Source organism: Dama dama, chromosome 4 (genome assembly GCF_033118175.1).
Source record: "Dama dama isolate Ldn47 chromosome 4, ASM3311817v1, whole genome shotgun sequence".
NCBI classification, from domain to species: domain Eukaryota; kingdom Metazoa; phylum Chordata; class Mammalia; order Artiodactyla; family Cervidae; genus Dama; species Dama dama.
The window spans coordinates 60,774,725-60,879,650 of NC_083684.1; the positions used below are offsets into that span (position 1 = coordinate 60,774,725).

The window sequence follows — 104,926 nt, forward strand, 5'->3', positions numbered from 1 at the left end:
TGGCTTGTGCTGAGGCAGGGAAAAGTATATTATGTTGGAATAAGTGACAGCAGCTCATTGTGCGTGTACAGTAGTGATGCAGTGGGGACGGGGTGATGGGAAGTGAAGGGGATGCTTGGGCCCAATCATTTGGGTCCTGGACAGCCGTGTTAGGGCTTTGAATGTATCTTTAGCTAGAATGGGAAGCCCTCCAAGGGTATGACGCAGGAGAGTGATGTATTTGGATTGATGTTGCAGGAGGAGCCTCTGGCTGCTGCAGGAGAATAATTTGGAGGTGAACAGGGGCGGTAGCAGGAGGGTAAGTTAGGAGGCTGTGTGGTATAAAAGGGTGTGACTGTAGAAGTGGAGAGACCTCGACCCATGAGAGTCATTTTGAAGAGGAGCCAGCAGGACTTGGAGAGGGCTGGGTCAATTCTGGGATTCTCGCTTGAGCAACCAGTGAGCAACCAAGTCATTTACTGAGATGGCCAAAGAGGGGCTTTATGGGGGAGAAATCAATGGTTCTGTTTGGCCAAATTAACCTGGAGATGCCCGTGGAACATTCAGATCACCTCCAAGTTGTCCTTCAGTTGTCCCGCTAATCGGTTTTCTCCCCAAGCGCTGAGAAATTCTGGCTTCTGGCTGCTTCTTCTCCCAGGACCCCATACTCCCAAAACCCTCATTACAAGTTGAACCATGTCCCCCACAGATCCAGATACTGAAATCCCAACACCCAGTACCTCAGAATGTGATCTTACTTCAAAATAGGATCATTGCAGATAGAATTGGTTAAGATGAGGTCATTCATGTGGGCCCTAATCCAATTTGACTGGTGTCCTTACACAAAGGGACATTTTGGACCCACAGAGGGAGGGAACGCCATGTGATGATGAAGGCAGAGATAGGGGTGATGCTTCTGCAAGTCAAGGAACACCAAAGATTGCCAGACCACCACCAGAAGGTAAGAAACGGGTCTGGAATAGATTCTCCCTCACCATCCTCGGAAGGAACCAACCCTGCCGACGACACCTTGATCTTGGACATCTAGTCTCCAGAACTGTGAGATAATGTCTGTGGTTGAAGCTGCCCAATTAGTGGGACTTATTTACAGCACCCCTAGTGAACTAATACTACCCCTTCACCCTCAGATCTAGGAGTCCAGGACCCCAGCCGCCTCCTCCCTGAGACCCAGGAGCCTGGGCTTTCACTGCACCTAACCTGGCTGGGCTCCACGCAGCACCCACCCTGGGCAGATGCGCTGCATATCAGTTCAAGAAACCCCAAATGTGGCAGCAGTGACGGCAGGGGAAAGAGGCAAAACCTAACCCTCTCACCTTTTCTCCATCCTCCACAACGTACATATGACCCTAATGCTCTCATCACCTTAATTCTTAAGCCAGGAGTCCACACAGCATCTCAGCTGAGTCTCCTGACCCTGCCACCTCCTCCCTCCTCCAAACTGCATGCCTCAAAGACACAAATGAATTGGGTACCAAGGTGTAGGGCAGGGGGGCGGGGGCACAGATAAGTGGAAGCCAGGAGATCCTAGATGCAAAGACAGAAGACAGACCCAGTCAGAGGAAAAAAAGAGAAAGATGGAGATGGGATCAGTCAAGGACAAGTTGAGAAAAAGAAATCAAGACAAAAAGCCATGGGAGAAAGACATCACTGAGGCAGGAAGGTGACAAGGAGGAAAAAAGGTAGAGATGGGGAGAAGCTCAGACAAAAATAGAATCAGATGGGAAGAAAGGCTGAGAAAAAGACACAGATGGAGAGATGGGAAAATAAAGACCAAACTGGGGCTGGGTGGAATGGGGAGCTGAAGGGAAAGGAACAAAACAAAATTTCAGTGAAGAATTTTGATTAAGGTGAAGGCAAGAGAATGTCAGGGAGGTAGGTGGTCACATGGAGAAAGGGGTAAACTGAGGCACAGTCACCGTGGGCAGGGAGCTAGATGGGACAGGCAGTGCGTTCTGAGGTGTGTGGGACGTGGCCACGATCCAGTGTGGGTGCTGGCAGGTTGTTTCTGAGCACCTTCGTCAGCGGCAGTGGCCCCGGGATATCTGGCCACCATCACAGGCCACCCTGCAGAAACCTGGCTCTGCTCCACTCCCGAACCCTCCCTGACTCCTCATCCCCTCTTGAATTCTAAGTTGAGACTGTGGTAGAAGTCAGTGATGCCCACACCAGACACAGAGCTGAGATCCAAAAAAGTTGGAAGCCCAGGGTCTCTGCCCCACAGGCATTTCTGCCTTCCTGAGCCTCGGTGTCCCCATCTGTCAAATGGGGCTGTGAGAATGGACACATCTCCTGGACAGCCTCCCCTCTGCCTCCTGAAACACACACATGCCCCATGTTCCTCCAAAAAGTTGTTTTTGTCTTTTTTAAATAATGTGAAAATGCCACGCGAAGGTTTGAACCAGAGGCCCCTCCAGGGGCCAGGCCGGAGTGGAGAAGGGGAGACGCGAGATGGGGGGGGTCCAGGTCCCCGAAGCCTGCGGCCCCTGTCTGGGGCTGGGAGGGGGTAAGGAGGGGCCTCCGCTGTGCAGAGGGGCTCCAGGCCCGAAAGAGTTCAGTTCAGTTCCAAGAAAGGCGGCTCTCCAGGGAGGGGCAAGGGGTTTCCTGCCTCATTTGGCACCAAGGGGGTCAGGGGGCTCAGGGGAGCCGTCCGGGGGGCTAGGGGGTGGGGGGCCAGGGCCTCCCGTTTGGCACATGGTGGGGGAGGGGGAGGGCCCAGTCTCGGGGGCCTCCCCGGAGGCGGTGTCTGTGGTGGTGGCAGTGGCTCCGTCGTCCACAGAGGATTCTACTCTCAGCCCCTCTTCTGGGGGTGCAGGGGGGTCAGGTCTTTGGGGAGTCAGTTCTCCACGGGGCCTGAGGATGGAGGAAGAAGAGGAAGAAATGGGATTACTAGGCAGAAAGGCTCATGGCTTCTGGCTCATCAGAGTAAAAAGCCAAGTTCTCATTGTGGCCCACAAATCCCCATGGTCTGTCTGCTCTGTCTCTTTTCTGTCTTCATTTACTCCCCCCACCCCCACCCAACTCAATCTGCTCCAGCCACACTGGTCTCCTTCCTTGCTGTTCCTCCAAGCACCGCCCTACCCCAGGGCCTTTGCACTGGCTGTTCCCACCACCTGGCACACCCTTAAGCCCTTCCCATAGAACTCAGGCCTCCACCCACGTGCCCCCTCTTCAGGGGCCTTCTCTGGCTGTTCTCAGTCAAGCAGTCGTTCCTCACCCCTGATTGTTTTGTTCTGTTTTTGTTTTTTTCTGTCATGCGGCATGACTTCTGGGATCTTAGTTCCCTGACCAACGATGAAACCCAGACCCTCAGCAGAAAAAGCGCTGAGTCCTAATCAGCAGGGAAGTCTCTGAACTATAGCTATGTTCCTTCATGTCTCTCCTCTGGGATAATCTCAGTCATTGTCAAAGAGCTAGCTTCTGGTCTGCTTGCCCCTGTAGAATGGAAGACCTGAGAGGATGGGACTGCATTTGGTCACTGCTGCATTCCCAGCATCCAGTAGAGGCCCTGCACAAAGGCTTCTGCCAAAGTTTCCCACCACGACCCCTCTCATGAAAGGAGAGTCCCTCACCCATTCGACAGATCCGGAAAACCGAGGCCCATGGGGTGAAGACTGTTGACGAGGGCTACATGCCAGACATCCTCCCACTACACCTCATACTTCTCACCTGAGTCATCACCCTCACTCCCAGTCCCTGAGCCTCAGTTTCCCTCCTCTTTGTTTTATTTTACTTACTTTTAGGCCGCACTGCCTAGTTCATGGGAGCTTAGTTCCCTGACCAGGGACTGAACCCAGGTCCCCCTGCAGTGGAAGCGTGGAGTCCTAACCACTGGACTGCCAGGGAAATTGTGGTTTCCCTCTCTTTAAATGAGGATCATGACCCTTGTGTTTTTTTTTCAAGGAGTAGGAAAGCTCTGGGATTCATAGCATCACTTAGCACCCAGGGAATATGTGTGATGTGGACAGAGCCAGGCTGAGCACAGGGGTCTGAGGCAGAAGGGGGCTCTGCCTAGCCCCCCATCCCAGCCATAGTCTCTAGAAACCAGCTCAGCAGCCCAGCTGCAGTGGGAATGTCTAAGGACTGAGTAAACGGATTTGGGGTTTTGCATGACCTGGCCGGCCCTCCCTCTTGTCTCCCGGTGAATAAAAATGAAGTCATCCCGGACTGCCGGCCCTGCCAGCCTCAGCCCTGACTCACCACTTGGCCAGTGTCCCCATGCCCTGGAACCCTTGTGGGGGCCTCCGAGAGGACCTCTGGGAGGAAGTGACATTCGGGGGTGAAATCTTAGGATGCTGCCAAGTGAGGAATCAGCCTGAAGCTGGCTCCTCCTGCCTTTGACTCTGCATGTCTTCTCTCCCTCCTGGACACTCACCCTGGCCTCCTCCCCAGCCTCCCTGCCTCCCTTGGCCTCCACAAGGCCCGGGAGAAGTCTTCCTACCTCTGGGACTGAAGCTGCTCCTCCCATGCTCACAGTCCTCCCATGGCTTCCTAGGGCCCCCAGGACAAAGCCCCCTCCCCTCAGCCCACCTTCAAGCCCACAAGATCCATCTTGCTCTCTCTCACCTCCCCCCACCCACTTCCATCTGCCCCACTCTCCAAGTAACCCCCAGACACACCGCTTCCCTTCTGTTCCATGAACCAGCCAAGCTCCCTCCTGCCTCAGGCCCTCGGCAAGCTGTTCCATCGGCCAGAACACTGTCCCCTTCCCCTTCACCTAGTTAACAACAACCAACCCCTCAAGTCCCTGGTTAAAGGGCCCTTCCATCACCAAGGACACAAAATCCTTTCCTCTTGGCATCTCCTTTCTCAGCGACCCTGAGTTTTGCACTTATTCATTCACCATGGGACTGTGGGGTCAGTGCTGTGGGTGGGATGGAGGGGGGGCTCACTGATCTTGCCCAGCATGGAACATCCCCCTCACCCAGTGCCTGCATAGCTGATGCTCAGTAAGCATCTACTTAATGCAGTAACAGCTACCAGTTAAAGACCACTGCTGCATGCAAGGGGAGGATTAAGCCATTTAATCCCTTTAACAATCTTATGAGTTAGATCCTGTTATCCTCCTCATTCTACAGAAACTGAGGGACAGAGAGAGAAAGCGACTCACCCTAGGTGGCCCAGCCAAGAAGTGGCAGGGCCAATACTTGAACTCAGGCCCAGTGTAGCGGAGCCAGGCATGGAACCCTCCCTGAAAAGAGCCAGTTGCCCCTTCCACCTATTTAGCTCTGTCCTCTGGGAACACCTACACCTGCCTGGCCCAGGACGTTCCCCCAAAGTGGGTGAGGATTAGCAATATGACATACGTAAAACTCAAGAAAGGAACCGGACAAACACTGACTGCTGGAGAAGGCATGGACTCAGCTAGGTTTGTACCCTGGCTCCTCATGCCTCCGTACTTAAGCCTCAGTTGTCTCTTCTGCAAAATGGGGATGAGACTAGAATCCAACCTATGGGATCATAGGCAGGATTAAATGGGTTAAGATGTTGCAAGCAAACTCTAGGGTCTATGTGAGTGCTTGCTGTTATCGCTATGGGAATCCCCGGCCCTGGCCTCTCTGCTCTTGTTCCTACCAACTAGCTTTGAGCCTCCTGACTTGCTCTGTCTCCTTGTCTGCCTCTGACAACCTGTACCCCTCAAACGGAGAGGGGAACAGAATCACGCAAGTACCAGACAGGAATCTGAGCCCAAAGATGGGTAAGAAAAAAAGAAAAAAGAACAAGAAAGAAATAATCTGGGACTTTCTCGGTGATCCAGGGATTAAGGCTCTGCACTTCCACTGCAGGAGGCGCAGGTTCCATCCCTGGTCGGGGAGTTAAGATCCCACTTGCAGCGCAGTGGGGAAAAAAAAACAAAACCATGGACAAGACTAAGAGGAGATCCTTACAGAAGGGAAACTGAGGTTCAGACAAGGGCGTGACTCCCTAAACCCATCTGATAGGCATCTCTTGGTCTGAGCTGATTCCAGAGTTGGGTGGGCGGGGTTTCACTGGTGAACAGTCAGAGAGAGAGGGAAGAAAGAGACTGCGAGAGAGGCAGGCAAATGCAGAGAGATGGGGACAGAGAGAGATTGGCAGAGGTGAGGCAGGGCCAAGGATCTGAAGCACCGTACCTGCGGGCCGGGCGTCGGGGGCCCGGGCGGGGGGCCCCGGGGTCTCCAGCGCAGGCGAGACGGAGAAGCGGGAGAAGCACAGGGGGGGGCCTGGCGGGGGGAGGAGGGGGAAATCCTCCGCCCACTCGAAACTGCCTCCTAGCGTGGGTGAGAAGAGGAGAGAAGGCAGTCAGCCCCTCAGTCACTCCTTCAGCCCTGCAATATCAGCTTCTGCCCTCCGACCCCGCCCCTCGGCAGGCCCCGCCCACCACTGCTGGTGCCACAGGCCCCGCCCCGCCCCTCACCAAAGCCGCTGTCGTTGCTGGGAAACCCATCTCCGGGGGTGGCGGGGTGGGGAGGCGTCGGGGGCGCTGGGGGCGTGGACGGGTCCGTGTCCCCCTCGGGGGGGCCCTGGACACTCAGCTCGTTGGTTGGCGTCTCCTGTGAGGGCAGGAGAGGAAAGGAGGGGGACGAATTTGTCACTCACTGCATCCCAACAAGCAACAAACCCCGCTGACATTTCTGGGGCTTCAGGCATGTCAATTCACATTCTCTCTCTCTGAAGATCCCCTACTAGAAGCCGCAGGCTAGCTTTAACTTCACCCCAGCCTGAGGCTCTTCCCTAGACCACGGCTACACAGTCCACCGCAGGAACTGCCTCTGAGCTCCTTAACGCGCTGCCTCCACGGAAGCCCCTAAGCCAAGACTATCTCTGTAAGTCCCGCCCCGATCCAAGACCTTACCCATGTCCTAGATCTCTGCTGCAGGCGTCCAAGTGCTGGCCGCAGAACTACCTGGCCCTATGGTCTTCCAAACCCCTAACCCATTGTGAGCACCTCCGGACGCTCCTGTGGGCCCCTAAGCGACCCTCTGAAGTGTTCCCGCTCCAGCCCTCCAAGCCTCGTCCCTTGGTTTCAGTGCCTTAGGCCTCAGCTCTTGACCCTGTTCTCACTCATCTCAGGACCTTAGTATGCCCCACCCTAGTCCACAAGCACCATTTTCTCTTCAACAGTAAACTCTCAGGCTAGTTACTTTTAACACAATCCTCAATCTCCATTTCATTAGTTCTGTCCCATCCCTGAACCCACTTACTGCAGTTAGCATCTTAACACTACAAGCAGCATCTCTAAGCCCTACCTGCAGCTTCTCCGTGGCCCGCACCTAGGGGATAAGATCCCTTCCATTCTGAGCCCGCCCTTCAGGCTCCACATCCTTAGAGCGCTGGTGAACAAACCCCGCCCCGAGCTTCATTAGGTTCCACCTCCACTTGCAGACCATGCCCTAATCCTCACTTTCTCCTTTGTTGTTGTTTAGTCGCTAAGTCAGGTCCGACGCTTTTGCAACCCCAAGGACCGTAGGCCACCCGGTTCCTCTGTCCATAGGATTTTTCAAGCAAGAATACTGGAGTGGGTTGCCATTTCCAAGGGATCTTCCCGGCCCAGGGATTGAATCCGAGTCTCCTGCATTGGCAGGCGGATTCTTTACCACTGAGCCACCGGGTAAGTCGTCCACTTTCTCCTTAGCCTCTGACTAGCAGGTACCACGCTTTTCTTCAGGGTCCCTTCTCTTCTCCAGGCCTCTCCCTAGCCCTCCAGCACCCACACCTACCCCAGGCCCCGCCTCTGCTCTGGACTGGGCCCTACCCCCCCGACCCCGCCCTACCCCACCCTATCCCCCTAGCCAGCCTCCACCCTCAGCCTGCAAGCCCCGCCCAGCCCGAGGCGTGGCCTTCCTCCAGGCCCCGCCCCCACACTCAAGGCCTCATCCAGTCCTCCAAGTCTCGGCCCATCCCCTAGCCAGTTTCTTCCGCGCCCCGCCCTCACCCTGCAGGCCCCGCCCCAACCTAGACGCAGTCTTCATCCAGGCCCCTCCCCTTCGCAGAAGGCACCCCGGGGGGTCCCGGGCCCGCAGCCGCAGCGAACCTGGTCGAAGAGGTAGACGGTCACGTCCCCGTGGAAGGAGACCATCTTGCGTTTCCTCTCCAGCTCGCTGTCCTCGGGTTCGTCGGCCCCGCGTGGAGACTTGAGCAGTCCCCGCAACGGACGGGCCGCGTCCGCGTCGGCGCTGCTCACCACGACGGGCACCGGGGCTGCCCGTGCTCTCCCGGGGCCCCGCGGCCCCGCCGCCGCGCCCGCTGCCGCCGCCTCCTCGTCCTCCTCCTCGTCCTCGTCCTCCCCGTCCTCCTCCGACGGCCCCGGCGCCCCCGCCCCGCCGGCCTCCCCGCCAGCCGCCCCGGCGTCCGCGCCCTCCCACGGGGGCCGCCGCGGGCCCGGCCCCGGGAATGGCGTGAGCGTGAGCGGCGGCAGCGCCAGCGAGAGTCGCGAGAGCTTGGCTGCGAGGGGAGAGAGTCGGTGAGCTCCAGTTCTCGGGGAAACTGAGGCGTGCCCTCCCACCTAGCTGTGTGTCCTCAGGTAATCTGAGGCACAGTCTGTTTCCACCCTTGTGAACCAAAAGGTTGCACTGGGGTTCTCCCAGCAGAAGGGGAGCGATCTTCCCCCTAATCCAGTGCTTAACCCTCCCCATGTCTCCTCAGTGCCCACAGCACAAAGCCTCAGCTTCTCCCCAGGACCATCAGACCCCAGTGCCCAGGCTCTGCTGACCTCTCCTGGCTCTGTTGCCCCCTCCTTCTGGCTTGACCTCCATCCAGCCACATGGGCCACCCCCCATTCCTCCCACCTCTGAGCCTTTGCATAGGCTGTTCCCTCTGCCTGGAAATTCCTTACAGAACTCAAGTCCTATGCATCATCCAGCTCTTGTCTGGACTTTTAAAGCCTTCGGGGATCTCCCAGGAGGTCAGGCCAGGCTACCCGCTCTGCACTGCGTAGTACCAAACACCTCTCCTTCCGAGCAGTTGATCTCAGTACAGAACTCTAATTCTGCGGCACTGTGATTAATGTTTGCCTTGCCACAGAACAGAGACTGAGTCGTGCTCGCTCTGGCTGCATTCCCAAGCCCCAAGTATACAGAAGTACTCAGTCAATATTTGTGGGATTAATGAATGAATGTTCCCTGCTATACAATGTTGACCAAGGTACTTTCTTTCCCTTTTTGGCCCTGCATGGCCAGAAAATTGGGGTGTCTAACCATCTCCAGGTCCTTTCTCTGCCCTACGACTCCTTAATCTTAGTCTGCTAAGAGAAAGGACTTTAGGTCCCTGGAGGAGGAAACCTCACTTTAAATCCCAAGCCTACCCTGCTCTCTTGCTATGTGTCCCTAGGCAAGCAGGTCCCCCTCTCTGAGCCTCCGTTTCCTCACTGGTAAATGGACAGGGGCCACCCATCCCTCCATTACTGCATAAGTGAACTCTGCAGGCCCTGTGCAGGGCGATGGTGGGAATGAGAAGAGGATCAGGGCAGAGCAAGGAGAAAGGTGGATGTGGACTGAGTCACTCTGCACCCCTCATTCACTCTACTCCAGCTTCACCAGCCTTTTGTTATTCTCTGAACATGCCAACTTAGTACCCATCTCAGTGTCCTCTGCCTGAAACATCCTTCTCCCAGATGTCCACCCGGTTCACTTCCTTCAAGTCTGCTCATAAGTTGCCTCTTCATTGAAGCCTTCCCTGACCACTCATCTCAAGGTGATGGGGTGGGGTGGAGCTTTATAGAGGGAGCTATCAGGGGCTTGAATACCCAGAGGAAGTACAGGGTAACAGTCTTTAGAAATCAGGAAGGCTTCCCTGGGAAGGGGAAATTTGAGTGGGCTCATGAAGGATGAGTAGAAGTTCACTGTTGCTGTTTTTTTTTAAGGCTATTCCCAGTCTCTTCTCACCAAACACCAATTCCCCGCCCCCACCCCAGATCCTCTGAGGCATCTGAGTTGCTCATCCTCTGTCATTTTCATGTGGCCCAGGGTCTCTTCTGACACAGCTGGTTGCAAACTCTCCACAACAACCTTGAGGAAAGGGTAGTATTCTAATACCATGGGTTTGAGGAAGGAAGGTTCTGGGCCCAGTCCCCTTCGTGACCTTTCCCTCTTGAATCTCAGGCTCTTCTGGCAAACAGAGATGATAACCCTTCCCTCAAGTATGGCTGTGAGGTTGCCAATATGAAACTGGCCGGGTCATACCAGTATAACTTTCATACCAGGAAATCAGGCCTCCAGGTGATTCGAGTGGAACCACAGTCCCTAATCTCTCTCTCTCTCTCTTTTTTTTTTTGGCTGCGCCACATGGCATGCAGGAATCTTAGTTCCCTGACCAGGAATCGAACCTATGCCCCCAGCAGTGGAAGCTTGGAGTCCTAACTATTCCTATGTTCACATCTAAACAGGGGCCATTTATCTTTACTCTCCATTTATCTTCTCTTACACTGTCCCTTCTCTGTGACAAAACAGCCACTGTGTTCCTGTCAAAACTCAAGTTTTAAGAAAAGGCATTTCTCCTAGGCTCTCAGGCCACCAGTACCACGGTGGGCAGGGCAGGGTCTGAGGCTCCCTGGGTCCCAGCCCTGGGCAGCTCAGAGCCCGGCACCTGAGAGGCCTGGCACACTGATGAGGTACTTCAGCTTGGTGGAAAGTTTAAGAGAACATGCACTGGCAGCCCAGCCCACAGAGAGGCTTCGTTTGAATTCGTTTCCACCATCAAAACACCCAGAACTTTGGCTTAAAGGGGGAAAGCAGCAGATTTGGCAATACTGGGTGGGCATTCCCGAATGAAGCTTATAAATGGCTACATTTCTTTCCCAGTTCCCACCCCACATCTCCCAGCTCTTGTTCATTCATTCATTCCCTTATATTATCTGTCACCCTTCCCCCCTCAGCATCTGAGTTCTCGATCCCTGACTGACATGAATTGTGATATAACGGCTGGTGCTTAGAAGTGCCAGGCACTGGGTCAAAGGCTTTGGAAGTCCTAACTCATGTAACTCTCGCCATCCTCTTGGATGGGTGCTATCCTTGTCTTCTGCTTTTGGCAGATGAGGAAGCTGAGGCATGAAGTTTCTCCAAGGTCACAGAGCTAGAGAGGGGAGGAGCCAGGGTTTGAGACCAGGTAGTGTGACTCCCCATGGACTGCAGCCTACAAGGCTCCTCTGTCCATGGGATTTTCCAGGTAAGAATACTGGAGTGGGTTGCCATTTCCTTCTCCAGGGGATCTTCCCGACCCAGGGATCGAACCTGGGTCTCCCGCATTGTATGCTTTACCCTCTGAGCCACCAGGGAAGTCCTAGTATGACTCCAGGGTCTGCCCTCGTTAGCGGTCTGACCTGCCTGGTACCCGGTAGGCTGAGCTTCTCAACCTCACTCTACCTCTTGGAAAGAGCTGGGCCTCGGCCCCCAACCGTGCTTCCATGCTCCCGGCAGCCTGCTCACCTTTGATCTGCTCGCTGTTCCCCTGAGGGGGTCCCAAGTCCAAGAACAGTCGTGGCATCTCGGGGCCCTTCCTCTCGGGCTTGGGGGGGTCCCCGTCTCCGCTGGGTGCCATGTCTCCGCCGGGCCTGCTGTCTGGGGCCCCGGGCTCTCCCTCGGAGGCCGCCTCCGGCCTGACTCTCAGGGGCGCTGGCTCCGGTCTCCTCGGCTGCACTTCCAGCGGCGGCAGGGGCGGCTGTGGCCTCGTGTTGTCGGCCCATCCGGCCTCTGCGTCCGCGCCGCTTCCGGGGCCGCCGCCGGGGGCCATCCCCGTGCCCACTGGGGCTTGGCCCCCACTCCCGAGGTCCAGCCTCCCAGCCCCGGGGGCTCTCGGTGCCCCCCCAGTCTCGGGGGCTCTCCTCTCGGTCCCGGGTTCCGGCACCCTGCTCCTGGGGGCTGGGCCAGCGGGGCCAGGGGCTGTCTCCCCGCCGTTCAGGGCCAAGACCACCGCGCTGGGCGCCGGGGCTCTCTCCAGTGAGGTCTCTGGGGCTGGCTCCCCGTTCGTGGGGGCTGGAGCCCCACTCTCGGGCATCTTCTCCCAGGGCCCTGGGGCTCTCCAAGGCCCAGTCTCTGGCAGCCTCTCCGGGTTCCTGGGGAGTCTCAGGCCCCCATTCTCTGACCCCGCCTCGATCTTTGGGGGTGTCAGTCCTCCATTCACCAGCACTCGCTCTTCTCTCTCTGGGGGCCCTAGGACCCCGTTCTCCAGCACTGTCTCCTCTCTCCTTGGGGGTGGCAGCTCCCCATTCGCCAGCACTTGCTCTTCTCTCTCTGGGGACCCGGGGTCCCCATTCTCTGCCACCTTCTCGTCGGCGCCCAGGGCTCTCGGTCCCCCGTTCTCCAGCACTGTCACCCCGTTTACCGGGAGGCTCAGGCCCTCGTTCAGGCTTGGGGCTTGCTTCCCGCTTTCTGGGACTGGGGGGTCCCGGCTCGGGCCCGGGGCTTTCTCTCGATTCCCGGGACCTCTCCCCGTCTTCCGGGGCCCCTTCTCTCCCAGGAGGTTCCTTGTCACGTCCTCCCTCAGGGACATCAGCAGCTGCTCGGTGCTCACTTGAACTACGAAGGTCGGCTTCTCCCGGGCCCCCGGGAGCGGGAGGGGACCCGGGTCTGGGGGCGGCCGGGGCGCTCCCGGGTCGGGGGGCTCGGGGGGAGCCCGTGGTCGAGGGACCCCTTCCTCCTCTGCTGCCCCCCCGCCGGGGAAGGCTCCCTCGGGGGAAAAAGGGGTCTCGGTCTCGTAGCCGCTGTCCCCCGGCTTGGGGCCCGGAGACGACAGGCCTGAGCCGGGACTGGCCACGGCCGAGGAGGGGTCGGGGGACACGGCTGGGTCCGCGGGGGCCCGGGGAGGTGGCGGCGGGGGGGGGGGAGCGGGAGGTGGCCCCCGCCCGGGGTACTGGGGCGCCGCCGCCCCCATGAGGGGGTCCAGAAACTCGGGGGGGGCCGAAGCGGGGGGGTTCAGGGGCAAGTCGGCCAGGGAGCCCCGCTCGGCCCGCAAGGATGAGTCGTCCTCTGGGGGATGGGGGCAGCCAAGAGCAGGGTGGCCCCCCCAGCCTGCAACGGCATCCCCCCGCTCCAGGGGCAGGCAGGAGCAGGCCCCCTCGCGGCTGCACAGGGGGCAAGGTAGGGGACCCCGGCGACTGGGGCCTCCACCAAGGCTGCTGCTGTCTTCCCCCGGGGAGCTGCCCTCCTCCTCCTCCTCCTCCTCTTCGGCCCACGGGGCGGCCCCCCGCTCCCCCAGCACCTCGGCAGGGTCTCCTGCCAGGGTCTCCCCGGCGCCCCGGCCCTCGGGGTCCCAGCCACTCAGGAGGAAACCGCCGGATGCGGAGGACTGGGCCGGGAAGGGCCGGGCCGCCGGGAAGAGTGGGGAGGCCCAGGTCTCGGACACCAGCTGAGGGACCTCGGAGGGAGCCTGGGGGGCCTGGGGGGCAGGCACTCCTGGGTCTAGGGGGTCCCAGTCATTGGGGAAGAGGGGCTCCGGTGGGGAGCCGTGCTCCTCGAGACGGATGTAGTATTCGCTGCTCACGGAGGGGCTGCGGGCACTGATGACCGGCAGCACGCTGGGCGTGGACAGCGCCTCATAGAAAGGGTTGGAGGGGTTGGCGTGGGGGGCCGGGGGCGCGGATGCCGGCTGCCAGGTGGGTGCCCCCCCGCCCCGACCGGCCCCCCGCCGTGCCTTCTCCCACAGGCACTCAAGGTTGAGGCCACCACTACTCTCGGTGACCGTGAGCACGTCGTCAGGGTCAGCCCCAGGGAAGCCATCTAAAAGGGGGAACGGAGAGGAGAGGGTCCCCGGGCGGGGGGCGCTGTGCTGAGGGGGCCAGGGCCAGGGGAAGGGACCATCTCGGGGTGGGGGTGGTGGCGGTGGGGGCCTCGGGGGCCGCTCAGAGAGCAGGTAGGTGAGCTGCAGCTGGAGATCAGAGGCTGAGGGACGTTGGGCAGGGGGCCGCCAGCATGACTGCAGGATGTCGTACCTGGCGGAGAGGGAGGAGGCAAGAGTGAGCAGGCAGAGTCCCAGCTGGGGTGGGGGGCGGTCCCCAGGGGAGGCAGAGACCAGGTGGGTAGACACCCAGGGAGACGAGAGTCAAGACCAAGAGAGGGGAATTCCCTGGTGGTACAATGGTTAAAGATTCTGTGCTTCTACTACAGAGAGCACAGGTTCGATCCCTGGTCAGAGAACCAAGATCCCACATGCCCTGCCCTGCAGCCAAAAGAGAGAGAGAAAAAAAAAAAAAAAGACCAAGGTGGGAGACAGAAACCAGAGAGAGAGGGACAGAGACTCAGAGAGAGGGGGAACAGAGACCTAGAAGAAGAGAGGACAGCAAGGCACAGCAGGGAAATGATAGTTAAGTGACAGTTAAGGCGGCCTTCTGGTTGGGTTACAAGTTTTGGAATCAGAGACAGGCAAGCAGCAGAGGTCTTCTAGGGTCAGAGAAACTAGATTTGGAGACCAGCTGTGTCACTCCATGCTTCAGTTTCCCTTCCTCCAAGTAGCAAGCAGATGTTGGCAGAAGGGGTTGGGATGTCCCCACTCCAGTTTAGGGCTGGCAGCACATGGTGCAAGTGTGCAGGGGAGAGTGTGAAATGAAGTGGAGGATTCTGGGATCATCCCGGGCTAGGAGGTGGAAGGTCAGGGGTCAGGGGTCAGGCCCGGCCCTCACCAGTAGTCCGCATAGGGCAGCTTGAGCCTCGGCCGGGCCAGCTTGACGTGCTGCTGCCGGACGACGAAGGCCAGGACTTCCTCGTCTGACAGGTGGCGGTAAGGCTGAGCCCCAAATTCAAACAGCTCCCATAGAGTCACCCCTAGGGACCTGCAGGGAGAAGAGAGAGGTCAGAGCCCCGCCCTGACCCTCCAGGGAGCCGCCCCCCTCCCCGGGCCTCAGTTTCCCCATCTGTAGAAGCTGTGACACTTCCGCCTTCCTTGCCCTCTGTGCCCCCCAACCCCTCACCAGATGTTGCTCTCGCGGCTCTGGTCCACCACCATGAAGGTCCCGTGCAGCTCACCAAGGAGCTCGGGCGCTGCCCAGCGCAACGGGATCCACAGGCGCTCGGGGGTCAGGTAGTAGTCCTCCTGGGGGGGGGGGGGGCAGGTCGGGGCGCGGTCAGGCGGGTCGGGGCACCCCCCACCCCAACTTGTCCCCTTCCGCGTCGTGATGGAGGGCAGCCCCCACCTTGTAGTTGCTGTGGGCCAGCCCGTAGTCTCCGATGCGCACGGTGAGGTCGGAGGTCAGCAGGCAATTGCGCAGGGCCAGGTCGCTGGGGGCGGGCGAGGGGGCCAGGTAAGAAGCGGGCAGCTTTGGGGAAGCCCGACCCGCTACTTAAATAGAGTGCGCCCAGTTTCCCCGCACTAGTGGGTCTTCATTTTCTCACTCCTCCTCTCCTCCTCTCCTCCTCCCCCTCCCCGACACCGCCCTCCCTTCTGTGACCCCGCCTCCCTCACTAACCCCGCCCCTTCCTGACCCCGCCCCACCGCTCCTGACCCCGCCTCTTCCCCCCCCCTCAACGTGGGTCTTCCCCCGTTTTGTGTCCACCCCACCCCCCTCAAGCCTCCTTCCCTCCTTAAGCCCCTCGCCCTGCCCCCTCGTCCCAATTCTGCCCGGTGGCTTCCGGGCTGCCACCTGTGCACGTAGTTGTGAGAGTGGAGATGTGCGAGCCCGCGGGCGATCTCCAGGCCCATCCTCTGCAGTGTCCGCAGATCTCGAGGGGGCAGCTCAGGGGACAGGCCCTCGGGGGGCCTCTGGGCCCGGAGGTAACGCTTCAGGTCCCCCTGGGAGAGAGGGCAGGGAGGGGTCAGTCCCACCGCCCCCTCCCAAGCATCGACATATCCAGCCAACCTGAGGCAAGGATGGGGCAGCCGCTGCACTCATTGGCCGCCCCTCTGGGCTTAAGTTTCCTCTGCTGCTGAGAAACACATAGTAACAGAACCCACCCTCCTCACGTGCTAGTCAGGGCGTGCCACCTGGGGTCCTTGTTTTCCTGTTTAGTCGCTAAGTCGTGTTGACTCTCGCGATCCCATGGACTGTAGCCTGCCAAGCTCCTTTGTCCTGCCAGGCTCTTCTGACCATGGGATTCTCCAGGCAAGAATACTGGAGTGGGTTGCCATTTCCTTCTCAAGGGGATCTTCCCAATCCAGGAAAGGAATCCTGGTCTCCTGCATTGCAGGCAGATTCTTTACCAACTGAGCTACAAGGAAAGCCTGGGGGCTGAGGGCTCATCTAAGAGATGCTATCTTGTCACAGGTGTCGCTATGATGATGTCATTGCGAATGGCCCTGAGCCCCCACCGGGTCCAGCTCCTCACTCTGCCCCACCCCCTCCCCCTGCCCCACGATCCCCCAGACCCTCACCAGTTGACAAAACTCCATAATCAGCAGAAAGGGCAATGTCTCCACGCAGACGCCCAGGCACTGGAGGACATTGGGGTGTTGCAGGCTCCTGCGTGGGGGTGGGGGTTACCTGGGTCAGGAAACAGCCCCTTCCATCCGACCCCAGCCTTGTGTCCCACCCCATCCTCCTGGCAAAACCAAACTGTTACTTCAGCTTCTTGGGTCTCATTTTCCTTACTTCAGAGTTAACATCCCCCCCCTCCACACACACACACACACACACACACACACACACACACACACTCCTTCCCCATATCCCCATCTCAGGTCCATCCCACTGTCTCCCAGTCTCCAAGCCAGACCCTCAGGCACCTCCTTGCCCCTTCTTCTGGCTCACCACCCCCTCAACCTTTCTTCCTGCCCCCTGATTCTTTCCCCTCCCCTCCCACAGCCCCAGCTCAAGCCTCCTCCTCACCTCCTGGACTCTTCCCAGCCTCCTCCCAGCCTCCCTGCCTCCACTCTCTCCCTTTCAGCCTGTCCCTGATGTCCACCTGTTCACGACCCTCCATGGCTCCCCAGTTGCCCTGGGACAGAGCCTGGCTCACTCCTCAGTCTTTCCTGCCCCTCTGCCTTTCCCAGCATCACTCTTCACCCCTGTGTACTTCTCCCTAGACTCACAGGTGCCTGCTTAGGCTTCAAGCCTTGTATACCTCTCTCTGTGGAGAACACTCCACTCTCATCAAAGTCCTTCTCGTCCCCTAGTGTCAACATCCTTTCCTCAAGAGAGATCACTGCCCTTCCCTCAACACTGGGGGATGCCCCTCCTTTATCCTCTCACTGTAGCTAAGAGTCAGGTTGGGGGAGCAGGTTTCTGAATGCTATCTCCACCTTTCCCAGGCGTGTAACCTCACAGAAGTCGCTTGGCCTCTCCCTCAAATGTAAAATGGGGATATTCATAGGAATCCCCTCATAAAGTTGTGGCAAGAAATTTAATAGGATGAGAGAGGAGCTGGCACGGAGTGAAAGATGCTCACTATTAATACTGATGTATTTTACCATACTGTCTGATTCTCATCTTGTCCTGCATTTCGACTGCGTTCTCCTGCCTCACTGCCTTTGTTCCTGCTGTTCCCTCTGCCTGGAACACGCTTCCCACAGTGCTTTGTGAAACTGATTCATCCTAGTGAGGCCTGCCTTTCCTACAGTTCCCATCCCAGAGCTCCTCCATCTCCATCACATCCTGCCTTATTGCCTCAAGGCACTTGTCAGTCTGTGATATTTTCCTGATAAAATTTATTTTCTTCACTGGCTCATTTATTGTGTGTCCCCTCCACTAGGTGGCGAGCTTTACAGGACAAGGATTTGGGGCTTTTTGTGTGTGTGGCCAGGTCCCCTGTGCCTAGACTAGTAGGTGCTCAATAAAATCATGTGGAATGAAGGATTTTACCCTGATACATAACCCGAGGGTCTATGGAAAGATTAACACATCCAGGGCTTGCAGCCCAGAACCTGGCTCGAGGAGGGTAGAACACTGGGGCCTGGGAGGAGAGAGGTTGGTGGGGTGGGGTTGTGGATAGTGGCTTCTGCTCCTGCTTGGGAGACGACTAATGAGATAAAGCTTTCCTAAAGCACCAGCATGTGCTGGGGCTTGAAAAAAAATGATTGGAGCTCCCATCATGGGGAGACTTAGGATGGCAGATGTAGAAGGAAGCTTGGATCCATTGCACACCTACTAATCTGAGCCAAGGCTGGCCCCTTCTGTTATCAAATCCTCCTAACAACCTTGCTAGGCAGGATGATGTTTCCCATTGGATTCAGGGGAAAAGGGAGGCTCAGAGAAGTAAAGTAACTTGCCCAGGGTCACACAGCTGGTAACGGTGCCAGAGCTGGGATTTGCTCTCAGGTCTATGGCTCATCCAGCAAACGTCTACTGAGGGCCAGCTTGTAGCTGGGTGACAAGACGTACCCTGAGCTGCCAGTATAGTCCTGCATTCTCCACCTGAACTTTCTGAGAAGGTGGGAATGTTCTCCATCTGAGATGTCTAACGTGGGAACCACTGGCCATATGTGGCTCCTGAGCTCTTGAAATGTGGCAAGGGTAGCTGAGAAAGACATCTTGAATTTGACTGCATTTTATTTAAGATGAATTTAAATAGCCATATGTGGCTGGTGCTTGCCAGCATGGGTTGAGGGGGGGGGGCAAGTCAATGGGTACATGGATGAAATAATGACACACTAAGATATGTGTGATGAAGAAAATACACAAGTTGATATGATAGAGCATCCCAGGGCCCTTCTTAGGTGGCAGTGTGTGTGTGTGTATAAAGGAAGGCCTTTCTGATCTGAGACCCAGGGAGGAAAAGGGATCCCACCATCAGAAACTGGGGGTGGGTAAGCCAGGAGCAATATTCCAGACAGAGGGAACAGCAAGGACAGTAGCACTGAGGCTGGTCTATGGGAGGGTCAGTGAACAGGGCTTGTGGGCTGTAGGGACAGTTAGGATTTTGTCCTGTGAGTCACAGGAAACCACGGGAGTTTTCAGAGGAAAAGGTTCATAAAGTCTCAGGGCAAAGCTCACTTTTACAGCCCTCTGTTAAGAGGTGCCCATATACACACCTTCTCCATGCCTGGGCACTCAGTACCCCACAGGGCATATATGAGCAGAGGTTTAATTAACCCTGATCTAGAAGCTCTTAGAGTGAAGACCAGATAGGAGAGGGATAGCGTCCTGTCTTCCCAGACCTCCCAGTTCAGTGGGGACAGGCGTGGGGGGACAGTGGCCATTTAGTGCACTCAGAACCCTGGTTTGTGATTCTGATTCTGCCCTTCTTAACCCACAGGCAGGGGCCCGAAGAAAGAACCACCATCATGGACCCTGTGCCAGGCAAAGGCCCGTTTTGCATCCTCTCAGCTGCCTTCTACATGAGGCTGCTCAGACTTCCTGGACTCACTTTCTAGATGAAGATACTGAGGTTCAGAGTGGAGAAAGACAGGTATCCAGCTCAGCTTTTGTGCTGAGCTTTTCCCTCGCCTGTATCACACTGCCTTCATGTCCCTGTCTCTGGCCCGAGGAAGACCCTGAGGCTCAGGGAGGGAAATGATCTAGACTGATTGGCACAGCCAGGAAAAGGTACATCTAGGATTTGAATCCAGAGTTGACCCCACACTGTACTCCTCCTGCTCCCAAACATTACCGCCAGGAGGCACAGACTCAGATATTCGGGCCTTCAGGGCTCCATGTCTACCTAGAGGTCCCCATACCTGTAGGGCTGTGCTTCCGAGATGAACTTGCGCTGCTCCAGGGGCCCTGCACTGGCTCGGAGTTCCTTCACCACCACCTGGGCTGGGGTGTAGTCGGAGAAAATCTCTCCCAGGATCACCTGCTCAAGGAGGACCCAGGAATCAGTGCCTGCAGATTCCCTAGCCCCATCCCAGGGAGTGCCCTCCACCCCACCATATGGCTCCCAACTTCCCTCTCCTTTCCAGCCTCTTCTTTCAACTCCCACCACCCTCCTATCCCCACCAGATGCGGGGTGGGAGACTCACAGGCCCAGACTCCGATGGACGCAGGGACGGGTGGAAGGATGGACAGACGGACGCGTGGAGAGCCGGATGGCGAGGCGGAGTGGTCAATGAAGTGAGGAGGGAGGCGCTGACCGACAGATGGGGGGGATGGGGTGGGTGGGAGCTGGTGAGAGGTGAACAGAGGGGAGGGCAATGGGTGGGCCGAGGGGGCAGGGGGAGGAGGCAGGGGGCAGATGAGAAGTGGTGGGAGCAGGGGCAATGGACACAGAACAGGAGAGTCGCCCTGGATTGTGTAGAGACCTGACCTCCCACCCCCAGCCCCACTTACTTACCTTCCCAAACCAGCCACTCCCAATCTCCTGTAGGTAGCTGAGGTGCTGGCGGCTAAGGCCCAGGGGGGTGGTCATGTCTGGCGTGGGGAGCAGTAAAAGGGGAGGCACCTGAGCCTCTCTCCCCTCCCAAGTGCCACCAGCATCCCCTAACTCAGAGGGGACCGGGGTCAAAGCAGACAGAACAAATCTCTTTTCATTGGCTGCCCCAACATTCCATGAAGAGATCTCAGTCTCCTCATTGGCTGCCCACAAGTTTCTAGTATCCAATCCGTTCTTCCCTTTGGTGTCCCAAGATCCTATGACTTGACTTCAGCCGGCCATTGGCTCTGCCTCTGACATTAAGATCTAGGCTGACCTCATCATGGATTGCTCCACAAGAATCCCCAAATCTGGTTTGGGGTTAAGCAACAGCTTCTACCAAAATGATCTTGGAGTTGCTTCAGGCTGCTTCCAAGATTTCAAGGCTCCCACTTCTGCCTTTCCCTTTGATTCCCTGAGGGAGGGCTGTCAGCTTCTCCCACCCTGAACTGTGGGGCCACGGGATCCCAGTCAAGGTGCAGGGCCATACCTGAGTGTGATGGCTGCGGGGCAGGCATTGGCAGCGAGACCTCAGCCAGGGGGAGAATGTAGACATCAGGCAGTGACTGCGAGGAGGAAGTCTCCTCGGCGGGGGGCGTGTACTCCCCGGAGCAATCCTCCCCTTCTGGGTTCTCAAACTCCTGGGGCCAGGAGGGGTGAGGGGTGGGAGAACACAGGGCTGAGACCCGCCATGGTCCTTCTCATCAATATTATTCCCACCTTTCTCCCAACTGTCCTCCAATCTCAGTCCAATTCCCATCCAGAGTTGGATCTTGCTGTCACTTCAGGCCTGAAGGGCTCTCAGACTTACTGCCCGGCTCCCCCGGTTGTGGGGGTGGGGTGTAGCGGAGGAAAGGCCTTGCTGGAGTGTTCCTCCCCACCTTAAATTCCCTCCTGCACCTCACCTTGAAGCCGACATCGCCCCGTTTGCAGCACAGACAGGTGAGGAGGAGGAAGATGAAGGCCAGGAGGCCAGAGCAGGAGATGAGGACCACGGCATAGGGAGGAGCCAGAGGCGCCCGGCCCAGGGCGAATCCGTCTGTGGGGACATGGCTGGGCTGGGCTCGCGTCTTCACGCCCCTGGTTCCCGGATTCCTTGCCCCTCCCCGTCCAGTTAGTCTTGACTACAGCTCCCATGATGCTCTGAACCCAGGGGCCCCCTTGGCAGAGGAGCCGGGTGGCTCGGGGCATTGTGGGAGTTGTAGTTTGGGGGCCTTCTCAAGTGGTGAGTTGGGGGTGGGGTCCCTCCTCTCGCCCCAAGCTGGGACCCCCCCCCACCCCCACCCCATCACCTCACCCTCAGGCTTGGATGAATTTCAGTGAGGACTGAGGGAAGGAGGAGTAACAGTGGAGCCTGGAGCACTCAGAATTTAAAATACGCTCCCCCGACAGCCTTCTTACCCCCTATTTGAAGAAGAGGATGAGCCCCCAGCTGCAAGCTGGGAGAAGGTGCTCGCCCCATGCTGGATCCTAGTTACGGGGGTTGAGGCCTGTCACTTTTAGGGACGCTTGGAGCACACACATGTCCTCTGTTCCCAGCCCCAGGTCCAGAGTCGGGAGCTCCGCAAGCCTTGGGACTCCCCCAAAGCCGGAGACAGCCTCCAAGGCTGTGTCCCCTTTAGAAATAGTATTCCTCCTCTCTGTCCCCAATTCTCCCAGAGGCCCTGACCTTCCCCAGCTTCCTGCATACACCTGCACACACACACGCGCGCGCGCGTCTGCACACACACATGTTGCCCGAACGGACCCCCTCCCCACCCAGCCCCCAGCCTTCCTCCCACAGGCCCTGCTGACAGAGGCACCATTCCTGCGCCTCCCCAGGCCCTGGCTCGCTGCGGGAAGACGCCACACAGGTGACGGAGCCGGAGCCCCGCAGACAGACCCCGGGGCAGGCCAGGGTGGGGGTAGGGGCCACTGGACAGCCGGATGGCCCGACAGACTCACCGGGGTGGGCCGGGGACGCCAGGCAGCCGGAGGCGGAGACGGCCGCGAGGAAGATGAGGGCGCCGGGGGCAGGCATCTTGTCGAGGATGGCAGGGAGGTGGAGGTGGTGGCGGCTGGGGAGGAGGGGGGGGCGGGCCCTCAGCCCCCAGCCATGGGGACCCGCGCGACCCTGGCCTCCCCCCGGCCCAGGAGAGGGGCAGGAGGCTCAGGACAGGGGGAGGGAGGGGCTGCTTACAGGCTCAGGGACCCCCCTCCCCCTCTCTGAAGGGACAGACAGATGAAGGGATGGAGAGACAGACAGAGGAGAGGAGCCGGGGAGCCGGGGTTGCTGGGGTGGGGGGGGAGAGGGTAGAAGAGGGGGGGGGAGAATGAGGGCCCCGCCCCCGAGGGCAGCCAGGATTGGGGGAGCAGAGAGCCTGTCAGAGGAAGGGTGGGAGGAGGGAGGATGGAGGGAGGATGGAGCGTCGTCATAGCAACTGGCTCCCCAGTAGCATTGGCTGCCAGGAGGGAGGGGAGGGGGAGGGACAGACAGGGACCAGCAGACCCTCGTGTGGGGGGACCCAGGGCCCACCGTGCCTGGCCCGGACGCTGCTGTGACATGCCACCGGCACGGACACGTGTGCTCCGCGCCAAGATGCAGATGTCCGACAGGCACACGCAGCCCACACATGGCTGACCCACGTCGCAGAGACCCTCACAGACAAGCACAGCACATACAAAGGTGGACAGCGCTCGACAGACGGGGACACGTACACGTCACACACAAAGACGCAGGGATGATGGGCTGCATTAAGCACGCACAGGCAGGCCGGCCCCCGGCACAGATGCACCCGGCCACGCAGGAGCGTCAGCGCATCACAAAGACCCACACACGCCACAGACAAAGTAAAGCCCCAACTCCACAGACACGCACACCACAGAGATCCACGCAGACACCATGGTGACACACCAAGGCACAAAGTCACGAACACAGACATTCCACGAACAAACGGGCAACAAAGGAGACCCACAGACACACACATCACACAAATACACAGACATGCATGGAGACACACACAGGATACACACTAGCACAGACACAAGTATCCCAGTGCACAAATGTACACAGATACACAGCAGATACAAGGAGAGACATGCATATCACATATGCGAATACACACAAATACACAACACACAAAGATACACACATCTCTGACACAGGCTCATTTCACTCACATGAATACAGAGACACAAGTCACATATACAGATTACACATATACAAGCACAACTCACCCATGGGTATAGATGTACACTACAAAAAATATACAAAGCTACACAAATCATGTCCAAAAATACACACACACAAATACATTACACTGATACATACATATCACATACACATACACACAGCCACGCACATTATACGTACAGAAACACGCATAGACAACACAGGCATACACACTGAACACACAGATACACAAAGATACATCACATACCTTAACACACGCGGACACACACATCACAAATGTATACAAATTTCACACAAGGTTACAAAAACACATTACCCCAGTGTAGTCACACATTACATACACAAATACACCCAAACAGAACACATACAAAGACACACACAGACACACGCATCACAGGTACCCACATTTCTATAAGTTTGTGCAACCTTTACACAACCAAAGGTGCTTGCCTCACAGAAGATACATGATCATAGTTTATTTAATTTATTTATTCTTAGGAGCATTAACTGCGCGCCAGGCATTGTTCTCAGCGCTTCACACATATTGCTTTTAAATCCTGACAACTGCCCTCCGAGACACATTCTTTTACCATTCCCTTCGTTCAGATGAGGAAACCAGGCACTGCGAGGTGCGGACATCTGCCCCAAGGCACACAGCCGGGAAGTGGCTGAGTGGGGACTGGAACTTGGTCCCTTAGGGACGCAGACAAAACAGACAAGGACGCACACATCACGTGCCAGGCCGCCGCCGTCTCGGGGTCACACTCCCCCGCCCCCGCCCCCGCACAGCACCCCGAGCTGCAGACACACCGGAAGCACGGGCGCCCACCCTGCGCGCGGACTTCTCTGTAGTCCCTGAGCCCCTGCGTTGCGTCCCTCTCCGCTGAGGCTGGGCCGGAGCTGCGCATCGCAGGCGCAGCCTCACTGCACACCGCGGAGGCGGCCCAGACACCCCATCCCCAGCACGGCCCGCCCCTGCCCCCGTTCCCCAGCAGGTGTTCAGGACCCGCGGGTCCCAAACGCAGCCAGCGCAATTGGGACTGGCAACCCCAGGGGAAGGGGAGGGAGAGGGGTTCATTGAGCCTTCTTGAAAGGGGGAGCTCATTGGAGAAACTGAGGCAGGTTCATCACACCAGGAGTGGTGGGAAGGAGGGGGTGCCGGGACCAGCGCTGCAGGGTGGACTGACCATATGCAGGTAGAGAGTACGGAATTGGGGGTTGGGGGATGAGGAAAGATGCAATTGTCTGCCCCTGTGGCTGAAGGGCAAAGACTCTGGCGGGAGCAGAGGCTTATGGGAAATGTAGTCCCATCCCTGAGGCTTATGGGAAATGGAGTTCTGGTTCCTCCAGAAGGGACGCTCAGCTTAATGTTTTCTACCCCCCCCCCCCCCCCCCCGGCCGCAACCCCCAACCCCGGAAGAAGCAGAGGGTGGGTGAAGTAGTAGGAGCCGGGGCTCCGCTGCCTGGATCTTTGCAAACGAGTTGGTCAGAATTCTTGAGTCCTAGGGAGAGTACAGGCAGGACTGCAGTCCTAACTCTGGCCCTGGCTTGCTCTTAGTTATTCACTCATTTAACTTATTTATTCACTCAACGTTCATTAAACCCACTGTGCTCAGCCAGGACCTATGCCAGAATTTGCGGGTGCAGCATGTAACCAGTCAAACCCATTTCCTGCCTTTGATGGGGGCGGGGTGGGGGGCGGTGGATGTGTGTCAGAGGGGCTTATAGAAGGTCTGCTAGAGTTTTTCAAACTGTGAACAGTGAGCCATTACCAAGGGCTGACATCAAGCTTTCTGGCTGAGGCCAGTTTTTGAAAAATAAAGCAGAATAATATAGAACTTGCAGGGGAAATACCCATGTATGAAACTTTTATTTTCTGACAGGAGGCTATAGATATAGATATATACTCCCCCCCACCCCCCCACATACACCATTATGGGTCACAGCAAAAGAAACAAGGGGGATTCCCAGATGGCCCCTGGGTAAAGAATCTGCCTGCCAATGCAGGAGACGTGAGTTCAGTCCCTGGGTCAGGGAGGGACTGGAGAAGAAAATGGCAACCCACTCCAGTATTCTTGCCTGGAAAATCCCATGGAGAGAGGAACCTGGTGGGCTACAGTCCATGGGGTCACAAAGAGTCGGACATGACTTAGCAACTAACAACAACAACATAGCAGGCCAGGCACTGATGCTCAATCACCCTCATGGGACCCTTCCTAAAGTGGAGGCGGCCATTGGGCAAACTGTCTTACAAATAGTCATGAAACTTGTAACAGTGCTAAATGCAATAAGGAAGAGCCTGGGAGAGAGGAGCTGTTAGGTTGGCGGAGGAGTCCAAGGAGGCTTTTTTGGAAAGGTCACAGTAAAGCCCAGATCTGCAAGGGGAAGGAAAGAGGCTGGAGGAGAGCAGTGCAAAGAGTACTTAAGACAGAGAGAAGAGCGCTGGGAGTGGGTCTGAGGCTGGGCAGCCCTTGGGGCCTCAAGACGTGAATGAGAGGCTGATGTGGCTGGATCTGAATGAGCAGGAAATGGGGGCATGAGTAATGAGTAAACTGGAGAGAGACAGACGGGTGAGCAGGGGCTGGCTACAGGGGCCAAGCCCTGTGAGCAATTTGGATTTATCAGTCAATAAACAGCAGTGCAAGAGCTCTTAGCTGGGGAGGGACAGGCTCTGACCCTGGATTCTCTGGCTCTCTACCCCCTATTCAGTGGCTCTGGCCACACTGGCCTTCCATTCTCTGGATCTCTACCCCCTATTCAGCGGCTCTGGCCATGCTGGCCTCCTTCAAGTTCCTCCCATATTCTGAGCACAGTCCTACCCCAGGGCCTTTGCACTTGCTGTTTGCTCTTCTCCAGTGGCCACATGGCTCCTCCTTCACCTCCTTTAGATCCATATTCAAATGTCACCTCCTCAGTGAGTCTATGAAGCCTCCCTATCACCTTATGAATGACTGCACCTCCCCCATCTCACACATGGAATCCTGCTTTTTTTCTCCATCACATCACCATTATGGCACACTAGATCTTTCATTTTTTTAAAAAAAAATAGTTATCATTTATTTATTTGGCTGCATCAGGTCTTAATCATGGCACATGGCATCTTCATTGTGTCACATGGGATCTTTTGTTGTGGCTCACACTCTCGAGTTGTCGCATGTAGGCGTAATTGCTCCATGGCATGTGGGATCTTAGTCCCCGGTCAGGGATTGAACCCACGTTCCCTGCATTGCAGGGAGGATTCTCAACCACTGGACCATCAGGGAAGTCCCTAAATCTTTCACTTCTTTGCTTGGGTTATTGTCACCTCTCCCTAGAGACTCATGAGGGCAGAGAACTGCCTCTCCTGTTCCCTGCTCGCTTCTCAGCACCTACTGGAGTCCCTGGCACATGACGTATTTACTGAACGAAGGAAAGAATTCATTTCCTTTCGGTGCACTCGCTGCAGCGTTAAAGCCACGGCCCCTCCTCAGTCCCTCCTGTGTCGCCCACTTGGCACAAGAGATGCTGGCAAGTAAACTCTGATCATCCGTTTGGGGAAAGAAGCACAGGGTGCTGTGGGGACGCAGTAGGGCACACCTTGTGAAGCCTAGAACATTTCAAAAGAAGCTTCCAGAGAGGGTGACATTTGGGCTCAGCTGTGATGAGAGCGGGGGTGAGGCTGAGGCTGGGGTGGGAAGTGGAGAAAGGAGGGCATTCCAGGCTCAGGGGGATGGAGTGCACAAAAGCCTGGAGGTGTGAAACAGCTTGGGACATTCAGGAAGCTTCCACCTGCCTCCCCAGATCAGTGGCTCAGGCCAAAAACCTCCCAGTCATCACGGACTCCTGTCTTTTTCTCACACCCCCGCATCTGATCCGTCAGCTGGCTCTGCTTTCAAAATATTCCCAGAGCCTGATCAACTCTTGTCACCTCTGCAAATACCATGATGATTTGCTTGGACTATTGCACTAGCCAGCTCAACAGGCTTTCTACTTTGGCCCTCCCCCTGCTCCTCTACAGGTTCTTCTTGCCCAGGAAGCCTGTTAACACCTAAGTCAGCTCACATCCCTTCTCCTTGGCTTCCATCTCACTTGGAGTAAAAGCCGGATTCCTTTCCTTGGCCCACAAGGCCCTAAATGGTCTGCCCCTCAATATTTCTCAGTTCTCACCTCTGACCCTCTTTCCCTCACCCTCCAGCCACACTGGCCTCATTCCTATTCCCTGAGCACACTATGCAAGTAGGAACCTGCCCCAGGGCCTTTGCACTGGCTATTGTTTTCTCTAGGGAATGCCCTGCTTGATGCCCTTGTTTCACTTCAGCCTCTGCCCCTGTGTGCATGTCCCAGAGCAGCCTCTCTGGCCACTAGAGCTGCAGCCCCCATTATTGCCTTCCCCAGGCCCTTAGTCCAATTCGTTTTTCTTCAGTGGGGTTAGCTCTGCCTGGCATCAGGCTACAGGTTTGTTTACGGAGCTCCCGAGGGCAGAATCTTTGCCTGTCTTGTTGCCAGCTCTCTCTGCAGTACCTGCACTCAGAAGGCGCTGAAGGACTGTGTGTCTGGTGATCGAAGGAGTGAGACTGGCGAGGCAGGGGAGCAGTGTGCAGGGGTGCGGCTGTCCAAAGGCTCCGACTGTTGAGCCAAGGAGCTGAGTGGTCTACTGGGGGAGGGGAGGGGCCTTGGATAGGGTTATCAGGGTGGGGGGGCCACTCAGCCTCCTCCTGTAGAAAACTGAAGGGCTTGAGGAGGAATATTCCATGCACCCAGGGTGCTGCCTCAGACCTCATCCACTCACTCACTCACTCATTCATTCATCTGGCAAACAAATAGGTCTTCATTCCAGCCAACAAGTTGGCATGGGCATAAAGAAGGAGGCAGCAAGGATAGCAACGTTTTCTTTTTTCTTATTCTTGGCTGTACAATGTGGTGTGTGGGATCTCAGTTCCCCAGCAGGGATCGAACCCGCCCTCCCTGCAGTGGAATCATGGAGTCCCAACCACTGGACTGCCAGGGAAGTCCCCAAGGATAGCAACGTTAATAACAACATTTTATTTTACTTTTGGGCTTCCCAGATGGCGCTAGTGGTAAAGAACCTACCTGCCAGTTCAGGAGACATAAGAGATATGAATTCGATCCCTGGATTGGGAAGATCCCCTGGAGGAGGTCACAGCAGCCCACTCCAGTATTCTCCCTTGGAGAATCCCATGGACAGAGGAGCCTGGTGGGCTACAGTCAATAGGATCACAGAAAATTGGACCCGACTTTGAAGCAACTTGACATGCACTTTGCTTTTTATATATTTTATTTTTAATTGAAGGATAATTGCTTTACAATATTGTGTTGGTTTCTGCCATATATCAACATGAATCAGCCACAGGTAGGCATATGTCCCCTCCCTCTTGAACTTTCCTCTCACCTCCAACCTGCACTTCATCTTTATGTATATTGTAATTTACCTACAGTCACATACATAGGTCTTATGAGTACAATCTGATGGGCTTTGACAAATGAATACACTTGTGCAAGCTCAATATCCCAGTTAAGATATCGACTATTTGCTTACCCCAGGAAATTCCCTTGCACCCCTTCCCGGTCAATCTGCCATCCCCAGGAAACCATTAATCTGTTTTCTTTCACTGTTTATTAATTTGGCCTGTTCCAGAGTACTGAATGGAATCGTACAGTTTGTATCTTAATAGAGTTTTTCATTTGCACATAGCAATGATTTTGAGGTGCAATCATCCTATTGAATGTATCAATAGTTTATTGATTTCTTTTTTTTTTTGGCTGCACCATGCAGGATGTGGGATCTTAGTTCCCTGGCCAGTGATCCAACCTGGGCCCTGGGCAGTGGCTGTTCGGAGTCTTAACCATCGGACTACCAGGCAAGTCCCAATCATTGCTTTTTTAAAAAAAAATATTTATTTATTAATTTTCATTTTTGGTTGCACTGGTCTTCATGGCTGTGTGGGCTTTTCAGTTTTCTCCAGGGGAGTAGGGTCTAAATTCTAGTTGCTGTGAGCAGGCTTCCCATCGTGGTGGCTTCCCCTTGTTGCGGAGTGTAGGCTTTAGGACGGGCGGGCTTCAGTAGTTCTGGCTCCTGGGCTCTAGAGCACAGGCTCAAAGTTGTGACCCATGGGTTTTGTTGTTCCGCAGCATGTGGGATCTTTCCAGATTAGGGGTCGAATCCGGGTCTCCTGCTTTGGCAGGCAGATTCTTTATACCTCTGAGCCACCAGGGAAGCTCTGTCCACGGGATCATATCTAGCAAAAGGGAGAGGTTTGTGCAGGTCTGCCTAAGAATCTGAAGCATCGGCTCCACCACGGAGATACTGTCTGCCTATCATTTATTTGTCTTTGATCATCATTTATGTAAAAGCCACAAAAATTGGAAGCTACCTTAATGTTCACCAGTAGGTTAATAAATAGGGGTGCATCTATCCCATGAAATATTATACACCTGTTTAAAAAAATGAGAAAGAGCCATGGAGTGACAGAGGAAGAGCTCTAAGATGTATTGTTGACTGAAGAAAGCAAGTTGCCAAATAAGTACAGTGAGAGGGGACTTCCCTGGTGGTGCAGTGATAAAGACTCCATGCTTCCACTGCATCGGACGTGGGTTGATCCCTGAGTTGGGGAACTAAAATCCACACTTGTCAATAATAATAATAATAAACAATCTCACTGACCACCAGTTGCAAGGGAGGTTGGGTAATGATGCATTTTAAGTGAGCACATTTCTGTCTCAGACAAAACTGGAGTTCTACGACTAAGGAAGGAGAGAATTGATGTTGAGCAATAAGTCTCTGCATTTTAAGTTAAGCCCAGTCAGGAAAGATCTTGAACATTGGGCTCAGTTCTTTGGTCTCTGTCCTCTGGGCGGAAGGGAGCCATGGGAGGGTTTGAAGCAAGGTAGGCTATGTAAGGGGGCTTCCCTGATGGCTCAGCAGTATAGAATCTGCCTGCAATGCAGGAGCCACAAGAGATGCAGTTTTGTGGAGGCACGGCAACCCACTCCAGTATTCTTGCCTGGAGAATTTCATGAACAGAGGAGCCTGGTGAGCTACCGTCCATGCGGTCGCAGAGTCGGACATGACTAAAGCAACTTAGCATGCTTGCACACACAGGCTATGTGGACCCCTCCCAGCAGTCACTTTAGAATTGCTTGGGGCCCAGGTCAAAAGGTTTCTAGATACAATTCATGGAGTCGTGAACTTGGATAAGAAAAAGAAATCGCGGGCTTCCCTGGTGGCTCAGTGGTAAAGAATCTGCCTGCCAATGCAGGAGACACGGATTTGATCCCTGATCCGGGAAGAGCCCACCCTCCTCGGAGCAACTAAGCCTGTCTGCCACAACTATTGAGACTGTGGTTCAGAGCCTGGGAGCCCCAACTACTGAAGCCTGGGCCCCTAGAGCCTGTGCTACTCAACAAGAGAAGCCACTGAAATGAGAAACAGGGTAAGTAAGTAAGTAAGTAAGTGTTAGTCGCTTAGTCATGCCCGACTCTTTGTGACCCCGTGGACTGCAGCCCACTGGGCTCCTCTGTCCATGAGGTTTTCCAGGCAAGAATACTGGAGTAGGTTGCCATTTCTTTCTCCAGGGGATCTTCCCGACCCAGGGATCGAACTCAGGTCTCCTGCACTGCAGGCAGATTCTTTACCGACTGAGCCTCAAGGAAAGCCGCAACAGAGTAGGCCTCGCTCGCTGCAACTAGAGTAAAGCCCTTACAGGATCGAAGACCCAGCATAGCCAAAAATCAATATCAAAATAAAAATTATTTTAAAAAAGAAAAAGAAACCGCATCTTTCTTTTCAGTAACCTCCAACTAAAATCCAACATTTCGTTCTGTTTTTGTGGCAGGTTGTATTTTCTGCAGAAAATATGGAGGCAGGCCTCCAGAGACAGGCCTTCCAATTTTGTACAAAGACGGGCCTCTGTCATTGGACAGAGGCCAAGGAACTGAGTCCAGTGTTCAGTATCTTTCCTGACTGGGTTTAACTTAAAAAGCAAGATCTTCAAGATCTTGCCGCCTCCCCATTAAAAGATGAAGTCTGTGTCTCTCCCCCTTGAGCCTGTTTGACTACCTTGCCCAATAGGGTTCAATGAAAGTGATGCTATGTGAGCTCTGGGGCTAGGTTATAAAAATGCCATGTACTTCTGCCTTGTTCTCTCTGGGCGAACTCTTAGAACTCAGCCTCCATGCTGTGAGGAAGCCCACGAGTGCATGGAGAAGGCTGCATGGGGTGGACCTGAGGTCCCCCACCCCATCGCAGCTGAGCTGCTGCCCGACAGCCAGTTCCAACTTGCCAGCCAGGTGAGTGAGCCATTTTGACAATGGGTTCCCCGACTCCCAGAGGAGCTGTCTCACTGTTGCCTCGTGGATCCGAGATGAGCTGTTTCCACTGAGCCCCACCCCAAAGGCAGATTCAAGAGCAAAGTAAATGATGGCTATTGTTTTAAGCCACTAAGTTTTGCTGAGGTTTACTCTGTATCAGCAGATAACTCCTATAGCTACGAATGTAGGTGACAGCCCACGTTAGCAATATCTGTGCAGTATTGGCAATACCTGTGACTTTGTTTATTCTGGAATCTCTTATTCTACTGATAGAAATCACAGCTATTTCCAAACCACACCAGAGCTGTTGCAGATGTTTGAAATACTGTTTCAATTCCACTTTGGAATTATAGAACCTACTAGCTCTTGTCACTTAATACATTAATAAAGAAGCATAGGACTTCCCTGAAGGTCTCCAGTGGTTTATGACTCCGAGCTTCCAATTCAGGGGATGTGGGTTCGATCCCTGGGCAGGGAACTAAGATCCCACATGCCAAGTGGTGAGGGGAAAATTAAAAAAAGAGAGAATTCCAGAATGAGATAATGGCGTTAGAGACTTGATATTGGTCCCAGATTGCAGCAGGAAGCCCCCAAGATGGCGGCTAAAAATCCCCATCCTTGGTGGTCCCACATAACTACATTACATTTAAATATGTAAGTGACAGGAAATTAGAGACATAACTCCAAAAATAGCTAATGACCTAAAGGACAATAACTTTGGGGATTGTCTTTCTACTTGAAAAACCATCATTTCATACCGTATTGATTTCAGACTAGTTAACATCTAACTTAACTGGTACAGAGACTCAATCAGTAATAAACAGTAAGTCAAGGGATTAACAGATACACATCACCATATAGAAAATAAACAATGAGGACCTACTGAATAGCACAGGGAGCTATATTCAATACTTTTTAATAACATATAATGGAAAAGAATGTGAAAAAGAATATATATATATATATATATATATATATATAGCTGAATAACTTTCCTGTAACACAGCTTTGTAAGTCAACTATACTTCAATTAAAAAATAAAATTAGAAGGCTAAAAATAATATAAATAAGCAGAATGTAATTATAAGCTTTTTAAATCTTAAGAATTACAGAAATAGTTATATTAAAAAATCCATCAAGGGACTTCCCTGGTGGTCCAGTGGTTAAGAGTCCATACTTCCAATGCAGGGGGCACAGGTTTGATCCCTGGTTGGAGAACTAAGATCCCACATGGTAAAACAGTGTGGCTAAAAAACCAAAATCAAAATACATCAATAATACACACAAAAATAAAAGTAGGTCAAAGATACATTCCCCTGGAGTGCGTGCGTACTTAGCTGCTTCAGTCCGACTCTTTGTGACCCTATGGACAACAGCCCACCAAGCTCCTCTGTCCCTGGGGATTCTCTAGGCAAGAAGACTGGAGTGGGTTGCCATTTCCCTCTGCAGGGGATCTTCCCAACCCAGGGAACTGAACCCATGTCCCTAACATCTGCATTGGCAGGCAGATTGTTTACCACTAGCACCACCTGGAAAACCCTCTTGTGGAATAGGGGTTGACAAATAGCAGGCTTCTGGCCATAACCAGCCCACGAATCTATTTTTATAAATAAAGTTTTGTTGAAACACATTCTTTTATGTATTGTCTATGGCTCTTTTCTTTTTTTAATTGAAGTATAGTTAATTTACCATGTTGTGTAAACATATACACATACATATATGTGTATTCTTTCTCAGATTCTTTTCCATTATAGGTTACAGATATTGCATAGGGTTCCCTGTGCAATACAGTAGGTCTTTGTTCTTTATCTAGTTTATGTACAGTAGTGTGTATATGCTAATCTCAAACTCCTGATTTATCTCCCATCCCCTACCCCGTGGGTCTTCTTTCACTTCAAGATCAGAGTTGAGTGGCGCTGATACAGGCCATATGACGGCAAAGTCTGAAATATCTTCTCTGGCCTTTACAGACAAAACATTTGCCTCCCCATCCCTAGAGTGTCAGAGGATACTTAGGTGGGTTTCTTGTGTCTAAAGCTGCACTGTGGCTGCTTCCATCACTCACATATTTAAATGTAATGTAGTTGTGTAGGAAACGCCAAGGATGGGAATTCTTAGGGGCTATCTTGGGGGCTGCCTGCAGCAATCTGGGACCAGTACCACGTGGGGTGCAAATGGCTGACTATTATCCAGCCCCATTTGTGACACTCAGCATAGCTTTCAAAGCTATGATTGAAACGTTCCTCACCGGCCCATAACATTCCTGACCACCCCCCAGGGGACCTGCTCTGTTCCCCGTGACCTTGATGACCTTTTTGCATCCATCTGGTTGTCCCCATGTCACCTTCTGGCTTTGGGGTTGTGTGTTTGCACATCTGCTATTAATTTAAATGAGACAGAGTCTACCTTCCAAAGGCAGAGAATGGAAAGTTGTGGGTTTTAGCATATAGGGACAAGAGTGCATGCCTACAATGCTCCGTTGGTTTGATGAAGTCATCTCATCAAGAATGCCTTTCAGGAATTCAGAGCTGGCGGTAAAAACGAGATTAGCAGAGAGGAGAATTCACGGAACATGATTACATTGCAGGTTGGGGCCGCCGGGCACAAGGGCCCAGGTTTGGTTTTGTTTAAATCTGGTGCTGGATAATTGGTGTATGTACATAGAATTAACTCACAAAGCCGTTCACTTCTGAAATATGTTCTCTTATATATATGTACTAGGTTGATGTTGTTGTTCAGTTGCCGCGTCGTGTCTGACTCTTTTCGACCCCGTGGACTGCAGCATGCCAGGCTCCTCTGTCCTCTACTATTTCCCAGAGTTTGCTCAAACTCAAGTCCATGGAGTTGGACATGTTTATATTGATAGTCCAATATAAACTTTAAAAAAATTTGATTGTCAGGGAGGCAAATTATCCAATAACTCCTTAGTGTCTCAAGCTTTTTAGATTGAGTGTCTTTAGTGTCTTGCTGTGCCACCAAGGCTGTGTGGCTCTGGGCAAGTTACTTAACCTCTCTGACCCTTAATTTGTACATTTATAAAATGAAGGTAATGCTTATCGAGCAAAATTGCCTGAGATAACCAGAGGAAATCTGAATAACTGTCACAGAGAAGATGTTGAAGACATGTCACTGTTGTGTTTGTCATGTGAGTGCTGAGTCGCTCAGTCCTGTCTGACTGCTTGAGACCCCATGGACTGCAGCCCGCCAGGCTCCTCTGTCCATGGGGATTCTCCAGGCAAGAATACTGGAGTGGGTTGCCGTGCCCTCCCCAGGGGATCTTCCCAACCCAGGGATTGAACCCAGGTCTCCCGAATTGCAAGTGGATGGATACTTTAGCGTCTGAGCCACCAGGGAAGCCCATAGTTTTTGTCATAGTTGTGAGAAATGGATAAAGATATGGAAAATGCAGAACTGCCATGCCAATAAATGGATAAGTCACAAGGCAGAATTACAACAGATTACCAACCTGTGGGAAAGCTTTTACTCTCCTTCTTTTAAAAAAAATTTTTTTTATTTATTTGGCTTCACTGGGTCTTACTTGTGGCACATGGAATCTTTAGTCAAGGCATGTGGGATCTAGTTCCCTGACCAGGAATCGAACCCATGCCCTCTGCATTGGGAGCGAGGAGTCTTAGACGCTGGACCACCAGGGAAATCACCTTACCCTCCTTCTTAACTCTTTTAATAGTATGATTTGCTTTCTGAAATGATCTATCCCTTTATTTATTGACTTGTTTACTCTCTCTCCCCTCCTCTCAAACCCTAGAATGAGTCCATTTTGTTCATTGCGCCCAGAACCATGCCAGCCATGTAGCAGGTGGTCAATAAATGTTTAGTGACTCAGTGAATGAATACAGAAATGAAAGTGAGATTCAGTTTTTCACAGACCAATAGGGAAACTCTAATAAAATGATAACATTCGATAGGGAAGATGTGTAACAAAAACTCTACCGTATCATCCGTTTTGTAAACAAGTAGAAGTTGTTCACCTTTCCAGAAACTGACTTGGCACTCTTACCCAGTAATTCTGTTTCCGGGACTCTATGGGAAGGACCCTTGTGGCTCAGACTGCAATGCAAGAGATACAAGTTCAATCCCTGGTTTGAAAAGATCCCCTGGAGAAGGGAACAGATACCCACTCCAGTATTCTTGCCAGGAGAATCCCATGGACAGAAGAGCCTGAGGGGCTACTGAATAACTGTTCATGGCGTTGACCATGGACATGGGGTCACAAAGAGTCGGACATGACTGAGCGACTTTCACTTTTCTCTCATGGGAAGACACAGCATTAAGATCTGCAAGAAAGCTGATGCACAAAGATTTTCTCTGCTGCATGATTTGTATCAGTAAAAAAAAATAGACACAAAAGATATTTGTAATCATGTTTTAAATATTTATAGTAATAATAAGCTTTAGAGGAAAGGTTCTGTAAATTATGGGATAGCAACGTTATGGAATGTTATGCAATGATTTTAAGTGAAAGGGGAACACATTTTTATGATGCACTAAATCAAAATAAGCAGAATGCGGAAATGCTATGTAATGTATTCTCAACATGAAAGGGAAGAAAATTATTCAACTTGGAATTAATGGAAGGCTCCAGAGCCAATAATGGAGACAGAATCACCAGAGGTTCTGCTTTTCCATCTTTTGCTTATCTGTAGTTCCCAAACTCTCTCCACAAACATGGATGCAATTTTTTCTTTTTCTTTTTGGTAATCACAAAGCAAGAAAATCATTTTCAGAACCAAGTGTTTACCCCTGCTGACCGGTCAGGGATTCAGTTCTGGAGATGGTGGAACAAATCCAAAATGCAGAGATGGCGCTGGGTGCAAACATAATTATCCCAGAGAACACTTGGCGAGGAACCAAATGTCCAACCAGAGGGAACTGAGGAAGTAAATCCTACTCCACCCATAGAAACCTAGGCAGGCATTAAAAGCTTTGTTTATAAACAGCCTGAAGCACCATGGCAAATGGTTGTGTCGTGTGTAAAACAGCAAAATATAAAATGAAACATGCAAAAAAGAAAAAGAAAGAAAAAAATGACATATGTAATATCATCCCCTCTGTATATCTGTGTAGTCATTTATGTGTATATATACATATGCACACATATACATACATAGAAAGGATTTTATATATATATGGTGGCTTCATCACTGAGTCGTGTCCGACTCTTGCAACCCCATGGGCTATAGCCCGCCAGGCTCCTCTGTCCATGGGATTCTCCAGGCAAGAATATTGGAGTGGGTTGCCATTTCCTTCTCCAATATACATATATATTGGAGCACAGAGGGGATTTTATATATATATATAAATATATATATACATATATATATAGGGGCACAGAAGGGGTTTTATACCCCCACAGAAAACAATGGGATGAATATATATAAATGTAAATATAAATGTGTGTATATGTTTATATTATAAATGTATATTAAATATAATATCATATAAACATATATTAATATTTTGTAAATTTATATTATAAATTGTTTATTTATAAAAAATTATATACATATGAAATTAAGAGACAAAAACCAGGATGCTAACCACCTAATTTTACAAAGGTAAAATCCTTAAAAATAAATATGTAAATTTATAAAACATTTCTACCAATTAAAAGTAAACTATGCAGAAATAAAAAAAATTATGTCAGAACACTACTCCTGGTTATTGCTTGGTGGTGGACCCCCTGGGGGTTAATCTTGCCCTTTCAACTTTATGAGCTTCCCTTGTGGCTCAGCTGATAAAGAATCCGCCCGCAAAGTGGGAGACCTGGGTTTGATCCCTGGGTTGGGAAGATCCCCTAGAGAAGGGACAGGCTACCCACTCCAGTATTCTGTCCTGGAGAATTCCAGGGACTGTATAAGCCATGGGGTGGCAAAGAGTCAGACACGACTGAGTGACTTTCAGAATTTAAAATCTTTGGATTACTTACACACAGCTGTTCGATGAGACTGTGTTCAACTTCATAGAGAAAGTCCCTTGTTCACTCCTCGTCTTTCCTAGGGGACCCACTCTTTTTGTTGGGTGTGTTTTCTCCCCCTATACTCTCCCTCATATTTAAGTCTTCATAAATATACACTTTCGTAGGTTTTTTTCACCTAAATGTTGTGTAGTGTTCCAAATGAACTGTCTAGCAACTTGCTTTTCTCACTTAATAGACCTCAGAGAACTTAATCTGTCACCAGCCCTGTTTTGCAATTTTAATCTGTTGCGTCACATTTCATAGAAGGGTGAGTCTCAGTTTATTTGATTACTCTCTTTTTTTGTTGTTGTTGTTGTTGTTGGTTTTGGTTTTTTTGTTTGATTACTCTCTTATTGGTGGCGCCTAGGTGGTTTCCAGTGCTTTTGCTGTGATAAACAATAGTGTTGTGAACATCCCGAAATGTCCTGTGTGGGTTGAAGTCCTTCTCTAGGGGAGATTCCAAGAAGTGAAATGGTAGGATGAAGAGGACACATATTAAAAGGTTCAGGAGCCCTGCCAGCGACCCTCTCCTCTTCCTCCTTTTTTGTAATCATCATGTTTTCCATTTTGAGCCTGTGTTTTCATGAAAACAAACATACGGTGTGATTTGGAAGAATGCAAATTTACACGCGATTTTCTGGGCTTCCCTGGTGGCTCAGTAAAGAATCTTCCTGCAGTGTGGGAGACCCGGGGTTCAATCCCTGGATCAGGAAGTTTCCTGGAGAAGGAAATGGCAACCCTGTCCAGCATTCTTGCCTGGAGAATCCCATGGACAGAGGAGCCTGGCGGGCTACACTGTTGTAAAGAGTGGGACACGACTGAGCGACTAACACTTTCTGGGAATCAGTCTCGGACACTCCTAGGCTGATGGACAAGGTTCCCGCGTCTCCCTGCAGTGAGCATCCAGTGTGTTGAGGGTGACCTGGTCCCGTCTCAGGTCTGAGGAGGAAAATCCAGGTCCCAGACGCCTTACCCCCACTCTGTTCAAAAAGAGGCTCAGAGCAGAGTGAGGAGGCTGGGGCTGTGTCTCCCTTCAGATTAGAGGGCTGGAGCGCTCGACCCAGTGCAGAGGGGCCACAGGGGAGAGGACAGAACCCTTGAGGCCAGAGGCCATGAGCATCACAGTTAAGGCTGGTCCCCCATCTCATCGCCGATTCCCTGCTTCTCACACAGTGGTGAAATAGACCAGTAGCTGTCTTAGTTTCCTATGCCTGCTGTAGAAAATCACCACACACTAAGTGACTTAAAACAGCACACATCAGGAGCCCTCCTACACTGTCGGTGGGAATGTGAAGTGGTACGGCCACTCTGGAGGACAGTATGGAAGTTCCTTTAAAAAGTATAAATAGAACTACCATATGATCCCACTCCTGGGCATATATCCAGAAGGGACAAAGATTCTAATTCTAAGAGACACATGCCTCCCAGTATTCACAACAGCACTATTCACAACAACCAAGATACAGAAACAGCCTAAATGCCCACCGCCAGATGAATGACTAAAGAAGACGTGGTACATATACACAATGGACTATTACTCAGCCATAAAAAATGGGGTCATACCATTTCACAGCAGCATGACTAGAACTAGAGATTATCGTACCAAGTGAAGCAAGTCAGACAGAGAAAGCTAAATATCATATGATATCACTTACATGTGGAATCTTTAAAAATGATACAAATGAACTTATTTACAAAACAGAAACAGACTCACAGACTTAGAAAACTTCCAAAGGGGAAGGGTGGGGAGGAGGGATACATTGGGACTGAGACATACACACTGCCATATTTAAAATTGATAACCGGAGGTTTGCCTACTGGTCCAGTGGTTAAGACTCCACACTGCCACTGCAGGGGGTGGGCTCAGGTTTGACCCCTGGTCAAGGAGCTAAGACCCCACATGCCACCCACTGTGGCCAAAATCAATAAATAGCACAAAATAGATAACCAACAAGGACCTACTGTATAGCACAGGGAACTCTGCTCAATAGTCTGTAATAACCTAAATGGGAAATGAACCTGAAAAAGAATAGATATATTTATGTGTGTTAGTCACTCAATTGTGTCCAACTCTTTGCAACTCCATGGACTGTAGCCCACCAGGCTCTTCTGTCCGTGGAATTCTCAGGGCAAGAATACTGGAGTGGGTTGCCATTTCCTTCTCCAAGATATATGTATATGGATAACTAAATCACTTTGCTGCATACCTGAAATTAACGCAGTGTTGTAAATTAACTATACTCCAATATAAAAACAAACAAAAACAAAACAAACCCCTCACAACTAAAAACAAACAATCTGGGACTTGAGATGGGCATTTGAAGACGGGCCAGTTTTGTGGGAACAAGCCCTCAACCTGTGGAGTCTGTGCTGACTCTGGGTAGTTAGTGAAGTGAATTGTTGAACACCCAGCTGGTGTCTGGAGAATTGGTGGGTGTGTGTGGGGGGCATGAAGGGGGAGAAACCATACATATTGGTTCCACAAGTGTGAGTGAAGACAGTTTTCCTTTACTCCCTTTTTACTCACATGAATATACTGATAAACTATTTCAAGCACACAGAAAAATCAGAAGTATTGTATGATGAATATTGCATACTCATCCTTCAGAGTCGTAGAATTTTCATTCAGTTTGCTTTATGGCTTATCTTCCCATCCATTTTTTACACTGAGATGTAATTGGCATACAACATTGGGTAAGATAAAGTGTACAATACGATGACCTGATACGTTGATCTGTTACAGCGTGATTACTATTGGAGTGTTAGCTAACACTTTTATCATATCTCTTGATGATCATCTCTGTTTTTGTGGGGGAAACAATTAAAATCCACTCTTGGGAGTTCCCTGGTGAGCTAGCGCTTAGGATTCCAGGCTTTCGTTGCTGTGACCCAGGTTTAATCCCCAGCTGGGGAACTGAGATCCTGAGGTGTAGCCAAAAAGTAAATGAATAAACAAATAAAATCCAGTCTCTTAGCAACTTTGAAGTTTGTAATACAAGACTGTTGTCTGCATTGACTACTCTGTACATTGGATCTCCAGGACTTATTTATCTACTGACTGCAATTTTATTTTTTTTTCAAGTCAGATTTACTCAGCTCTAATTTACATAATAATCATCCAATTCCATACAATAAAACACATCCTTTTAAAGTACATGGTTCAACTTTTAAAGCATATGGTTCAATGAATTTGTTTCCATTTACTTATTCACAGCTCTATTGATGTAAATTAACACACAGGAAACTGTACATATTTAAACGTGCCCAATTTGCTAAGCTTTGATACATGTACCCCTGTGAAGCCATCACCACAAGCAAGATGGTGACTACATCATCACCCCAAAAGTTTCCTGTGCCCCTTTGTAAATCCTCCTTCCTACCCCACCCCACCCTCATCCCCAGGCACCCATTGACCTGCTTTCTGTCACTGCAGATTAGTCTGCATTTTTTCTAGACTTCTATATAAATGGAATCGTACAGAATGTTCTATTTTTTTTTTTTTTTTGGTCTGGATTTTTTTCGCTCAGCAGAATTATTTTGAGGTTTGTCCACATTTTGGGGTGCTTCAGAAGTTCATTCCTTTTTATTGTCAAGCAGTATTCCATGGCCTGGTGGTACCAGACTTTGTCGATTCAATTGCCTGTTGATGAACATTTGGGGTGCCTCTCCTAGTTGCTTATGGGGCTGCTCTTGTGGCTCAGCTGGTAAAGAATCCGCCTGCAAGGTAGGATACCTGGGTTCGATCCCTCGGTTGGGAAGATCCCCTGGAGAAAGGAATGGCTACCCACTCCAGTATTCTGGCCTGGAGAATTCCATGGACTGTATAGTCCATGGGGCCGCAGACTTGGACACAACCGCAGACTTGGACACAACTGAGCGACTTTCACTTCATTCACTTCACTTCTCCTAGTTGCTTATAATAAATAATGCTGCTGTGACCATTCATACTGGGTTTTCCCATGGATATGTGCTTTTGTTTCTCTTGGGTAAAGACTCAGGAATATAACTGTTGGGTCATATGATAAACGTAGATTTATTTCTTTATGGTTGTGCTGGGTCTTCATTGCTGCGAAGGCTTTTCTGTAACTGTAGAGAGCGGGTGCTCGTTTCTCATTGCGGTGATTTTTCTTGCTTCAAAGCACAGGCTCTAAGGCACGCCGGCTTCAGTCGTGGCGACTCCTGGGCTCTCAAGCACCGGCTCAGTAGACGCGGCGCGCGAGCTTAGTTGTTCCACAGCATGTGGGTTTCTTCTCAAATAGGGGGACGAACCTGCATTGGCAGGTGGATTCCTTACCACTAAGCCACCAGGAACGCCTTAAACTTAAATTAATAAGAGTAGGGAGGAAAAAAAAAATCTCTTCTGTCCAGTGGCTAAGACTCTGCGCTTCCCATGCAAGGAGCCCGGGGTTTGATCCCTGGTCGCGGAACTAGATCCCACGTGCTGCAGCGAAGAGTCTGCGGCAAATATGGATCCCACCTGCCACGAGAGAGATCAAAGATCCTGAGTGCTACAACGAAGACCGGGCGCAACCAAATAAATATTTAAAATTTTTTCTTCTACCCTTCTAGGTTCTTTTGGCTGGTCCAACAATTCAATTGAATTAAGACAAATCAACAGGAGAAAAACAAAGTTAACTTTGTGTGCAGGAGACTTGCACCGACTCCAGAGGCTCAAGGACTGTCAGGCAGTTGAGGCTTAAATGACAACCCGAGCTAAGAAAAAGCGGGAGGGGGTCTGGGGCTTCAAAGGGAAGGAGACCAGTTCACAGGAAGATGGGAAATGTTTGGTTAACAGATATTTGCCATGCTATGGAAAGACAATGGGACACAGAGGCATTTGAACAAATGGGGACCTGGCCAGCCCCACCCCACCTCCAGTTTAGCACACCTACCCATCCTCTTTGTATTAAATAGTTATCTCTGGGGATAGTTCTCTTCCTGGACTAGGCTCCCTATCTGAATTCTTTTAGGCAGCTAAGGGAGAGGTAAAAAGCATTTCTTGGGTCTGCCAGGCCTTGATTGTCTTCAGCTTAAAATAATCTATATACCAAAGTGGCAGGTGTTAGGGTAGCCTGACCTGAACCCCATCTGTCCCCTCCTCTGAAACTTCTTTGGAAACTCCACACAGGAAAAGCTGAACAGGTAGATCGTTCCATGATTTCGTTGCATTAGTCTCTTAGTCTGGAAAATAGGTCAGTCCAGTGAAACAGTTGTGTCTCATTTTTAGGAGGTGGTGGTACAGCTGGGTTCCCAAAGTTAGGCCTGTATTGCATGAGAAATGAGGTATTTAATAAGGCATTTCTATGGAAACAAAAGAAAAACAATGGTTAACGATTAGAGAAGATTAGAATCCCAGTTTCTGAGTTCTGAAGGCAGCCAGTTGAGAACATTTCTACATGTTGGGCTCAAAACGTCTTCAGATGGAGTGGGGGCCAGGAGTGACAACATGACAGGTTTTCCTGGTTTGTGTGTCTCTGGTGATCTTTCTTCTTCTTCTTTGTAATATTTATTTATTTGGCTGCATTGGGCCTTAGTCATGGTCTGCAGGATCTTTAGTTGTGGCGTGTGAACTCTTACTTGCGGGCAGGCAGGATCTATTTCCCCAACCAGGGATGGAACCTGGGTCCCCCTGCATTGAGAGTGCAGAGTCCCAGCCCCTGGACCGCCAGGAAAGTCCCTCTGGTGATCCTTCTGAGTGGTCACATAGCAACAACGGGCCTGAAGACTGTCCATACACGAGCTGTTTGTGATTTTGCTATCCATCTGTCCAGCTTTAGTTTGCAAGGCTTTGGGAACAGGGCAGTTTTAGTCTTCCGTGTCCTCCAAGTCAGAAGGGTAGGGGAAAAATTGGAAATGTTAGTATGGAGAATAGTCAAATACCGGAGGAAACTAGATGAGCTCAGGATCTAGTTCAATTTACAGGGAGAAAACAAAATCTCAAAGACAATAAACAGAACTAGAATCTAATATCCATAGGCATGTATTTTTTTTAAAAATGACTTTTACACTTTCTGTATTTTTTTAAACAAATATACTTTTCTTAAAAAAATTTTTTTTTTATTTTTGGCATCATCAGGTCTTCGTTGCGTCCTGCAGGATCCTCACTGCAGCCTGTGGGATCTTTTGTTGCAGTGTTTGGACACTTACTTCACTGCAGTTCATGAACTTCTCTCTAGTTTTAGCACAGTCTCTCCAGAGCACACGGGCTCTGGGGTTGTGGCAGCAAGGACTCAGCTCTCACTGGCATACAAGACTTTTGTTTCCCAACCAGGGATCAAACCCATGTCCCCTGCATAGTAAAGAGGATTCTCAAACACTGGACCAGCAGAGAAGTCCCAACACATGCGTGTATTATAGTGTCTACTGAAATATAGCTTTTTGCTCTCTACAATCACCCCAATTTCCGTCAAAGATAACCACAGAAAGATAAATTTGTTTGCCAATTAAGTCTATGTCAAAAAACTTGGCTTGATTATTTACATATGTGCAGCAAGAATAGTAGACATGGAACAACAGACTGGTTCCAAATAGGAAAAGGAGTACGTCAAGGCTGTATGTTGTCACCCTGCTTATTTAACTTATGTGCAGAGTACATCATGAGCAATGCTGGGCTGGATGAAGCACAAGCTGGAATCAAGATTGCGGGGAGAAATATCAGTAACTCAGATATGCAGATGACACCACCCTTATGGCAGAAAGTGAAGAGGAACTAAAAAGCCTCTTGATGAAAGTGAAGGAGGAGAGTGAAAAAGTTGGCTTAAAGCTCAACATTCAGAAAACTAAGATCATGGCATCCAGTCCCATCACTTCATGGCAAATAGATGGGGAAACAGTGGAAACAGTGGCAGACTTTTTACAGGGCGGGGGGGGGGGGGGCTCCAAAATCACTGCAGATGGTAACTGCAGCCATGAAATTAAAAGACGCCTACTCCTTGGAAGAAAAGTTATGACCAACCTAGATAGCATATTAAAAAGCAGAGACATTACTTTGCCAACCAAGGTCCATCTAGTCAAGGCTATGGTTTTTCCAATAGTCATGTATGGATGTGAGAACTGGGCTATAAAGAAGGCTGAGCACCGAAGAATTGATGCTTTTGAACTGTGGTGTTGGGGAAGACTCTTGAGAGTCCCTTAGATTGCAAAGAGATCCAACCAGTCCATCCTAAAGGAAATCAGTCCTGAATATTCATTGGAAGGACTGATGTTGAAGCTGAAACTCCAATACTTTGGCCACCTGATGTGAAGAAGTGACTCATTGGAAAAGACCTTGATGCTGGGAAAGATTGAAGGCAGGAGGAGAAGGGGACGACAGAGGATGAGATGGTTGGGTGGCATCACTGACTCAATGGACATGAGTTTGAGTAAACTCCGGGAGTTGGTGATGGACAGGAAGGCCTGGCGCGCTGCAGTCCATGGGGTCGCAAAGAGTCAGACACGACTAAGTGACTGAACTGAAGTGAGCAAGAATAGTGATGGACAACATAGAATCTTTTAATCTGCTTTGCTCAAACTTTTTATCAGAAATCTCATATTACTTTTTAAAAAACCGCTCAAGGCGAGGAAGTCAAGCCAAGAACTTACCATCAGATCTTGCCTGCCACACTTAGAAATTTGGGTTAATTCCTCTCTTCTTGGGGTCCCCAGAATATCCTGGGGTTACTGCCCCTGCCAGGAAGTGAGCTTCCTTACTCAAGGCAATGCCAACTAGAGGTAGAAAAAGCCACACGTCTACAAGGCATATATATATATAGACACGCATGAACATACAGACAGATGCAGAGTCTTCATAGCTTCTATTTTAAAGTAATCATAAGATGGGTATTTGTGGAGAAGATATATAAGGTTTTGTTACTGAACCAGGTTTGTTTGCCTGATGCAGAGCAAGACAAAAATGCTAAGAGGCTGAGGTTTCCAACAGAGAAAAGATTTGTTCATTAGGCAGCCAAGAGGGAAGACAGGAGAACACGTCAAGAGAGAAGATAGGAGAACATATCTCAGATCTACCTCCCCGAAAGTGAAGGCCTTGAGATATTTATAGAATAAATATGAAACAAATATGGAATAAATGAGTAGGGTGATCTTGGGCATATCTGAGTCACTTGCTTCTTCATGGAATGTATGTTAAAATATGGAAGTGCTGAGTGTCAAGACAACTCCCAGTCGTCACGTATGGTTATGAGAGCTGGTCTGTAAAGAAGGCAGAGCACCAAAGAATTGATGCCCTCGAACTGTGGTGCTGGAGAAGACTCCTGAGAGTCCCTTGGACTGCAAGGAGATCAAGCCAGTCAATCTTACAGGAGATCAACCCTGAATACTCATTGGAAGGACTGATGATAAAGCTGAAGCTCCTGGATTTTGGTCAACTGGTGCAAAGAGCCGACTCACTAGAAAAGTCCCTGATGCTGGGAAAAATTGAGGGCAGAAGGAGAAAAGGGCATCAGAGGATGAGATGGCTGGATGGCATCACCGATGCAATGGACATGAACTTGGGCAAACTCCGGGAGATGGTGAGGGACAGGGAGGCCTGGCTTGCTGCCGTCCATGGGTCACAAGGAGTTGGACACGACTGGGTGACTGACCAACAACAGGACAACTTTATCATTCTTATCACTTAGGAAATTCCGAGGGCTTTAGGAGCTCTGTGGCAGGAACAAGATATATATTTCTTATTATGAATCACATTGACACGATATATGACAATATTTTAATGCATTTCAAAGTGAGCTGCAGAAACGAGTACACTCTAACCCTTCAATGAGCATATCAACTAGGGTTCCATGTTCACGGTTGTATTTTTTTGGAACAGGGTGAAATTTACAGAATGTGAAATGCACAGATCTTAACTTGGATTTCAAGAAAGAGCTAACTTGTGTGACGATGTCCTTTTGCTGTTCCAGATGCTGAAGAGCCTGGCATATTCTCCCGTATGGAATGTCCCACTTCCCTGACTCATCTCTTTCCTTGTAAATTTTTTTAGCTTGCGCCCTCCCGCTGCCCTCCCCACCCCACCACACTCGCTGCCACCTGCTGTTTCCCCAACACTGGAAGATGTGCCTGGAGCGGGGCTTCTCACCTTGGCCCTGCTGACACTTGAAGCTGGAGGAGTCATCCTTGTTGGGCCGCCTGTGTGCTGTCGGACATTGAGTGGCCTCCTTGGCTTTGACTCGTTAATCCCAGTAGCATCTCCTTCCCCAGCTGCAATAGCCAAAAAATATCTCCAGATATGTCCAGATGTCCTTTGGAAGGGACAAAACTGGCCCAGGTCGAGCAACCATTGGGCTCAACATTTGTGTTGTGAATTCTTCCCAGTTTGTTCCAAGAGCCTTGGATCCCTGGTGCTGAGGGGGGCAGATAGAATCCTCCCTCCAGAGACCACCAGCCAACCCCCAGGAGAGATAGATGGTTACACGAGGACCTTGGAGCTTCTGAATTATCTCAGCCTGGGGAATGGCTTTGAAAAGGGATTTTGATGGGCAGCCAGGATGCGAACTGGTGACCCCGAGCTACTGTTGATTAAGCATTGATGGTGGGCCAGGAAATGTGCAAGAAGTTTTTCTTCTCTAGCCCTGTTCATGCCTTTATAGCAGCAGCAGCAGCTGCTAGGCTCAGATCCAAGCTGGACAAGTGATGTTTGCCCTCGGTGTCTCAGTTTTCTCATCTGTAAAATGGACTTAAGAATAGTGCCAGCTGCATAAGGTCATCACGGAGATTAAATGTGGAGCTGGGTAGGTCTCTTGGCATCTCGTCAGGCACTGACTAAGGGCTACGTAAGGGTTTGACAGATACAACAAAACTATGACTGTGTATCTTGGTATGGCAAGCGTGGCCCTGTGCCTTGGCAAGGCGTGTCAGTTTCCCTGAGCTGGGAGAGAACCTGCCACATCATAGGGGACCCAGCTCCCTCCGTCTCTCCATTCTGCCTGTTAAGGGGCACAGTCCCAACTCTGAAGCTGTGCCCTTGCTGTCTTCTTTGTCCTATTCATCCAATTCGAAAGCATCAATTCTTCGGCACTCAGCCTTCTTTATGGACCAATTCTCATACCCATACATGACTACCGGAAAAATCATAGCTTTGACTATACAGACCTTTGTGGCAAAGTGATGTCTCTGCTTTTCAATATGTTGTCTACGTTTGTCATAGCTTTTCTTCCAAGGAACAAGCCACTTTTAATTTCATGGCTGCAGTCACCGTCCACAGTGATTTTGGAGCCCAAGAAAATAACATCTGTCACTGTTTCCCCTTTAATCCCCTCTATTTGCCATGAACTGATGCGACCTGATGCCATGATCTTAGTTTTTTGAATGTTGAGTTTTAAGCCAGGTTTTTCACTCTCCTCTTTCACCCTCATCAAGAAACTTTAATTTTTAGCTGCTGGTTATCTTTCTCCTTGACCACCATATTAGTTCCCTGTTGCAGCTGTAACAAATTGCTATAGATTTAGTGGTTTAGAACAACCCAAATCAAGACTTCCCAGTGGTGCAGTGGCTAAGACTCCATGCTCCCAATGCAGAGGGCCTGGGTTCAATCCCTGGTCAGGGAGCTAGCTATATCCTACATGCCGCAATTAGGAGTTTGCATGTCACAACTAAAGATCCTATGTGCTGCAACTAAAACCCAGTGCAACCAAATAAATAAATAGAACACAATTTTATTCTCTAACAGCTCTGGAAAGCAGAAGTCCAAAATGGATTTTGTGCTCAGTCGTGTCTGACTCTTTGCAACTCCATGGACTGTAGCCTGTCAGGCTTCTCTGTCCATGGAATTCTCCAGGCCAGAATACTAGAGTGGGTAGCCATTCTCTTCTCCAGGGGATCTTCCCAACTCAGGGATTGAACCCAGGTCTCCCGCATTGCAGGCGGATTCTTTTACCGTCTGAGCCACCAGGGAAGCCCGAGTACTGGAGTGGGTAGCCCATCACTTCTCCAGGGCATCTTCCCCACCCAAGAATCGAACAGGGGTCTCCTGCATTCTTTACCAGCTGAGCTACCAGGAAAGCCTAAAATGGATTTTACTAGGCTAAAATCAAGGTGTCCGCAGGGCTGTTGCTTCTGGGGGTTCCAGAAGAGACTCTCTTTCTTTGCCTTTTCCACATTTTACAGGCTGCCTGCATTTCTTGGCCTGTGGCTCCTTCCTCCATCTGCAAAGCCAGCAGCGTAGCACAGTCAGTCTTTCTCTAACCCTGACTTTCCTGCCTCCCCTTGTCATTTGTAAATTACATTTGCTGTTGTTCACTCTAAGTCTTGTCTGACTCTGTGACCCCACAGACTGCAGGCCTCCCTGTCCATCACCAACTCCCTGAGCTTACTCAAACTCATGTCCATGGAGTCGGTGATGCCACCCAACCATCTCATCCTCTGTCGTCCCCTTCTCCTCCTGCCTTCAGTCTTTGCCAGCATCAGGGTCTTTTCCAATGAGTCACTTCTCACATCAGGTGGCCAAAGTATTAGAGTTTCAGCTTCAACATCAGTCCTTCCAATGAATATTCAGGACTGATTTCCTTTAGGATGGACTGGTTGGATCTCCTTGTTGTCCAAAGGACTCTCAAGAATTTTCTCCAACACCACAGTTCAAAAGCATCAATTCTTCAGCGCTCAGTAAATGACATTGGGCCTACCCAAATCACCCAGGGTCGCCTCCCCGCCTCAAATCCTTAACTTTTTTTTTTTTAAACTGGCAAGGAAGATTTTATTCAAGACTATTGTAACTGTGTTTATTGCAATCGGGGAGAGATTAAATTCAATTCTGCTAAAACAAGAGGGGCAGAGTTCTCAAGCCTTGGGGTGAATTAATGGAAAAGCACTGGAGGACACTGGTAAATGTGATGAGACCATCTGGGTTTGCTAGTTATTGTTTATCAGTGTTTAGTTCCTGCCTCCCCACAAAGACATGGAGATGGGGTATTATCTTTATTTCTTTTTTTTAAAGTTTTGTCCAGCTTTTCATCCTGAAAAGAAGATACATATGTATATGCAATCTACAAACTACCAAATGTATAATACTGGTGATTTTGCATGTAAGTTACATGTTTTAATATCAAATCCTTAACTTGATCACGTATGTGCAAAGTCTCTTTTGCTAGTCTGAGGTCACTTATTTATTCTTTTTTTTTTTTTTTTTTTTAAGCCTGAAGGCTTATGTGATCTTAGTTCTCCAATCAGGGACTGAACCCAGGCCCTTGGCAGTAAAAGCACCGAGTCCTAACTATGGGACCACCAGGGAATTCCTGATCCGTGTTTGTTCTGAGGTTAGGAGGTAGGGTCACTATTCATTTTTTGTGCCCTACTGTACCCCCAGTGCCTGGAACAGCGTCTGGCACAGAATGGGTGCTCTGTAGGAGTTGCTGAATGAATGAACGGAACAGAAGGAGCAGGAAGGGCAGGACGGATGTTTGGATGTTCGGTGGAGCAGGTTTGGGGAGAGACTGAGGGCCAAGGAGGAAGTGCCAACCCCAGTTGCCCAGGGCGGGATGATGGAAGAAGCAGGGATCAGCTGGAGCAGCAGGGCAGACCGGAGGCGGGAGAATGGAGCAGCACTTGGGACGTCCTGTTCTCCAGGACTTAAGCCTGTGCTCACGCACCTGCTCACCCACCTACTCACCGCCTTCGCCCTGGAGCACCTTAGGGGGAGGGGGTCATGGGGATGCCCGGCTAGCACAGCTGGTTTGGCTGGTTCTGGCCTCTAGGCCGGGAAGAGCCCTAAGCAGGGGTGAGGATGCTGCTGGGAGGGCCCACCGGAAATTGCGGGGGAGGGGCAGGCAGCGCCTTTGTTCTTGGGCCCACCTCTGTGGACCCCAGACTCTCATACCCAACACCCCCACCCCAGAAGGCTCACTGGGCGCTGTCTGGCCCAGCCTCAGGGACCAGAAGTCTAACCTCTCCATCCCTCACCTCCTCCTCTTTCAGACCCAGGAGTCCCGGCTTCCCCACACGGCGTCACCACCAGGCTTGATCTCTCAGGATTCCCAGCTTTCTGTACACGTGGGTCCCTTCTCGCCCCGTTTCTTCTTGTAAGACCGGACAGCCGGTAAGGATCCAGGTTCTCAGCCTTCCCTCCTTGCCCGGAGCATCCCTTCCCCAGGGCTCGGTCCAACTTCAGGGTCCCAGAGTCAGGGTCTCCCCCAAGCCGTCCACTCTTCCAGAGGCAACTCCAGGATCCCAGAGGCAGAGTTCCCCCCCAAGCCGTCCTCTCTTCCAGAGGCAACTCCAGGATCCCAGAGTCAGGGTCCCCCCAGCCGTCCACTCTTCCAGAGGAGGCCAGGTGCGGCCCGGCCCTCGCCCAGCCCGCAGCCCAGCCCCCGCCCTGCTCCGGGAGGGACGCCTGCGTGAGTGTGTGGGGTGGAGCCGGGTCTACGGTATCGGCCCTGGGGCAGGCTCCTCCACCGGGGTAATCGGGGCGGGGAGTAGAGACGGAGGTTTCTGCAACGCAGCACACCCCGAGATGGATCCACTGATTAGAGGGCTGGGGGCGGGGAGCCGTGCTGGCTTTGAGGTGTCAGCTGCCTGCCCTCTTCCCAGCCCACCCAGCCTGATTCTTCCGTTCCTCTGCCGAGGAGCCCTTGGTCGCCCTGGGGACAAGGACATCCCCCTGCCTCCCATGACCCACTCCTTCCGCAGGTCCGGATGTCCCAGTTTCATCTCTGTCTGGGTCACAGGAACCCCAGCCCCCATCCCTTCCTCCCCCAAGACCCAGGATTCCGCGCCCCCTGCCCCTCTAGTGGCCAGCTTCCTCATCCCATTCAAAGTCCTTGCTCCCCGGCTCCAGGATTTGGGAGCCCTGCCCCCAGCCTCTGCTCTCTAGGGAACCCAGCCAGAGCTGGCCTGTCTTCGGCTCTCCCAGAATTCCCAGCAATTACTAACTTCTAATGGAAAGGTCAGGCTCTGGAGGTGACAATGGCCCCGATTCTGTGGAAATGTGACCTCATGACCCAGTGACCTCCCTTTGCCCATGTCTGAGCTCCAGGAGCAAAGTGGTACATCCTGGGACTTCCTGGGGCCCCAGGGGGAGTCTGGAAAGAACCCAGAGAATTGGGGGGGTGCGCCGAGGACTGTAGCGGGGTGTGGCATGCTTGAGAGCTCCCCATCTCTGCCCTCAGCCCCAGGCGGGAAAACCACTTTTTGCTACCCTTTCACATTCAGTCCCTGAGGTCAGAGGTGGAAGGGGCCCCCCTCCGGGTTCAGGATGGTGTGTTCATCTTCTCAGGGGCTCACAGGGCGGAGGGCATGTCCTGACCAGCCTAGCCCTACCTGACATTGCTCCCTGCTGCCTCTAAGCCCCCAGGGCTGGGTGTGAATTCCCACCCCAGGACCCAGGAATGTGCGGTATCCCTGGAAGTCCCCTCTTAGGATAGGAAGAAATACCTCCCAGCTGTCTCCCCAACCTCTATGCCTTTGCCAGACCCTCCCTCTGGTTGCTTTCTCCACTTAGGTCCCTCACCTGGTGTGTTTCCCCTACTGGGCCATCCTTGTCCCTGGGAAACCACCCCCTTCCTCCTCACGAGACTCAAATCTACAGGCAGGATACCAAGTGGACTGAATGTCCCCCAGGCCAGCAGAATCAATTCAATGAATATGCTAGCTCTGCATGTCATCTTATACTTTGTGGCAGCCACATTCTTTTAGGAAAGAGAAAGGAATGAGATTAATTTTAGAAATATGTTTCGTTTAATCTCATGTATCCAAAACATCATCATGTCAACATATCATCAATACAGAAATTACCCATGAGATATTTTACATGCTTTATCTCAATTTTGATACTCCACCTCCAAGGGTTAGGTGAGATACAGTCTTCCCAAAGTGTTAATGCTGCATTTAAGAGGAATGATGTTGCTTCTGTTTATTTATTTATTTATCTTTTGCTTCTGTTTTTTTCAAGTTAAATTTCAGTTGATTAAAATGAAATGAAATTGGAAATGTTCCTTTCCTCGGTCACAGGCACCACATTTCTAGAGCTGAATGGCTACACGTGGCCGGTGGCTCCTGTGTTGGACAGCTCAGCTGTACGGTGTGTCTCCTTACCTGACCCATTTGTGGACCCAGTGCCAGGTCCTGATCCAGGGGAGGCCTCCCTTGGTCTTAGTCAGAGGAAGAGATGGATGGATGCTTGGAGGATGGATAGATAAGTGAATACTGACTAGAGAGAGGGATGGATGGAAGCTGGATGAATGGATAGATAGATGAATGGATGGAGGGTGGATGGTTGGATGGATGGATGGATGAACAGACGGATGGATGGATAGACAGATGGATGGATGGATGGGTAGATGGTCAGATGGATGGATGAGTGGATGAACAGATGGATGGATGGACAGATGGATGGATGGATGGATGGATGGATGGATGGATGGATGGATGAACAAATGGATGGATGGACAGATAAATGGCTGGCTGGCTGGATAGATGGCTGGATGAACAGATGGATGGATGGATGAACAGATGAATGGGTGGATGGACAGATGGATGGATGGATGGTCAGATAGATGGATGGATGGGTAGATGGTCAGACAGATGGATGGGTGGATGAACAGATGGATGGATGGATGGATGGATGAACAAATGGATGGAAGGACAGATGAATGGCTGGCTGGATGGATAGGTGGCTGGATGAACAGATGAATCAATGGATGGACAATCAGATGGATGATTGTACAATCTTATTCCTCCCAGTGCCCACCCATTCCCCCAGCAGCTGGCACTGGGTTTCCCACTCTCTCCTTCCCAACCCCTTCCAAGTCTCTTCCCTGTTCCCAGATGCCGAATGGAGCCCCCAACTCCATTTCTGTTTGGCCAGTGATCTCCATTCCTGCCCCTCCCCTCCTGTCTCTGGGTAAGATGCTATTCTGGTGTCTTCTGATTCCTCCTGCCACCTCCGTAGGAGGCTGGGCCCCTCACCCTCTATGATCAGGCCTTGCACCTCCCCATTCCCATGTTCTGAAGGGACTCAACCAACCATGTAGCACTGCGACCCATCACCCATTCCCTATCATCTGTGATGTTTCACACACTCCATCCGCAGCATTTATCAAACATCCTACCACATTCTAGGTGCTCCGCTAGGCACCTCTCTTGGGCTACAATGGGGGACAGACAGATAACCAACCCTGTCTTCATGGGGTTAGCTGTCAGAAGAGGAGATAGTCAACAGACCAAAAAGTGAAATGCTGAGGCTGTCAGGTGGTGACAAGCGCTACTTGGAAAAAAGCAAAACAGGAGAAATGGGGGTGGGCGGGGTGGAGGTGGAGAGGTTGGTGGGCAAACTCTGAGGAGGTGAGACCCGGCAGACTTGGATAAAGGGAGATGTTGAAGCTTCCAGGCGTCTGAGGAAGAGCATGTCAGACAGGGGAAGAGCAAGTGCAAAGGCCCTGGGGTGGGAGCGTTTTCTACGTCCCTGGGACCCCTTGTGCAGCTGGTCCCTTGCCCACTCAGCCACAGCCTCCAGGCCTGCCTTCTCCCTTAAACACCTTCCTTGAAACTTTCATGGGGTCTTCCTGGATTTCCTGGTCCCCCAGGGCTGTGCCCCCAAGGTTTCCCCACCCGCAGTGTCCTTCAAGGATCGGGGCATCCCATTTCCCCTAGACTCTCCCTCTCTTCCGGAACTTGAGGCTTCTGGCTGGCATGCATGCCCTTCCCCTCTGGTTCTGTGGGGGCCCTGGGGACAGGGTTCAGCAGAGGTTCCCGTGGGAAGGGCAGGGCAAGGTTGTCACCTTTTCAGAGCTAAGAACAAAGGGTCATTGAAGGCAGAACAAAGGCTAGGCAGTCTAGGCCCGGGGGCCAAGTAGGATGTCTCACTCAACCCACCATCGTGATGTGGGAAATCCACTCAGCCCCAGACCAGGAGAGAGTAGGCCCTCTCGATTTCCCTCCTCCCTTTGAGGGAGCCCTTTTCACAGATGGGAACATCAAGGTTGATGCTGAAAGTGGATGAGGCATGGGAATTCCCCGGCCGTCCAGTGGTTAGGACTCTGTGTTTCCACTGCTGAGGGCACAGGTTCAGTTCCTGGTCAGGGAACTAAAACCCCGCAAGCCGTAGCGCATGCCCACCCCACCCCCAGAAAAAGTGGCCAAGGCAGGGTTTGAACTCAGTTGAAGTGGCTCCTCATTTCACAATATCCTAGAGATGGGCCTTTGAGCAGATAAACTGAGAGGGCGTGATGCCCCAGGACGTGTGTCTTCTGCCTGTTTTCAGAGTGAGGGTGTGCAATGCTGTGTGACCTTCGGCAAGTCACTCCACCTCTCTGAGCTCCCTGCTCTATCTATTACTTGTCCCACATGCAAAACATGGGAGACTGTGATTGGTCAGTAAAGAGAGAACTTTCTCCCCGCCCCCTGCCCAGTTTTCAAGGCTTCATTGAGTTTGTTACCAAATTGCTTCTGTTTTATGTTTTTATTTTTTGGTCACGAGGCATGTGGGATCTTAGTTCCCTAACCAGAGCTGGAATCCGCACCCCCTGCATTGAAAGGGGAAGTCTTAACCACTGGAAGGCCAGGGAATTCCCAGTCGAGTTTTAAATGATGGTATTTTTGTATTTACTCATTCAACCAAAATTTCTCTGGCTCATACTAGACCGATGAGAAGAAATTTCTAGAACGATACTGCAAAAACGTTCATGGTGTTTGTCTCTGCGGGTTGAAGGAGGGTCCTGAGGATCCCTATTTTCTTTCTGGACTTAGTGGCTCAGATGATTTTTTTTTTTTTTAAAAGGTACTTCTGTAAAAAGAAGTCATTTCTGGTGAGGAGACTGGGCATCTCAGTCAGACACCAAGTGTCTGAGGGGTCAGGAGACCAGTGAGTGGGGAGGAGCTGGGTTTGGGAGGGAGACAGCAGAAGGGGGAACGTGGGCTTTGCGGAGCCTCCTGTGTGTCAGACACTTTAAGAAGCATTTGAGAAATGTCTCATGAGATCCTCACAACAGCCTGATGACGTGGATATCACTTATAGGGCGGTGGTGGTGGGGGCGCATGGGGGCGGGCACTGACGCCCAGGGGGCTGATGAGCTGGGAGGTGTTGGAGCTGAGAGTCAGACCAGGAGCTCTGAGCTTCAGCTCCCCCCACCAGCCAGCTCTGGCCGTCATCTGTTGCATCTCGCTATCTCTTTGTGTCTCCCACTATCTCCGAGCCTCCGTGTTTCTCGGGTCCCCTCGGCTTCTCCCGCCTCTGTCTCTCTGCGTGTGTCTCTGCCTCTCCCCCTCGGTCTCTCCGTGTTTCTTGTCGTCTCTGACCCTGTCTCGGTGGCCTCTCTCTCCCGTCGGTGCCCCTGCGGCCTTGGTCCCATCTCAGCCTGTTTCTATGCGTGCCCCTTGCAGATGTCAGCCTGCGCGGGCAGTTTCTGTCTGTCTGGTTCCCAGCGGCGTCCCAACCCTTCCAACAGCGCCTGGCAGACAGGAGGCGCTCCATAAATATTTCTTGAATGAATAAAAGCATGAAGGAATGAATGAACTCTCTGAGATGGGGCTAGCTCCTTGATCAGATGAGCAAGCTGAGGTTCCCTAGGGTCACAGGAGTGCCCCGAGCCACCGGCACAGAGGGTTCCGGTGTAGCATTGCCTGTGACCCCCCCGGACTCTGTCCCCATCCACTGGCACGGTGCCCAGGAGGTGCCTGTCACCCCTCCTCTCCACCCTCAGAAGGGTGGCTCCCTCCTGGCCTCTCCCCGCTGTTGGAGGCGTGGGTAGCAGCTGGGAGAACCGGCTGGATGCGGCCCCTCCCCTTGGGCGTGGAGGTAGGCACCTGGCGGTCCCCGGGTGGCAGACGCCACCGGTGCACACACCTGGTCCCCGTGCCGTCTGCTCCCAGCGCGTCCTCCTCTCCCCAGCCTCGCCCGCCTGCCATGGGTGAGCCTGCCGAGCCCGGGAACCAGGCCGAGTGGGAACCCTATGAGAAAAACATCTTGGCGATCAGGTGAGGCCCAGACCCGCGGGCAGTGCGTGGGGAGCCCCCTGGAGGAGGTGGCCTGCGGGGAAGAGCCAAGGGCCTCTGCAGAGGAGGCCCAGGGCTCCCAGAGCCTCCGAACCGGCTGGGCTGGGGCTGGCGTGACCGCCCTGGGGTGCAGGTCCCTCCTGCGAGGGGGTTCGAGGACCCAGGTGGTGCTGAGCCACCTGTTGAGATGCTTGCGGTGTCCTGTCCCTCTCGGGGCCTCAGGTTCCCTGTGTGTCAAATGTAGAACCGGAGGAGAGCAGGGGCTGGGTGCGCCATCGTTGCCAGGGAAACAGGAGGGCCTGTTGTCCCCACTTTCCTCCCAGACATCTCCCCCCTAGAAGCCCTTCACGTGGGGGTGCTTTCCCTCCAGGGGGCTCTGCTCTGTTTGGGGGAGGATAGGAGATTAGGGGTGAGCCGGGCTTGGATACAGATACAGCTGAGTCCCCGAGTCCGAGGCTGTGTCCTGAGGGACTCGGGGGCCCAGAGGAGGGGCCTCTGACTCCTCCTGGGGGTGCTTAGGTCAGAGCTCTCAGCACTTTGGAAGCCTGACTCCTGTGTTCCCAGGCATGACTCAGACACTTTTTATAGTCCTCCACTTTCCAGATGGGGAGACTGAGGCTGAGAGGGAAAGTAATGGGACCATGATTATTACGCAGCCAGAAGCGAACTGAATCCCGTCCATCTAACCCTCTCCTCAAGGGCCTCGTGATACCCCCACAGATCCATTTATCAGAGAGAAAGTGAGGCTCAGAGAGGGCAGGCAGCCTGCCCAAGATCACACAGCGAGCTGTTTAGATGATCCCACCCCTCGATATCTTGCACTCTGCCAGGCAAATCTCTTCTGGCCTCCGGAGCCCCTCCAGCCACCCCTGGCTGTACTGTTTCAGGTTCTTCCCCTCCCCTCCCTCATCCTTGTGCCCCCGTTTCCCCCAAACTCCAGAGGCTGGAGTAGTTGAGTCCCGATATCTGTGTGACATGGACAAGCCTCATGACATCTCTGGATCTGTCGGACTGAGAGTGGCCGCCGGGCAGTGTCCAGCTCTGTTTGAGGAAACCTCCAGCATTCTCTCTTCTGCATTCATTTCTCCAGGTTCCCTGGGTTCTGCAGTTTCTCCTTCTTGAGATAAATAGGTTCTGCTTCTGGGTTCTCATATCTGGAAGACTTTCCTCCCATCAGGCCCTGGCAACCCCCCTCTGCTTTGCTCCCACGCAGCCAGTTGATCATACAATCTGCAGCCTTTTCTCAGTGAGTGAACTTGACCTAGTCATTTGTCCTCTCCCAGCCTCAGTTTCCTCATCTGTGAAATGGGGGTACATAACCCTCACCTATGACGCACTTACAGACCTGAATTCTGCAACTCCTTGGGAAGTGGCCTTAGGATTGAAAATCTTCTTTACCATGAGCTTCTGGAATCCCCTGGACCAGAAGAATGCTTCTCATGAGGGCCCTCACCATCCTTTTTGGACCTCCCACTGCAGACCCCTCAGACACACGACATCCCCAGCGTTGGGTGGGAACTCAGTGGCTCCCCCACAACTACCTGCCTCCCAGGCTGTCTTCTCAGGGTTGGCCCCCATCAGTCCCCAGGCCAGACACCACGCCCCGCCATCATCCTTCTTTCCTTCCTCTCCCTCCCACATCCTGTCACTCCCCAGCCCTGCTCTCCTGTTCCCTGACTCTCTCCATTTGCATGGCCCCAGCTCTGACCTCATCTGCCCCTCGAGCCTCACCCCCGCCTCCCTGCCTTCTAGTCTTTCCCAGAGCTGCCCCTCCACTCTTCCCAATCCCAAGGCCCCCCAGGGCCCGGCACCGTGGCCTCTCCAGGTCAGTCCCCACCCTCACTTGCACTCCGTCTACCCCAGCATTTTGAATTCCCTGCTTATACCTCACTCTTCCCTGCCCCAGTGCCTTTGCATATATGGTTTCCTCTGCAGAGATTCCTAGAGATCTCTACACCTACCCGCTGACCATAGCCCCAGCTCAAGTGCCTTTCTTGAATCCCTAACACCCACAGCAATGGTTTCCAAAAGCTTTATGAGACACAGATTCCTTTGTCCAGGAGAAATCTTATGTCCAAGCCAAAATATGTAATAGAGATCAAAATGCAGCTGCTCTGGCTTAAAATGGGGGAGTGAGGTTGGGGTCCCGCCGCTGCCCATGCTCCTTCTGTGAGAGTGCCTCTCTGCACACACCTCTCCCCCAGCTCCATCCTCCACCTTCCTAGCTGCCTGGGCCTCACCTGACAGCTTCCACATTCTGTCTGATCCAGATCTCACACCTTCAGGCCTTTGCTCCCGGAATGACCTCACTCCACCTGGCAAAGTCCTCACCCAATATAAGACTCTTGGCCCCCATAGGTAGGTTTCCTGATCATACTTCTGGTTTCAAACACTTGCCATGGTACTCAAAGGTGGACCCGTCCAGAGACAGGGACAGAGTTGGGACCACCTCTGCCGTCCTCTGCTGGGGCGGGGGGGCCTGCGAAGGCTCTGAGAATGATGTCAACAAATGAATGGAGGAGAGAGGAGGCAAGCTTGGAGCTGGTGCTGGCAGGATGACTCAGGGTTGGAAGACAGGTGGGGGCGGGGCATGTAGGGGAGGAGACTGGAGAAAAAGGACAGTGGCTGTTGGAGGTTGAAAGACATAAATGACTTTCAAGGTCAAGGGCTAGAAGCGACTCCGAGGAACTGATTACAGCCCACTTCCATTTTTAAGTTTCCCGCTCTCCCAAGCCAGGAAAGCTACGCCATGTATCATTTTTTGAATACAGGCATAACCATTGACTGGGACTTCCCTGGCGGTTCACTGGTTAAGGTTCCTCGCTTCTAAGTCAAGGGATGTGGGTTCCATCCCTGATTGGGGAACTAAGATTTCACGTGCTGCACAGTGCAACCAAAAACCCAAACAAACAAACAAAAACACACAGTATTTTTTTTTTTAATTTAATTAAAAAAAAAAAAAAAAAAGACTGGTAAGGATTTATTTAGGATGGTTGAAGGGGGAGGCCAATGGTACAGGGAGGAGCCCAGAGGCATACTGCTTGGAATGTTCTAGTGGCTCAGATGATAAAGAGTCCGCCTGCAATGCAGGAGACCCAGGTTCGATCCCTGGGTCAGGAAGATCCCCTGGAGAAGGAAACGGCAACCCACTCCAGTATTCTTGCCTGGAGAATCCCATGGACAGAGGAGCCTGGTGGGCTATAGTCCGTGGGGTCGCAGAGACTGAGTACCACATACATGCACATTACAAATTATGGTTTAGAAATGTTATATGTTTTCCACGGAGAGTTGTAGGTATCCAGCGGACTAGAAAGGGCTCATAAGTGCAAAACTAAAATTTTGAGAGGAAGAAGTTAGAAGCAAGAGGTAAGCAAAACCCAGGCAGTTATGCTAAGTTTCAGGAGGCAGAGATGAAGCAGAGACAAGCCCAGATGATGGTAATCCCTAGAGAATCTTTTTAATATCACTTTGTTGAGTATCTTCCACCCATTATCTCATTTAATCCCCAACAACCTGTTGAGATTAAGCCATGTGAATGATTAACTATGATCATTCTATTTATGATGAAGGTCACTGAGGCCCAGAGAGGTTGAGTGACTTGTCCAGGGTCACACAGCTGTCGAGCAAGGTGTAATCAGGACGTGAACCAGGACAGCCTGATTCTGTCACACCCTGAAAGGAGTGGGCAGTTTCAAAAGGAATTTGGGAATAAGCAAGATGAGGAAGCAGGTGGATCCGCGAGTCAGCCCTGCCCAGACGGGAGGCTTAGTAGGTACAGTGTACTCGCTGCTGCGTTTCCTGGAAAATGCTGTGCGCTGGGCTGTACCTTGACCAGCCCTTTCCCAAGAAGAAGGTCAAGGCCGGAAGCCTCCTGGGCGTTTGGACCTGTGCTTGCTGCACCCCTCCCCTCCCCTCCTTCCTCTGATCTTAGAGAACCCCAAGCAAGGTCTTTTCAGATCTCACCCTCTGAGGTCACCAGCCCAGGTTTTACAGCCCCGGCTCCTCCTTCCTTGGGGGGGGCCAAGCTACTAGGATGATTTTAGGACTTCAGCCCTGCCAGTCACCAAGCTGCTTTTCCTAAGGGGAAGGGGGCCGTTAAAACTAAAGGCAATAAACAGGGAAACTTCCCTGGTGATCCAGTGGTTGAGACTCTGTGCTTCCACTGCAGGGGGCAGGGGTTCAGTCTCTGGTCTCTGGAACTAAGATCCCACATGCTGTACAGTGCAGCGCCCCCCCCACAAAAAAATTTTTTTTTTAAGGCAGTAAACACGTAATCAAACTTTGAACTTGTTGCCTGGGTGGAATTTGGGCAGGCAGAGAGGATGTGGGGTTCTGGACCTCCGTGAATAAATCAGATGCCCTGAGAAGAACTAGAGAAAGATGCTCACAGCCCCCTAGCTCCTACCTTCCCTTCTCCCCACCACCCAGTGCAGAAGACGCAGGCTGGGAGAGGGGAGGGAAGGATGTGTTTCGGTCTCCACTTGCTCTCTAGAGGCCAAGAAGGGGGCAGGGGGAGGCGTGCCTGCATCCCACCTGTGGCTGCGGTCCTTGTAGGGATCAGGAAGTGGGAGCATCCAGGCCCCACTTGGAAAGATCAGAGGAGCCCAGTTTGCCGAAGGTAGGCTCTGAGGGAGGCAGAGTGGGCCCTGGTGGACCATCAGTGGCATCAAACGCCAAGACAAGAAGGGAGACACTGAGGACTTCCCTGGTGGTCCAGTGACTAAGACTCCCAATGCAGGGGGCCTGGGTTCGATCTCTGATCAGGGAACTCGATCCCACATGCCGCAACTGAGTTTGCATGCTGCAGCTAAAGCTTCTGCGTGCCACATCTAAGACCCAGCGCAGCCAAAAAAAACCCTACAACAGGCTCTTGTCTCGCTGGGAGGTCTGAATCGAAGGGCCTAACAGAGGTGTGGCCAACTACTCATGGGAGTACCTGGACCAGTGCCCCTGAGGACTCTGCCCTCGCAGAAAGAATGCCTGTGTCAGGAGTCACGCAGCCCGCAGGAAGGCAGTCCTGAGTTCAAATCCGGCCCCTGTCACCCGCCAGATGGAACCCACTGGGCACACAGGATCTTCCTGGGAGTTCCGCATCCATGAAATGGGTGATGTCTCGGGGCAGGCCAGATTCGCTGTTTTCTGCTGAGTCAGGGATCACGGGGTTTTCCTTCCTCCTTCTTGGATTCCCGTGACCACTTCTGAGCCAGGAGACCGGGTGCAAAAAGGGTGGGGACGGAGTGAAATATGGTAATAATTATGACCTTCCCAAGAACTGGCCACGCACCAGGCTTGTGCTCAGAGCTTTGTCTGGGTGAACCTTTCCCATTTTCACAACAGCCCTGTGAGGGTGGTGGTGTCAGGGTTCCCATTTTACAGATGGGAAAACTGAGGCCCCGGAGAGGACTCAGACATCTGGGATTTGTTCCAGAGATATTGCTCTTTATCTCCATGTTAGAAAAAGAGATCAGAGGGGGGCCTTGAACTAGAGGGAGGGGCTACCCCTCTGTGGCCAGCAACTTAGGAGTGAGGCTGGTCCAACTCAAATAGGGTCAATGAGTCTGTGGTCTGACCACCATCCAGACCAACACTGCCCATAGATACATAACCCAAGCTCCCTTGGTAAACCTTTTCTTAGTCCTACCAAAAAAAAAAAAAAAAAAAAAAGTAAAAGAAACAGATGAAATTAAGTGTGTGTGCTGTGTGTGTCGCTTCAGTTGTGTCCAGCTCTTTGTGACCCCATGGATTGTAGCCTTCCAGGCTCCTCTATCCGTGGAATTCTCCAGGCAAGAATACTGGAGTGGGTTGCCATGCTTTTCTCCAGGGAATCTTCCTGACCCAGGGATCAAACCCGCATCTCTTATGTCTCCTGCCCTGGCAGGAGGGTTCTTTACCACTAGCACCACCTGGGAAACCCAATTTTAAGTATATATTTTATTTAACCCAATATACCTGAAATATTATTAGCCTTTAGGCTAAAGGCACAGCACGTGCAGAGTTCCAGTGGTGTGGTGGAGCATGAAGTGTGTAGGGAACAAATGGAACTTGATGCTGGGAGCAGAATACCCTGGCTGTGCTGGTGTGGGAACCCAGAGGAAGGGGGGCAGCGCAGGTCAACGAGCCCGCAAAGAATCTGCTGGGCTTCGAAGGACAGAGCCAGGGATGCAGTACAAAGAAGGCTGAGATTTTGAAGAGAGTAATCCACAGATAGAGCTAGATTGTCCTCTATCACCATCATCAGAGAAATAAATCAAAGAGTCCTTGAAAAGTATGTATAGATATTAAATGTGCAAGGAGAGCGAAGGGAAGAAAAAGAGGAACGAGGAGGGAGAATTGACCTTATCAGATTTCAAAACCTATAGTTACTACAATCCAAAGAGTTTGATGCCCTAGCAATTCCGATGCTACTAAATAAGTAGCCCAAGAGAAATGAGAATGCGGGTTCCACATGAAGGCAAAGGATGGTCCCAGTGGGTTTATGGGCGCTAGCCGAAGCTGGAAACAGCCATGAACAGGAGAAGGGGACAACATGCCGTAATCTATTCACACCATCAAATTCTACTCAGCCATAAGAAGGATCAAACTCTATATGTAATGGACACTTATGTTTATACAAGGATGCATGTCAAAGAGTAGTATGTTAAGCAAAGTCGGATGCCAGTGTGTTGGCTTTTCACACCAGGTAGCCAAAGTATTACAGTTTCAGCTTCAGCATGAGTCCTTCCAATCTTTGGAAAAGACCCTGATGCTGGGAAAGATTGACGGCAAAAGCAGAGGCAGGCAGCAGAGGAAGAGATGATTAGATAGCATCACTGACTCCATGGACCTGGATTTGAGTGAACTCCGGGAGACAGTAAAGGACAAGGAAGCCTGGTGTGCTGCAGTCCATGGGTTCGCAAAGAGTTGGACACGACTGAACAACTGCAACAAAAGTGAGATGCCAGAGTACTTTCTATAAGTTGTTGGCTCTAGAAGGTCCAAGACAAGCCGAGTCAATTTATGATGGAAAAACTCAGAAAACTGGTAGCCTCGAGGAGGGGGCTAACTGGGAAGAGGAAATTTTCTGGGGTGATGAACTATTCTGGACTTCCCTGGTGGTCTAGTGGTTAAGACTGTGCTTCCAATGCAGGGTGTGTGGGTTCAATCTCTGGTCAGGGAACTAAGATCCCACATACTATACTACACGGCATGGCCAAAAAAAATTTTTTTAAGTGCATTGTGATAGAGATTTAGACTACTTGGAGGTAGTATGCATTTGTCAAAACTCACTTAAAATGAAGAGGTTTCGAGAAACAAAGGCATTTGTTTCTAAGTAGGGGATTTGCCTCTGATATTTATTTTCCTCTCTATTATTTTTGTATCTTCCAAATGTCCTATATGTTATTTTTCATGAGCAGAAAAATAATGATTCCAAAACTTTAGGTGATAGTAATTTCCATATATCATTAAAATAATTGAAAACATGAAAAACCAAATTAGGAGTTTTCCTCAACAGGAAAATAATGTCTAAAAGGTGGAAATGGGATGTCTGTCTCGCAGCTATGAAAAATGTTTTTTATTGAATGAAAGATTCTTTAAATTCTATAATTTTCAAAACTTTCACACACAGTTTCATAAAATCCCATAATAACTCTTTTCAGTTTAGTTCAGTCAGTTCAGTTCAATTGCTCAGTCATGTCCGACTCCTTGCGATCCCATGAACCGCAGCACGCCAGGTCCCCCTGTCCATCACCAACTCCCGGAGTTCACCCAAACTCATGTCCATTGAGTTGGCCATGCCATCCAGCCATCTCATCCTCTGTCGTCCCCTTCTCCTCCTGCGCTCAATCTTTCCCAGCATCAGGGTCTTTTCTAATGAGTCAGCTCTTCGCATCAGGTGGCCAAAGTATTGGAGTTCCAGCTTCAACATCAGTCCTTCCAAAGAACACCCAGGACTGATCTCCTTTAGGATGGACTGGTTGGATCTCCTTGTAGTCCAAGGGACTCTCAAGAGTCTTCTCCAACACCACAGTTCAAAAGCATCAATTCTTCAGCATTCAACTTTCTTTACAGTCAAACTCTCACATCCATACATGACCACTGGAAAAACCATAGCCTTGACTAGACGGACCTTTGTTGGAAAAGTAATGTCTCTGCTTTTTAATATGCTGTCTAGGTTGGTCATAACTTTCCTTCCACGGAGTAAGCATCTTTTGATTTCATGGCTGATAACTCTTTTATAATTTTTTTTAAATTTTATTTTATCTTATTTTTTATTGACGTGCAGTTGCTTTGCAGTGTTGTGTTACTTCCTACTGTAAGCAGAGTGAGTCAGCCCTATGTGTGCATACACCCCCCCTTTTCTGGATTTCCTTCCCACGTAGGTCACCATAGAGCACCGAGTGACGACCCCGGCGCTATGCAGCAGGCTCTCATTAGTTATCTGTTGTATACATAGCAGGGTAGATACGTCACTCTCAACCAATAACCTTTAAAAAAATTCCCTGCCCCTGTGTTGCCCCTCCCTTCTTGCCTCTCCCCACTGCGGACTGCTAGTTTGTTATCTGTGCCCACGAGTCTGCTCTTTCTGTTTCACTCACTAATTAGTTGTATTTTTGAGATTCCACATGTAAGTGATATCTACAGTATTTGTCTTTCTCTGTCAGACTCATTCCACTCAACATAATGCCCTCCAGGTCCAGTCATGTTGCCATTTTGGCAAAATTTTCCTTCTTTTTTATGGCCTAGTAGTATTCCATATATAAATACCATATATATATATAGTCCATATATATATCACATCTTCTCTATCCATTCATCCATATATAAATACCATATATGTATATCCCATATATAAATACCATATATATATTCCACATATATATATATATATCACATCTTCTCTATCCATTCATCTGTTGATGGACACTTTATACCTCAGCAATTGTAAATAATGGTCTGGCAGCTGTTTTTAAAAAGGAGAGGGCTACAGATTTGAAATGACCGCCTTAATAAAACGTCAGCCAGATGCAGACTAAGGTGTAAGGTCTGATATCGATATTGTTTAGAAGAAGGACAAAGGGCAGCAGAGAAGAAATCTCAGTGCCCACACCGTGAACCGGATGGCATGTACTTCTGTAAGGACGGTTAGGTTTCGCATCAAGCTGGTAATATAGGGGTCCCCTGAAGCTGGCATGGCAGCGTTGGGGAAGGCCATTAACTTATTAACAAACCCAGAGGATAATAAATATATATAACTTATTAATAAACCCAGATGATCAATAGATACAGAGATACGATCTAAAATTTTATTTTCCTAATTAGATTTTCTTAAAAAAAAAAAAAAAGGGAAAAGATACCTGTGCTATATCCAGGCAGTCTAGGGGACTTAAACTCCCCTCCCCCACCCCCTGGCCTCTCCCCCGTTCCCACCCACCCACTGAAGTTCATTTCAAGCTCATATTTCACCCCAGGCACCCTCTCCTGGTCACGTGATGCCAGGTATGGGCTCTGCCATCCTCCACCCCTGACTCCCAAGTCTCTGGAGACATCTCGCTGATCCCACCAGCCACGCGGCAGAGGGCAAACACCTGGCAGTCACAGCTGCCACGCTCACATCTCAGAATTCAAGACGTGCAGAAAGACATAAAACGGAAAATTCTAGTTCTCACAGCCGCCTCAGACCCATCCCCCAAGTAACCACTTTTTTTTTTTTTTTTTTCAAGTAACCACTTTTAATGCTATACTGCCAGAAGATTTCTGAGTGCGTATCTTGTCTTTACTTATTTATTTGTTATTGTTTATTTTAAAATTTTTATTTATTTATTTATGGCTGCTGGATCCTAGTTCCCCAAAGAGGGATCGAACCCATGACCCCCTGCAATGGAAGAGTGGAGTCTTAACCACCAGACCACCCGGAAAGTCCCACTTACTTATTTTTTAAACATTTTAATTTTTAAACATTTTTAAAAATTTTTAAACATTTAAATATTTTTTAAACTTACTTATTTTTCTGGCTCTGCCCCTCGTCTTTTCACTCTCTGCAATATTTCAGACATCTTCCCAAATAAATGCCATCTCCTTACTCCTCCAGCCTTTTATTATGAAAATTTCAAGACTTATAAAAACTCTGAAGGACTCATCCATGGCACACATGCTCTATATCCACTACCCCTACAGTTTGATTATACTTGTTTCCTCATATATCTGTGCATCCTTCTATCCATCCAGCAATTCTTATTGGTGATGCCTTTCCGAGGAGTAAACTGCAGACGTGGAAACACTTCACCTTAAGCATTCCAGGCTGCATATTATGAAATAGACTTCAATACTTGTTTGCGGGCTTTTTGAAAATAGATGATGTTTATATACAGTACACTGCACAAATCTATTAAGGGTGCCATTTTGAGAAATACATGTGTAGCCCAAATCCCTACCAAAACATAAACGCCTCCTTTTCCAGTGGCAGGATTCCAACGTTTGCCGGCCAGTGATTTATTCACCCAGTTCTGATGTATTTAACCTGTTCTCTTGTTGTTCGGAGAACATGTTTATACCACTTATAAACAATATTGCAATTAGTACTTTGGTACCTACACCACCACCTCACTTCCTCAAGGGCACCAATCTCATAAATTTATGGAAGTCACATTTATTTGTGCCTCCAACAAATATAATGGAGTGCCGCCTGCCTGATGCTGGCTGGTTCTTGGAGGTGGGACACGGGAGACGCACAATTTCTGTTTCCTTGTACTAGACAAAGAAAATAGTGACTAAGTATTAAAAGGGCTGTGAAAGAAGACAGGATGCCACCGGGGTGAAAAAGCACATCAACCAGGTCGGCTTCAGCGGGAGGTGGCTTGTATAAGACAAATGTTGCCAAATGATCTCCCAAAGAGGTTACTCTGATCCCATCTCCCAGGCTGCCTGCCGCAGCCCACAGCAGCAGGGGGGAAGAGCCCGCTTCTCTGAGCTCTGGCCAAGGCGTGAGTCATCCCACTGAGGTGGAGGTGGCCGGAGGAGACGGGGGCGCGTGCCCCAGATGGGCTCCAAGCGCAGGAATTTCGGGAGGGGAAAGAGAGAGAACAGTCCAGGCAAATGAGGGCGGCTGCCACAGCGCAGGCTGTCCTGGGACTGAGGCGCACTGGAGGAGCCTTGGCATCGCTCTCCCCAGACAGGCAGGCGAGTTGACCGCAGACACCCGCTGTGAGTCAGCAGCCCCGCGCTGCGGAAAGGCGGAAATACGCCCCTTGCAGCCGCTTCGCGTGCTTGGAAGCGCGGGAGTCGGGGGCGGAGGGGGTGGGAGAGTTCCCCTCCCGCCAGCCTCCAGAGTCCCAGTAGCCTGCCCTCTCCCCCTTCCTTTGCACCCAGGATTCCCTCTGGTACCCACACTCTCGGCTCACCCCTCGCCTCCTGCCGGTCTGCTCAAAAGTCACCTCCTCCGAGAGACACCCTACCCCCGCCCCGCCCCGCCCCCGACTCCATCGATCTCAAATTACAAACCCTTCCAACCCCAGATGCCTCCTTCCCCCCAGCGGCTTCATTTTTTCCCCCATCACCATCCCATACACTACATTTAAAACATATTGGGTTCATTTTATTGTTCATTCAAATGTAAACTGCACTAGGGTTTTTGTTTTGTTTTTTTCATTTTTTGTCAGTTGCACTCACTTTTGTATCCCCCCAGCACATACCAGGGACTCATACCTGTGGGCTGAATGAATGACTTTGCCTCATCCCAGGCAAAAGGCCTAAAGCTCCCTACATGGGGAGCGCTCTTTGGATATCAGACTGGGAGGTAGTCCCTGGGAAAGAGGCCCCTGGGCTCTGCCCGCATCCCTGCCCATTCTTCAAGTGAGACCAGAGAGGGTTTGAGAGTGACTTCAGGTCACAGAGCAGACCCAAGGCAGGCTTACAAGGTAGGCAGGAGTTGCGTTGCTGCAAAAAACCCGGTGTTGCCAAGAGGGATGCTGGCCAAGAGGATGTCTTGTTATAATAATGGCTAGTGGGAGTTAAGTATTTATATAATGAGGTTTGTTTTTTAATCAATCAGTAAAATTGATTTTTGTGTGTGGGGGAGTGTATAGCTCTATGAATTTTAACTCATATATAGATTTGTGTAACCATCACCACAATGAGGGTACAAACCCACATCATCACCCCTTCGTAGCGATCCCTCCCTCCCCCATCCCTAGCTGCCCTCTTCCCTTCCACTGCCAAACTCCCACCCCACAGCTACTCATCTATTCCCTGTCCAAATACCTTTGAACAAATATTTATTTGGATTCACTGGGTCTTAGTTGCGGCATGCAGAATCTTCTATTGTCATTGCAGCTTGCAGATTTTCTATTCCTTTTTTTTTTAGTTGCAGTACATGGAATCTTTAGTTGCAGCCTGTGGGATCTAGTTTCGACCAGGGATCAAACCCAGGCCCCCCTGTACCGGGAGCGCGGAGTCTCAGTCACTGGACCACTGGGGAAGTCGCCATAGACTTTTGTCCAAAATGACACATTCGTTTCTTGTTGCCACAAACTGAGTGGCTTGAAGCAATATGAATTTGTGCTCGTCCATTTCTGAAGGTCAGAAGTCTGGGCTAAAATCACAGTGTCAGCATGGGGTGTTGCTCCCTTTCCTTCTGTCCCTTTTCCAGTTCCCAGAGGCAACCTGCATCTCTTTCCTTGTGGCCCTTCCCTCCATCTTCAAAGCCCGGTGCGTAGCCTCCTCCAATCTCTTTCCTCTCTGGACCTCTGCTTCTGTTATTACATCTTCTGTCTCCGATTCTAACCCGCCTGCCTCCCTCTTAGAAGGACCCTTGTAATTCGGGGCACACTAAATTCTCTCCCCATTTCAAAGTCCTTAACACGGGGCTTCCCTGGTGGGCCAGTGGTTAAGACTCCACAATGTCAGTGCAGGGGATGCGGGTTCGGTCCTTGGTGGGGGAACTAAGATCCCATGTGCCACGTGGCCCAGTCAAAAGATTTAAAGCACACACACACACACACACTTTAAAAATTCTTAGCATAATCCCAGCTGCAAAATTCCTTTTGTGGAGCAATGGAACACACTTGCAAGTTCCGGAGACTGGAACATGGACCTCTTTGGGGACCATCATTCAGCCCAGCACAGGCGTATAGATGGAAATACACAAATCATGACCTCCTTAGACTGGCCTCCTTCACTTAGCCCAGTGCCTTTGAGGCCCATCTGTGTGGTGGGTGTCAAAGGTTTGTTTCTCGTCATTGCTGAGTGGTATCTCATGGTATGCATGTACCACTGTTTATCCACTCACCTGCTGAAGGACGTTTGGGTTCTTCCCTGTTTAGGGAGATTATGAATAGGGCAGCTATAAACACTCGAGTACTCATGTTGATATGAACATAAGTTTTTGTTTCTCTTGGGTGAATTCCCAGGAGAGGGAGAAACTCTGCTTTAAAATCTTTGCTTATATTAACGTATTTCATGGAAGTCTATTAACATACAATTATCGTTGCTGTTTAAGTTGCTAAGTCGTGTCCGACTCTTTGCTACCCCACGGACTGTAGCCCGCCAGGTTCCTCTGCCCAGGCAAGAATACTGGAGTGGGTTGCTATGCCCTCCTCCAGGGGATCTTCCCGACCCAGGGATGGAACCCACGTCTCCTGCAGTTCCTGCGTTGGCTGGCAGATTCTTTACCAATGAGCCATCTGGGAAGCCCTAGTATACAATATAATACTAATAACAGTCACATACACCTGTGAGTTAAATGGTCCTGTGACCAAGGGGAAGGAGGTGGACACAGACTTAGACAGGTTATGTGCGTTGCCTGAGGTCAGATCTGTGTCTTCCTGACCCCCCCACCCTCGAGCCCCTGCAGCCTGTGCCCAGGATGAGGACACCTGAATGATGCCTGGGGAGGGGTTATCCCCACAGCAAGGGGGGGTTCAGGGTGCAGACTGCAGGGCCACACTGCCTGGGTTCAAACCCCAGCTCTGCCCTCTGCAGCTGTGTGATATCAGCCTAGTGATGTTGCCTCTCTGAGCCTATACTTCCTCATCTGTAACTCGGGAATAGCAATGTCAGGTGGCCTCCTAGGGTTGTTGAGGGGATAAACGAATTAAGGCTCATAATGGAGTGAGGAGTGTCAGGTCAGGGAGCACTTGGAGCGCTATTTTTATTTCTTCAACACATATTTACTTATTTGGCTGCACCCAGGTCTTAGTTGCGGCATGTGGGATCTAGTTCCCTGACCAAGGGTCAAACCCGGGCCCCCTGCATTGGGAGCACAGTCTTAGCCACTGGACCACCAGGGAAGTCCCTGCAACAAAAATATTGATGGATGGCTTCCAAGTTCTGATACACTTCTCCTCCACCAGGCTATGTAGGGCCTTGAGCTCTGCGCCAACCTGAGATGAACAGGAATGAGAGACTGAAGGCCGAGAGACTGGGGAGGAGGCTGGGCTGAGGGTCCGAGGGTAAGGAGGAGAGCTGAGCTGGCCCGGGGTGGTGGGGGCTGAGAGGAAGAGCCAGGGCCTGAGGGGCTGGGAGGTCGGAGGTGGAGGAAGGAGGGTCACCAGGTCGGGCCATTCGTAGTCTTGTGTCCTGGGGTCTCCCTAGCAGGGCAGTCCAGGCCTTTTATTTCTTTTTTTTTTTAAGCTTTTATTTATTTTATTTAATTTATTTGACTGTGCTGGGTCTTTGTTGTGGCATGTGGGATCTAGTTCTCCGATCAGGGATCGAACCTGGGGCCCCCTGCGTTGGGAGTGTGGAGTCTTAGCCACCGGACCCCCAGGGAAGTCCCAGGCCAGGCCCCTTTGAGGAGGCTAATTACGACCTTGGCCCACTGCCCATCACGTGAGCTGTCTGCTGTGCCTCCTGCTGCAGGCCTCTGCCCCCAGCCCAGTTGTCATCTTCATTCCTTGGCTCCAGCCGAGCGATCACTGCGTGCCACCAGGCCCTGGAGCTGACCTGGAAACCAACTGGGCTCAGAACCCAGGGAGAGGCAAGGTCACCCCGGGGCCAGATTTAATCTACCAGGTGGGGAGAGAAGACTGGGCGCAGAGCACCCGTCTGGGACACACAGTAAGATTCAGCCAAGCAGGACTCCAGATCCCCGGCCCTCCACTCCCCCAACCCCAGCCGGGCCACCATGCTCAAGTGCAGGGACCGGCAGGGAGACAGCATTCCTGGCGGGAGGAACACAGATACAGAGGCCAGAGGCTGGAATAGTGCTCGGTGCGTTGGGATCCGGAACGGAACTGTCTGCGGGGCTCAAGGTCACATCTCAGCTCTGTTTGGTGCTTGCTAAGTGGCCTTGGTCACATGGTTCCCTCTCCCTCAACCTCCATTTTCTCACCTGTAGCCTCGTGACATACGGGAAGGTCCCAGCTCGCCCCCATCACGCCTCGATTGTTTATTGAATATTGATGCTCATTTATTGAGTAGCTGGTTGTTCTGGGCTCAAAGGGCGCAACGGTGAGGTTTGGACACTGTTAACCTGGAATGAGGCCGGGCTTTGGGAGTTTCTGACGTCTCCCCGGGGGAATCTAAAAATGCTGGGGAACGAGAACCCTGGAGGGACATGAACGGATGTAACAATTGCTCTTTAACTTTCCTTAACTTTTTTTCCAGGTGACCCCCTTCATTCACTCACACGTTCACGCATTCATTCATTCACTCGTGTATTCATCACATATTCATTCCTTCATACATTCATTCATCTGCATTCATTCACACATTCATTCATTCAGTCAGTCAAATACTGGTTAGGCACCAACAATGTATTAGCACTGTGGATTCCTCCCTGGCTTCCTGGGGTGGGACTTAGTCCCCCAATTTGAAGATTGTGCTGAAGGGGATGGTTTGAGTGAAAGTCGCTCAGTCGTGTCTGATTCTTTATGACCCCATGGACTATACAGCCCATGGAATTCTCCAGGCCAGAATACTGGAGTGGGTAGGCTTTCCCTTCTCCAGGGATCTTCCCAACCCAGGGATTGAACCCAGGTCTCCCGCATTGCATGTGGATTCTTTACCAGCTGAGCCACAAGGGAAGCCCAGGGGATGGTGGGACACCCTCATATTTATGCATGTATGCATTCAGTGACTATTTCAGGGACTCCTGAAGGGCACAGGATCTTTTCCTCGTTGACAACTCCATTTTCCTCTTCCATAAGCTGGGGGAGGACATTTCTTCTTTACGGAGCTGTTGGTGAGATCAAAGTCTAAAATAGAACTGAACGCTAAAGGGAGCTTCAGTGTCTTGAGCATCAGTCAGGAGTCAGGGACTTAACATATATTATCCCTTTTAATCTTTAGGTAGGATTAAAACCCTGAGGTTGAGATTACTGTTATCTTCACGTGTCAGACGAGGAAACTGAGGCTCAGAGAGGTGAGATCTGCTGCCCAGGGCCCAGAGAGAACACAGGGGACCCACGGGAGCCAAGATCCAGGCACTTAGCAGCTAATCTGCCTAGTGACTGATGACCTCACAGTCCCACCTACTGGGTTAAATCTGCCTGACAACTAGTGACATCACTAATTCCTACCCCTGTGCTCAACCTCTGACATCACTGAACAATAAAGTTAATTACAACGTGCTGAGGGCCTACTGTGTGCCAAAGGTTGTGCCAAGTAACCTCTCCTCTGGGCTCACACAACTTCTGGTGTTGCCTCTATTACTGGGTATAATAACAACAATAATTTTAGTCCAGATTTATTGAATGCGGAAGAGTCAAATTCTATCTTGAGTCGACTGCAAGTCAAGTGGTGCATTAAATCCTCCCACTAAAAATTAAGAAACATTTATAAAATTCATACTCCTAAGCCAGGCTCAGTTCTAAGCACTTTTTACATGCTCACAACCATCCTATGAGGTGATGTTTACTTATTATCCCCATTTTATGGATGAAAGAACTGAATCGGAGAGAGGTCAAGTAAGTTACCCATAGCCACACAGCTGGAGGGAGGAAGAATTCAAACTCATGGATTCTGGCTCCAGGGTTTATGCTGTTAACCAAGACACCATGTGACTTCTTCTATCCCCATTTTACAGTTGAGGAAACCAAGGCACAGAGAGATTAAGCACTGGGCCTTACCTCGGCTAGAGAGTGCCAAAGCTCGACTCTGAACCTGAGACGCCCAGCTTCAGAACCACACTTTAAAAAAATATTTGTTCTTAAATATTACTTTATTTTGGCTGCATCGGGTCTTAGCTGTGGTATGAAGGATCTTTGATCTTCGTTGTAGCATGTGGAATCTATAGTTGTGACTTGAGAACTCTTTAGTTGAGTAAGGCATATGGGATCTAGTTCCCTGACCGGGGATTGAAACCAGGCCCCCAGCATTGTAAACTTGGAGTCTTAGCCACTGGACCACCAGGGAAGTCCCTCAGAACCACACACTTATTCACACTTGTCCCACTTTGGATACTAAGAAGCAGGGCTTGCAAAGCCCCTGCCACCACCCCTCTAAGGTAACCAGCCCTTCATTCCCAGTCCCCTCACCAGGGACAAAAGGGGCCTTGGCAAGTAGACCATAGCCCACCTGCCAAATTCCTCCATAGCCTCCTCTGAGCTCCCTGCCCCTTGGGACCCTGCCCTTTGGCACCCCTGGCTGGCTGGGCCAAGCTTTACCTTGGCTCCCCAGAACCCTCCTGGGATCCCACGTTGAGGAAACAATACTCTAGCTTTTGTCTTTCTCTTGCAAGCCTGAGCCTGATTCCAAGCCCTGGAGAAATTCCCCATCCCTCAAATCTTGGAAGCTGGTGGAGGCCTTCAGGAAGGCCACTGGGAGATCCCTGGGCAAGTTGCAGCCTTCAATGGGCCTCAGTTTTCTCATCTGTCAACTGGGCAGATGAGGAAGAACTAACAGAAAAGGCCTGTGTAAGTCAGCTGGGGTTTCAACCTCACTGGGTCCAATACCCACCTCACCTCTTTTTTATTAAAAGCCATTATTTTAGGGACTTGCCTGGCAGTCCAGTGGTTAAAATCCCATGCTTCCACTGCAAAGAGGTGCAGGTTCCATGCCTGGTCAGGAAACTAAGATCCCACATGCCTCGTGAAGAAAATGAAAGTGTTGGTTGCTGAGTCGTGTCTGAACCTTTGTGACCCCATGAACTGTAGCCCACCAGGCTCCTCTGTCCATGGAATTCTCCTGTCAAGAACAGGTTGCCATCCTCTTCTCCAGGGGCTCTTCCCAACCTAAGGATCAAACCGAGGTCTCCTGCATTGCAGGCAGATTCTTTACTGTCTGAGCCATCAGGGAAGCCCATACCAAAAAGTTAAAAACAAAAACCTGAGTCTCCTCCCCTACTCCATACTTCTGATGCCAAGCTCCCTTGGACATGTGATATCGTGATCCGACTTCCATGTCCCTAGCCTTCTTGTCTTTATGCCCAACCAGCGCTCCCAGAAGCAATTCCTGCACCCAACCAGCTCACCATCCCCATTAACCATACACAGACGTGCCAGCCAACCTTGTAAATATCCCACAGAAGTCCAGTGAAATCTCTCCCCAGCTCAGTTTCACCTTAGTCGGGTCCCCCAGTTACCTATCCCTCTCCCACACCACAGACAGGAGACACCAGGGGAGGCTGCCATAGCAAAGAGTCACGGAATTAAACAGACGGCTCTCAAAGAGTCTCACTTTTGGAAATTGTATGTCTACGTATGGCTGTGTGAACACACTGCAGCGTTTTGGGGACAGTGGCTTCAGCCAGGGGCTTGAAGTTTAAGACTGTTCCCGCTTCCTGGCTGACTCCGCATATGGGTTTCTCAGGTCGGCTCTGTGTCTCAGTGGCCACGCAGGAATGGGCAGGGCACCTGACTCCTCTGGCCTGTGTTTATAAAATGGAGGTGGTGACTGAGCATCTTCCTTGAGGGTTGGGAGGAAGACTATATGTAAGGAACGCTCTCAGCCCCACTTTGCAGAGGTGAAGCGCTGTGTGTGTCGCCAGCTGTGTCTTTGGGCAAGTCACTTGACCTCTCTGGGCCTCGATGTCTTCATCCAGAAAATGGGGATACTAACCACTGTCATTTCATATGAATGTTATGAAGTGAAGTGAGCATGTTAGTCACTCAGTTGTGTCTGACTCTTTGGGATCCCATGGACTGTAGCCCGCAAACTTCCTCTGTTCATGGAATTCTCCAGGCAAGAATACTGGGGTGGGTTGCCCTTTTCTTCAGGGCATCTTCCTGACTCAGTGATCAAACCCAGGTCTCCTGCTTTGCAGGCAGATTCTTTACCCTCTGAGCCATCAGGGAAGCCCAGAATTCTTACCAGGTGTTAGTAAATCAGCCTTACTTTGCAGATGAGGAAACGAGGTGCAGAGAAAGTCCTGCTAATGAACGGGGTGTCCCTCGCCCATGTCCTTGGTCGCCCTCTGTCCTCTGCCCAAGATCACCCCTCCACTTTCTGTCGCCATCCGTTCTGGAAGCTTCCGCTGTAAAGCTGGACCCCTGGGCAGACTCCTGGGACCTCGAAGGACGCTCCAACGCAGGTCCCTTGGGTCTTCCCTGGCGGTCCAGTGGTTAAGACTTCGTGCTTCCGCTGGGAGGCGTGGGTTCTATCGCTGGTCGAGAAACTGAGATCCTGCATGACGCGGCACGGCCAAAAAAATAAAAAATTAAATTAAAAAAGGCCGGCTCTCCCAGGGTGACCTCTGTCCTTGCCTCGTCTCCAGCCCTCACGCTGTCTCCCCTACCTTCCTACAGCCAGAATTTGTCAGGCGAATACTTCAGGTACAAAGGCATCCTCTTCCCCGTGGGCCTCTACTCACCTGAGAGCATCAGCATGGTAGAGAACGCCGAAGTACAGGACGATGACATCTTCATCGTCACCTACCCCAAGTCAGGTACCTGCCGGGCCGGGCCGGGACGGGGGGCACTAGGGAGAGTGCTGGGTGAGTGTGGGGCCGAGGGTGAGAGGGTCACACCGAGGACAACGGGGAGAAGAAGGCGGGAGGGGCGGTGGGGTCGGGGACCCGTTTGGTCTGTTCAGAGCCAAGGCTTTGCAATGGCCGGTCCCTCCGCCAGGGGGCACCCTTCCCCGGATTCCTGGGCGCCTCGCTCCCTCCCGGCCCCTAGGCGGGCTCTTAGAGACCTTCCTGGCTAAAACAGCTTCTCCATCCTTGAACTCTCCTCATACTTTTTTCCCTGCCAGACGCTGTAGTATATTTTCAATGGTTGATTTAGTCACCGTCTTCCTCACTAGAACCTGGCTCCACGAGGGTTGATATTTTGGTTTGTCTTGATCATGACTGTGTTGTTTTAAAACGGTGTCTGAAAAAATAAAAAATAAAACGGTGTCTGAAACGCCTTCAATACATATTTGTGAAAGGAAAGGGAGGAAGAGAGGGAGGAAGGAAAGATCTTCATTTTCTCCATTTGGTTACTGAAATGAATTGTCTGCCATGTGCAGAGACACAGCTCTGAACAAAGATTTTTTTTTTTTCAAAATATTTTTGAAGAATTTCAAAATTATATTCACCCTTTTCAACATAGAGTTCTATGAGGATTTTTTGGGTAACGCTTAAAAGAATAATTCACGTACCATACACTTTGTATACTTCCAAATTCACCCGTTGGAAAGTGTACACACTTCTATGGTTGCAGTACATTCACAGAGTTGTGCAAACCATCACTGTAGTCAGTTTTAGAACATTTCCATTACTTACAGGGCTTCCCTGGTGGCTCAGATAGTCAAGAATCCGCCTGTGATGCAGGAGACCGGAGTTCAATCACTGGGTCAGGAAGATCCCCTGAAGAAGAGAATGGCTACCCACTCCAGTATTCTTGCCTGGAGAATTTCATGGGCAGCAGGGCCTAGCGGGCCACAGTCCATGGGGTTGCAAAGAGTCAGACATGACTGAGGGATTCACACATTCACTTCACTTTCAACAAGAAACCCTGTACCCATTAGCCATCACCTCCCAAGCCCCACACCCTCACCCCCAAGGCTTAGGCACCGTTATTCTGCTTTCTTACTCTATGATTTTGCCCATTCTGGACATTTCGTGTAAATAGAATAGTACAATAGCTGGTCTTTTGTGTCTGGCTTTTAGCCTACTTTTTAAAAATAATTTTATTTATTTATTATTTATTTTTGGCTATGCTGAGTCTTCATGGGTGCATGGGCTTTCTCCTGTTGCAGTGCCTGGGCTTCTCATTACGGTGGCCTCTCTTGCTGTGGAGCCGGGGTTCTGGGTTTCACAGGCTTCCATCGCTGCGGCACATGGGCTCAGGAGTTGTGGTTTGCAGGCTCTAGTGCCCAGGCTCAGTAGTTATGATGCACTTTGGGCTTAGTTGCTAAAGCACGTGGGATCTTCCCGGACTAGGCATCGAAACTACGTCTCCTGCATTGGCAGACTCTTTACCGCTGAGTCACCAGGGAAGTTCCAGCATGTTTCTGAGGCTGACACACATCGTTGTCAGTGCTTCATTCCTTTTTGTAGCAGAATAATATTTTGTGATATGAGTGTGCTGCCTGCATGCTCAGTCACTTTAGTTGACTCTTAGCAACACTATGGACTGTAGCCCGCCAGGTTTCCCTGTCCATGGGGTTCTCCAGGCAAGGATGCTGGAATGCATTGCCATTTCCTTCCCTAGCCATCTTCCCAACCCAGGGATCGAACCCGAGTCTTCTGCACTGCTGGTGGATTCTTTTCTGAAGGAGTACACTATTGGGTATACTATGTTCTGCTCATTCATTTATCAGTTGATATAGTCAGTTGGGTTGTTTTCACTCTTTGACTCTTAATAACGCTTGTAGGAACACTGATATACAAATCTGTCTATGGACGTGTTTTCATTTCTCTTGGAGTTCTATGAATTTTGATAGACAATCACAGGAAACACTACAATTGAGATGTAGACTAGTTCAGGGACTTTCCTGGCGCCCTGAGTGGTTAGGACTCGGTGCTTTCGCTGCCCTCAAAAATCCCTTCACACCCTTTTGTGGTCAGCTCTTTCCTCACCCCATTCCTCAGCAACCAGTCATCCGTTTGCTGCCCCTATAGTTTTGCCTTTCCCCAAATGTCACATACATGGAGTCATACTCTATGCAACTTTTGAGACTGACGTCTTTCACTGAGTAATGTATTTTATTTTTTTCTTAATTTATTTTTAATGGAAGGATAATTACAATATTGTGTTGGCTTCTGCCATACATCAACATGGATCAGACATAGGCATGTGTATGTCCCGTCCCTCCTGAGTCTCTCTCCCACCTCCCACCCCATCCCACCCCTCTAGGTGGTCACAGAGCCCCGGGTTGAGTTCCCTGAATCAGACAGCAAATCCCACTGGCTCTCTGTTTTACGTATGTTAGTGCATATGTTTCCATGCTACTCTCTCTGTTTGTCCCACCCTCTCCTTCCTACACCTCCCCCCAGTAATGCATTTTAGATTCATCCAGTTTTTGTATTTTTTATTGCTGGGGAGTACTCCAGAAAATGGACAGACCATGGTGGTTTTATACATTCATCCGCTGAAGGACACTTGGGTTGTTTCCAGGTTGGCTTGAGTATGACGAATACAACTGCCATAATCCATTTCATACAGGTCTCTGCATGGAAATACTTCTCCACTTATCTTGGGTAAATACTTAGTGGTGGAATTGTTGAGTTTATGGAAGTACATATGCTTACCTTGAGAAACTGCCAACCTGGTTCCAAAGTGGAAACCATCTTGTACTTTTGGGTAACTTGGTTTATCCTCTTGCATTCTCACCCGCAAGATCGGTGGGCTCCAGATGCTCTGCTTCCTTGTCAACACTTGGTATTGTCAGGGTCTTTTTTAAAGCCATACTTTTTTTTTCTTTTTTAAATTTTTTTGGTCACACCACAGGGAATGTGGGATCCTAGTTCCCCAACCAGGTAGATCCCATGCTACCTGCAGTGGAAGCAGGAGTCTTAACCTCTGGACCATCAGGAAAGCCCCTGCAAAATCATTCTAACAGATGTGCTCTAGTATTTCACTGTGGCTTGTATTTGCATGTCTCTGCTGGCTAATGAAGCTGAGCATTTTTCCAGAGGCTTACAAGCCACCATATATCTTTTTTTTTTTTTTTTGACAGCACTGGTCTTCCTCGCTTTTTGTGCAGGCTTTCTCTAGTTGCAGCAAGTGAAGGCTACTTTTCGCTGTGGGGCTCGGGCTTCTCATTGCAGTGGCTCCTCTTGTTGCAGAGCACAGGCTCCAGGTGCGTGGGCTTCGGTAGCTGCGGCACTTGAGCTCAGTAGTTGTGGCGTGTGGGTTCTAGGGTGCTCAGGCTTCAATAGGCGTGGCATACAAGCTGAGAAACTTTGGCTCGTGGCCCTAGAGCACGCAGGCTTCATTACTCGTGGAACCAGGGCTGAGTAATAGTGGTGAGCGGGCTTAGCGGCTCTGAGGCACGTGGGACCTTCCCAGACCAGGGATCGAACTTGTGTCCCCTGCATTGGCATGTGGGTTCTTAACCACTGGACCATCCAGGAAGTCCACCGTTATATACCTTTTTCAGCAATGTGTCTGCTCAGATTTTTTTTTTTTTTTACTCTTTTTAATTGGTTGCTTTTCTAACTATTGAGTTTTGAGAGCTCTTTATGTAATCTGAGTATACATCCTTTATCAGATATGCTTTTTGCAGGCATTTTCTCTGAGTCTGTGGCTTGTCTTTTCATTTTCTCTTCAGTGTCTTCTCAGAGCAAAAGTTTAAATTTTGATGAGCTCCCATTGTCGATTTGTTCTTTAATGGATCAGACTTTTGAGGTCATAGCTAAGGAGACTTTTCCTAAACCAAGGTCATAAAGATGGCTTTTTTGTCTTCTAGAAGTTTTACAGTTTTAGAGTTTACACTAAAGTCTAAAATTCATTTTAAGATAATTTTTACATATAGTATGAGGTATGGATCAAGGTTCTTTGTTTGTATATGATGTCTAGTTATTCTAGATATTTTTTAAAGCTTAAAATATCTTAATTTCTCTCAGAAAGTCATGTGCTCATAGTTCAAAATTAAAGAGGTACAGAAGATTTCTCTCCTCCCAAGTCACCAACAGTCCCTGTGTATCTTTTCAGAATTTTATGTGCAAGCAAAAATGTACATTTTTTGTTACTTTTTCCCCACAAAAGTTAACAAATGATACACATCATTCTGCTTCATTTTTTTTTTTTGTGGTTTTGCCTTCTTTTTCCCTGTATTTTGACATCCTCCCATCTTAGAACCGTAAGCAAAGAGCTTCCTGGGGAAGTTCTTGTTTTTAACAGTTGGATTGTTTTTACAGTTCGATAACATTGGATGTACAAGAATCCTTGTTTAACTTGTTTAACTAGTTCCTTATTGATTCGCATTTCCTGGTTTCCGATCTTGTGTGTTTATACACAGTGTAAACTTTATACACACTGCTGCATCTTTCTGCGCATTGCGCTGCTGGCCTCTGTCCATCACAAGAGCCATCTGGGGGACTTCCCTGGTAGTACAGTGGTTAGGAATCCGCCTGCCAATGCAGGGGACACGGGTTCGATCCCTGGTCCAGGAAGATCACACCTGCCAGGGAGCAACTAAGCCTGTGGGCCACAACTACTGAAGCCCACGTGCCTAGAGCCCCTGCTCTGCAACAAGAGAAGCCATCTCAGTGAGAAGCCCTTACACCACAAGGAAGACCCAGCTCAACTGAATAAATAAATATTTAAAAAAAAAAAAAAAAAAAAGCCTTCTGGAAGAAGCTCAGGAGAAGCAGGAAGAGAAACCACATCCTTCTGCAGGGTTCCTCCAGCGCCCTCTATTGACCAAGCGTCACATTGCGGCAGGTGGCCAACGAGATCTGAGCATACTCTCCAGCTCCAACATCCAGACACAGGAAACCAGGAATGGGTTCGGAGCTGAGAGAATACCCTGGGAACCCGCACAGGGTACTGTTAGAATCCAGGACAATGTAATACTAAGGCCAAGTGACCGTTCATATTATTGTTATTTCTCATGTGACCTGCCGGCAGTCTGATGGAACCCAGACTTGTGAACCGGGTCATGAATGAGATCCTCTTCCTGCTGCGTCATGTTTGTGGAGCTATGGCTAAGTTGGTTAAGAATCCGCCTGCAATGCAGGAGACCTGGGTTCAATCCCTGCATCAGGATGATCCCCTGAAGAAGGAAATGGCAACCCACTCCAGTATTCTTACCTGGGAAATCCCATGTTCAGAGGAGCCTGGCAGGCTACAGTCCATGGTGTTCCAAGAGTCCGACACGACTAAGTGACTAAACCACCACCAAAGAAATCAAGGGCTTATTCCCAAGAAGGGGCGGTGAAAAGTGCGGAGATTTTCAGTCCAGCCACCTGAATTCAGTTCCAGCTTCCTCTGTGTATTAATGGAGTGCTTCAGAATCTCATGAAGCTGTCCCAGTAGAAATTTATTTCTCGGGAATTCCCTGACAGCCCAGTGGTTAGGATTCTATGCCTTCATTGCCCGGGCCCTGGTCTCAATGCCTGGTCAGGGAACAAAGATCCCACAAGCCATGCGGTGAGGCAAGGAAAAAAAAAAAGAGAAGAAATTTATTTCTCATCCCTGTAAATTCTAACTGATCTCAGGTGGCCTCAGCCTGCAACGGCTTGGAGCCGGGCTTGGGTTCCCAGCCAGAGAGTGGCTGGGCCGAGGCGGTGAGAGCACCAGATCCCAGCCACTAGACCAGTGGGCAATGACAAGGGTCCTGGTCCTCTGGCTTTGCAGAAAAGAATTTCCACCAAAAGGACAGTCATGATGCAAATCAAGTTATTTATTAAGAGGAAAAGGTACGTGGGCTGACTCAGGGGGAGAGTTACTGAGTTGCACCTTTGTGGCAGTTTGAATTACTTTTATGGGGCATCTTGCTGGTTTCCTTTGGCCAATCATTTTTATTTGCCTGGTTCACAGTCTGTATTTGGTATATCTCAGGATCTTCCCATGTGTCCACACGCAACTCTTAGCCAAGATGAATTTTACCGGAAGGGGTCTGGGTAGAACATCTCTTGGCATCATTCCCCTTTGAACTCCAAGGATCCTTTCTGCGCAAGTGTGGCTGGGCAGGTCTTCTGATTTCAAGAATGAAAACTATGTGGTCTAGACAGGACCCAGCATCCTCCCTTAACTGTCCTGCTATTCTCTTCTTGGAGTTTTGGTCCATAGGGAATGAATCCACCCTGGGGGTGGAGGTGGGGGTGGGGGCATTTGCCTCCTGCACAACCAGTGACCCACACAACCAGTGTGGGATGGATGGAGGGAAGAGGGGGTTATCCATGCAGCTTCTGGCATCCTCGCTTCTTCTGCTTTATGGCTCTGCCATCCCCAGGAGCCCCAGTTTCCACTGGCATCTCTGCATCCAGCCAGCAGGGGGGAAGTGAAAGTGTTAGTCGCTCAGTCGTGTCCGACACTTTGCGACCCCCTGGACTCTAGCCCGCCAGACTCCTCTGTCCATGGAATTCTACAGGCAAGAATACTGGAGTGGGTTGCCATTTCCTCCCCCAGGAGATCTTCTCAACCCAGGGATTGAACCTGGGTCTCCTGCATTGCAGGTAGATTCTCTACCGTCTGAGCCACCAGGGAAGCCCTACCTCTGATTAACTTGCCCAGTTTTTCCCGACAGGGACCAACTGGATGATTGAGATCCTGAGCTTAATCCTAAAGGACGGGGACCCCTCCTGGGTCCACTCAGTGCCCATCTGGAAGCGGTCGCCCTGGTGTGAAGCCATCATAGGTGCCTTCAGCCTCCCCAACCAGCCCAGCCCCCGCCTCATGAGCTCCCACCTCCCCATCCAGCTCTTCGCCAAGGCCTTCTTCAACTCCAAGGCCAAGGTACAGGAGGAGGGAGGGGTGTGTGTGTCGGGGGGTCGGGGGGTGGAGCATAACTCTCTGGTGAACTCAGCATATATTGATTAAGCAGCTACGATGTGCCTGGTCCTGATCTAGAAGAGCAGCAAATACATGCGCAGGAACACCAGCCTTGTGAGCCCACACTCTAAAGGGGGCAGGCCAAGAACAGATGGAATAGATAAGGAAAATACTGGGGCTTCCCTGGCGGTCCAGTGGTTAGGATTCTATGCTTCCATTGCAGGAGGCATGGGTTTGATCTCTGGTTGGGGGACTAAGATCCTGGATCCCAAATAAATTTATATAAGCATCCTTTTAAAAATAAGGAAAATAGTTAATACATCCAAGATGATAAATTCACATCAAGAAGGAGGAGACGGCGGGGGTTGGGGTTAGAGGTAAGGGTTGCAATTCTAAATAGGGGAGGGGTCAAAGGAGGTCTCAGCAAGACGATGCCATTTGAGTAAAGACTCGAGATGTGAGGGGAGGAGCCACAGGGGTGTCGGGAATGGTGGAAGAATGTTCCAGGCAGCGGCATGAGCAGGTGCAAAGGCCCTGGGGTGGGTGGGGCAGGCCTGAGGTCCAGCCAGGAGGACTGTGTGGTTGGATCTAAGTGAGCAAGGGGGAGCGGAGTAGAGATGAGGTCAGGGATTTGACAAGGGCCACAATGTGCAAGGGCCGCACGGGCTTTGGTGGGGAGTTTGCTTGTGTCTGATGGGGACAGGAGCCAGGGGAGGACCCTGAGCCAAGGAGAAACAGGGACCAACTTAGGTTTTCCCGGGCACCCTCTGGCTGCAAGGCAGGGAACAGATGCTCAGGGCGAGGGCAGAAGCCGAGCACCAGGGAAGGTGACAGACCAGGTGTGAGGTGGCCGTGGAGGCAAACAGGGTGGTGGCCGTGGAGGTGAAGACCAAAGGGCTGGGTTTGGAATGTATTCTGAAACTGGAACCAGGAAGATTTGCTGGCAGGTTGGATGTGAGTGTGAGAGGAGCATGAGTCAAGGGTGACGGCACGTCCAGTAAGGAACTGGGAGGATGGGGCTGCCATGAACTGAGAAGGGGAGGAGAGGTTTGGGGGGATGAAGTGGGGCTCTGCTCTGACCCAAGTGGAGGATGCCAGTGGACAGTGAGAGAGATGAAGCTGGGCTTGACAGGAGTGATGTGTGCTGGGCACATCTATTTGCAACCTGTCGAGATGCGTGTGTACATAAATAGAGACAGAGAGAAACAGAGAGACAGAGGCAGACAAAGATAAAGAAATAGAGATAGAGAGAGGAATTAAAGCCAGGAGACTGCTGGGATCACCAAGGAAGGAAGTGAGTGTGGCAGAGAAGTGGTGGGGATTGCAATCCAGGGGTCCCCAAGACTGCTTTCAGGCTCAGTGACTCACTGTAAAGACTCATAGAGCTCAGCAAAGCTGTTATGATCACAGTTATAGCTTATTACAGTGAGAGGATGGGCTTCCGCAGTGACTCAGCGGTAAAGAATCTGCCTGCAATGCCGGAGCCACGAGAGACACAGGTTCGATCCCTGGATTGGGACAATCCCCTGGAGGAGGAAATGGCAACCCACTCCAGTATTCTTGCCTGGAGAATCCCCACGGACAGAGGAGCCTGGCAGGCTACAGTCCATAGCGTTGCAAAAAGTCAGACACGACTGAAGTGACTTAGCACAGAGAAAGGATAGAAATTAAAGTTGGTGAAGGGAAGAGGTGCCTGGGGGCGCATCCACAAGAGACCAGGCACCAGCTTTGATGAGGTCTGTCCCAGTGGAGCTGTATGGACAGTGCGCGGTCCTCCGACAAAGGCGTGAAACAACACGCATGGAATGTCACCCAGCAGGGACGCTGCCCTGAGCCTCGGCATCCAGGGTTTTTTTTTTCCTGAGAAACAGATAATCTTTAATTTCTGTAAACTAGGTTCATAAAAAATACCTTAGTAAGAACAAACCACCATAGGGAAGATTTATTTTTAAACAGACTATTATGGAATTTGTTCATGGATAGCATGTGTGTGTCCATGAATGTTCTATGTTTTTAAATTTAAGTAGCTTGTGATACATAAATCTCTGCAGTACTATAGTTTAAAACTGACATCTCCTGGTTGTTTTTCAGTTTAAAGATAAGACCAAAATCAAAAAACCTGAAAGAATCAAAGAATATAGCTATAATTCTTAAGTAGTATCAACAAAGCCAGTGTTATTCTTATGCATATTAATGGACTATACTGAAACAAGGTAAAATCTAATAGTCTTGTTCTGTCCTTACTTTGAAATGTTGCCACTGAAATCAATTATAGATGTTTATTCTGAAAGATGCTACTATAAAGGTTGCAGGCTCAAAACTACTCAAAGTTAAATTTCTGGAATAACTAGGAAATAGGCTGATTTGGAACCCGTGCATAGTTTTATACTATTAATTAGTAACATTTTTTTAAAGACCTAGAAAGCTGTTGCTTTCATATAAATAAGTTTTAAAACCAATTCCCTTGAGTACTCTCAATTATCACATAAAGCAATGACCCAAATAATTTCAAATGATCACAGATATTTAGGCGACAATTCTCATGTGTTAGTACTTTTAATGTTGTGCACATCAAATTATAAGAAAAAGACAACTATAACAAGACACAGCCCCTCTACTTCCATGAACAGCACACAGCATTATAGTAAGCCAAGTTGATATTCAACCATCAAATGCGGTTCTCCCATTAGTTCATTTTGTGATGGGTCATTAAGAATATCTTCAAATCCAGTAGTCTCATCGTTCCCCCTCAAAATATCCAGTGAAAGGTTTGAGCTTGGAAGAAACGGAAGACGCTGCTGCACTGCCTTGAATTCCATCTGCAGTTTTAGTGGTGCAAAAAGACCCTGGATGTTTCTCAGTGTGGAGAAGTTCATCTTATCTTGGCTGAGCCAGTAATTTTTTTCTGATAATTCAAGAGGATGACTGGGCAGAAGTTCATTTTTCACACAAGAGAAATGTTTTTGAGGAAGATCATGACTTTCAAAAGGTCCACTTGCTGACAGCTCAGTAACTGGAATACTGTCCTTTAGCTGAGATCCAAGTCCTCTGGCATTCATCTTGGACTTGCTCGGCGTACAGACGCTCTCCCCTTGACGGTCAGCTGGCCCATCCAGGGTTTTTGTTGGAGGCTGGCCACGTAGGTGTGACTGTCCACCTGCGTGGCTAACCTTGGTCTTGAGAGAGGACATATCTGATGGGGCTGGAGTAAGGCTAGGAGCAGAACATCAAGCTGGCAAACAGATTGGAACCGGGTCATCAGGACCTTGAATGCCAGGCCCAGGGGCTGGGGCTCCGCCTTGGGGCGGAGGGCCAAGGAGGGCACAGTCAGGTGTGGGTGTAGAAAGAGCCTCTGGGGCCGTGTGGAGGCTGGGGCCTCGGCCGTGGGAATCGGAAGCAGGGTGGCTGCCTTTCTCTCTTGGTCATCGCCCCTCACCATGATCTCCACCACCCGCCCCATGCGCCTGTCTCCTTCACTCTTTATTTCTTGAAGCCAAACTGCCCCTCTACCTGATATCGAAACAGTCCCTCTCTTTTCCCAGAGTGTGGCTGGAGGGTGCCCTCCCCCGCTGTGGACCAAGGCAAACTGATCTGAACCCCGATTAGCTGGGAAGTCCCTCCATAAGTCTACCCTGAGTCTGTCCTGCTGCAGAGATCTGAAGAGAGAGGGCTGGAGGGCAGGAAACCTCAGGGGCTGACACCCTCTCCCCTCTACCCCCACCCCCACACAGGTGATCTACATGGGCCGGAACCCCCGGGACGTGGTGGTCTCGCTCTATCACTACTCCAAGATCGCCAGGCAGTTGAAGGACCCTGGCACGCCCGACCAGTTCCTGGAGAACTTCCTCAAAGGCGAAGGTGAGGACTGGGGTGAGGTTGGGGGGTTGGTGAGCCCCAAGGAGGCCCAGATGGGAGGAGGGCCAAGAAGGAAGTTTGGAGAGACAGTGAGGCAGAGACGGGGTGGGGGAGGTGGTGGGGGCTCGGAGGGAGGCCTCCAGCTCTGACGGGCCAAGCCTGGGGCCATGGGGAGTTGGTTGGGCTCCTCCGAGCCCCAGAGGGGCTGGCCCAGCTCCCCGTCCCTCACCCTCCTGTCTCTCTGCTCGCAGTGCAGTTCGGCTCCTGGTTCGACCACATTAAGGGCTGGATTCGGATGAAGGGCAAAGAGAACTTCCTGTTTATCACTTACGAGGAGATGCAGCAGGTGGTCCCCTCCCCCACCTCAGCCCGCTCCCCCCTCACTCCTCCCCCCCTCACTCCTCCCCCCTCACTCCTCCGCGGCTCATGCCCGCCCACCCACCAGCTCTGCTTCCCAGAAGGCACAGAGCTAAGGAGAAAAGGCAAGCGGGGAGCAGAGCATCCCTAATGCACGTGGGCGCGATTTTCAGAAGGGTGGAGCTCCCTGGGGAAAATGTGTCTCAGGCAAAGGGAATATGCCAGTGCAAAGGCCCTGAGGTGAGAGTCTGCTTGAAGTGTTCCAGAGAGAGCCAAGAGGCCAGAGCTGAGAGGAGGTGGGGTGGGATAGGGCAGAGAGGGGGTGGGGTCCCCGAGTGAGGACTTGGGCTTTTTTCTGAGTAGGTGGGAGCCACAGGTGGGCTGTAAGCGAGGGAGGTTATAGGTTAAGTGAGATGCTACAGAACCCTGACCCTCAAAAAGTGATGGTTGTGATGATTGTGACATGAAAGGCAGAGGGAAGCAGTGGAAGAAAATGGTCTTTGGAGGCAGAGAGCCTGGCTGGACCCTGTGGAATGTCCCTGGGGCAGGCACCTGGGACAGAAAGGCCTTCTGTCTGGGGCAGTCAGGGAAGGCTGCCTGGAAGAAGGGGCCATGAAGAATGTCTATGGCTTTGCCTGGCTGCAAGGAGGATGCTGGGCTTCCAGTTGGACCAAATCCACAATGAAGGTGTCCAACTGTTCCATGTTCCTTTTTAAATTAAAAAAAAAAAAAATTGTGGCTCCTCAAGGCATGTGGGCTCTTAGTTCCCTAATCAGGGATCGAACACAAACCCCCTGCATTGGAAGCATAATCTTAACCACTGGACCGCCAGGGAAGTCCCCTGTTCTATGTTCTTAACAGAGCTCTATTCTGAGAGGCTAGGAACCTAAGAGATTTCCAACATTCCTTCACCCATGGCCCCAGACACATTCTCATCCCGTGTGTGTGTTTCGTATGTTTTTTGTGTCCTGGTTTCTGTCGACACTGTACAGCAGAAAGAGCCTGGATTTTGGTGTTCAAAAAGTTGTTGAAAGCCTCTTTAAAATCTCTCAGAACCTCAGAGGTCTCATCTTTTTAAAAATGGGTGGAAAATGCTGGCTCAAGGGTTGGTGTGAGAACCGCATCCTTGGCATTGGCGTCTTGTAACCATCTGACAAGGGCCAGCAAAGTGTTAGTGTAGTGTGCAAGGTAAGAGTGATTAGGTTCTGAGCAAGGGCCTATCTGGCTAATAAAACCGTAACAGCAGAGGTTTCAGCCTCTTAAGTTGCAGGAAATGGTGTATTTTATTTTATTTTCTATTTTGGTTGCTCCGGGCCCTTGTTGCTGTGTGTGACCTTTCTCTAATGGTGGCGAGTGGAGGCTCTGCTTCGTTGCAGAGCACGGGGCTTCTCTTGTTGCAGAGCACAGGCTCTAGGAACCCAAGCTTCAGTGGTTGCAGCACGTGGACTCTGTGGTAGCTCCAAGGCATGTGGAATCTTCCCAGATCAGGGATCGAATCCATGTCCTCTGCACTCGCAGGCGGATTCTTAACCACTGTGCCACCAGGGAAGTCCAGAAGATGGTATATTTAAGTGGCTGACCCCAATATTATTATTGCCCCCATTTTACAGAGGAGCAAACTGAGGTAGTATAGCCTCGAGAGAACTGAGAACTTGCCTGAGGCACACAGCTCTTCACTGTGAATCCAGTGGGTTTATTTTATTTTATTTTCCACTCTGGTAAATCTCTTTTGATAGAAAGATCCAGAAAAGACTTCGGCATCACCCCTCCCCTGTGTTTTCCATCCGGCTTTGTTCTCTGAACCAAAAACTGGGCCACACAGCCTGACAGAGCTTCTGGGCTGCCCCTGGGTGTGAGGAACGGCCAACATGTTAGAATTTCTGGGACACATCAGTGGTTCAAGAGGATAAAAGCTTATGAAACCAAGAATGACCTGGAAAATCAGGGCCGTGAGGTCGGTGGAGCTGACCACAAGGCCGCTTATGCCAGGTGCTGTGTGTCAGGGAAGGCAGGGAAATAGACGGGAGGGTCATGAACTTTGGGGACTCAGATCTGAGCTCCTTGTTGGCTGTGTGACCCTAGACAAGTGTCTTTCCCTCTCTGAGCCTCCATTTACTGATGAGGGTAATGACACCTCTCTGCCAAGCTATTTGGAGGATTGGGACAAATATACCTGAGAGTCTTGGACCAGAGATGGGTATACAGTAGGTGCTTAATCCAGTGATTTGAACCATCAGTCATGAGGGAGGTGATGTTTGGGTGGCATCTGGAGGGGTAAGTTTGCCAGGCAGAGAAGGGTGGCACAGGGCATTTGTGACAGCCCCATGCCAAAGCCCACAGGGAGGACTGTGCAGGGAAGGAGATGAAAGACCAGGCCACGCCTGACCTGAAAACCAGACCTGGAGGGGGATGTCCCTGGTGGTCCAGTGGCTAAGACTCCATGCTCCCAATGCAGGGGGCCTGAGTTCGATCCCTGGTCAGGGAACTAGATCCCACTTGCCCCAACTAAGACCTGGTACAGCTAAATGAATAAATATTAAAAAAGAAAAAAAAAAAAGCCAGGCCTGGGGATTGGGGCGCTGGGGAGTCACAGGAGGGCTGGCAGGAGGTGAGGAACAGGGTCAGCTCTGGGTGTGGGAAACTGGAGGCAGGGAGGCTGGGGAAAAGGCCAGGGTGGAGGCTGGGGTGAGGGTTCACAGGGAGAGAATGAGGACGGACCAGGGCTAGGGGCTGTGGGGACACACAGGAGGGGAGGTGGCAGAGAGCTGAAGCAGGAGGGTCAGGGGCTGATGACTGACGGGGGCAAGCAGGGGAGCAGGTAGGGAGGAAGGGGAGGTGAGGCCCGGCCGGGAGTTCGGCCCTGGGTGAATGGTGGGGCTCTCCTGGGACCTGGAGTGGGGCGGGGTTGGGCACAGACCAATTTTTAATCTGAAGGAGAGTTGACTCTGCAAGAGATGCTGAACTGACCCCTGCCTCTTGCTGTGACCTCCAACCCAACCCCATCCTTCCCTTCCCCCCACAGAACCCTCCAAAGCCCACACCACAGGAAACCCCAGAAGCCACAGCCCAACCCCTCCACCTGGAGGTGGGGAAACTGAGGCAAAGAGGCAGAATTCTGCTCGCCCCCCCCCCCCCCCCGCCAGATTCCAGGTCTGGGTGGGGACTCAGGCATCCAGATTCTGGGTCTGGTGCCCCTTCCGGGCCTGGGGTCCCCTCGTCCGCTGACGCCTCCCCTGCCCCCCAGGATCTCCGTAGCTCCGTAAGGCGCATCTGCCAGTTCTTGGGCCGGCCGCTGGGCGAGGAGGCGCTGGAGTCCGTCGTGGCACACTCGGCCTTCAACGCCATGAAGGCCAACACCATGTCCAACTTCTCCCTGCTGCCCCACAGCCTGCTGGACCAGCGCCACGGTGCCTTCCTCCGGAAAGGTGAGGGGACTCTGGGGTTCCAGGCCCCATGAGGCCACTGCCTGGCTGTGTGTCCTGGGTGAGTTACTTAACCTCTCTGGGCCTGTCAGCACGGAGCTTGGTACACAACTGATGCAAAACGCTGGAAGGCATTGCCAGAGTGGCTCTGAACGCTCGGAAGCTGGAGTCTTCTTCGTGAACCCTTCTTAGGGTTAACGTTCACCCCAGAAATAGTCAAGTGTTGGATGACAGGCTGAGGGTGGGAGTGTATTAGTTTCCTATTCCTGTTGGAACCAAATACCACACATATAGGGGCTTAAAACAATACACATTCAGGGAAATTCCTGGTGGTCCAGTAGTTAGGACTCAGCACTTTGCACTGCCGTGGCCCAAGAGTGGGGGAACTAAGGTCTTCCAAATAGTGCAGTGCAGCCAAAATAATAATAATAATAATAAAAGAAAAAACAAAACACACACATTCACTGCCTTATTGTTCTGGATATCAGAAGTCCAAAATCAGCCTCATGGAGCTAAAATTAAAGTGTCAGGACCGTGTTCTTTATGGAGGCTCTAGGGGAGAATGAGTTCCCTGCCTTCACAGCTTCCAGACCCGCCTGCATTCCCTGGCTTGTGGTCCCTTCCTCCATCTTCAAAGCATCTTCTACTCTCTGACTCTGACCCTCCCGCACCCTCTTATAATGATGAGTGAGTGTGTGCTAAGTTGCTACAGTCGTGATGAGTCTGCGATTCCGTGGACTGTAGCCGGCTAGGCTCCTCTGTCCATGGGAGTCCTCAGGCAACAATGCTGGACCAGGGGATCTTCCCGACCCAGGGACTGAACCCGCGTCTCTTATACCTCCTGCATCGGCAAATGGGTTCTTTACCGCTAGGGCCACCCGGGAAGCCCCTCTTATAAGAATGTTTGCCATTGAATGTTAACATCTTTAACTTAATCACATCTGTAAAGTCCCTTTTGCCGTGTCGAGTCACATGTACATAGGTTCTAAGGCTCAGGTCATAGACATCTTGGTGGGGGTGCCACTAGTCAGCCCATCACAGGGAGCTCCCCCCCAAAACCTCACTAGGGGTGTCACGTAACATGTGGTGTATGCATTTGCAAAAATTCAAAACACTGTGACCCAAATGACTTTGGCCCCAGGATTCCAGGTAACAGCTGGTGCCCCTGGTTATCCCATGAGATGAGAAACTTGAGGGCGCATTTCTCTGCTGGTCCAGTGGTTAAGATTCTGCACTTCCGCTGCAAGGAGTGCAGGTTCGATCCCTGGTCTGGGAACTAAGATCTCATATTCCGTGCAGTGTGGCCAAACCAAAAAAAAAGTAAAAATAACTAATTAATTTTTAAAGATAAATTAAAAAAAAAAAAGCAACTTGAGGGATCCAAGTGTTTGCCTAGGGGCACATCAAGCTAGCAGTCACACACCTCACCTGCTCAGTGGATGTGAGAGGCAAAGCGTCAGCGTGATCCGTGGTGCCCAGAAGCGCAGGGAAAGCGCTGGCTCCCAGTGTCAGAGCAGTACTGGAGGCAGTGGGCGCCGCACTGGAGCGAGGAAGCCCTGTTCTAGCCAGAGAGGTGAAGGACAGGTGGAAGAGGAGGTGATACAAAGCCGGGGCAGGATGCTAGACGGGGAGGCGGATGCTCTGGGTAGAGATTTATGAGCTTGGTGGGGGAAGGGGAGAGGTCTGCTGGAGAGGTGAGCACGGCAAAGGGGGCCCGACGGGGAGGGGCAAGAATGGTGCCCAGGGGTCTGGCCAGGCGACTGGTGGCCAGTGACAACGTGTCAGCCATCAGCAAAATGGAGATATGGGGGGAGGGGGGAAGGACAGTGCTTCTGGCAAAGGCCAGGAGGTGGCAAGGAGGGTGCTGGCATCTCGGGGGCGGGGACGACGCTCGGGATGCGCCTCAGCTCCGCCTTCCCTCCCCTCCCCTCCAGGGGTCTGCGGTGACTGGAAGAACCACTTCACGGTGGCGCAGAGTGAAGCCTTCGACCGCCTCTACCGCGAGCAGATGCGGGGGCTGCCGACCTTCCCCTGGGACGTGGACCCCGAGGACGCCAGTCCGGACCCCGACCCGAGCCCCAGCCCAGATCAGGCCTCCGAAGCACCCCACCCGTGACCCTGAGAATAAAAGCGTGTCTCTCCTGCGCGGGCTACTGGATGCGCTGCGGAGGGGATATGCCGCCGGCGGGCGGGGCGGGGCGCCGTCGAGAGCCTCGCAGGCTGGGGTGGGGGCCCCAGGGGTCGCCCAAGGCCTAAGGGAGGGAGAGGTCCTCTAACACACCCCGCACGCCTGTGGGGTCGGGGCTCTACAAGCCTCTCCCAGAGGCAAAGAGGGAGGCAGGGAGGCCAGCGCTGGGCACCTGACTCCCCCCCGCCGGGGTGCTGCGACCCCGACTCCGGGATCCTGGGGAGGGAGGGTGGAGGGTGACGGGGGCCAGGACTCCCGGGTCTGAGGGAGGAAGGAGCCAGGTCTGAACTCCTCCCGTGAAGCTGTGGAAACGCACGTTTCTGGCATAAAGCAGCTTTATTCTGAGCAGAGGTAAAGGGCAGCCCTCACAATCCGCCACTTAGCCCCCCACGAAACAGACTCGGCCCCTGCTGGCTTCCCCTCCGCTGGCCCGGATCTGTTCCCCAGCAGGTGTGTCTTCATCCATTTCCAGCCCCTCGGGATTCAGCTCGGCTCCCCCTGGACACTCCTCTCCTCTCCACGGCCAGGCGCGGTTTTCCCCACAGCTCCTGAGCGTGGCGAGTTTAGGAAGCCTCCCCTCCATCCCGAGACCCCCCATCTTCACCCCCGCACAATTCCAGCATGGGGACCACTCAGCCAGGCATCTCCAGAGAAGTTCTGACCCGGCGGGAACAGGAGGTGTGCTGTTAGGATGCCGGCTAGTGGAGGCCTCTTGCCCATTTTCTAGGCTGTGACACTGAAGTCCAGCGCGGGCACTGGGCTTGCCTGCAATCTAGAACAAATGGGGGGAAAAAAAAATCCTTGGCATCTGCTAGACACCAAGGCCACAAGCTTTGTCCCAGGTACAACAGTGAGGCGGGGGGCTCTGAGTGACCGTTGTCTAACCATCCTGGGTCAGGGCCAGAGCCATTTGGCTTTGGCTCTGGTCAGGGCTGCCCCCTGAGTCCTGGCTGGGTGGCCCCGTCTGGCTGCCGGATGCCTCTGGGTTCCGACAGTTTGGAGGCAGCATCTTCAGCAAATCTCCTCCGGGTCGGGGACAGATAGCGGAGGCGGCGGCCGGGGGTGAGGGGCAGGGGGCCGCCCCAGGGCTGGGACCAGGCCAGCGGGCGGGCGTCTGCCTCCCCGCCAGGGGCCCCTCCAGCACCCCGTTGCCTCATCAGGGCCTTGGCTGGCGTGTCCTTGGAGCCCCAGGACTTCTTGAGCTGTGGAGGGAAAGACAGGGAGGTGAGAGGTGGTTCTTGGGGGTCCCAGAGCCTGGGGAGAGAGAGAGAGCGCGCGCGGAGGGGTGAGGGAGAGGATGGAGGGGGTGCTTAGGGAGGCGGGAGGGGAGGAAGGAGGAGGTGGGCTGCAGGGAGATGAGAGTGGAGGGATGGGGGGGTGTGAAACTCCGAGGGGAGGTGAGAAGGCCTTTGCGTCTCCAGAACCAGGAGGGAAGTGAATGGGGAGGCTGGGGACCCCCAGACCTACAGAGGGGGTGCGGACTTGCGTCCCCATGTGCACCTTTGCAGTGAGGAGAGAAACAGGAAGCAGCAGGCAGCTGTGTGGGGGCAGCAAATATTTGCCAAGGGAGGTGATGCCGGGTGAGGGCGGCTCAGGACGGGGCAGAGGCGAGGACCTTGCCCCTGCCCATCCCTCTTCTCTTGATCGGGACCGAGGGAGGTGATTCCAGGGACATTCATTTCTCTCTGGAGAGGCCTCAAGCTCCCACTTAGCATATGGGGAAACTTAGGCCTAGAGGGGGCACAGGTCTGCCTGCATCTGGGGAGAATCCACCGGTTTCTGCCACGTGGCTCCTGCTTGCAGCCCACGTCACAGTTGAGGACACTGAGGCGCCATCCAGGGTTTCCCCAGAGAACAGGGGCAGGCTCTGCCAAGTGTCTAAGCAGCTGAGAGAAGGGAGGGGAGACCCCCCTGACCTGCTCTTGCCCCCTTCCCAACACACCCAGCACACTCGAATCCAGGAAGCCAGTGAGCAGAGAGCATTTAAATGTTCCACCTGGGAAGCAACCAGGGCTGAGATCCAGTTCCTCCCTGGTGCCTTGGTTTCCCCACCTGTGAAATGGGTGAGTGGAGAGCTGTGATCACGTCCACCTCAATGGTTGTGGCAGTTCAGGGTGAAAGCGAAAGGACTAGTCACTCAGTCATGTCCGACCCTCTGCGACCCCGCGGACTGTAGCCCTCCAGGCTCCTCTGTCCGTGGAATTCTCCAGGCAAGAATACTGGAGAGGGTTGCCATGCCCTTCTCCAGGGGATCTTTCCAAACCAGGGATGGAACCCGGGTCTCCCGCATTGCAGGCGGATTCAGATGGTTTGTGGCAGAGGTTACATTTAATCAACTCTGAGAAAGCGCTTGGCATGGGGCCTGGCACATGGCAAGGTGCCTGAAAAAAGATCGTTGCTTTGACCTTGGGCAAGTGAAACTCAACCCCTCTGTGCCTCAGCTTTTCCATCCATACAACTGAGCATTAACAGGAGTATCGCCTCACTGGGAGGAGGAGGTCAGGAAATCAAAATAAATTCCATCTGGGGACTTTACTGTAACAATGGTGATTATTCTATTTCATTCGACCACACTGACTCCTCCTCCCAAGCAAACTGAGGAAGGGGACAGACAGTAGCTCAGCCCATGTCCCGGATGAGCCCTGAGGGTCCGAGAAGGAGGCTCTTGGGGGTCTTCTGCCCAGCACACAGTATGGATACGGGAAGTGGACCATGCCATTAGGAACGCAGGGGAGCCGTTTTGCTTCCCCCGACCCCCGGACCAGGCACCTCTCAGGGGCCCTCACAGGCCTCCATCCTCTTCCAGGCCCACCACCCGGTCTCACCTCGTTGTCTCCATCACTAGAGCCCGACAGCTGGGACAGGCGACTCAGGTCCCAGAGGGAGCGGCTGGGCCGGGTTGGGGGGCCGCTGGGGATCCGGGCGCGCTGCACGCTCCTCAGGATGTCGCTCAGAGCTGACCCTGGCGCGGCCGGGGTCTCCTGCCTGTCCCCCTCGAAGACTTGGCAGGCGGACAGGCGTTGGGTCAGTGAGCCATCGGGCGGTGGTGGCGGCGACAGGGGGGCCACGGAACAGCGGTGGGCCACGCGGTGTGGGCTGTGAGCCAGCTGCAGCCCCCCCAGGGCTCTAACAAAGCGACCTGGGGTGGGCGCCGGCGGGAGCGGCCAGGAGGCTGCATACAGCGTCCGGAACTCTCGGCTGAAAGCATCGGCGATTTCACCGGTCAGCAGGGTCACCAGGCCACGGTGCAGGCGGGAGTCACTCCACGTGAAGCTGGGGGGCACAGAGGGTGGAGGGGGGGTCAGGATCTCCAGGCAGCCTCAGAAGCCTGGCCTGGCTCCCATCACCCACCCCCAACCTGGTCTCATGGAAAGGCTGTGTGACCTCAACCAAGTCCTGCAATCCCTCTGGCCTCAACATGCCCCTCCGTAGAATGGGGGCAACCAGGTATCCAACCCAGGGGGTTGATGGGAAGGCATGAGCTAATATACTTAAATGATCACCTGGAATCAGACTGGAGTTTAAACCTGGGCTCTGCCCCGTTCCCACAGAGGGATGCCTCAGTTTCTACCTCCGGAAAGAGATGGTATTCTGACACCCTCTGGGACTCTTTGAAGACTCAATTGCTTCCTATTATGACTGCCACTTACTAACTGCTTGCGGTGTACCAGGCTCTGGGTGTACCTGCTCCCTGCCTCTGTTTGCTCATCTGTCACATGGAACTAAAACACAGGAAGATTAGAATCAGAAAATATGGGTCGGGCCCCCTGCGCAGGGCCCAGCATTATAAGTCTGTGAGTCGAGACTTCCCCAGTGGTCTAGTGGCTAAGACTCTGCACTCCCAATGCAGGGGACCTGGGTTTGAACTAGATCCCACATGCTGTAAAAGATACTGCATGCAACTAAGACCCAGTGCAGCCTAATACTGAAATTAAAAAGAAAAAGAAACTCTGCACTTCCAATGCACAGGACCTGGGTTCAATAAGTGGTCAGGGAACTAGATCCCATATACTGCATGGCATGGCCAAAAAATATATATATATATATATATATATATATATATCCCCCCAATTATATTTCAATTAAAGTAAGTAAATAAATACTTTAGAAAAGTTTAAAAAAATTAAAGTCTGCAAGCCATGGTGAGCTGTGCCCTCACTATCCCTGTGATCACACTGGTTGTGATTTAGAGAATCAAGCACATGTGCTGGTACACAGCAGGTGCTCAGCAAATGCTCTTTTTGGAATTAAATGGACCTGGGCTCTCCTCCTGGCTCAGGGGAACTTTCCCTCCCTGAGCTTCGGTTTGCCAATTGCAAAACGAGGCTTGCCCTGGTCCACGTCATCTTTCACCTCAGCGGGCACCATAGCAGCACCCGGCAGAGAGGACCACTTCGAGGACGGGATGACGAACGCCGGTCCAAGCATCCTTACGTCGTGGAGTGTCAGCATCCTCGCTCCCCAGCAGGTCGGCAGGCCAGCCTGCCCCCTTGGATTCTGACACCCCTCCCCCACCTATGACCTCAGCCCCAGAGCGGCCAGTGGGAACCCTGGGGAGGGGGGCGCATCTGTGAGGTCACCCCCATTCCGCTCCACAGAGACTCCTGTCGGGCAGCGGCCGCTGGCTCATCTCCGTCGCCGGGGGGGTTTCTGAGACCCGAGGATTTAAATCCTCTTAAGAGCAGTGGTCACAACGGAGCTTCGGAGAAGGACGCGGAGCGTCGGGAACTGAGGACACGCCGATTGCTGGGCCTGGGAGATCAGAGGTCCCAAGGGCGCGAGGCCTGTCTTTCAGCAGTTCCGGGAGGCCCGGGAAGCCCACGGCCTGGCTGGGGCACCGTCACCGCCGCCAGGCCACCATGGTCCTCGGCTGGCTGCCGCTTCTGGTGATGGTTCTGGCCCCCGGCACGACAGGCGTCAAGGACTGCATCTTCTGTGAGCTGACCGACTCCACGAGCTGTCCCGGCACCAGCATGCGCTGTGGCGATGACGAGGACTGCTTCACAGGCCACGGGGTGGCCCCCGGCGTCGGCCCCATCATCAATAAAGGCTGCGTGCACGCCACCTCATGTGGCCACGAGGAGCCCATCAACTACATGGGCGTCACCTACAGCCTCACCACCAACTGCTGCACTGGCCACATGTGTAACGGGGCCCCCGACCCCACGTGCGGCCGCTTGGCGGGGGCCGCTGCCAGCCTGGCGCTGGGTGTGCTGCTGCTGCTCCGACACGTGCCGTGACCGACCTGGAGGGCAGGGCCCGGGGCTGGTCTCCCAGCTGCGTTGCTCCCCCTGCCCCCCACCTCCATCCCCTTCCCCCATTAAATGGCCAGAGGCCCTGGACACCCTCTCGTGGCCCTGGCCTCATCCATTCTAGGGCTGCCCACCGGAGGAGCCCAGTGCTCTGGAAGCAGCCCCAGGCCCTCCAATTTAGTGATGGGGGAGCCATGTCCGACGGGTTGGACTGGACTACTGTATTTCATTGGTTCTAAGACGCGTTATTTTTTCAGATTGGGATCAGGATGTCTCTTTCCTTTGGTGGCACCTTAGAGTCTATGAAATATGGTAAAAAACAAAAACAAAAACAAAAAAATCAAATAATAATAAATGACAGCTGATGTTGATGCAGCACATGTTATGTTCCGTGCCAGGCATGATTATCTTACAGAATCCCCAAGTGAAGCTGAGAACAAAGATTCTCTTCCAAAACTTCCCAGTCTTGGGAATTCCCTGGTGGTCCTGTGGTTAGGACTCCGCACTTTCACTGCCCGGGTCCCCGGGTTCAATCCCCTGGTTGAGGAGCTGAGATCCAGCCAGCTGCGACGCGCAGCCCAAAAAAAAAAAAAAAAAAAAAAACCCAACGTCCCAGTCTTGATGCTAGCAGTGCTCAAAGGGTGGTCCCCGGACCAGCAACATCAGCATTAACCTGGAACTTGCTAGAAATGTCAATTCTCGGGCCCCAGTCCAGGCTGGCTGAACAGGGGTGGGGCCCAGAAATCTGGGTTTTATTTATCAAGTCACCCAGGTGACTCTGGGGTCTGCTCACAGTTGAAAGCCACCAGGCCAGGGCAAAGGTAATCAACTGGGCACTTCTGCCCCCGGCAGGGGGCACCTGGCAATGTCTGGAGATGATTTGGGTTGTCATAACTGGGGAAGCTGGATGCTACCAATATCCCCTGGGTAGGGGGCCATTCAGCCCAAGAAAGCTCCCCCACAATACAGAATCATCCAGCCCCAAACACGAGCAGTACCTGTCTTGAGAAACCTTGCTCTAAACACACTAACGGGACCATCCCATTGTCTAGAGGGAGAAACTGGGGCACAGAGAGGGGAAGTCAGTTGCACAAAGTCACACAACCAGTGACTTCCAGCTAGGATTTGACCCCAGGCCGTCCGGCTCGGAGTCCACATGCCCTGCTCCATGCTGTTCCCAGGAAGTAAACGTGGCTATTTTCACACTTTGCAGATGGGAAAACTGAGGTTCAGAGTAAGGGGAGGTACCAGCCCAGTGTCCCAGAGCTAAGAAGTCACAGAGCCAGGTTCCAGGGTCACTCGGGCCCCAGGGAGAGAAGAGGAGGGACAGGAGAATGGTCTGAGGACCGGGCCATTTGTACACCAGCTCTGACTTTGGTGTCCTTGCGTGCGTGCTAAGTCGCTTCAGTCGTGTCCGACTCTGTATGACCCTATGGAGTGTAGCCCGCCAGGTTCCTCTGTCCATGGGATTCTCCAGACGAGAACACTGGAGTGGGTTGCCGTGCCCTCCTCCTGGGGATCACCCCGACCCAGGGATGGAACCCACGTCTCTTATGACTCCTGCATGGGTGGGCGGGTTCATTACCACTGGGCCACCTGGGAAACTCTCTGACTTTTGCACAGAGGTGGAGACAGCCACCCAAAGCAGAGCTTGTACTCCAGTCCGGGTCCCCCTGGCATGGGAGCTCCCACACACCGGGAGAGCAGTTTCCCAGATGATGAAGTGCAGGCGCCAAAGAGATGAAGACTTACCCCCAGGCCACAACCCCGCCTGGTAGGAGGTTCAGTGCCAGCCTGTTCTGCCACAAGACCCCTCCTCTCCCGGGCAGGGAGGGGTACAGACCCATCTTACAGGGGAGAAAAGAGAGTCTGGGGAAGGGCACGCCCCACTGCCGGCTGAGGGGCAGCCGGGGACCGGAGGCTGGGCAGCGTGGGGTCGGGGGCGCCGCACCTGTAGGATCCTGAGATGACCCGCTCGCCGTCCAGCAGCACGAACTTTTCCCGCACGTTGCCGCTCACCTGCCGACGCCAGCGGCTCTGGAAGCTGCAGCCCCGCACGACTCGGATGTCTAGGTTCTGCGGCAGGAGGGCACGCCCTTGTTCAGGCCGACCCTCCCCTCCCCCCTGACCTCCACCCGGTGCCCTCCCTCCAGGCTGCTCCTACCTGGGTGGCCCATGGCAGGGTCTGTCCCAGCCTCCCCAGGGGTCTCCTGCGGATGGTCCATGGGAAGGCTCACCCCAGCAGCCCCACCGCCACACCATGGGCATCAGATCTCAGGGGACCCTCTCAGCCAGCATCCACCTTGATGACCCAGGACCCCCTGGAAGTGTCTGCCCCACTCCGCTTCTCCCCCAGCGCCAGGGGATTGGGGTCTCACCCTCCAGCCACCCGGCCCCTACCTCAGTGGTCCAGGGGTTGACCCCCAGCTGCTGGGCCAGCGTCAGAAAGGCAGGCAGCTGCTGACGGTCCAGGAGCAGGTAGACGGGCACCCAGCGGCGCGTGGCAGCCTCCACCAGGTCCAAAAGCAGGTCTGGGTCGGTGAAGACGTCCATGACCACGGCCACCAGCTGAGGGGTGGGGAGAGGGGCTGTGGGTGGAGCCTGGGGCTTGGGGGCACATTCCGCGGGTGAGGTCCTCTGGGGCATTTAAGGGTCCAGGCTCCGTGGGACGTCCAGAGAAGCTGAGGGGGAGACCCCGAGATACGTACTACTGTTCATTCAGCGCCTATGTGTGAACTGACTCAAGGGACATGAGTCTGAGCAAACCCCAGGAGACAGTGGAGGACAGAAGAGCCTGGCGTGCCGCAGTCCACGGGGTCGCAGAGTCAGACACGACTGAGCGACTGAACCACAACGATGTGTGAATGAGAAGCAAACGGCCTTTCTGGAGGCCCCCCACCTCTAAGTGCTGGAAAACTGTCATCATAGATCACACGTCTGCAGCAGTGCCGCATGGGCTTTGACACTACATGGCTGCTGGGCTCCAGGGCTCAGTGGGCTGGAGCCCCTTCACTGTGGGCAGCCGCACACCTGGTCCTTGGGTGGGATAACCTGCCAGGCCATCAAGGCGAGCTCTGGGGACAGGGAGATGCTGAGGAGCCTGGAGCTGGCAGGCAGGAAAAGGTGGTGGTGTTGAACCCTGAGTCACTTGCCAGAGGGCCTTGGTTCAAAGCCCTACTCGGCCACTTAAAAGGCAAGGGACAACCTGCCGTGCCTCACTTCCCCCATTTCCACAATGGGTACATTAAGCCTCAACCTCACAGGACCCTCCTTGGGATTAGGTGGGTTAACCCATAGAAAAACACTTAGCGTGGGAGTAGAGACATAAAAAGTGTTGTTAAAGAATGGGCCATCCAAGGGGCTGCAGGGCAGACATTTTCAGTTCAGTTGCTCAGTCGTGTCTGACTCTTAGCGACCCTGTGGTCTACAGCACACCAGGCTTCTCTGTCCATCACCAACTCCCGGAGCTTGCTCAAACTCATTTGGGGCCCCGTAAAGGAGGATAAGGGCTTCCCTGGTAGCTCAGCTGGTAAAGAATCTGCCTGCAGTGCAGGAGACCCTGGTTCAATTTCTGGGTGGGGAAGTTCCCCTGGAGAAGGGATAGGCTACCCCACCCCAGTATTCTTGGGCTTCCCTGGCGGCTCAGAGGGTAAAGAATCCACATTCCACCTGCAATGTGGGAGGTCTGGGTTCAATCCTTGGGTTGGGAAGATCCCCTAGAGGAATAAGTGGCAAGCCACTCCAGTATTTTTGCCTGGACAAGAATCCCCACGGACAGAGGAGCCTGGCGGGCTACAGTCCATGGGGTCACAAAGAGTCAGACACGACTGAGCGACTAGGCACAGACATCCACCCTGGAGATGGGGGTGGGGTGGAGTAGGTGACTGAGATGTGCGGTCATCCTTAGGTCCAAGAGGCATGGATGCCTGAGGCACCCAGGTCTTGGGGAGAGAGTGGGAACCCTCGGATCTAAGAGGGTGAGGGTGGATGCCTGGATCCTGGGAAGTGGGGACACGCACGGTTCAGAATGCTGGGGTCCCAAGGGATGTGCCCTCACACCCACGTCTGGGGGCCGACACGTGAGGGTGGCCAAGTCTGGGGGAGGGACCCCCTGAGGCTCCCACCTTGTGGGCGGCCCGAATCTCCTGGTGCACCAGCTCCTTGAGGGACGGCTGGCCCTCGCCAGGCGGCTGGGTGTACAGCTGGGCCCGGGTGATCCCTTTCCAGGCTGAGTCCTCCGGCCAGCCCAGGCGCAGCACCGGCACCGCCTCCTCTGACTGTCCCGGCCAGTAGGTCAGGCTGCCCGAGACGCCGTGGGCGGCGTCAGCTCCCTCTCCTGCCCCGCCGGGCTCAGGCTTCACGGCTGTCCAGTCCTCAGCTGCTGCCACCAGGCCCCGGAGCTCCTCTCCGCCCAGAAAGGGCCGGAGGCCCTCGCGCCGCACGCAGGCCTCGAACGCCTCTGCTCCCTCTCCCAGCAGAGCCTCCAGCGCTAGTCGCTGGCCCTCGGAGTACAGGAAGCCGGGGCTGGCCTCAGTCTGGGGCCATCCCCCGGGCCCTGGCTCTGTCCCTTCCAGTGCTGCCAGCTGGGAGGCCGCCATTGGGCCGTTTGAGGGGGAGGATGGTGAGGCTGGATGTCCGGAGGGCTTGGCCGTCTCTGGGCACCGAGCATCTAGAGGTCTCCAGACAGGCAGACTCCGTGTGGCCGTGCAATGCCACCCGCACAGTCCTCAGTCCCGACAGCTTGCCGTCCTGACGATCAGACTGCCCAAATGAGGGACCGCCCGAACTGCTCAGACCACCAGCCCGCCGGCCACCTGAGCTTCCTGCTAGACTCCGATGGTCTCGCAGAGCCCACGAGTGGCCCCCCACTTGTCGGTCAGACTGACTGCCTGACACTGTCTACAGCCACCCAGCTCTACTTTCTGACACGCCAGCCCCCTTCCACCCTCACTGGTAACACGAGGCTCCAAGTGACCCTGCCTCTGGCTCAGGCTGACTCTTCCAGGCAACAGGCTGTCTGTTTGTCTCTGAGCATCCAAACGTCCCTAGTTAAAGGCAGAGCAGGCTGCCCGTTGGCCCCTGGCAGAGAGCCCACCTAACTGACCCTCTCTGGCTGTCTCTTTGACAGTCCGGAAGACATGGATCGCTTCCAGCTGACAGTCTCAGCATCTGACCGCCCAGTGGAGCAACCAGCAGGCTCCGCCGGAATGTTTCTCCCGATAACCAGCCGCCTGACTCACCGGTCCTCACTGGCCGACCATCCCGGAAGCCTTCTCTGTGAACCACCCCTCTCAGCCGTGGGAGGGTGCACACCGGCCCTAAATCTTGGCATCCCCTTCCCCAGCTGGGGACCTCAGTCTGTCTCCTGCGCAGGGTGAAGCTCCTGCTCCCGGAGCGTTCACACCCACTCAGGCTGCTGCAGGGCTGGGTGCCCTCTACAGGGAGTGTCGTTACAATGCAATGCAGACTGATGGCCGATCAACTAACCCCGGTTCCCAAGACCACTGACCCGGCCTGTGTCCCGGGCCTCTGAGTGATCTTGGGCCCACTCCAGCCAGGATTTCTGCCTTAATCCCACTGCCTCCGGCCAGCAGACTGTCCACTTATTCCAGGATGAGGACCACTCTGCATCCCTCCCAAGCTGCCCCTTTGACGATTCTGACTCAGCCTTGGCTCGGTGGACCCCCAATCCCTGTCGACAAGAACCCCCTCTCCAGCACCCAGTCGGCTCCCCTCCGCCAGACCACAGCAAACCAGCCCTGCAAAGAGAAGGAAGAGGAATAGCGCCAAGCCAGTCCCTCTCCCTCCAGTCCTCCCCAGACCCCCCATCTCTCCCAGGTCTCCATCCCCTTCTCCTCCTCTTGCCTTTCCGGAGGTCAGATCAGGGGCCTGGAGACCTCCTTTATTCCTGTGGCTCTTCTGGCCGGCCGGCCTGCCTTATTCATCAGGTTTCTTCCTGGGATCCGGGGAACCCAGCCCCTTGTGCAAATACAGGGGGAGGGCCATCACAGGCCCCTGGAAATCTGCGGTGTGGGACTGAAGTAAGGGAAGGTCCCAGTGGCCCGCCAGACTCCAGTTTCAGGGGCGGGAGTTCACATCACCTGTTCCCACGCACCCTCTCCCCTATGGTGTCCCAGCCCATTTCTATTTCCTGGTCCAAGCCCCACCAGTCATCCCTAACGTGGAGTTCCTGAGGGGAGCACGGGTCCTTTAAGAGTAGGTGTGGTTGGTTCAAAAAGGAAGCAGGTGTCATTAACAGAACACCTGGAGGGAGGTGGGGCTTCAGCCTTAGATGGCTGCTAGATCCCAAGGGTGCAGCAGGGTCCAAGGGCACCAACAGGCTTAGGGTGAGCGCCACGGACACTCAGGCCCCCGCAGACTCCGCCCCCCACCGCACAACGTTAAGGGGCTCATCCCAGAGGCTGGTCTGCATAGAGGGGTTGTCACTGAGTCACTAAATCCTGTCCCACTTCTTGCAACCCCATGAACCGCAGTATGCCATGCTTCCCTGT

General features: G+C 52.0%; 5 protein-coding genes across 5 annotated transcripts; 2 read left to right on the top strand and 3 right to left on the bottom strand.

Moving 5' to 3' along the window:
* Nucleotides 1-2,716: 2,716 nt before the first annotated feature.
* LMTK3 (lemur tyrosine kinase 3) lies at nt 2,717-22,404 on the bottom strand. Its single transcript, XM_061136142.1, has 15 exons — nt 22,131-22,404; nt 21,092-21,225; nt 20,677-20,827; nt 20,109-20,185; nt 19,513-19,631; nt 16,273-16,360; nt 15,545-15,693; nt 15,098-15,182; nt 14,876-14,997; nt 14,588-14,737; nt 11,400-13,900; nt 8,012-8,421; nt 6,395-6,530; nt 6,111-6,248; nt 2,717-2,850 (listed from the first exon to the last, which is right to left on the bottom strand). Exons 1-15 carry the CDS (start codon nt 22,204-22,206, stop codon nt 2,834-2,836), a joined length of 4,353 nt encoding a protein of 1,450 aa, XP_060992125.1. The 5' UTR covers nt 22,207-22,404; the 3' UTR covers nt 2,717-2,833.
* Nucleotides 22,405-56,309: 33,905 nt separating this feature from the next.
* On the top strand, nt 56,310-93,118 carry SULT2B1 (sulfotransferase family 2B member 1). Its single transcript, XM_061139745.1, has 7 exons — nt 56,310-56,539; nt 76,219-76,358; nt 83,096-83,304; nt 87,072-87,198; nt 87,447-87,541; nt 90,797-90,977; nt 92,909-93,118. Exons 1-7 carry the CDS (start codon nt 56,334-56,336, stop codon nt 93,088-93,090), a joined length of 1,140 nt encoding a protein of 379 aa, XP_060995728.1. The 5' UTR covers nt 56,310-56,333; the 3' UTR covers nt 93,091-93,118.
* Nucleotides 83,350-87,065, bottom strand: LOC133054608 (proteasome maturation protein-like). The gene has a single exon (XM_061139747.1). The coding sequence runs from the start codon at nt 86,529-86,531 to the stop codon at nt 85,980-85,982; it is 552 nt and encodes a 183-aa protein (XP_060995730.1). The 5' UTR covers nt 86,532-87,065; the 3' UTR covers nt 83,350-85,979.
* A 367-nt stretch (nt 93,119-93,485) lies between the features above and the next one.
* On the bottom strand, nt 93,486-104,170 carry FAM83E (family with sequence similarity 83 member E). The gene is made up of 5 exons (XM_061139748.1): nt 102,539-104,170; nt 100,815-100,982; nt 100,366-100,490; nt 95,988-96,435; nt 93,486-94,364 (listed from the first exon to the last, which is right to left on the bottom strand). The coding sequence occupies exons 1-5, from the start codon at nt 103,010-103,012 to the stop codon at nt 94,089-94,091; spliced, it is 1,491 nt and encodes a 496-aa protein (XP_060995731.1). The 5' UTR covers nt 103,013-104,170; the 3' UTR covers nt 93,486-94,088.
* Nucleotides 96,894-100,363, top strand: SPACA4 (sperm acrosome associated 4). The gene has a single exon (XM_061139749.1). It carries the CDS (start codon nt 98,022-98,024, stop codon nt 98,400-98,402), a length of 381 nt encoding a protein of 126 aa, XP_060995732.1. The 5' UTR covers nt 96,894-98,021; the 3' UTR covers nt 98,403-100,363.
* Nucleotides 104,171-104,926: the final 756 nt, after the last annotated feature.

Excerpts from the sequence above, each read along its gene's own strand:
- LMTK3 (XM_061136142.1), bottom strand. The coding sequence starts at position 22,206 with ATGCCTGCCCCCGGCGCCCTCATCTTCCTCGCGGCCGTCTCCGCCTCC. Across the intron at positions 15,183-15,544 it reads TCTCACAACTACGTGCACAG|CGACCTGGCCCTGCGCAATT; the intron begins GTGGCAGCCCGG and ends GCCCGCCCCCAG. Across the intron at positions 14,998-15,097 it reads TGGCCCACAGCAACTACAAG|GAGGACTACTACCTGACCCC; the intron begins GTGGGGGCTGCC and ends CCCCCCCCCCAG.
- SULT2B1 (XM_061139745.1), top strand. The coding sequence starts at position 56,334 with ATGCGGCCCCTCCCCTTGGGCGTGGAGGTAGGCACCTGGCGGTCCCCG. Across the intron at positions 87,199-87,446 it reads GAACTTCCTCAAAGGCGAAG|TGCAGTTCGGCTCCTGGTTC; the intron begins GTGAGGACTGGG and ends CTCTGCTCGCAG. Across the intron at positions 90,978-92,908 it reads CGGTGCCTTCCTCCGGAAAG|GGGTCTGCGGTGACTGGAAG; the intron begins GTGAGGGGACTC and ends CCTCCCCTCCAG.
- LOC133054608 (XM_061139747.1), bottom strand. The coding sequence starts at position 86,531 with ATGTCCTCTCTCAAGACCAAGGTTAGCCACGCAGGTGGACAGTCACAC.
- SPACA4 (XM_061139749.1), top strand. The coding sequence starts at position 98,022 with ATGGTCCTCGGCTGGCTGCCGCTTCTGGTGATGGTTCTGGCCCCCGGC.
- FAM83E (XM_061139748.1), bottom strand. The coding sequence starts at position 103,012 with ATGGCGGCCTCCCAGCTGGCAGCACTGGAAGGGACAGAGCCAGGGCCC. Across the intron at positions 96,436-100,365 it reads GTCATCTCAGGATCCTACAG|CTTCACGTGGAGTGACTCCC; the intron begins GTGCGGCGCCCC and ends TGTGCCCCCCAG. Across the intron at positions 94,365-95,987 it reads CTAGTGATGGAGACAACGAG|CTCAAGAAGTCCTGGGGCTC; the intron begins GTGAGACCGGGT and ends TTCCCTCCACAG.